Raw genomic sequence first — 142,244 nt, forward strand, 5'->3', positions numbered from 1 at the left:
TGAAAAGTTCAACTAATAATAATAATAATAAAACTATACTTAATTGGATAAACTTTAAAATTCAAAATATAAAACTAAAATATAATAAAAATAAACTCATTCACCCCCTTTTACCTTTTTTATCATAAGTGGAAAATAATTTGAATGCCTAAATTTCACCCTCTAGCTTAATTTTAAACATCTCTTTCAACCTTTGATATGTATGTTAATATTGAAGGGATAATGTTGTGGATTATATAGTTGTTTAATACATGATTTTTTCTTCTTCTTAAATTTAGATTTATTGGATGATAGATTTTTATTTTGAATTTTATTGATTAGTATTTTATATAATAAATAAATATATTTATATTTGATTTTTACTCAATATCATTCATTTAATAAGTTAAAAAAATTAAAATATGCATATATTAATTTAAAAAAAATCGATAAATTTAAAACGGTACGCCGAAACAAATCAATACCAATACATATCAATTCCAGTAAAAAAAATGGCGTGCACATCGATGCAATACTAACTAGCCTCTAGATATAGGAGAGCTAATTTCCAATCTAAAAATCAGTCCTTCATTAAAGACATCCATTTCAATTGGGAAGCTCTAAAAATGGCCCAAAGGTAGCAACTGCACAAACTTCTCAAACTCGGTCTTATTGTCGATGTTTTTTAAATAGGATCAGTGATCAAATCAGTCAGGTCATCAATTTGCCAATCTAACCGGTTTCAACTAGTTTGATTAAAAATTAATAAAAATAAATAAATAATATTAGTTCACCCGATTTATACTAATTCTTGAGTCAATTAATTCAAAATCCCTCTTTAAATAAATACTCCTAATCTAATCTAATCCAAATAACATTGTTGACCACCGAAAGAAAAAACATTTTAATGTGCAGGCATATAAAATAAACATCTAAATTGGCTTAAATTATTTATTCACAAATAAAAAATAAATTTGTATAAAATACTAGACTCCTATTTTAAGTTACATTAAATTTAAATATTTGTATATTTTAATATTAGCTATAGTTTAAGATAATGTATGATTTTATGTATCAATGATTAAACATAAAATAAATAAAAAGTAGTACAAATTTAAACTTAAAACTAAAAGGATGGAAAATTTTTTTTTTTAAAAAATAACACCCATCAAAAAAATAAAAAGTTCGATTCCCTTTTCTTCAAAAAGTCATATGAATAAATAAAAATTATCAATTGAAGTTAGTTTATTACTCACTAATATATTAAAACATGTCAAATAAATAATACTCCTATCAAATATAGCACTAAAGTTTTATTTAGATTTATAATTAACTCAATTTGGATAAAATAAAAACAACGGTTACAATAAAATTAATTATAATAGTGCCTAGAGGAATATGTTTAATAACAAACAATTGAAAAAAAAAACTCACTTATAATTAGAGGTTGATTCATCAATATTTATTATCATTTCATTATGGTTAATGAAAATTATCAAAATCATTAAAAATTAAATAATAATATACAGAACATTAAATTTACTCTACTAAATAATTATAATGTTTTTTTTTGAAGGAGAGCTAACTTTCATTAATGAAATGGAGAAAAACTTAGGAAAACCAAACTAGATTCAATAACCCTTCACTAAGCCATAAATACGGTATTTTAGAATTCTCGCGAAGTCAAATATTTGCTGGCGGAGTTACTCATCTGGGATTCCCTCGTAGTGAAATATCCCACTCCATCTTCATCTCTTTCTTCTCTAGGATGATTCAATTAGGACAGAAACTTTACCCACGGTCGAGCCTACCACGTATGTAGCAGAACAAAGTAAATTGCTTATATTGGTATTGCGCATAGACTGATTTGTGCAAACAACACAATCTTTTTCCTTCTCCTCAATGGAGCGCGAATGTCTACTCAAACCCGGACATAAACAAAATTACGAACACCACTTGAAATTGACTTTGCATTATAATCAACAGTTTTTTCAATGAAGTTCTCAAACTGTTTTTGTGCGTATTATCTGAAATCATATCATGTGACAAATCATAAATTTAAATATAAAAAATATGTGAAGTATAGAGAAATCTAAAATCTCTTCATTTTGTCAACTATAAAAAATCAATAAATTATTATTAAAAGTTCAAAGAGCTTCATTAATAACCCTATCCAAATCCACCTCATACTAGAATAGAAAGGGATACTGCTTCTCCCCAAATCAATAATAAACACCCTCGCAAGATGCCACAAATTAGTCATGTTTGTCGTAAAAAAGCAACCCGCCAAACAAAGACTTGTCAGTATCCTTTATCGGATTCCTGAGATACAAGGCTTAAGATATTGAATGTCTTAAGTTCAAGTTTCATTATGTCCATTTATGTAAGTGAGGATTCTCAATTTATTTATCATAATAATTGATTCTCATCGTAATTATATGAATATATTAATTGGATTTATAATCAAACTTATCAAATTAAATGAATACTTTGATTTTTAAATAAATCTAAATAAAATATCAAAGCAAATTAAACTATTTATAATTATTTTGTGTTTTTACTCAACCATTACACAATTAAGCAAATGAAGTAAATACTTCAAATCCGTCACTTTCGATCCTAAAACGTTTGATATGATATAGTTATTTTCCTGAGAATTTAAGATTTTATTCAATACCTTTCAACATATATAAAATATTATAAGATAACTTTCTTGGCAATCACATTCAAGTGAATCACATTTCAAAGAATTACATTCCATTAAAATTATAACATGAGAAAGCACCAAATGCTACCTAATTGTCTAGTTTAATCAATTACGAACATTTTTCATCAATATCTAAAGATTTGAAGGACCTGTCTGAAAGAAGAACAATAAAGGCAGGCCCTTATAAAATTAATAAACTATTAGGGTCTTTGAAAGAGCAATTATACCTAATGAAGTATTTATCGGCATAAAAACAAAATCCTTATGTTCTCCATTGATCTCGTTAAGAAAAAGGGTTGAACTAATCTTTCTTCACTCTGTTCTCAAGACTTTGAAAGATCAGTTCTTGAATCAATTCTTATGGTAATCCTCTCTTTTTTATTTATTTATGAATTTTCTAAGTTTTTTAAAGGTTTTTGAGCGGAACTAGACTGTCATCTATGCTTTGAATAAGATCAACCCATTTACTTCTTTCTCTCTAATTTTGTGTTATTCTGGCTTTGATCTTGATTAAGAATTCAAGTTTAAATATCACCCTGTTTTTTAATTAATTTGAACTTCTCTTTGCAAAGGGTACCCACACTGAGTTATCGCTCTTTACATCGCATCTCTTAGTTTCATTGTTAATGGAGGATTTCAAAAGCATAAAGTAATCGTTAAAATAGATGGCGAAGTATTTGAAAGAAAAGGAAAAATTGCTACTGGGCTTAATCTTATTATGCTGTTTTTTTATGCCTAGGTAATTACTCTTTTCTTCTTTATGGAGTAATATATACGAACTCCTGATTATTCAATAAGATCCTTGTTGATTTGCAGAAAGAAGAGTTCAAATCTGCTGTTTGGGGGTTTGAGTATGGAAATGTGCTTTTGTTATCTGTTGAAACTGCACGGTGTAATACATAATTCGTGTAATTGATGTGGTGAATACCCCTCATGTTGTATACATTGCTCTCTAGCTGAACTCCGATTTTGTCTTGGTAGTTGGTATCCATGATTCTGTTTGTATTTAGAATCTAGCTTGGTTCATGTTGCTTATCATTTTATTGATTTGTGGATATTTGATGTACTTTTGTTACAGATGGATGGAGTTTCTCTTAATACCGATCCGGTTGTTGATGATGATGCTGATGCTGATGAATTTGAGATTGAAGGAGACTGTGGAATGGCCGAATGTATTAGTCAAAGTGGTGTAATTCAAGGAGAGAATCCGCTGCCTCCTGTTGTCGGAATGGAATTTGATTCGTACGAGGATGTATATTACTTTTACAATTGTTATGCCAAGGAACAAGGATTTGGTGTTAGAGTAAGCAATACGTGGTACCGGAAGACCAAAGAAAGATACAGAGGCAAAATAAGCTGCAGTAGTGCAGGATTCAAGAAGAAGAGTGAAGCAAACCGGCCCAGACCCGAAACGAGAACCGGATGCCCTGCGATGATAAAATTCAGGTTGATGGAAAACAAACGGTGGAGAATCATAGAAGTTGAGCTCGACCATAACCATTTGATCAGCCCCGTAAGTGGAAAAATCTACAAGTCTCATAAGCAATTAGGTATTGGAACCAAAAGAGCACTGCAGTTGGACAGCGCAGAAGAAGTTCAAAAAGTTAGACTTTTTCGAACAATGGTTATTGATGTTGAAGGAAATGGAAGTGTGGAAGTCAGTAGTGGAGAATTCCGGAGTAGTCATAACCAAACCAGTCAATTAAGGCTTAAAGATGGAGACGCACAAGCTATTCATAATTATTTTAGCCACTTGCAATTGATTGATCCAAATTTCTTTTATGTGGTGGATCTCAACGAGAAAGGATGTTTGAGGAACTTATTCTGGAGCAATACAAGGTCAAGAGTTGCTTATGGTTACTTTGGTGATGTAGTTGCGGTTGACACTACATGCTTAACAGACAAATATCAAGTTCCACTGGTTTCATTTATTGGAGTGAATCATCACGGACAATCTGTGTTGCTGGGTTGTGGTTTACTTGCTGGTGATACTATCGAAGCATGTACATGGTTGTTTAGGGCGTGGCTTACATGCATGTTAGGGCGCCCTCCACAGGTCATCATCACTGATCAATGCAGAACCCTGCAAGCCGCTGTCACTGATGTTTTTCCAAGGGCTTTTCATTGTCTGTGTTTGCCACGTATAATGCAAAAGGTTCCGGAGAAACTTGGTGGACTGTATGAATATGAATCAATTAGAATGGCATTAAATAATGCAGTTTATTACTCTCTAAGGCCTGAGGAGTTCGAAGCAACTTGGGAAGATATGATCCACCATTACGGACTCAGGAATCACGTTTGGCATTTTTCGATGGCTATCTCAATAAACATACTTCTTTGAAGGAATTTTTAGACAAGTATGATCAAGCTCTACAGGCAAATCATCAGGTTGAAGTTTTGGCAGATATGGAATCAAGAAATTCAGGTTTTATGCTACAATCAAGATGTTACTTCGAGTTGCAGCTTGCAAAACTGTACACGAACAATATCTTAAGGAAGTTTGAAAGAGAGGTGGAGGGAATGTACTCATGCTTTTGCACGAGAAAAATAAATGGCGAGGGAGAAGTAATTACATACATGGTGAGGGAACAAATCGAAGTAGATGGAAACAGAAGGGAGAGTAGGGATTTCGAGGTTTTGTACAACGCAACCGAAATGGAGGTGCTTTGTGTTTGTGGTTTGTTTAATTTCAAAGGATATTTGTGTCGGCATGCGCTTAGGGTTCTTCACCAAAATGGCATTGAGGAGATCCCGCATCAGTACGTTGTATCACGATGGAGAAAAGATATAAAGCGGAGTTATGTTCTGAATCATAGCAATGGTGGTATTGATATTAATAACCCAGTTCATAGGTATGATCATCTGTACAAATGCATTATGCAGGTGGTTGAGGAAGCCCGGAAATCGGAAGTTCGTTACAAAGATACAGTTCAAGCATTAGACCAGATATTGAGGAAGCTTAATCTTGTGGAGGGTCGTTTATAAATATTTTTGAGACCCTAGATCTTAGAAGTTGCGTGTTAGAGTGCTTTATGTAATTGCCACCTGTTTTTTATTTAAAAAAATTAATGGTGAAAATGAGCTTTTCATTTAACATGTGAGCTCTCATAAGTGTAAGTTGTCAATACTCCCCAAAGAAATGGAAAACTAGGAGGAGATTGAATGTTCTAACAATCCAGTTGAAGCTCAGAAGCGCTTTGTCTCGTCAGAAAATCGGACAGCTGAGATGGACCCTTCCATCACGATTAGCGCAACCGTCATCACAGCTTCTATGACTGCACCAGCCGGGAATCGAACCCGGGTCTGTACCGTGGCAGGGTACTATTCTACCACTAGACCACTGGTGCTTGACGTTTGCATATGATACATTTATTTTTAGTTTCCATTCGCTAATTTTTTTAATTTTTAATTAAGCATTTGATTAAATTGTCTTGGCCATAGAACTTCCAATCTCATACTAAAACAAAATACTTAAATTGTTTTTTTCCACTGCTAATCTCGTTTTTTCACTAATAAATTGTTTGATTATATTAACATTTACCCAGGATCTTTGCAACCAAGTCAAATTCATTACTTGGGTACATGATATAGACCTAGCTTTCCCCACTTCAAAACTCATTTTAGTTTTGAATCCACCATTTCATTTATCTAAATATATACAAAAATAGAGGAGGGGAAAGTTAACCAAAATGCATTAGCCTGCACATGCTTTCAGTCTTCACCAGGTTGTCCAGCCGTGGCGGCCGAATGAATTTTATAAGTAGGCTATCTGATTGAGTGTAAAATTAGTCGTCCCCACCTCCAAACATCCCCATCATGTCTTTGGCTGGACCCATTTGCTTCATCAAGTTCTGCAAGCCTCCCATTCCCCTGATCTTGGGAGGGAGGGCCTTGCTCCTGTGCTCAGCATCCTTGTTGCACGACAAGGAACTCAATTTTCCTCTTAGGAATTTCAAGCCCCTTCATCTTGCTCCATAGCTTGGCTAGCCACTTGTTCTCCCATCTCCATTACCTCTTGAATACGACCACATCCCCATGCTATCTGCATCATCCTTGACACATTGATGAGCTTTGGATTTGAACTATCCAACTCTGCGGCATGTTAAACAATCAATGCCATAGGAAAAAGTAGTGATCCTTTTAAAATAACATTCCTCAAGAATTGAATAAAGCAGGAATGTAATTGCCTTCACTAGTCATCGAGTCCATCATGGTTATGTAGTGCTTGATCTTCACCTGGCTTTCTTTTTTCTTACCTTTTGGCATTAATCTAGCACTAAATCCTGGAAGCATTGAGAAAACCTGCCGAAAAGCAACCAAATTAAATTACCATCCAAGCCCTTAAACTATGAGCCCTGATGTAAATATACTTAAAAGAAACTAGTGACCAAGCAAGTCAATGTAAATGCAGAAAGAATTTAAACCTATTTTTTGAGGGAGACATGTCACCTTCAGCTTATTGGAATGTACAAGTGCATCCTGATCAAATACAAGGCAGCAATGTGTGCTGATCTTGCATCCAAGCTTAGTCATCAATTATTAGACAAGCTTCTTATCATAATACCAAAGTACTGATAATTCTATTTCTCTTGCAAATAATGTTTATAGTTTAAACTAAGATGTCATCTATGGAGCAATAAGCCTGTTATCAAACTTGTCAGAAAATTTAATATCATTTACCAAGTTCTTTGAGTAACATACTTCAGAGAAATTAATAGCTAGCACTATATAAGCTTTTTTTATCAATGTTTCTCCTAAAGTTTAAGGGGGTATAAACCAACCAAAATTGAACATTACATCATCAGCTTTCAAATAAATGAACGTGCCATAAGTTGCACGCAATATGGCAAAATCAGTACAAGGCACAACCATTAAAACAAAAGACTTTCAACTTTACTCGAAGGAAAATGCAGCAGAAACCGACAAAGGTTCTAAGAAAGCAGTGAACATTAACCTGCCCAATTCGACCCATTTTTAGTATGGTCTAAAGTTGCTCATACATAAACCTTAAGGTAAAGTTCTGAAAGCTTATGGAGAAACTCAGGCTGTTGATCCATAGGAACAACTTCATGAATTTTGTCCACGAATCCAGACAAATCACGCATGCCTATTCAGAAAGATAAGCAATAAGATGAAGTTTCCCACAATCACGATCTTGTAAATCACAATTCAGTGGTCAGAAGGATACACAAGGAAAAGAAGAAATACACCCAAATGACGGCTCACAAAAAAGCATGATTTCCTATTTGAAGCCGAACAACCTCTTGGATGATTTTGTGCTTGCTATGACCGGCAGCTAGGTCATTGAGATAGATGAACTTCTTCATATTAATTTGCATATCACGAACGAGCTTGAATTGAATGTTGGATTGAAGAAGTGCTCTCTACTTTTCAATATTTGAGTATACAATTATAGATGGACCATAAGGAACCGTACATATTGACTAATAAAAACATTGCATGTTTTGTAAATAAATTAGACCACACTTTAGAGCTTATTGTATGTCTTATGCTTTATACATATATATGGATGTACCATAAGGAACCATACATTGACTAATAAAAACATTGCATGTTTTGTAGATAAACTAAACCACACTTTGGAGTTTATTATATGTCGTATGCTTTATACGTGCATATAGATACAGAAAAACTCACACATACATACTGCAGTTTACTTCACTCAAGCTAGTGCTTTTTCTGTAACTCGCACCAGAGGCAATATAAGGATTCTAGCACCTCGAGTGCGTTGCACCCCTGACAACACAGGTTGCAGGCATAGTGCATTAACCTTTCCATGAACCCAGTTTATTCTAGATTCCAGAACTTCTTATATAGATGCTAGAATCCTTGGTTGAAAGCGATTGGATTATAACTCGACTGTTGAAATATGTCATGAGTCTCCTAGATTCAGCAATGTCTCTTTTCACCTCAGTCCCCATATCCAAGCTCTTGAACATGTGGTATATATCCACATGATCTACATAGTTTAGTCAATCCCCTCAAGGCTCCATATATTTCCTTTGTTTCAGGGTGCCTCTCATCTAAGGAATAAAACTCAACTACACAGTCATTAACCTCAATTGAGCTACATCCAGGTACTTTTTTATAACCAGTGTCTCGCATTGCAACTTTTAATCTTGCCACGTCTTTCCACCTACCAAGATCCCCGTATATGTTTGCAAGTGTGACAAAATTAGCAGGATTTTTTGGCTCAAGTTTATCAAGTTGTTCAAGAGCTAATTCAGCAACTTCAACATTTCTGTAAACACGAGATGCTCCAAGTAAGGCAGCCCAAATAACAGCATCAGCTTCCATAGGCATCTTCTTCACAAAATCCAGAGCCTGTAATAAAAGGCCAGTTCGGGCTAGAAGGTCAACCATACAACCATATTGCTCAATTTGAGGTTCAATTGAGTAATCCTCTACCATAGACTGGAAATATGAAAGGCCATCTTCAACTAAACCCATATGCGTACATGCACACAGAACACCTATGAAGGTAATTCCATCTGGAATGACTCCACTATTCTTCATTTGACAAAAGAGATCTAAAGCATCAGCTCCACGCCCATGCATTGCTAAGCCCCCAATTATTGTGTTCCAACTTATCAAATCCTTCTTGCTCATGCTTTTGAACACATCAACCGCATCCTTTATCATCCCACATTTTGCATACAAATCAATTAACGCATTCCCAACATAAACATTTCCTTTATATCCATTGTTCTCTGCATAAACATGAACCCACTTACCCAAATCCAAAGCTCCTAATCTAGCACATGCAGTTAACACAGTTACAAGTGTAACATCATTAGGAAGAACATTACCATCAATTAGCATCATCTTGAAAGCATCCAAAACCTCCAAGAAAAACCCATACCTTGCATACCCTCCTATCAATCCATTCCACGAGAAAGCATTCTTCTCAGGAATCTCTTCAAACAACCTCTCACAAGCCTCAACATCCCCATTAATTGCATAGCCCTGCAAAATTGTATTCCACGACATTACATCCTTTTTAGGCATCTGATCAAAAAGCTTCCTTGCTTCCACCATATCCCCCACCCCAATATAACCCGAAACCATAGTATTCCACAACACAATATCACGCTGCGGCGCCAAATCAAAAAGACACCTTGCCTTAACTAAATCATGACAAAAGATAAACCCATTAATCATTGAAGTCCAAGCAACAATATTCCTGTCAACCATTTCATTAAATACTGTATAAGCTGCTCCTATCAGTCTACAACCTGAATACATCTCCATTAACGAAGTTTCCACGAAAGGGTTTCCTTTAAAACCACTCTTTATCACAATACAGTGCACCTCCGCGCCTTCTCTTAAAGCATTACACTTCAAACAAGATTTAAGAACAATAGGAAAAGTATAGCAATTGTGTGCAGAAAAATACATGTTTTTCATTTGACTAAACGAGAGTATAACTTTCTTGTAAAACCCATTTTCTGCATACCCTTTAATCATTGAATTCCATAGAGCTGTGTTTGGGTCAGGATTTCTATCAAACAATTTCTGTGCAATGCCCATTTGCTTCAGTTGCACACATGCCGTCGTAAATCTTGGAGTAATGTGTTGGTTTTGGTCAAAGCCACGAGTGAATATTTGCGTTTGGATTTGAAGGAGATGTTTTAAGCTCTTACATGATTGTATGAGAGAAATAAACGTCTCTTCAAGAATCCAATGAGGAGGCTCTTGGGCAATTTTAGCCATTATGAAAGAAAGGTGTGGCTAATTTCAGCAGATTAAGGAGATGAAGGCGAGCAGCGCCGGAGCTTCTAGGAGACAGAAGCCGATGGCATCGACGGGATATCCTCCAAGAACGATCTCCTGTTCCCACACACTGCCGCACACTCCCTCTCTCTCTCATTTAGGTGGAAAACTTTGGGTTTGGAAGTGACTATACTGTTTGGTTGTGGATTCTTTTTCAAAGGATTTGCCTTTGAGCTTAGGGTTTTCTGATTTCTGGGATCTTTTTCCATCTTATATAGCTACAGTTATGTTCTTTGTTATTTTATTCTTTTATTATGATTATTGAAAAATGGGAGCCGGCGGCTGCTTGGGAGGATTATGGAACTGCGGGTGTGGTGCGGGTCAAATCTTCTAGGACGAACATATATTATCAATGACTCTCATTTAGTGATGGTGACACTAATGAAATTATTCATAGCCGAATTCAAGGAAAGAAAAAAAATGAGAGTACCGCAAAATTTGAATTCCTTAATTCCCGGATAGGGGACGTGAATGTGGCAGTACAGTTGGCATTATTGCATTTTATTGATTTGATTTACTGATTAATTATTTGCATTTCATGTTTATCTATGAAAATAATTTTTAACAATAAAACTTGATAAAAATTTTAACAAAAATATTAATTTACATTTTAATTTAACGCATGAAAATTAATTTATTTGTTTTTTAAGTAGGGGACAAAAATGATTGTCAGAAAAAATTATTTTATGGATCTTTTCTTACACATTATTTATGGTCCCGTCCAATTAAAAAAAATAAATAATTTTTTTTCACATCATATGTACATTTGGACTAAACTTCCAAATTAAAGACGATGTATCTTCTTTTAATTGGTCGGGACTAAGAATGATGTGGTAGAAAGGATCTATAAAATAATTTCTCGACTGTAAGGCTGATTATATGGTATTTTTTAGCAGGCTTAAAGGTTTAAAAACCTCTCAAACTTAAAAAAAAACAATTAAACCCTTATTTTTTTGCACGTAATTAAACTTTCAAAATGGATGAAAAAGACTTTCTAACTTAAAAAAATAATAAAATTAAGTCATGTTTTTTTTTTGCACTCAATTGAGTACTTGAACTCCCAAAATGCATTAAAAAGGCCCTCGAAGTTTTTAAAAAAAGCAATTAAGCCCCTTTTTTTTTTTGCACTCTATTGCCAAAATGTATCAAAAAGACCCTTTAACCATTAATTTTAATAGTTGATCGTTAAAGTTAATTGTCCCTAATTTTTTTAATTAAAGTCAACACATGTCACACACACAGCGTGACATGTGGTAAAAAATTATAAAAAAAATTATTAAATTTTAATAATAAATTAATATTTTAAAAAAATATAAAAATAGTAAAAAATATAAAAATAAAAAAAATATTGTAAATTTTTATAAAAATCATATAAAAATTATAAAATGTATCAAAAGGCCCTTTAACCATTTACTTTAACCATTGATCGTTAAAATTAACAACCCTCAATTTTTTTTCAGTTAAAGCCATAATGCGTTGCAACACAGCATAATATGTGGTGAAAACTGATAAAAAAATAAAAAATTATAAAAAAATTATCGTACCAAAAGACACATTTTATAAGTTTTATAATTTTATTACGACTTTATAAAATTTTATAATTTTTCTCTGCATTTCTATATATTTTCTAATTTAAAATTTATTTATTAAAATGGATAACTTTTATTGTTTTTTACTTTTTATCATTTTTTGCCACATGTCATGCCATGGTTGAGACACGTAGTGATTTTAACTTAAAAAAATTAAAGATTGTTAACTTTAACGGTCAACCGTTAAAGTTAACGGTTAAAGAATTCGTTAACTTTAACGGTCAAAGCCGTTAAAGTTAACGATCAAAGAAATTTTTTTATACATTTTGACAATTTAGTGCAAAAAAAGGGCATTAATTGTTTTTTTTTTAGTTTAAGGGTATTTTTAATACATTTTGACAGTTCAAGTACTTAAGTAAGTGAGGAAAAAAGTAAGAGTTTAATTGCTTTGTTGAAAAAGTTTGAGAGTCTTCTTTATATATTTTAAAAGTTCAAATACTCAACAGGATAAAAAAAATGTAATAATTTTTTTAAAAAAATTTTGAGTATTTTTTACACTTTTAAACCTTTTTTAAGTATAAGTTATTTATGGCATTTTTACGATGGGAGTGCCATGGGTTGATTAATTGCCGGGCTTATTTGTGAGGGAATCCACGCATTGGAGATGTCAGCCTCTTAGACCCAAACGTTGAAAATTATTTGGGCTCTCAAAGAAAATTATTTGGACCCAAACTTTGAACAATGGTGATCGATTCTTCTGGTTTGCACTTCAGAAAAATGTTCTTGTATTGTTTGAAAAAAGAATTTGAAGGAAGGAATGCTTCTAATTTGGGTTTTAGCTAATCTAAGTATTTGGAAAATATATTCTCGAGCATTGCTTTGAATACTAGTGATAGAAGGGACAATGATGAGCTGAATTAGAGAGCCACCGCTAGTAATCAGGTATCTTAATAACTTTGATCATATGATTGCGAGCTGATAATTATTTCTAATAAGCATGTATTGCGAGCTGATAATTAATCAGCCCATTGTTTAGCTAGTTTACTTTGTTAGATGTAAATAATGTGTCTACTGGAGAAGGCAGTGAGTTGGGATGAGGTGGTTTTTTCCCGCGCAATCTCGACTATATTTTAGTATAATTTTATTTCAATTTAACTTGAAATTAAATATCAATTTATCTACTTTAAACTTGTTTAAAAAAAAATCAAAACTATACTGCCATTTTTATTTTATTTACTTTATCTAAATATAATATTATTTATTATTTATTATTTTAATGATACTATTAATTACTTTGTAAGTACAATTATGCTAGAGAAAATATTGATATAAATTTTAGTATTATATATTTTAAATTAATATTATATTAAAAGGTATTTTGGTAATTATTGAGTATAAAATAATCATAGGAGTTTAATTGATTTCTTTTAAAAAAATTGTTGACTTTTTTAGTATACTTTATTGGATAGATATTACACCCTAAATCTATTTACAAATTTTCCTTTTATTAAAATGTAAAACATTTGAGTTTACTTTAAAAACTATAATTTTTATTAAACTCTTAAAAGTCTATTATCTATAATAATATTTAATATTATAAATAACCATTCACTTTTAATTTTAATATTATAAATTTAAAATTGTTTAATTTCCACCGTTATTATTAAAAAAAACTAAAAAGGCATGGGCTCAAGTACACATATACACATTTTTTTTTAATTTAAGAGTGAAAAGAAATTATGGTAAAAGTACGCGAAATAAGTGTAGTTTAAAGAGAACTAATGCAACACATTTACTAATTTAAAATTTCCTTCTATTTATATAATTGAAAAAAAAAACAATACGAAGCACAAAAGTGTTAATAGAAAATATTTATGATAAGATTGAATAAACAACGAACCAGGAATAAATAATAGATAAAACTACACGAAAGTAAAAGTAAAAGATCCTCAAAAGAAGTACAGATGAACATCTTTCATGGCAAAGAGGATTACAAATTACAACCAAAGGTTAACCCCGCCCCAAAAAAAACACTAATCACTTTTTGAAGTGGGATTGAGTGGGGAACTAAAGCTTGCTCCCAGAATCAGATCGTCGTGTCTGCATGTTTCAACTCCATTAACTGCAAAACGCAAATATATATATTGATGAGCTCTCACTAGGGAGAGACACACTCCGTACATCATTCTAAAACCACAACATATGATCAGTTATGAATTGAGTGTTGGATACGAGTATAAAATTATACATATATCCGATTATGAGACAGTTTAAATTGAAGTAAAAAAGTTAAAGAGCAACATTTCCGGGTCCCCCACTTTCAGTGAACATCCATCTACATCCCGAACTAGAAACATCTCGTTGAGACATTTTAACAAACGAATCAAGTCTTTTTAAGTGAAAAGAAACCAACAAAGTGTGACAGAATGGTACCTAAGAAAAGCCATAAGCATACGAGTGTTTGACATAGACAAAGGAAAAAAAAAAGCATGGTCAAGTTGCTTGGGCTTGCTAGGAGTTGACTTCATGATGAGACAGTAATATCTTGAGAATGTACAATGCATTATTTCTTGTAGAAAAGACAGTAAAGCATTAATATATAAAAGCTCAATTATTGGGATTGTGAATAAATCATTCAAACAATGTTTATGCACCCGAGTCTCGAATACGAATATAGTTAATTTTTTTAAAATTTTATTACGTGATGAACTCAAACTAGTGGAACTTATTGCAGGTGTACAATTAACTTGATACCAGAAGGTGCAGAACAATTAATCTGCTGCCGTGGCTCCACAAGTATATACAATGGCTTTCCATTTAGTCCATGTTGTCCCTGCAAAACATACACATACTAAGTTTTAAGTTTTAACCAACATATCTGAATGTATATCGAACACGTGCTGTATATGAGTAGTTTAGGAAGAATGAAGAGTTCAGGCATCATGTGACAGGTATCATATACATTACCTTAACCTCACGCAGGCCAACAACGCATGCACATTCAACCACATGAGCGCCGGCTCGTTCTAGTAAAACATCAGTCAGAAAGCAGAAATTTCAGCCATGGAAGTTTCAAGTATAGATGGTATGGATGAACTACAGATATTACCTAGTAGGCGTATTGCAGCAGAAAGGGTACCCCCTGTAGCCACTAAATCATCGATAACTAAGGCACGTTCCCCAGGTTGAACAGCTCCGACGTGCATCTCTAAACAATCCTTGCCGTATTCAAGTACGTATGATTCGGAGATCACCTCTCCTAGTGTCAAATATTTTTAGAAGAGCTTAAATTGATTGGTATTTACTCGGTTAACAATCTATGGCTTGGCTGACAATATGGGATGACATTCTTTAATCAAATGGTTACATAGTGCCATTGCACCCATTGACTATAGACAAGAATTGCAGTTTGGAAATTTATGCAGGCATTACTTATGTTTCTAAGACCAAATTTACTAAGCATTTCCCATTTCCCATTTCCCCTTGCCAAGGTTTTATAGTTCTCTTTAGTAATTTTAGAATCTCAAGATGTTTTCCATCCCATGCACATGTCGAAAATGCATCAAACAAGAATATCAAACAAAATTATTTCAAGAAAATTGAAAAATTGGATCAACATAACTATTCGCTCTTTTCTACAGGACAAGCATATCGTTATTCTCTTTCATTTCATCCAAAAATCAAAGCTTCTCAATTTGAAGTCAAAATCCAAAGAACTAGTAATCAATCAAAGTGAAAAACTAGAAACCATATTCATTGCTAGTGTGTATATATTAGGATTTATATTAATGAATTAACAGTGTATAGAAACTGTTGATGACATATCTTATAAAATTTTAAAAAATAAACTTCATTTTACATAATGTATTATTTGATTTACTGATAGTATAAAAAATAAAGCACCATCGGTACATCGGGGCAATAGTCCTGTACCTGGCAACTTTCTAGGTTTACGTAACGGAACAAACTTGGCACCAATAGCCAGTGCAATTGAGGGGCCAAACATAAATCCTCTTGCTTCAACACCTACAAAGTCAATTCACCATGTGAACAAAGTTAATTATAAGCAATCATAGTACTACCTTCAATACTTTGTATACTTCAACATCTTATAATATATTTTTAGATGAAAAAAGAAAAAGTTGAGTATTTTCGCGTTAGACATGTTAAAACAAATTTGACATTCAACCAAGTCTAGTTGTAAACCAGAATTTACCATGGCTACCATGACATAAGCATACACAGATTTCAGTCATAGGATTTGGATGAAACCACATTAGTCACACAATTCTAATATAAAAAATAATAATTATAAACCAAGAAAAAAAAAACAATAAGATTTCAGGATAAGGAAATCAACCCTACCCACTTATATATACTATTAAATTAAATAGGAAAAGTAAAGGAAAAAAATGTCATAATAATAACCTATTCAAAACTAACAGTGCATTTCAACTTTTGCATGATAATAATGAATAAAAAAGAACCCAACTTGACTTAAAATTTTCTCTGCAATTAATCTACCCCTATGAAGAGAGAAGACAAAAAGCACTCAAATTTATACTATATATAAACAAAGAAAAAAGAAATTCTCTGCAATTAATCTACCCCTATGAAGAGAGAAGACAAAAAGCACTCAAATTTATACTATATATAAACAAAGAAAAAAGAAAGTCTGTCTGCATAATTAAGAAAATAATTAAAATATGGAATAAAATAGTTAATATATAGAAAATTAATAGGAATGTAAGAATGTTCCAAAATTTTACATACTATAAATTATGCATGACACAAAATCACTGATAGATCTCATGAGAAGGGAAATTTAAAAACAAACGAAGAGAGAGAGAGAGGATACCAGCAACAACAGATATACCCATATCTCTGTAACGATCAACAAAGATGTCGACAGTATCTTTGAAAGCCGTGTGATCAAGTAACAGTGTTGTTATGTCTTGGAACATAATTCCTGAACATAAAATATATAACCAAGAAAAAGTACAACATTTTACTACCCCCAAAAAAACACCAGCTTTACAAAATTTTTGCTTAAAAAAACCAATTGATTGAAAAAGCTGAGGAAGAGAAAAAAACAACAACCTGGTTTTGGGAAGTGAGGCACAACTCTAATGGCTTCAGAAATGGCCTTCAACCTTGGGTCACCTTGTAAACCATTCTGATCTCCTGCAAACATGTTTTTGTTCCTGTAATAAAAGCTTGCTTTTACTGTGTTAAATGGGCTAATTACTTTGAGAAAAAAAAAAAAAACCAGTGTTGTTGTTGACTTCTGCTGGGCTTAAAACTTAAAAGAAAGCAAAAGAGAAAAATAGAAAGAAAAGGGTAAATAATAATGCGTATATCTTTGTTGGCAAAAGCACCACTGAAGAAGATCCAACTGCTCAGTGCTCATTATTTATAGCCTCCTTTTTTCCAATTTTTTTTACTTTTTTTTTTCATTTTCTTTTTAGAGGATAGTGCTGCTGTCACTCTCAAAATTGTTATATTTCCAGTCCGTTTGATTGTGAAATATTTGTTGCTTTATATTTAATATTTTAAAAAAAAATAGCATTTTTTAAGATGCAAAATAACAATATGATTTCACTTCAATTTGATGGATTTGAGTTTGGTTAACTTCATTATCATAAAGAGATCATTTAACCCTTCATATTAGACTTGACTATATTTGCTGTTACTATTTATCGAATTTTTAAAAACAAAACAATTTTATATTTCTCTATTTTAGTGTTGTAGATTCATATCGTTATAAATTATAATTAAATTTAAAATGTTATATATTTATGTATTTGTATATTCATATTATTGTTTTTGTCATGTTTACGTATAATATTATTTTACGTTGTATTTAAGGTTTTTTTTATATATGTTTTCATATTATATTTAAAATTATCAAATCTTTTTCTATCGTAATACATAGGCAAAATAGTAGGTGTTGAATTTTATATAAGATGGATGAGTAAAATTAAAATAAATATACTTAGATTATATATAACAAATACATTGCGTGAAGTAAAAGGGCTGGTTAGATAAATTAATGGGAATGCAAAATAATTATTAAAAAAGGCGAAAATAAAATCCAATCAAGCTACATATATTCGTTAATTCATGAGGACAACCAACCATGTTTTTAGTCCTTTCAAAGAAAATAAAAAATCAAATTTCTCATATAATGATGACAACTAGGACGAGCATTCCATCATTTATCGATTGGTTTAATCATGAAAAATCTGATTTTGATCTTTTTTCTTTTTCAAATCCTATCTTAATAATTCATATTATAACCGAAATGACTTAATTCAATATTTTTATTTGATTTTTTAAAATTAAGTTTTTAACAATGATTTTCAACCATTTTCACCAAACAAACTTAGCATTTAATCATCCAAATTAAATTAATATTTTTTTCTTAATTTTCAGCAATATATTGCAAAACCAATACTTATTAAAATAATAAAATTCGGAATCAACAAGTCACTTGTGGTTATTTACCACTAAAATAATAAAATTAAGCATAAAAGTATTATTAATTATTGGATTTTTTAGCAATATTTTTATTTGTTTATATTTGTGAACTTCGATTTTAATCAATCCATAAAAACTCAAGTTTCCCCTTTAATTTATTTATTTATGTATTATTAGAATAGAAATAAATGTAATTGTATTAAACTAAAAATAAATTAAACTGCTCTGAATAAGATTAATTAGTATATTGCTCTAGATAAAAGAATTGAACCGATTAAATTATAAATTGTTCTGAATCGATTGGATCGTGATAAAAACCATTAAATTAACAATTAAATTGATTAAATCAAATTTTTAAAAATTTCAATATTTTCTTTAATTAAAATAAATTGATGATCTAATTAAAAATAAATTATGTTAACAATTTAATCACAAATCCAATTCCAAAAACTATACTTCAATAGATAAATAGGGATACAAAATAATCTAACACCGAAGACGATGAGAACAACACAACATATAATAATACCTTAAAATTTTAAACATTTTTTTGTTGTAGGAGGTCCCGCAATAAATAGCTAAATTTGATGAGGTGGTATTAGAGATTTATTCATTACTGGGGTCCCTTTTAAATTGAACAGTATAGATCCAATTAAGGCAATTCGACCGTTGAATTGATATTTTGAAACCATGGTTCCATTATTATAAATAAATGCACTAAAACTACTACTCTTAAATTGAATGGTACATATAAATGACCAAAAAAATTAAATCGAACGGTACATATAAAGACTAAAGTAATAAAAATATTATTCATTAGTCGATAACAAGTCTTATTTTTTAAAAGCTATAGTTCAAGAATAATTAGATGTAACAACGATTATTAACTTTTAAAAATAATAATATTATTACATATTTAAATTAGTCTAAATTCATTATAAATGGTTTTTAATTAATTTTTTATTTGGTTTTTTTTTTTATTTTTTTCAATTTTATAACATTGGTTGGATCATCCTTATCGATTTAATAGATTTTTTTACTGAATTAAATCGATTTACAAATTTTTTTTATCATCAATTTATTTATGAAATTTGGGTGGATGAGAAAATTGTTAAATATTAAGAAAAATCTAATTGAAAGTTATTTTATTTATGTTTCAACTCTATTGGGAATTTTTTTAAATTGTTATAAGTATAGTTTTTTTCAAATAGAATTTTTGACTTATAAATAATAAATTAATCTAATCAATTTTATTTTATTGAATATTTTATGCTGTCTCTCTCTATTTTTTTTAATGTTTTATAATGGATTTTCTCACATCTATAGAAGTGTAAATAATTGAAGTCGAAGTCGGTTTAATATTATCTCTTAGGTGTGAGATGATCTAATGCTATTATGCATTCTCTTACAAATTTCTAAAAAAATTAGCCCCTAGATTTACACATGTAATCATTCTTCAATTAAATTTTAATTTAATTATAAAATTATAAAAATTATAAAATATATATACAAATTATAATATTTGAATATAAGACATCGTGATTTTTAATGTTTTAAAAATATTATTTCTGCTAAAGTTTAATTTAATTTTTATATTATTTTTTTATAATTTTTTCATTCTTATCGTGAATGTACTATTTATGAGTAATAATAATCAACTTTGAAAATATATAGTTTTCACATTATTTCTTTCACAAATTGGAAAAAAAAAAGTCAATTGCAAGAAAAATAGGGTAAACTACATCGTTAGTCACTAAATAATGGGTAGGCTTTCGTTTTGGTACTTAACTAAAAAAATTTATAATTTGTTCACTAAATTATTTAAAAATTTAATTTAAGTTGCTGAACTGATAAAATAAATGCCATATGGCTTTCTCTGTTCGCATTGCTTGCACTAATGAAAATCTCTCTTTCTTTCTTTTTTTTACATTTTTATTTCATGAAGCAATTTTAGACCTCACGAATTTGCGAACCAAAATTTAAATAGTTTTTTTTTTATCTTCAATACTAACTATCAGATCGGTTTGGATCTAATATATATTATTCTACTCATTAATGGATACTGATCCATTGTACCGATCGTCGAATCGTTTCTTGAAACTTGCTGACGAAACTTTAAAAAAAATTTAATAGCCCAATAATTTAAATAAAAATTTCTAAATAATTTAGTGACTTAAATAAAAACTTTTAAATAATTTAATGATCAAATTATAACTTTTTAAATTAAGTGATCAAAATGAAAACTTATCCATAATTTAGTAACTAGTATAAAGATTACTCTAAAAAATATTTTGATGCAACTCTTTTTCATTTTTCTCAAGATCTCCCCAATGACAAATCAACACAATCGCAGGCTTGATTATGATTTTTTGGGGGTTGGGATATCCAATTTTTCCTTTTACAAAAATTTGATTATTTCATCTTTCAATAATGTTTTTTTATTTTTCTAATATAAAGTCTATAAAATGAGAAAAATGGTAGCCATGAAGTTTCATTTTTACATATTTTCATAAGTGATTCTATAATATCATGTAAAGGATAAAACGATCAAAAGGCTTTTCATTTTCATTGGTAATAGCCTAAATTGCTTTTTAAATAATAAAATGGATAAATTTAAAAATGATTTTAAATTATAAGCAAATGAGGTATTGATAATGTTGGTAAAAGTTAAAGTTTTATGTTTTTAAGTACTCAAGTCCTATCACAAATAAGTGTCACGTATAAGTCTCTAATTAATTCCATCATATGTGAACTTCAATTCAATGAGTCTATTTTAATTTGTATTGTTCAAATTTTTAATTCGTTGTGCTTTGTATCATTGTATTTTGTATTAATTTGTTTCTAATTTCCGAAATGTTTAGACATGTTTTTGTGATTAAATTATGAAAAAAATATTGATAGCAATATGCCCTAAAAGATGTGGATATATGGATTGATACACCAAGTGGAGCACTTATAAATAATACACAGAAAGAATAAAAACATGAATACAAGAAATAATTAATGTTATTCAAACTTAACCTAAATTTGTAGGGTTTTGCCTAAAAAGAAATTGCATCATATCATATAATTACAATAGAAAATTTAAGCTCAACTCTCACACGTGTTAGGAATTCTATCGTAAGTATGTGCGTGTGAAAATCATATATTTAGGGTTTAGATGCGTGTTTAAAAATAACATATAATAAATAACATTATTAAGATATACTAATGATGAAGGTAGTAAACTAAACTATACATATTAAAATAAAAAATATAAAAATATATTAAAAGTAAAATTTGATTAAATGGTAATTTAAAATTTTATTACTCTAATCGGCATGAATTCAAATTCTATGATAGGTGTATTTTTATTGATTTTTATTAAAATAAAAAAGATTAAAGTACTTTCAAATAATATAATTTATTTTAATTATAAAAAAATATTTTTATAATTTTTCTAACCGAATTGAGACCCGTTTGAGAGATGATACTAACTTAATAAAAAACTTAAATAATAATATAGATGTTGCAACTTGTATCACCTAATAATCTCTTTCTCTATTGTATCACTTAATGAACTAAAAAAAACATTAACCCTTTCCTACTAAAAAGTACAAAAGTAATCACTAAAAAATATAAAATAAAGCATATAAAAAAATTCCCTTAAAAATAAACTAACTTGTGCACACACTTAAGCTTTCTATGGAAAGCCATAGCAAGTATCACAATCTTTATCATCCAAGTGGGATCATTTTCACATAGCAAGTGACATACTTACACTATATGCAGTATAGTCGGCTTAAAAGTCGTGGCATGAAATACGTCAACATCAATTTTCATATAATATGATGCACCTTAGCTTGTGCACTAACATACTATATTTATATTAGTAAACTATACATATATCAGCACTTTTTTTTTTCTGCAAAGAGGAGGACATGATATCTTAAAAAGCCGAATAATTGGGAAGATGGGGAGGGACACATAAACTAACAAGAGCACTGTTCATGTGCACGCGTGTGTACTGTCAACCATGATCATCACCAACGTCATCTGATTTTATTTTGGTTTTCGGTGTGCGCTAGGCCCCCCCCCCCTAAACATCTTAACATCTCTCTACTCCAGGTTTTATCAAAAAAATAAAAAAATCAAAACCATGGAATATATTACATATTATTCCATTATTTATTTTTATTATAAATATATTATTTTTCATCATTTATTAATTTTTATAATAATTTATTTTCGTTGAAAGAGCGAGCGTGAATTAAATATAATTTTAGGAAATAATAATTAAAATTAATTTTTGATGAATCCATTGAAAAATTATATTAATAAGAGGCATTTATTTGGGGTACCTCAATCAGAAAAGGTAAATAAATATAATCAACAACCCATCTTCTAAAGGAGGTTACTTTTTAGATCTAATCTGATCTTTCAAAAGAACTTTTTTTATGGAGGGGGGGAACAATGATTGGATGGAATCTAATAACTCTAATCTTACGCTTACAATTTCAATTGTTATATATAAAAAAAAAAATCATAACTTCGGTAGGATATGAGAGCAATTTGAACAGTAAAAGGTTCCGCTCTTAATTTATTTTTATTTGCTTGTTTTTATTATTATTTAAAAGTTTCAACGACTTAATATCATTTATAAATTAAATTATTTAAGTTTTTCTTATATTTATTATATTTATGTAAAATCTAGAAGTATATATATTATATATAAAATAGGATTTGATTCTAAATCATCCTAATTTTTAATATCTCAGTTTTACATTTTCAACAAAAGTCAAAAATTTTCATACAATTTTTTATAATTTTTTTACATATATATTTTTCTCCTATATTTTGAGTATGTCATAATTTAGTCTTTTTTAATGTTGATAATATTTTTTTGTCATGCCAATAAGTGTTGAGTGCAATAATAAAGCACATTACGCTTTTAGTGAAAAAACTCAAGTTTTAACCTTGAAGTCAACATTTTTAAGAAGGATAACTGTGAACTCAAAAAAAATATTCTCTATAAATTATAAAATAAATATGAAAGACATCTTCATTCTAAAAAACTATGGACTATAAAATAGATATAAAAGATACATTCATTCTGAAGAAAATTGATGAATCATATTATATAAATGTTGACATGTTTTTGTATTTATATAATTTTTTATTTATTTTCATTTGAATTATTTTTTATATGATTTTATTCTATGTATTTTCTATCGAAAAAGGTATATGTATTTAATATTATCATCGTATTGTCATTTATTTTGTAAGTAGTATTCGAATATTCTTTTATTCAAAAGAACAAAAAAAAAAGATTCGAGTTGTAATTTTGTATTCATTGATATGTTCTTCCATTAAATATTCATTGTTATGTAGAATTATAATAATTTGGTTAATTTACTTTTATATGTTGAAAAATAGATCCGGTATTAGATTCAATCTATTATTTCTATTTTTTTTATTTTGGTTTTACTTGTAATACGAGTTTCAAGGTCTAATTTTAGATCTATGGATGTGATGGACTTACACTTCCTCAAGGCTCAACAACTAGGTCAAAGATCAAAAGTCAGTATACGACGACAAATCTTTTTGAGGAAATGAGGAATGATACATGCACGGAATGGGTGAAATGTATTAAAGTAAATTCAACTAAGCTGTCAATTTTTAAACTGAAAAGATTAGTCAACTTGTGACAAATTTTTGAATGGGATCCAGGCATTTCTGAATTAAGGTGTTTTATAGTATTCGAAAATCTATCTCTTAGCTTCGAAACGCACTTTGAATCAATAGATTTCGAGTTTAAATAAATTGTGCTCGGGTTTTAGGATTAATTTTTATTATATATGAGTCAAATATTGTATTTATCGGTTTTTTTTATTCCGGATTTTTTTATAACTATTAAGTATTTTAAATTATTTAAGAATTTTATGTCAAAAAAATATTTTAATTTAAAACTACTTCTTACTTAGATTAATTAGAATTTTAGTATATTTAAGAGTTTTATTTAGATTTATTTAACAACTATAATTTCTAATATTTTAATCATTTCATTTGAAGTTTTAAATCTTTTAAAGTGCTGATATATTTTTCATTAACAATTGAAAAAACTTCCATCATGTCATATATATAGATACATCTAAATGATATTCCACATAAACTACAACATAAAGATTAAGGGCCAAAACAGAATTATTTCAAAAGGCTATGAACTCTAACAAAACTATTCAAAAGTTTGAGACTATATATATAAAGAAAGTACGAATGTAGTTTACCCAAAATTCCTTTAAAAGAAAAGAAAAAAACCCAAAAATAGATAGAATAAAAAAGTTGTATTAGTTGAAATGTCAATGCTTTTATAAATTTGTCCGAAAGATTTATAGAAGAGACTTTGTTCATAGTTTTTGGTCGGGTGCATGCGGTTGGTAAGAATGTAATAATCACCAAATGATTCATTAATTCGTCTTACAAATATATAAATAGGTTGGTGTTGGAAAAAACTATTTTCACAGCAAATGTGGTATTTTTTTAGATAAATATTGTTGTCAAGTCATAGTATTTAAAAGTAGGACATTTTGTTTCTCCACTGATTTCAATTCAATGTTATAGAGAGCATGAAGTTAATTTTGATTCAATTGATATTTTAAACCCTAGTTTAATTAAAATAATATATATATGCAATCACCCTAAGTGACACTCAATAAATTCAAAGTTTATGCCTGGTTTTTCAACCTTAAAAACAATTCTTTTGGCAGATATTCTTTTAAGACAAAAATAAAAGGTGAAATGGGGGGGACAAATGTTGATAAAATTAACAGTGTCTTTCACGACATCCTCATGCAAATTTGATGTTGTTGAATATAATTAAAGTTACAATTGGAGACTGTGTTCACAAGACAAAATAGGGGAGAGCGACACCAAATCTAAGCAGTACAGCACTGGGTAGATCTTGTTTACATTACATGCAATGCAATATTTGCTTGCATGTTGCAATACAAACCAAAACTGTTCCTGGATTCTCATACTTTTTTATCAAACGATTCCATTATTGGGATGTTCGGGTCGGCTGGTACATTTATTCAAACCACTTACAGTGGTGAGGACGGTACCATACCATTTTACAAAACAAAACAAAAAAAATTGCATTACTTATGATGTTTTAAATATACGAAAAAATTTCTTAAAAAAGTAAATATGCTTATATGTATATATATTCATATCTGATATTTATCTTAAACTGAAAGATATAAAAAAAAAATTGAAGAGATTTAAAGGGGAGAGGATCTCTCTAGTTTGGTTGTTATAGATGCTGTTCTTTTGTGTTAAAGTTGAAATAGAAGAGCATATATCAGTGTTGTTTTGTTTATCTTTTCCTGCTTAATTTTTGCTCTAAAATTTTACCAAATAAAATAAAGAAAAAAAGTCACTAATTTTCTTGCCTCAGCTCTGTTTGCTAAAATGAAATAGGATGCATGTACTGAGAATATTAATAAATTTTTATTATCTTATGTTTTATATAGTGATTTAAAATGAAGAAGTAATGGAGTGGGTGGGGCTGTTAATAGATGGGCAGAGTACAGCATGATTTAGTTCATCATCCCACTTTCAGTAACTTCATATCCACCAAATCAACATGTGGTTTATATTGCCTCTTGTTAAAGAGGAGAGCACTTTTGTATGTTCCCTGCTTAAATGATTGGTTATTTCATATTCAACTGTAATGTATTCATTCAACGAGTTATTATTGATTTAATATTAATATAATTTTCAATTTGTTTAAATATGCGTTGGACGTAAATATTTTAAGAAAAAATAGAAACATGGAGAGAAATACATATTACATTAGTATTTTCTTTTTTTACTTGGTGGATCTTAATCCATCATAATTATGTCCCCTGAAATGTTAAAAAGAGTGTTGAAATAAAAGATTGTTTGCTTTACAAAAAACCTTTCTTTTTTTCATATATGTAGATGCTTTTCCAGAAGCAAAGGGATGGAAATCATGGTGTATCTTTAAGATTTTCTTTAGGACTTTTCTTGTGATTTTATGACTGGGACTCCTTTGGTTAACAAGATCTTTGATTTGTGATGTTTCACATTGATAAAAATAAAAGGGAGGGGCGGATTTCAATGTTTAAAAAGGTCAAAAGTTGAGGGATGCAATGTGTTTGGCCCATGATTTAACCTTACATTACTTGACTGCTGATTCTCACACCACCTTATTAACACGGTTCATAAAGGAACACGTTGACTTTACAGTTACTTTTCTCATTTCCATTTACAAGTCGGCTTGCTTTCATGGCTGCTTCTTTGTTTGATTTGATTCCTTACCATTCCGAACTTTTTTTTTTTAACTTTTTTTTTCTTTTCATCCTCATTGATGATTGATTAGGATAGCATTAGTTATATCCTCAATTACTTCAAAATTTCAATGCTGATGGATTAATACAGACTTCTAACTTGGTTTTACCTCAGATATATTGCTTAAAATCTTAAAACCCTTTCTGAAACTTGTTAGCAATACATCCCAACACTTTCCGCAGGTAAGAAATATGTAATTCCAACTCCAATGTGTTGAATGTAAGTGCGACTCTGACATAAACATATTTAAATTTATAGTTTTTTCAAGAATTTTGAACCATATGTATACACCATATCTGAATACATGCTGGACATAAATACTTGAAGCAAAATGAATATTTGCTTTAATATAATCTTTTTTTCAAGTGCGTGGGAAACACAAAAACAGTTTTATATGGTCTGATCACTAATTCCTGAATCCGAGGACAAATTCAACTTCTTATTCAGCCAAAGTTTTACATGCATTAAAGTTGTCGTGGAATTCCTTGGCAACTTTTCATATCTCCTACCATCTTGCTGAACTCCTCCCACAAACCGATCCTGTCTTCTGAGTGGATCATTGGCTGCTTTGAAGTTTCAACTACATCCCAAGACTCGATAGGCAGACCAGCCGGTTCGTTGATATCATCTATAATTCTTTCTCCACTACTATCTTGTTCTAACAACTGGCACAAATTGTCCCATAAACCCATTCTGTCTTCTAAGGGGATCTTTGGCTGATTTGAAGTCTCAACTACATCCTGAGACCTGACAGACTGAGTAACAGGTCCCTTTCGCAACGCTTGCTGCTCTTCGAACTCACAGAGGGCATATTGAATTCCTTGGCCATGTTCCAAACTATCACTAGTCTTTGATAAATTGTCCCATGAACTGGTTCTGTGTTCTAAGGGGATCTTTGGTTGATTTGAAGTCTCAACTACATCTTGAAACCTGGCAGACTGAGTAACAGACCCCTTTTGCAACCCTTGCAGCTCTTCAAACTCGCTGAGGGCATATTGAATTCCTTGGCCATATTCTGAGCTATCACTAGTCTTTAATAAATGACTGATTCTGTCATCTATGAGGATCTTTGGCTGCTTTGATGTCTCGGCTACATCATGAGATTTAACAGACACGGTGACCGGTCCTTTCCGCAACCTCTTTTCCTCAGCAAACTGGTGGATAGCATCTTGAATTCCTGAGAAGGCCACCAGGAATTCTGCTGCTTCAGTTTGGTTCAATAACTTCTTGACCACCAGCTCTAATGCCTTGAACCTGTTGTACAAGTTTCCAAATAGCAGTCAATTATACATAATTTCTGAAACTATTTGAAAAAACCTTGTAGTTATTTCTCTATAATGGTATATTTAACTATTAAAATAAAAAAATTATGTGGTGTGGTGGATAGGTTAGATCTTTTATATTTGTAATTAAGTATGAAGGAATGAACCTGAGCTTTTGAGCCTTGGTGATGACCCGAACAATCTTCAGGAACTCGGATTGAATACCACGGGAGGCAGAACCCCCTGATTTGCTGCTGTTCACTGGAGCAAAGGGAAGGTAGAGAACACATGTAGCTTGAATCTCTGCCATTTCCTCATCTATTACTGCCTCCTCAATACGCAGCTCGTGGATAAACTGAGATATGGCTGGCTGCATAGCACTAGCAGTTGAGTCTGATATGAAAGACAAAGGAGCCAGGCCATGCAAGAGTTCCAGAATAGCAGAAGGTCTCCAGTCACCAAGCCAGGAAAGTGAGGCCAACTCTTGTGGAGCTGCCCATTGCGGCCTAAGGAGTTTTGACACATCCTCCAGATGACTTGGGACCATAGCCTGGTTGTAATGTGCATGGAACCTGTTCAACTGTTCCTCAATCAGTGCCTCGAGTTCCCTTCGTGCTTTGAGCTGTTTCTCTATCTTGGCTGCTCTGGTCTTCTGCTCTTGCCTCCAAAGACCATGCTTTTCCCTGTGGAGCCCTTCATGGAATAACCATTTCACTGTGAGAGCTTTTGCATACAAAGTGTATCAAAAAGCTTTAAAATGCATTGCCCTAACCCATTCCATGTAAAGCACGTTGCCTATTTTACTTGCTATAGCTTTGTAGCTTACTAATGATAACCTGGAACGTCATGATTTCTGAACCTGGCTTTTCTTCTCTTCTGGGGTGTAAGGAGTTCATGCTGCTCATTGCTACAATCTACCAAATAGCAAAATAAAGAATGCATCAATGAAAACAACAATTTGGCCTTTCGCGTCAGAAATAATATGGTATATTGAAATCAGAGTCTAACAAGTAATATCAACATAAGCCATCCTGGTTTTCTACAAGACGGACAACCTTCATTATGGTCCAAGGAAATCTGAGGCTGATAGGTTGCTAAGTCCCCAAACGCCAAGATAAGATATGCCATACCCCGTAGGGACGTGCATTCGAGATTAGCACTGTAAAGCAGCCACCAAGGCGACTTACCGGCCATGGAGGTGAACGGACTTAGTATTGAACTAAGCTAATCCTTGGTTACTTGACATAAAAGTTATATTTTCTTAGTATTTAGGAACAAACAAACAAACAGAAATTGAGAAAATTCATCCTCATTTACCTCTCTGATTTGCTTCACGCTTGACAATGTTCATGCACTGGAATTTATCAATTATCTCATCAATCACTCTTCCAGATTCTTTTTTCTTGTGTTTCTTTCCTATTTCCTTTTGCTCTTCCTCATCATTCTCTTCACAGGATCTCCTGGGAAAAAAGGAAAAGAACAACAACCAACTTTCCTTTTGGATATCTTGAATTTGGATGTTAAAATGACAAGAGAAAATGTTGGTAGACGCCACCCAAAATAGTTGTATTTAACACTTTGCTTCTTTTCCAAACTAATTAACCCATGTTCAATGCATCAAACATATTTCTATCAAGAAACAACATACTAAAACCATAAGGATTTAACAGAACAGATTCAACGGTTCATTTCATTTCCATTTTTTCTTTTTTTCTCTTTTTTTTGACAATAAAACAAGAGATTTCTTTCATATTGATTTTCCTTCCAAGTGAAGAACAGAAAAATAAACTTTTGGGTTCTATTTCAACTTCTTGAGAGAGGGGCTTGGTTGATTTATTACCTCCCGAGCTTTGCATGGGCGAATGGGATATACAGTTAAAAGAAACGAGACAAAGAAGAATAATGTTAAACGTAAAAAGAAGCTTACAGCAGAGCTTTAAACACTGTTCCCTGCATTTCCTCCTCCTCTCTTTACGGTTTCTTCAATGGTGAACGAACGCAAAACTGAAAAATCCTTGAAAGAAGAAGAAGTAAACTTTTTTTTATCAGTTTTGTTGTTAGATATTTGGTCCAAGGAAGACTAGAAGTAGGCTTTATCGATTCAATCTGAGAAATCAAGCAATTTAATTATTAGTAGATTAGTAGAATATGTATAAAAAAAGAATTAATAGAATAACTTAATGTTGTTTAAATAGTTATATAAATCAGGCAATTTCTGAATATTTATATGAAATAACATTTGAAGTTTTTGTAAAAATGAAACGTATGATTTCAATAATAATATATGAAATGTGTATATTATTAAAATAAAAATTTTATATTAAATTATTTATTATTGTGTTATCATCAATCTTGAGTCGATGTCGTGTTAATTTGTGACATCAACTCAATTAAATACATTATTAATATATATACATGACTGATGGAAGTAATAAAGTGTGCATACTAAAACTAAAATGTATAACATATCAAAATAAAACTTTAGTTGAGTGATAAATTAAAGATTTTACTAATACAAATGGCATGGATTTAAATTTCACTATATGAATATATTTTTATTGGTTTTTTAAGTAAAAAGATTAAAAGAACTTTGTTGTAATATCTTAATTAAAAAATGATATTCTCGTAACTTCCTAATCAAATTGGTGAGTTTGTTGATGGTGACATTAATTTAGTCAAATGTTTTATTAATAGTATAGACTTAATTAGGAGTTTTATTAATAGTACAGATATATCATTTATGGAGGTAATAAAATGTGCATAATAAAATTAAAATGTATAAGCATATTAAAATAAGGTTTTAGTTTATTGGTAAATTAAAGGTTTTACTAATGAAATTAATATAGGTTCAAATTCAATTATATGCATATTTTTATTGGTTTTTTTAAGTGAAGAGACTAAAATACCGTCAAATAATATTACTTATTTTAATTATAAAAGGATATTCTCGTAACTTTCTATTCAAGTTAGTGACCCGATTGAAGGTAACACTAATTCAATCAAATGTTCTATTAATAATATAGATGTTAGGTTAGGTGCTCTTTGTTTTTTTTTTAAGTTTCTGTATTTAATATTTATTTTTAGAGATCAGGAATATAGATTTGACGACATTAAATATGTTTTTTTGTTTAATTTAAAGATTAAAAAGAGATTAAAATTAGACATTATATAAAAAATTTTATTTTAACACACCCTATCTAAAATTTGAAGAGTGGATTTAATCTTTAATACAAATTAAAAAATCTAGACATAAAAATTTATAACCAAATTATTTTCCTTGTTTAATATCAGAAGATGTGTGTTGGCCAAAATAAAAGAATTTTAAAAACATATATAATTTGACTTTATTGTAGAATGAAGAAATTGAATATTCAAGTATCGCAATTCCAAATAGTAAAAACTCCGACTTTGATATTAAAGATTCAAAATCTCCACCTTAACAAGCTTCCTTCACTTAATTGTAAGAAGGTGTTGGCTCTTGAACTTCCTTCACTTCAAGTTTTGCATTTCAAGCTTTACAATTTATGCATTACATGTTATAGGAATTCTCAGAAAACTGCATACCTTGCCCATTTCTTCTTCTTTAATTGTAAAACCTATTTGAATCAGTTCTTAATCATTGATCCATGAAAAATGATTTTGACTAACAAGTTCAACTGCGAGCCCAGCAATGAAAAAGCACACACACACACGAGAGATTGGCATCGGAAATTGGCTGCCCATATCATGGTATGCAAACAATTACATTTAAACTAGTACTGGTAAGTGAGCAATTGACTCTACACTAAAATCCAAGTTCACTGATATTGAACACCAACAAACAATATTTCAGACCAATGGCACAATGCAGTGCAAAAGCCTTTGCTTTTTTGTTTTTACGAGTGGTGGATGATCAGAGGCTCCTCAAAGGTGCAGATTGAACCTCGAAGAATGGTTCCGGCCTTCCAACCTCCTTCGAGAAGCACTCTGCGATCTGGTGTGCGAGAGCCATCGTCTCAAGAAGTGAGCAAACTTGAACTCCGGCAGGGACATTGCATGCTCTTCATCGTGGTAATAATCTTGATCTTCATCCTCCTCTTTATGATGGTTCACAGGATTCTCTTGTCTCTCTTGATTGTGACTCGATCTTGGTGAAAAGCTAAACGCAGAGCAATTGGTTTTTACTTGTTAGTAAGCACCACCATGAAACGTTTGATTAAATGAACATGGGTCACCCCAAGTATAAATTGCATTGCTCATTACTATTGAGGATTAAAGGATAGAGAAAAGTTCATTAGATTGCGTACCATTTGCAGGGAACACCGTGATGTTTTACACGTCTTTTTATTGGTGATTGGTTCATCGACATGTGCCTGATAAATTCAAGCTGTTTGCACCGGATTACCAACATCAGGTAGTAAAAAAGAAATTGAGGGAAAGATAGAAAACAAACAAACTACGTATTACGGTCTGATGAAGTCAAAATCAAATTCAATGAACAAAAAATGTAAGGGCTTATAGACAAGAAAAAGATTTTTGAAAGGAAAAGAAATTTAAATAAAACGAGAGAGAGAGAGAGAGAGAAGAAAAATAGTAAAATTTTCATGTTAATGCATGAAAATAAAATGGCAACGAAAGAAAAAAAAAGGAGAAAGATAAATGCCCATATCTAGAAGATTATTCATGCATATTTTTTAAAATTTTACATTAATTTATAAAAATATAATGGTAAAATAATATAATTCAAAAGTTTCACAAAAACTATCAAGTACGGAAAACAAAACCTGATCACCATCTTTGATCCCAAAATTTTTAATGCAAGCCTTGTTGTTAACCAGCTTCTGACCTTCATAAGCCAAGCAAAACTGCCCCCAAACATGTGCCCTAGTTTGATCCCAAAATTATATTAAATAAAATCAAAAGCATAGCAATCAATCATAATGTAAAAGTCCATCAACCGGTTTAAACAAGTAAATACCATGAAATACAGCCTTGAGTTTCCCCTGCCATTTCTGTAAAAAGCTCCTCTATTGCTACCTTCAGCTCTGCAACTGTAGCATTCCTTCCTATGTTAACATCTGCATAATCGAAAAAACTCTTTCAAGAATAATAAACAAGAGAACTGTAATTATCAATTTCAGATATTTTTTTATTTTTCTTGAACTAATCCTAATCTAGTGATTCTTTTGGTTCGTTAAAACTTAAATTCAGTAAATCAATTCTCCAAAAAAATTTATATATTATTTTACAACGAGATTATAGAACAAAATCACAGGATTGATTAATCCTTTTTACTTTAAAAATAGAGAGAAGTTGTATTTTCTTTCGGTTTTAAGATGCAAAAGGCTAGAAAGAAATTTCACCAACAAAAGGGATTCATTATATCTTTTCATCTCACCTCAACTTTTCTTTTTCACTTTTGTTTCAGCAATTAAGAAAATTATAACAATTGCTAATAAAAACAAAAAGCAAAAGCACCACAAAAAGAGAGAACCGCTGGAGTTTTACCAAAAAGAGAACCGTCGAGCTTTAGAACAGAGAGGTTGAGAAGATGCTGATCAGGAAGCTTCCTATACAACAACTGCCGTTCAACGAGAGCATCGTCCTCGTCGTCGCCACCACCGCTTCTGACTCTGTTAAATTTGAGCGAACCTAAACGCCCCCTCTCCCGCAAATTCAAAACCCGTAAGTTATAGCTACGAGTACTGATAGCATTCTCCTCATAGATTTCCATACGTAATCCAGCTCTGGAGTTTTACCCTTAGGATTTTCTCTTCTTTATTCTTAATTTTCTTTTTATATGAACCTCGACGAGCGATGCAGAAGTGAGAAAGAAGCGGAAGCAGAAGCGGAGAGTTCGTTTCTGGTATATATTTTTGGTTCGCTGCAAATTCGTTTTTTGAGAATTGACCGTTAAACGGGATGTTTTTATTTTGTTTTATTTGTAAATTTGGAATTTTCACTCAACTCTCTGGTTGGGAGCCTGACGTTTACTCGCGCTTCTACAAGTGTTTGCATTATATTTACTGTAGCTAAGATGAGCGCGTGTTCAACAAATTTGAGTTTGAAGTACAATACACCTACTCTTCGGTTATTGATTTTACCGAAAAATAAATTTTGAGTAGGATAAAATAATACGATCTACTTTATAGTATAATTTTGAAATTGATTTAACAAGTAAAAAAAAAACGTTTGTTTTTAGATTTTAACATTTTTTAAATGCTTTATTATTTTTAAATTATCTTCCGAATTCTTTTTTCAAGAATTCATGTTTTTAGGTGTAAAATTTAGTATAAATTTCTAACTACAGGAGAAGACTATTTAGAAGCCTAACTCTAAACCTCAACACTCATATAGATATCGAGTTTTGTTTTAACATTTTATTATCAAGGTGTTTTTTGAATAAAAAAACCTCTAAGAGCTTGAGGAAAAATGTTGAAAGTTTTTGGGTTATTTATAGATGAAAATACTGACATAAAAACGTAAAATGCTATGTAAAATTGTTTAAAATGTTCAAAAATCATCTATAAAAAAATAGAGGAAAGGTGAATATTTGATTTCCCTCCAAATAAAATATTTCGTATTTTGATTTTAGTATTTAAGTTTTTTATCATTTTGTGAGTTTTATCTATATTTATATTTTATCATCTTAATTTTGGTAGTAATTATTTGATTATATTGTTCATATTGTTATATTATTGAATTTGTCATTTAAAATTTTTTACTATTCCAAAGATTTATCACATTTACATTTTACTGAATTTTTCATTTTAAATATTTTTATTATTTAAGAGATCTATCACAATTATAAATAAAAATATTAATTTTACTAAAAACACATTATTTATTAAATTTTGAAAATAAAGAAGAAAAATCACGTGCAATATTCGTGACATGTGAACTAGTAACATATAAAGAAAGAGTTTGGAAAAATTTTTTAATCGATTAATGTATCTTTTACTGTTCATATTATTATATTATTTAACTAGTTTCTTATATAGTGGTGTATGGGTTTGGTTATACGTATTAATTAAAATATATTAAATTTATTTTTATGATTAATATTATAAACAAATTTAATTCATTTGATAAAAATATTGTCTTAAATTATTATTATACAATTTCCTAAATTAAACATGGATGAAAGTGTGTTTATGAATTCTATTAAATTTTTATTTATGAAACCTATTTATACTAAATGTTTAAAAAAAAAATTAAAACTCAAACCTTTAAATATTAATATAAATTTCATGAATTACAAATAGAATAAAATTATTTGAATATTCTAAATATATTACTGGCATAAATGTAAATATAAAATCCATGAAATCGATAATAAATCACAATTACAATAATAATAATAAAATCCATGAATCATATTAGAATACAAAATTCATTTTGCATAAATTATAATAAAATTAATTTTTATTTATTAGTTAAAATATATTTTTATATAAAAAACAAATTGCGAAATAAATTCAAAAATTAAAAATTAATCTCAAAATTTTACCGTATTTAACACAATTATACACAATTAATAAAGTTATCTGCATTAAAAAAAAACGTAGAATATATATTTTTATTCCTTTTAATTTTATACAATAACCATGTATGCATGTTCATATTAGTACTTAAAAATTTTAAAATATTTTTAATTCTAATCACATAAAATTTCAAAAAATTTGTGCGCATAGATTAATTGTTTGCATTTATAAAAATATGTTATACTTATTTGTTAAGTTTTTTAATTTTAAATTTAAAACTATAATAGTGTAAAAAATTCATTAAAAATCACGTAAAAGTTAAAAGATTTTTAATTTATTAACAATATCTTAAGCTTTTAAATATGTTTTTAACTATTAAGTATATTTTAACACTATTTTTATTTTAAATTATTATTTAAAGAATTTTAATTAACTACTTTTATTTTATTTTATTTTTAATATTTATAATATTTGAAGTTACATTTTTTAAGAAGTTAAATATTTTTTTAATAAACGTGGGTTTGATGTTATACAAAATATTTTTGGGTTTCATAGTCCAATTTTTAAATAAATAAAAAAATATAAATATTTAACTTTAACTTAAAAATATAATTTTTAAAATTTAAATTTAAAATTTAAAATATTACACTTAACTATCAAATTTATCTTTAAAAATAATAAAAATTTAAATATAAGAACACAAATATAGAACTTATGTATCTTATTATATTATATATACTAGTTTTTTACCAGTGTGATATACAATTTTGATTGTATGATTAAATTATATTAAACTTATTATATAATTGTTTATAAATTTTATAATCAATATAAATGAATAACTTTAATTTGTTTTCTAATTCTTTTTATAGATTTTATAGCTCAATATGTTATTTTACAAATACAATATATTAAATTATCCTATATAATTACATAAGCTGAATATATATTAAAAATGCTTAAAATAATATGGTATAAACTTATAAATCAAAATTTGTAAGAAATAATAAGTAACAATAGAAATAATTGACAACATTATACTTCTAATGGAAGAACTCAGGTTCAAACTTTGGAGATGACATTATTGAGAGGGACAACTGTGAATCTCAAATATTGACCGTAAAACGGACATGAAATATACAAAAAATAAAAGAATCTATTGAATGTTTTATGATTTGTAAAATTTAACGTTTCAAATCTCAAACATGGACAGTAAAATAGACATAAAACATACCAAAAATAAAATAAACAATTGAATGTTTTATGATTTGTAAAATTTAACGTTTCAATTCAATCTATGAAATGTTTAATCCATTCTACATGTCTGCTCGTGAAATTTTTAACTAATAATAATTACTTGTTTTCAAAATATAAAAAGGGAATATTAAAAAAATCAAATAATTCCAAAGCATTTTAGAAATGAAGGGATTGTTATTTCCTTTTTAATTTCAATCTAGCTTTTTTCAATAAAATTTTAAAAAAATTGGAATTTTTAATTTGAGGTCATTGCATTATCTGATTTTTTTTTTGACAAATTAACATTGTTAATTAGAAGTACCACATTGATAAATGATGTAAAAACACATGTACTAAAATATATTTTTTCAAAGTTCATAAAAATACATTGATAAATGAAATAAAGATTTGATAAAGTTTGTCTATAAAATATGACGTTATCTCATTAGATAATGAAATAAATTACTTAAAATAATTTAAATGATCGGTAAATTACTTTAAATGCATGATTTCTTAATAAATATATAGGGATTTTACATTCATTTTAGATTATCTGATAAATGTTAATAAAACTAAATGCATTTAATATGAAAATGATTGCATTAAACAATATAAAATTTATGTACAAAGTATAATATGATTTAAAAATTATTTACTGTGTCATACAATATTATCAAATATTTTTTATATAATTTATCTACCTAAAAAAATTATAATATTAATATTTTTTATAATATTTATAAATAATATTTCAAAAATAAACTTAAAAAGTAAGCCGGAGAACATTGTAGAAAAAAATAAATACACATTACATGCTTTTACTTACGCTCCAATCTTTAGAAGCAGATAAATTCTATTATAAATTATTTTTTCTTTCAACTTTTCAAATTTACTTAAAATCAATCATCATTTTTGTTGAGATAATTTCATTTCTCTTTAATTGTGTATGATAATAAGTTCATAGTTTATTGGCGTGTGAGGTATTGAATCTGTACTTATAATGAAACTTCAATTCATCTCCTCCATCATTGGCAACATGTTATTAGGGGAATATTTTTTCAAATGTTTAAATTTGCAATAAACATGGTCATAATTTGCAATAATTGACTAAAACTTCAAAAAGTGTCAATGTGCAAATAAAGCTTGCATAATGATCATAAATTATTTCTCTTATATTGAAGAAAATCTGTCGAATCTAGCAATAATCTCCTCTTTCTATTTTAATTCCTAAATCCTCTAGCCTTGTTTAACATTTAAAACCTATAGCAAGTTTTTCTTTTTTCCGTCAATGAAAGCTATAAGGTAAAAAGTGATAGTCTCTAAACAAGAATTATTATTGCCATATTTATAGAGTTATTCACAAGTAATTAACATTTAAAGATAATTATACTTTAAATTTTAAATTATAATTTTAATAGGTTGTGATTATTAAAAAAATTTATTAATATTAAAATAGTTTTATCTAAAAAATAAATTATAATTTTAATAGATTTGTGATTATTAAAAATAACATATATTAATGTTAAAATAGTTTTATCTAAAAAAAATGTAAAGGAGATAATTTTATATGTAAAATAAATTATTTAATTTATAATTTTATTTAATTAGATATCTAACTAAATTAAAAAAAACTTAAATAATAAATACTTAAGTTAAGAACCATAAATATTTAAGATAAAATATTTACTTTATTAAGTTTTTATCTAATTAAATATTTAAATTTTTTGTTTAATTATTATTGTATACAAAGTTATAGTTTAAATAATATTATCGCATGTATAAATAATATTATTCATTTTTTAAAATTATGTAATAATTTTTGTAACTTATTGTTTTACAAATTTAATAAATTTAGTTATATTTTAATATGGTAGTAAATATTTTTTAATGGTTTTTTACATTTTATATTTTTTAAATTTTAGATAAATTTATATTGAAATTTATTGTGTGCATAAATTATTTAAATTTTATAAATGAGTTACAACTTATTAGATTCAAAATTTTAAGACTATTTTGTAATAAATTTTATTAAGAAATGGTAATAAATTTTAAAATTAATCACCAAAAAATTGATTTTAAAGCTATTTTGTAATAAATTTTATTTATATTATTTAAAAAAAATGTTGTTTTTATGTAAATTAAATGTAGAAAATTGAGAGGGTGCCACTTCAAATATAAGGTACATACCTTGTTATATATTATATATATATGATATGATATGGCATGATTTGTCATTAAAATTTTTTTTATTATTTAAAACATTTATCGCATTTATAAATGAGAATTTTAATTTTACTAAAATATTTGATTAAATGAATTTAATTAAATAATATAAATAAAATTTATTATATGAATTATTATAATCATTAAATTATTTTATATATTAACTATTATGTTTCACTTAACAAAAGAAATAAAAGAAATTTTAAATAAATTATTATTATTATTATTTTATAATGTGTCAACATGAGATTGTCAAATGTCACTATACTATTAGTTCTCAATACCAAGTTAGAGTATTTTAATAGAGTTAGTCAGATACTTATAAATGTATAAAGTTGACTTACAGTTTTTAAATTTAAGTGTCAATTAAATCAAATAAAAAAATTTAAATATTAAGTAAGTACAAATTACCAAGTTTAGATACTTCATATATTTTAAACTTATTAATAAATAAAAATAGTGAGATTTCTTAATTAAATAAATAAATTCAAATTAGATTATCATAATTTCACAATCTGAGTGAAAATAAAATTGTAATATATTGGAATAAAAATTAAATATTGTGTTGGATGAAATAGTAAAATAAAAAAAATATTATAGTTTATTCGGTTTAGAGTTCAAATCTTGTTTCATTTTTATCAATTTATTAAAAGTATTTAGTAAAGTTGAGAGTCGATTATAAGTCACAACTCAATTTATAGATTTAAGAGCCTAAAGCCTAAGAGATCGGGCCTTTTAAAGGCACAAGTCAACTAATCATGTTACCTTGAAAAGGGCTTTTAGCCCAATAAAATAAGAGCCTAATTGGCCCACATCGAAGTTTTTAGTCGGTTTCCCATATAGAGGGCCATAGTGGCTCACAATCCATCACGTGCCTCACTGTCACCGCCACTTGTTTTAACACTAAAATTATAAAAGCCGAACGATCCCTCCATTTTTGCTCCAAAAAATTTCACTCTCTTTGCAGAGGGAGGAGGAAAAGTAAGATAAACCCAAACGCCAGCCCTCCAAAACCCTAATTTCAAAATCATTTTCATCGAACGAAGTTCGAAATCCTCTTCGGTTTATTCTTTCAAGCTTGCATTTGGGTCGTTAGAGTATATATTGATCGGCCAAAGTTGTCATGTGGAACAACAATAATAACAACGCTCAGATAGCGCCGCCGGGGACCGGGGGATTCACCATCCCACCGCCTCCAGCTGCCCAGCCTTCGTAAACAGTTCTAGCTCCGCATATGACTCCGCAGGAAGCAGAGGCGAAGCTGGAGGAGAAGGCTCGGAAATGGATGCAGCTTAACTCTAAACGGTATGGGGATAAGAGGAAATTTGGTTTTGTCGAGACGCAGAAGGAGGATATGCCTCCTGAGCACGTCAGGAAGATTATCAGGTAATATATATTGTTACATGGTTTTAAAGATAGTTTAGTGAGATTTGATCTATCATGTTTTGTTCATTTTCCTCATCATTATTGTTTTTTTAAGATATTAAAGATTGTTAACACTAGGTCTTACCGATTTCGAGAATTGCTAAACTGGTTAGGTCGGTCATGGGATCTTGTAAAGTTAGTTATTAGTTCTCTCATTGATCATTTTTTTGTTATATATTTTAATATTTAGAGTATTCTGCAGGATTATCTATGTATTTATGTTCTAAGTTAGAAATTTTCACTTAAGTGCTTTTATTTTTGCAATTTTTGTACGCGAGAAATTTGCATGGAAATAAATTGCAAAATATAGAGACATTTTATCTAGGATTTTTTTTCTTGATTTTGAATAATTTTACCCTTACTAGTATGACCTGTAACCGTATTTACATAATTCTTTTTTAACTTTGTTGAAGGCATGCTACTCTTGGTTGCGTTTCCAAAATACATAGAGTCCTTTTCTATGATTACTTTGTAGTTCGATGTTTTGATAGTATACACTTCATTGGCAAGATATTCATGGTTAGTTTTGTTTTATTTCTGATAGAGACCATGGGGACATGTCCTCAAAAAAATATTGCCATGATAAGCGTGTGTATCTTGGAGCCCTTAAATTCATTCCTCATGCAGTTTACAAGCTCCTTGAGAATATGCCAATGCCTTGGGAACAGGTTCGAGATGTGAAGGTTTTGTACCATATAACAGGAGCAATAACGTTTGTGAATGAAATACCGTGGGTTGTTGAACCAATCTATTTAGCACAGGTATGCTCATTACCTTCTCCTCTTACAACAATTCGACGCCAAATTAAGTTCTATCTGAGTTGAATTATTCTTGGAAGTAGCTACCTTTGTTGTTATTGATCGACTTATCTTTTATTTCGACAGTGGGGTACAATGTGGATCATGATACGAAGGGAGAAAAGAGATCGTCGTCATTTCAAGAGAATGCGGTTTCCACCATTTGATGATGAGGAGCCTCCATTAGACTATGCTGATAATCTGTTAGATGTTGATCCTCTAGAGCCGATTCAGTTAGAGCTGGATGAAGAAGAAGATTCTGCTGTATACGCTTGGTTTTATGACCATAAGCCTCTTGTAAAAACAAAGCTTATCAATGGTCCGAGTTACAGGAAATGGCATCTTTCTCTTCCAATTATGGCCACTTTGCACCGGCTTGCTGGACAACTTCTTTCTGATTTGATTGACCGTAATTATTTTTACTTGTTTGACATGGAGTCATTCTTCACAGCTAAAGCATTAAACATGTGCATACCTGGTAAGTTTCCTGCCATCTATACTAAACTTCTTTTTCCCATGTCCATGAATGATCTGAAATTTGCAAAGTTTGGCTGTTGGGGTGTGGAGACACACAGTTGATTGTGATTCAGTTATTATATATTTAGTGATTGAAGTAGTTTTCTAGAACCTTTCACTTGTATGCTGCTTGCATTTACTAGTACTATAATATGTATTGACATCTCTAATTTCAGTCTCCTTTTTTCTTTGTTTTTTAAATGGGTGGAAAAATACTGGAATGGAAATTTGTTGCGATGATGGCATGCCATTGCTTCCGTTATGCCTGGTTGTAGGTCTGGAATCAGATTTCTTTGATTTTGATAAGTTTATGGTGTTGAGTTGGTTTCTTTTGCTATTTTTTCTTTATGCTGCTTGAACGCTTTCTCATCCAGCTGTGCATATTTTCAGGTGGTCCTAAGTTTGAACCATTATATCGTGATATGGAGAAAGGGGATGAGGACTGGAATGAATTTAATGACATAAACAAACTCATTATCCGGTCACCTCTTAGGACAGAGTATCGAATTGCTTTCCCTCATCTTTATAACAATAGGCCCAGGAAAGTAAAGCTTTGTGTGTATCATACTCCCATGGTCATGTACATTAAAACAGAAGACCCTGATTTACCGGCATTCTATTATGATCCTTTGATACACCCCATAACTACCACAAACAAGGAGCGACGAGAAAATAAAATTTATGATGACGAGGACGAAGATGATTTTGTCTTGCCTGAAGGGGTGGAACCTTTGCTGAGTGACACACAGCTTTACACTGATACTACTGCTGCTGGGATTTCTCTTTTATTTGCTCCACGCCCTTTTAATATGAGATCTGGTCGGATGCGACGTGCTGAAGATATACCACTTGTGTCAGACTGGTACAAGGAGCACTGTCCTCCATCTTATCCTGTTAAAGTGCGAGTAAGCTATCAGAAACTGTTGAAATGCTTCGTGCTGAATGAGCTGCATCACAGACCACCAAAGGCTCAGAAGAAGAAGCACTTGTTTCGGTCTCTCCAGGCGACCAAGTTTTTTCAAACGACAGAGCTTGATTGGGTTGAAGCAGGTCTACAAGTTTGCAAGCAAGGGTACAACATGCTGAACCTTTTGATACATAGGAAAAATTTGAACTACCTTCACCTGGATTACAACTTCAACTTGAAACCTGTGAAGACTCTCACCACAAAAGAGCGCAAGAAGTCACGATTTGGCAATGCTTTTCATCTTTGTCGGGAGATTCTGCGTTTAACAAAGCTTGTAGTTGATGCCAATGTTCAGTTTCGACTTGGAAATGTTGATGCCTTCCAATTGGCAGATGGTCTGCAGTATACTTTTTCCCATGTTGGTCAGTTGACTGGGATGTACCGTTACAAGTACCGGCTCATGAGACAGATTAGGATGTGCAAAGACTTGAAACACTTAATTTATTATCGCTTCAACACTGGGCCAGTGGGGAAAGGACCTGGATGTGGATTTTGGGCACCAATGTGGAGGGTATGGCTCTTTTTCCTTCGTGGAATTGTGCCTCTTCTAGAAAGGTGGTTAGGAAATCTGCTTGCACGTCAATTTGAAGGTCGACATTCAAAGGGAGTGGCTAAGACTGTTACCAAGCAACGTGTTGAGAGCCACTTTGATCTGGAACTTCGAGCTGCTGTCATGCATGATGTTCTTGATGCCATGCCAGGTTACTATCAACTGTCATTAGTTGCTACCTTTCGCGATCTTCCTTTTTTCCCTGTTGGCAATTCCTTCTAACAGTATGTTTATAATTAAATTGCAGAGGGCATTAAACAAAATAAAGCTAGAACAATATTGCAGCATCTCAGCGAGGCATGGCGCTGTTGGAAGGCAAACATTCCGTGGAAGGTAAAACCTTTTTTTGAATGACTTGCTTGCTACTTTTGTCACCTGTGCTAGTTGTCTCACTGATTCACACTTTAGGTTCCGGGTTTGCCAGTTCCCATTGAGAATATGATCCTCAGATATGTCAATCTAAAGCTGACTGGTGGACAAATGTTGCGCATTACAATCGTGAGCGTATCAGAAGAGGTGCAACTGTTGATAAAACCGTTTGTAGGAAAAACTTAGGCAGATTGACACGCCTCTGGCTAAAAGCTGAGCAGGAACGACAGCACAATTATTTGAAAGATGGGCCATATGTCACTCCAGAAGAAGCCGTTGCCATTTATACCACAACTGTGCATTGGTTGGAATCAAGAAAATTTTCACCCATTTCATTTCCCCCTTTGTCTTACAAGCATGATACAAAGCTACTCATCCTTGCACTGGAAAGGTTGAAGGAATCTTACAGTGTAGCTGTGAGGTTAAACCAACTCCAAAGAGAAGAACTGGGGTTAATTGAACAGGCTTATGATAATCCTCATGAGGCCCTATCAAGGATCAAGCGGCATCTCCTTACGCAACGTGCCTTCAAAGAAGTAAGTTGGTGGCCCAGTATGACTTTTATTTTGCTTTTGAACTTCTTTGTATTCTATATATGGTTTCGAACTTAAAAATGGTCTGTTCTTTGCAGGTTGGGATAGAGTTCATGGATTTGTACAGCTATTTGATTCCAGTGTATGAAATTGAGCCCCTTGAGAAGATTACTGATGCTTACATTGACCAATACCTATGGTATGAGGGAGACAAGCGCCACCTATTTCCTAATTGGATTAAGCCTGCAGATTCTGAGCCACCCCCGCTTTTGGTTTACAAATGGTGTCAAGGTATAAACAATTTGCAAGGAATATGGGACACAAGTGAGGGGCAGTGTGTGGTGATGCTTCAGACAAAATTTGAGAAGTTCTTTGAGAAAATTGATTTGACTATGTTAAACAGGTTGGTTCAGTGTAAATATTTTGATCATCTCATCATTGGCCTTGTTGGAATTTGTTGGCCTTGTTGGAATTTATAAATAATATTTCTTTATATTTTGCAGGCTTTTGCGTTTGGTTCTTGATCACAACATTGCAGATTATGTAACTGCAAAGAATAATGTGGTGTTGTCTTACAAAGATATGAGTCACACGAATTCATATGGTCTTATACGTGGTCTTCAGTTTGCTTCTTTTGTTGTCCAGTATTATGGACTTGTTCTGGATCTCTTGCTTCTTGGATTGACTCTTGCTAGTGAGATTGCCGGTCCACCCCAGATGCGAAATGATTTCATCACATACTGGGACACAAAAGTTGAAACCAGGCATCCAATTCGTCTGTACTCTAGGTATATTGATAGGGTGCACATATTATTCAGATTCACACATGACGAGGCACGAGACCTAATCCAGCGTTATCTTACTGAGCATCCTGATCCGAACAATGAAAACATGGTTGGATATAACAACAAGAAATGCTGGCCAAGAGATGCAAGAATGAGGCTTATGAAACATGATGGTTTGTGGAATCTTAAATGATTTGAATTTTTTTGGACAAAACTGCTTTGGAGATTCAGTCTCTAGTTTTCTTTCTTTCTTTGCAGTTAATCTTGGGAGAAGTGTCTTCTGGGACATGAAGAATCGTCTACCTAGAAGCATCACAACGTTGGAATGGGAGAACAGCTTTGTTTCTGTCTATAGCAAGGATAATCCCAACCTGCTTTTTAGCATGTTTGTTTCTCATATTACCTCTTTATTTAATGTTTTTGTTATATGTATGCAGCATTTAGTGCTTGAATTAATTTTCGTGGTTGGCCAAAGGTTTTGCTTTTGGTTTCTTCTAATGAAAATGTTGAAAATTCCATTGTATTTTACCTCAGAGATGTATTAACTTGACAGCTATGCCAAACCATTATTACAAGGAATTCATGATATGTGCATTGATTATCTGGAGCTATAACGCTAGATGTTATAAGTCTACCGGTTTACTAGTTTTGTGCATTGACATAAAGTGATGCTCTGTGCTTGGTGTCTTGCCCATGTGGCAGAATGTGTTCTGTTAAATTTCATTACGAGATTACATTTGACTTTGTTGTATAGGTAAAATAGCTTTGTCCAACGAACTTTTTTTGATAGTTTTTAAGGTTTCCTGGTTAGTGGTATTGTTTCTTTCCTGCTATGTACTTGAAGAAACTGTTTGACTGATGCAGTATCTTTATATCTGATGTCTAGGTGTGGTTTTGAAGTTCGAATACTTCCTAAAATAAGAATGACCCAAGAAGCATTTAGCAATACAAGAGATGGGGTTTGGAATTTGCAGAATGAACAAACAAAAGAGCGAACTGCAGTTGCTTTCTTACGGGTTGATGATGAGCACATGAAGGTCTTTGAGAATCGTGTCAGGCAGATTCTCATGTCTTCTGGGTCAACAACATTTACAAAGATAGTCAATAAATGGAATACTGCTTTAATAGGTATTTCATGTCGCCTATTATATTGGTCTTGTGAATTTTGTTTGATCTTTTGTTTTGTTGAATTTATTGGGTCTTCTCCCTCTTAATTTTTTTTCTTTGTTGATCAGGTCTTATGACTTACTTCCGTGAAGCAACCGTACATACGCAAGAGCTTCTAGATCTGCTAGTTAAATGTGAAAATAAAATTCAAACTCGTATCAAGATTGGATTGAATTCAAAAATGCCTAGTCGGTATGGTTTTTCTAGCTGATCTCCGTATTCTTTATGCCTCTCTTCCTTTTGGTGATAATAAGTTATTAAAACACTACCATGCTTTCAGGTTCCCCCCTGTCATTTTTTACACTCCTAAAGAAATTGGAGGACTTGGCATGTTATCAATGGGACACATATTGATTCCACAGAGTGACCTTCGATACAGTCAACAGACTGATGTTGGTGTGACTCACTTTAGGAGTGGAATGAGCCATGAAGAGGACCAGCTGATCCCTAATCTTTACCGGTACATACAGGTAAAGTCGATTGCACTTTCTAACATGTTTTTCTGTTTCTACTTTCTATATTGCTTTATTGTTTGATAATTTTCTGACTTTAACAGCCATGGGAGAGTGAGTTCATAGACTCACAGCGTGTTTGGGCCGAGTATGCTCTGAAGAGACAGGAAGCTCAAGCACAAAATAGGCGCCTAACTCTTGAGGATTTGGAAGTGAGTTTTGTTTTCTATTGTCGAGTGATTGCGATTGTTGTTTTCTGATTCCATTTTTCTTTGGCAGTTTCCTCTCGTTATATCCTTTCGTATGATTGTTATTCTAACCATTTAGCATTCTGTACATTTTTTGCATTATATGATTTATCTGTCACATGAAAGTTGTGTTCTGATGATATTGTCCCTGATTTATTAACAGGATTCGTGGGATAGGGGAATACCACGTATAAATACTTTGTTTCAGAAGGATAGGCACACATTAGCATATGACAAAGGATGGCGAGTACGCACAGACTTCAAGCAGTACCAGGTGTTGAAGCAGAATCCATTCTGGTGGACCCACCAAAGGCATGATGGCAAATTGTGGAACTTGAACAACTATCGAACTGATGTCATCCAAGCTCTGGGAGGTGTTGAGGGCATTCTAGAGCATACCTTGTTTAAAGGAACATAGTAAGTACTTGCTTGGTTTTAGTTTAGGTATAAATTTCATAGATAAATTGACCAATTACTATACTTATTAATGATTTGTATGGTCATATCTTATTTTATGTTCTTCTATTCCTTATATTACAGCTTCCCTACCTGGGAGGGTCTTTTTTGGGAAAAGGCTTCTGGATTCGAGGAGTCAATGAAGTATAAGAAGCTTACTAATGCTCAGAGATCTGGTCTTAACCAGATTCCTAACCGTAGAATTACTCTCTGGTGGTCACCTACAATCAATCGGGCTAATGTTTACGTCGGTTTTCAAGTGCAACTAGATCTCACTGGAATATTCATGCATGGGAAGATCCCAACCTTGAAAATATCGTTGATTCAGATCTTCCGTGCCCATTTGTGGCAAAAATTCATGAGAGTGTAGTTATGGATCTTTGCCAAGTGCTAGATCAGGAATTGGACGCTTTGGAAATTGAAACTGTTCAGAAGGAGACAATTCATCCAAGGAAGAGTTATAAGATGAACAGCTCTTGCGCAGATATTCTTCTCTTTGCAGCTCATAGATGGCCTATGTCAAAGCCTAGTCTTGTGGCAGAGTCCAAGGACATGTTTGATCAAAAAGCAAGCAATAAATATTGGATAGATGTACAACTTCGGTGGGGAGATTATGATTCGCATGATATTGAGCGTTACACTCGAGCCAAATTTATGGATTATACAACAGACAACATGTCTATTTATCCATCTCCTACTGGTAAATTTTCACCTACTTGTTCCTGTTTTTCCTTCTCTCCTGTATGCCCTTTGTTTTCTTTTGGTCAAAGATCTGATCATCTATTGTCTTTATGTAGGGGTGATGATTGGACTTGATCTGGCTTACAACTTGCATTCTGCGTTCGGTAACTGGTTCCCTGGATCAAAGCCACTGCTTGCTCAGGCAATGAATAAGATCATGAAGGTAACATGGTTTGCTGTTATATAACATCGGTGGACAGAAAATATAATAATCTATAATTCAGATTTTTGAAGCTACGTTTGTTTTTAAATGATAATATATGTATGGGCATCAAGGGTTGATCTAAATTTTTCTTTCTATTTATACAGTCAAATCCGGCTTTATATGTCCTAAGGGAGCGGATAAGAAAAGGTTTGCAGTTGTATTCTTCTGAGCCTACTGAGCCATATCTTTCATCCCAAAATTATGGGGAGATCTTCAGCAACCAGATTATCTGGTTTGTTGACGACACCAATGTTTATCGTGTGACAATCCATAAGACATTTGAAGGGAATCTCACAACAAAGCCCATTAATGGTGCCATCTTCATATTTAATCCCAGGACTGGACAGTTGTTCCTAAAGGTTTCTTTCCTCATATAGCATTTCTTTTCTAAGCTAGTTTGTCTATTGTGAAGATCTCAACTCGATCACTTTCGCTTCTTGCAGGTCATTCACACAAGCGTGTGGGCAGGTCAAAAGCGTCTTGGTCAGCTTGCTAAGTGGAAAACTGCTGAAGAAGTTGCTGCTCTTGTGCGGTCTCTGCCTGTTGAAGAACAACCAAAGCAGATCATTGTTACTCGGAAGGGAATGCTTGATCCTTTGGAGGTTCACTTACTGGATTTCCCTAACATAGTTATCAAGGGAAGTGAGCTGCAACTACCATTCCAAGCTTGCTTGAAAATAGAAAAATTTGGTGATCTGATTCTTAAGGCTACGGAACCACAAATGGTTTTGTTTAACATCTATGATGACTGGTTGAAGAGTATCTCATCATACACTGCATTCTCCCGACTTATTCTGATCCTTCGTGCACTTCATGTGAACAATGAGAAGGCTAAGATGTTACTGAAACCTGACAAGACAATTGTTACTGAGCCACACCATATCTGGCCTTCTCTAACTGATGATCAGTGGATGAAGGTAGGCGTTATTGTTACTCATAGTGCATTCACCAATTAGTTTTAGAAGCATGCATCCTTCTTTGCAAGTACATTAAAGTGGAATTTCGTGGCACAGGTTGAAGTTGCTTTAAGAGATCTCATACTCTCTGACTATGCCAAAAAGAACAATGTGAACACGTCAGCCCTAACACAGTCCGAGATTCGTGACATTATTCTCGGAGCTGAGATTACTCCACCCTCTCAACAGAGGCAACAAATAGCAGAGATTGAGAAACAGGTTAAGCTCTTTCTGGTTTTTTTCCCCTCATTACTATTTATTTATGATTGCTTGCTAATTTAACTTGGCTTTATGTTTGCTGAACTTCTATTTTATCTAAATTTATCAACTTATACTTTCAGGCTAAGGAAGCAAGTCAGCTGACAGCTGTGACAACTAGGACTACGAATGTGCATGGTGATGAGCTCATTGTCACGACCACAAGTCCTTACGAGCAAGCAGCATTTGGGTCCAAGACTGACTGGCGTGTTAGAGCAATATCAGCTACTAATCTTTATCTCCGTGTCAATCATATATATGTGAACTCAGAAGACATAAAGGTACATAACTGACTATTTGAGATCTAATCATTTATCTAGTTGCTTATGCTGATCTTTATTAAAATCAATGATGCAGGAAACGGGGTACACTTACATCATGCCAAAGAACATTTTAAAGAAGTTCATCTGCATAGCAGATTTGCGGACTCAAATTGCTGGGTACTTGTATGGAATAAGCCCTCCTGATAATCCTCAGGTTAAGGAAATTCGCTGTATTGCAATGCCACCACAGTGGGGTACTCATCAGCAAGTTCATCTTCCATCAGCTCTTCCTGAACATGATTTCTTGAATGATCTGGAGCCTTTGGGATGGTTGCACACACAACCAAATGAGCTTCCCCAATTATCACCACAGGTATTTTTAGAGTTTGCTTCTTGAAGTACAATTTTAGTGAAATATTTCAATGTTGTAGTTTTATCCATGACTGATCTAATATTATAAACTAATTGCTGTCTATTATCATGCAATTCTGATCACAGGATGTCACATCCCATGCTCGGATTTTGGAGAACAACAAACAGTGGGATGGAGAGAAGTGCATTATCTTGACTTGCAGTTTCACTCCAGGTTCTTGCTCATTAACAGCGTACAAGCTTACACCTAGTGGATATGAGTGGGGACGGATAAACAAAGATACAGGAAGCAATCCTCATGGCTACCTTCCAACTCATTACGAGAAGGTGCAGATGCTCTTAAGTGATAGGTTCCTTGGGTTTTATATGGTAAGAGAATATTTTCATTGATTTGTGTTCTTTGAATTTCCTATCCATTAAAATTCAATCAAATGTATATAATATTGGATGGGGTGTTGCGGGACTGACTCTTTACTTATGTTGTACTTATAGATCCCTGACAATGGTCCATGGAATTACAATTTCATGGGAGTGAAGCATACAGTTAGCATGAAATATGGGGTGAAGCTAGGGACACCTAGAGAATACTACAACGAGGACCACAGGCCGACTCATTTCCTTGAGTTCAGCAACTTGGAGGAAGGTGAGACTGCAGAAGGAGATCGGGAGGATACATTCACCTAAGTCTGGGTTCATGTCAACCTTGTTCGTTGTTGTTTCTGTAGCTTACGCCTGTGTAACACTTTGCGCCCGAAATATTGGTAGAGGCCTGACCTTTTTGTTTGAGTAGTTGCATGTACTTTTTATACCATTTGTAACAATGCTGGGAGTTGTAAATATACGAGCAAAACCCTTCTGATTTTGCCCTCAAATATTCTTTTGATATTTAACTTATTTTGGTGTTCATAAAGAAAGGGATTAAGAGTTTGCATTTTTGACTTATTAATCGTCAATTGAGATACGTATAGATTTAAATGTTACCATGTTTTCAGCCCAATATAACTCTAGCCTTTTTGCTTTGCCCAGGTGTTAGTTTTTAAGTTTGAATCCCCTATCTTTGATCATTTGGAATCATTTTTCAGAGGTGGATATAAAAAGGCATTGCCATTGCCATCGGCATAGAGATTGATTTTCACATCTCATATCACAAGCAGCAGATAGTGCCAGATATCTGAAACCAGAGATGATGTAGAACGCCCACTATAAAACCAAATGACTAAAGTAAAACAAGAATTCAAGAAACATTACGTTGACCCCCAGACATATATCATAGCACTCCTGAAACATGGTTCCATGTTACAACGTGGTGTTGCCGGCATCGGTAACCACTGCCACCTCTTACGAGAAGATAAATAAGCAAAGGAAAACAATAATATATATATGCATATCAAATATACAAATTTTGACATCTAATACTTAAATTCGTCCTTGGAATTAGCCATCTTAAGGACTTCCGTGCTCAGTCTCCTTCACCGGATTAGGAATCCTTCTCTTCCTTAATTGTGTCTGAGCTCTCCTCGGAAGCTAATATCTCATCATTACAAACAGCAGACTGCGGGTTCTTGAACAGATCACTATTTTCTAGTTCACTTAATTTCTCTTTGGACTCTCCTTTGAGCAGCTTGACAACTTCAAGGATGGTAGGTCTTTTCTCGGGCTGAGCGTCAGCACATACAAGTGCGACCAGAACAACCCTTTTCAGCTCTTCTTCCACATACTTCCCATTTAGCCTTGGATCCGCCAATTCACTGAACTTCCCCTCAGAAGCTAGAGGTAGAGCCCATTCTGCAATGGGGCGTTTCACCGTTGGACTCAGTTTCTCAAGGGGTTTCTTGCCACTGGCAAGCTCTAGCAGAAGAATGCCAAAACTGTACACATCACAACTCTCCGAAGCTTTTCCTAGCATAGCATACTCAGGGGCAAGGTAGCCAAGGGTACCCTTAACTCGAGTAGTCACATGTGTTGCACCATCAGGGATAAATTTTGCAAACCCAAAATCAGCAACCTGAGGCTGGAAATCTGAATCTAGCAACACATTACTAGCTTTGATGTCTCTGTGAATTATGTGTGGGGTTGAATGATGGTGAAGGTAACTGAAGGAATCAAGCGAAAGAGTTGGGGTTGACATTTTTTTTAGAATAAGTTATAGAATAGAAAAGAAAATTGGGTTCAACACTTACGCAATTCCTTCAGCAGAGCCAATTGCGATATTCATCCTTCTACTCCAATCAAGATGGCATTCTGATGAATGATGCCCGTGAAGATGTGAAAGCAAACTTAGGTTGGGCATGTAGTCGTATACAATCAGACGTTCTTGCCCTTCAGCACAGTATCCTCGTAAACTCAGTAGATTCTTGTGTCTAACTCTTGCCAATATCTCAACCTCAACCGAAAACTGCACTTCTGCTTTATTGCTCCACACCTTCAACCTCTTAACTGCGATCTGCAAGTCTATAACTTTCAAAACAAGAACAAGGTTGAAAGAAAAACAAAGCAATAGAAAAACATCAAGAAGGTTCATTTTGGTTGCAACAGAAATAATCATGGAATTCCAAAAGCATTATTCAAATGGAAACTATTGATGGTACTAATGTGGTGTTTAGAGAAAGAGAGGTGCTATTTTGAATATCACCAAAGTCCTAAAATTACACAGTAAGTACTAATGGTGACCCTTCAACAATTGATGAAACTACAATTTTTATTTGCCATAAAACTTCCCTAGCAATTAGCGAAATCGGAATTGGCTGGGTCCAGAGAGAAGATGGTACAGCCTCAAAGTTGGCTATCAACTTTCCATGGGAAGAAGAACAAGAATCTAATGAAGTCCGATCCTAGTCGGTCCAAAAACAGTCATTATAGTCTATATTAGTCAGGCTTCGACACTGGTATATGTGTGACTGGGTATATTCAATTTTATCCCAGGATTCTATGTATTGGAAGAGTCCTTGGAGGATCATTCCCATGTTCTGGTATGTGTTTCCCAATCTTTATGATCTATTAATACGGTTAATTTTCTCAGTTTTTCCATTGCACCTATTATGAGTGAATGCCAAGCGATGTTGATTCACATCATTTCGATTTGGGATTTGTTACAACTTTATCATGTTAGCCCTTTAACCTATCGCTGAACAGTTTTAGGTCGAAAGTTTTAACACTTCTGACCTTACTACTGATTCCATTATAAGAAACTTCTGCATCATTACTTCAACAGAGTAGCACCTTTTCTACCTTGTTACATGAGATTCATATAGATATGAACCATGAAAATAACAGAAGCCAGTCCAGGAATATACTTGCAAAGTAGAACAATTTTCACAAATAGTAAACTGGATTCAAACTATAGTAAGATGCATGCTAGAACATTCAATATTACTGAAGTTTTTGTCGGATCAACAACCGAAAAGTGAGCCGCAGATGGATATAACTATGTATTAACCGAGAAATCTTTCAAAGCTTAGAAGTTAGGAAACATAGGACGCCACAAAATAGCAATTTTCACTTGGTTAAAAGAACAAACACCCCCCCCCCAAAAAAAAAAAAAAAGTTAAATGATTCATACCTGTGATCCATCCCATAGCTGACCCCAATATACACTGCCAAATCCCCCTTCTCCAAGCTTGTTGTCATAATTAAAATTATTGGTAGCTGAATGTAATTCTTTCAATGAAAATATCCTCCATGTCGGCTGCTGCTTTCCCTTCTCTTTCCTATTGTATCATACAATGTTAAGACATTAAAATCCAATCACAAAAACACGAAACAACTTAAGCGCATTAAAAGAAGACTCAATTTGACAGCCAAAAGAGCCTTTGCGTCTAAGATGGAAATCAGCATATCCTTGTGAATTGGATTCCAGAGTGCGAAATTTCAAGCTTAAATGAAAGTCAACTGGCTATATCAAGCTCGATTAAGTATTTCCTTTTTCAACGGTTCCAAAAGGAAACAAAGTTCAAATCTTGAGATGATAGTAGATGAAAATGAAAAAGATAAAATTTAATCAACACCCAGATGATAGTTTCAAAAACTAAATAAAACCATTACCATTCCTCAAATCAAAACTAAAATTCAATAAAGAAAACGCTGCGAAACTTTCCAAAAGGAGTTTTGTAAAACAAAGAAAAGCAGTATTAACAATTATAACTTACCGATCAACGCCTTTCGCACAACAAATCATAGAGCAGAACGCCATCTCAAAACCAAACTAAAAATACCACACTGTCTTCCTTTTTTTTTTTTGCCTTCTGTCTCAAAGGAAACCACTTCCCTGCAGTTTCAAAGACCTTTTTTTTTATTATAAAATTTGTATTTATACTTTGTACTTTAATTGCTCAACTTCATTTTCTAAGCAGCAGATTCATATGGGATGCCAAAGGTAAAGCTATTGGGCAGTAAATTGTTCCAAAAAAACTTACTTTCTCTCTGGGTTTTTCTTTAATTGTTAGTATCTATTTTTTGGGAAGAAATGGAGAAAAGGAAGAGTATATGGCAAGGTTTGCTGGAGTTAGCTGTTCTTTTTTTCTTTCTTTTGTTTACTTTATGCTGTTGGTTGCTTGCTGATTTGGCTGCTTTCTCATTGAATTTAGCTGTTTTCAATTCAAAAATTGCACCCACGTCCACATCCCCCCACCCATGGTTCAATTTTATTAAACAATTTTTTTTCATTTTTACAGTTCTTTTCATAATCTTTTAACAGTTTATGCAAAAAATGAACCCAAAAAACAGTTTATGTAATGGAATGGACCCCTCTGCCTCCCTCCTTCTATAGTCTATATCACTCTCTCTATTTTATCGAAAATGGCCGCTTTCATTTTCATTTAGATTATTGGATTGAAGTTGAATAAAGTAATACGGTTATATGATAAATTATATTTAACGGGATATAAGCAGCACTCATTCATGGTGATGATGCACCAAAATTTGATATTATTAAAGCCTTTTTCTGCTAAACGAACCTTCAAAATTTGACCTGATATTGGTATAAAGTTTGTGAGGTCCAAGGAAAAGCAAATACCAATATTGTAGTACTAAATTAACACTATGCATAAAATAAAAACGATTAATGGTGGAACACCAGAAGATTGAAGTCTTTTTATTATATTATTTATTATTCACATTTAGATGAGGATGGCCTGAGATTTAACTCAACTGATTTTATTCTATGAAGCTACACTTTTGTTTATTTATAGGTGTGAAGCTTTGGAATTTGAACTAAAGATATACTCCTCCTGAATTACAGGCTAATCTGCTTTATTTGGTAGGCCTACCAATGATTGATACAAGAAATTAAAATAGCTTTATCAGCTCTACAAGACAAAGGCTGAATTTTGTCAGGGGAATAATAATAAAATGATATAAATCAGTTAAAAATACGCAAACCAATGAAGTTATCAGCTTGCATTTCAACATTAATTACCTTTTATTTCCGGATAGGATTGAAGTCAAGTTTTTGTAATCTGTATAGCACGGAAATTATTATAAGAATTTAGAAAATAAAATAGAGAGATGTGAAGGTGGTGTGTGATCTTTAAATAATATTTAATTTAGAATGAAGATAAAAAGGTAAATCTAAATTTAAATTGTTAAAAAAATTTCGTTGCAAGTAGATTAATCTTTTGAACTTAAAAATTAATAATTTTAATGAATTTAAGTAAATAAATTTTATCCTATCTGTACACATACAACATAATTTAGATACCGGTTATATACTGTGTATTTATTGTGTGCTAGTATTATCATTAAATGTTGATATTATATGTTACCTAAGTTTTGCTCGTAAATTAAAATATTTGGTCCAGCCAGCTTTGAAGCCAAAAAGTGTCTTAAATTTGTTAGCTGATGCAATTAACAAGAAATTAACACTTTACCTTAAGCATAGAGTTTGAATAATACAAAATAATGACAGGTGGCAGTTCATACTTGCTGGACTTGAATGCAAATAAAAGTGCGACAATCAAATGGATGGCCTTGGAGATGCTGGAGTGCCCCCACAAAACTTACTTCTTTATGGATTCCTATTCTATTAAACTTTTAACATCTTTTTATCTTGGCAATCTGGAGCTAATTATTTACGGTTGTTGAGATTTATATGTCTTCTAACATTATGACTACGTTGTTGGAGAATAAGTTTAAGGAGTTGCAAATTTTGATATCCAAACCATGAAAGGCTCTGTCTTTGACTTGTTAAGAAGGCTCTGAAATATGAGAATTGGGGGGGGGTAGTTTTTTGCTTTAATCAAACATCAATTGATTCATTTATGAGATAAATTAAGATGTACAAAACTGTAATTTACAAGCCTTTTATTTATTTATTTATTTCCCTTGTAAAGACAGCAAAATGAACAAAAATAGTGATGCCAACTGAGATAACCTAACAGAAACTGAAGTCTTACGAACTGCCCCAGCTGATACATTTATTGTTGTTGTCATATCCCCATCTGTGTTGTTGGACAAATGCTGCACTGTCCTTGCTGAACCGGGTTTATGTGCATCACATAAACCGATGCCCCTATCAAAGGCATCTTCAAACCCGTTATTTGCATTATAACATAGTCCTGAATTGTTGTTAAGCCTAAGCTTGCGCCCCATCTTCCACACCATTTCTCTTCCAAACGGAATCGGGCCGGTTAAGTGATTATCATTCAGCCTTAGTTCACTAACATTCTTCAAGTCCCTGAAGTTGCTTGGAATTGACCCATTGAAGTGATTTCCGTCAAGATAAGCCACCCGAAGGCTGTTCAACCGGCCTAATGACTCGGGGATCGGTCCATGCAAGTTCATGTTCGATAAAACTAGGATCATTAAATCCTTCATTCCATCAAAGCAATCACTAGGAATGGCAGTTGATCCCATTTGATTGCCTTTGAGGATCAAAGCTTGTAGGGAAGTTAAGCTACTGAGTGATGTTGGAAATGGGCCGGACAAGCGATTATAACTCACATCCATTAGGATGAGCTCTTTCAGCCCACTAAAAGAATCGGGTATGGAACCGGTCAAACGATTGTGACTAAAATCGATTTTAACTAAAGACTGGCATGACCCAAGGGTAAATGGGATTGAACCCATTAAAAGATTTTGGCTCATATCCAAAACATTCAAAACCGGGAAGCTAAAAGCAGGAATTGAACCGTTTAATTTGTTCCCACTCAAATCTAACGACCTTAGGCCAGTGATCAGGCCTAATGAAACAGGGACCGAACCGTTAAGGTTGTTCTTGTGAAGATCAAGAACCCTTAAACGAGTAAGATTTCCCAGTTCAGCAGGAATGGAACCAATATGCCCATTTTCCCTAAGGACCAAAGTCTGCAAAGTAGAACCCAACTGACCCAAAAACTTTGGGATTGGCTGAGGATTACAAGTGAAACAACGGTAAAAAAAGAGTGTCCTAAGATGAGGAAGCTTGGTAATGGACTCTGAAAGATAAGACTTTGTCTGATCACAGGTAGGGAAAGCAGTGTCATCGGACAATGCCCCGAAAGACAAGGAAACAATGTGGTAAACGTTATCTTTGTCCGGCATGCACTCGATGCCGTGCCACCGCCCACGGCAAACGTCGGGGATATCCGTGGCCCAATCATTCCCCGTGGCTCGCATTATATCGTAAACCGCATCTTGCTCTTGAGGGTTGGTCCGAGCCCCATTTTTGTTAATCGAAAACCCGGTTTGAGGACCGTCGATGAGAGTAGAGGGGACGCCGGAATCCGTCATGATGACTGTAAAAGGCCTAGAGAGTTGGAAAAAAGCACAAAAGATGACGAGGAAAAGAGTGAAATTTGCAGCCATTTTTGGGAAAGAGTGAGTGAAAAATGGTGGAGTTAAAGTTGATTTGATATAAGGATCGAGGGAAAGCAGCAGGGGGAGTAAATGAGAGGGGTCGGGTTCTTGAACGAAGGAAAGCTAATTATGCGCTCACGGGAAATGAAGGGGTTGAAATAAATTTTCATGTCGTAGTATTTTTTTTTTTTTTGCGCATTAATGTTTTTCACGAGAATTTCGCCCTTCCCATTCGAGATTGAGAACGTCAAGTTACGTCATGTGGGGTCCATTACGAAGGTTAAAACGACGGCGTAGAGCCTTAAATTAGGGTTTCAACTATGAAACGAACCCTTGTGCAACTTATTTTCCACTTGCCCCCCTCATGAACGCGCAGCTCAACCTCAATTCTGAAGGCTGGGGAGTGATATTGCCCTAGATTTCGACATCTGAGTTCAGAATTGCGCCGCTGTGGCTCTTTAAGAGGTGCCTTGTGGATTACTTGGTTGGGATTCTTAAAGGTACCAAATATTTGCAGAATTTCTACAGCAAAATTATATGATCATGCATCCGTAGGATTAGGTTAAAAGCTATTGTGATTTTATTCATATACATGTTGCTGAATTTTGAATCACGGACTTAATTAGATGAAGATGCTCATGGCCAGCATTCGATCGTGTTGTTGTATGAGCTAAAAACAATTGGATTTATTTATTTTATTTTGAATTGGAATATAATTTTAATTATTGAACTAGCTGTTTAGTTGATCAGAAGTCTAATTGAACAATAAAGTACCTTGGTATCTTTCTCGAGTCAATCTCAGCCCGAAAATGAAACTTGATTGAGCTCAAGCTCTTCAAGCTTAAAGTTTGGAGTTGAGCCTCGAGCTTGATATCCTTTGCTTGGTTGGGAAGCCCCTAAACCTAGCAAGAGCACTAGGTTTTCTTATCTTTCATCCAAGTGTCTCTAATTTGCTTTGGTCTATATTTGAGGTCAACCGAAAGGTCTACATGCTGATCCCTCTGTAATTCTCAATGATCATTTGCAGTGAAAACCCACTTTCTTCCGAGAAAAATAAGTGTAATCAGATGGATGAAGAAAAAGGAGAAAGAGTATCAGGACCAATGTTCAAAGACATAAGGCGTTATTTCTGTGATCATTGTGGAATTTGCAGATCTAAGAAGTCTCTCATCACCACCCACATCCTAACCCACCACCCGGTACCTGCTTTGATTCTGCATGGTTTATTCAATTTTTCTAATGACATAGGCCAATGGATTCTTCTTACTTTTCTTTAAACGGGTTTATGCTAAACATTCTTTTCAACTTTGGTCTGGTTCAGGAGAAAATAGACAATGGAGGAAAGGAAGAAGAGGAAGTTTCCATGTCGAATGAATGCCAAGAATGTGGTGCTACTTTCAGGAAGCCTGCTCATTTGAAGCAACACTTGCAAAGCCACTCTCTCGAGGTACCTTTCTTTTACAAGTATTTAGTTCCATTTGTATTCAAGGTTTTTAATAATGTTTAATAAGCTAATTGATCAAACCTCTCTGCCTTTCTTAGTTATATATATCTATATGTACATAATAGTTTTTAAATATTTAACAGTTATAGTTGACAAAAGCCATAGTGTAGAGCATGATTTTGGTTTTTGTTAATTGTGTTTATGATAAATATATATCAGTTTTCATGAAGCAAATGTTAGATAACCCAAAAGAAGTCCCTAAGGCAACAATCAAAGGAAGCTGCGCTTGCAGACAATCTGTCATTCCCCTTAACAACACCTATTGTTTTGTCTTGTACTTTAGTACGGCTTATGATTTATGTCTAGTTTGTTTTTCTTCAGAAGTACATGTATATTAAGGATCAATACTTTTGCAGGAATCGTTTCTTTTTATGAAAATACCAATGGATGTTATTGTGTGAAGCATTGGATCCCACAAAGAGAACTCCAAAATGCGAGAGGCTGCCTTGTTTGACTTGAATGAATCAGTATCAGGTTGGGAGACCTCCTGAGAAGCTTCATCAAGTGAGCCTCGGTCACGCTGTGTGGTACTTGAAGGTTTGAAGAGTTGTTCATATGCATGTATGGTTCATTTTGGTTGCTACTTATACAAGTAGGTTCTAATACTTATTTTTCTGTTTTTTCAGAGGCCATTTGTTTGTTTAGTTGATGATTGCCATGCTAGCTATAGGAGAAAAGACCATTTGAATCGTCACCTTCTTCAGCACCAAGGAAAACTTTTCAGTTGTCCAATTGAGAACTGCAATAGCAAATTTGCGTTTCAAGGCAACATGAAAAGGCACGTGAAAGAATTTCATGATGAAGGTTCATCTTCCTCTGATGCTGCAAGCCAGAAGCAATATGTCTGCCAGGAAGTAGGATGTGGAAAAGTGTTCAAGTTTGCATCAAAGCTGAGAAAGCATGAAGATTCTCATGGTAAGTTGCTTTCCTTCTTCATTTCTCAAAATTAAAGCATGTGATTTGGTGATGACGAAGAGAAGTAAGCTGATTGGGAGGTGATGTTTACATGCCTAATGAGTGCTGTTAAAATTATTACAGTTAAGCTGGATTCAGTTGAAGCCTTCTGTTCTGAACCAAGTTGCATGAAATATTTTACTAATGAGCAATGCCTTAAGGCTCATGTGCAATCATGCCACCAATATATTAATTGTCAAATATGTGGGGCAAAGCAGCTGAAGAAGAACATCAAGCGGCACCTTCGATCACATGAATCAGGAGTTGCATCAGAAAGAATTAAGTGTGATTTTGGGGGTTGTCTCCATACATTTTCAACTGTAAGATACTTGTGAACCTTAAATATGCAATTTATTTACAGTTAATCATAAGAAGTTGAATGTGGTTGTTTTGGTCTGAAGTGTGGAATACTGAAATTCTTTTCTGATTATGAACCTTTTTTTTTTTCCTTTTTTATCACCAAAATACTGAAAGTATTCTATTACAGAAATCAAATCTGCGTCAGCATGTCAAGGCTGTGCATGAAGAACTCAAGCCTTTTGCATGTAGCTTCTCTGGTTGTGGAATGAGATTTTCATACAAGCATGTCAGAGATAACCATGAGAAATTAGCACTCCACGTTTATGTTCCAGTAAGTTATTTAGTTGTCAATGATTAAATGCTATTATAAGCTTGTTTATTTCGTCATAGGTATTTTTCGTGATAGACAAAGAGTAATGATTGTAACGACTGTTTCCTATTCAGGGGGACTTCATAGAGTCGGATGAGCAGTTTCGGTCAAGGCCAAGGGGTGGGCGGAAAAGAACATGTCCCACTGTGGAAATGCTTATTCGAAAAAGAGTTGCTCCACCACAAATGGATACGATGATGGATCCAGGGCCTATTCAGGGTTGCTCTTAACAGATGAGGGCCAATACTGATACTAAATGGGTAAATACAGTTCAGTTAACTCGTATTTTTTAGGTTAATATAATGTATAGCATAAAATATCATAGGTTCTACTTCTCTTTTCTTCTGTAATAAACTAAAGTTAGTAATGGATGGGCAGATCTATATTATTATATATGTATTGTTGCCATTTGTGGCTATTTCATCCATAAAATTAATAGTTCTAATACAATAAGCTTAGTTAATTGTAAAACGTCATCTTCACCCACAAAAGAGCCTTTGGCCCTACTGTGATCGGTCTCAAATGCCATTATTATTTTGTAAAATGAACGCTTTTAAAAATTCTGTAAATATATAGCACTTTAAACACAACTATGATAAAAAGAAATAACACAACACGAGTAAATGATTCAATACTTACTGATGTTGTTACTATTTATAATTATAGTGAACAAAAGGACTGAGATTGGCATCAAAATGCAAATCGTTTAAAAGGTATTCGTACAAGAAGGCATCAGTTAGGTCGGATGCCAAAATCCAAAATGGCATGGGTCAAATTAATCATGAAAGTCTATGCATGATTATCATACACTTCAATCAGTGAGTTCGAGCAGCAAGCATAAAATAATTTACCATCATTTTCGTTAATAAAACGGAGTTAGGGTTACTCTTCGGCAGATGTCTTACTCCTTTTACGAGTTGCTATCTTCTTATGCTTCATATTGCTAGCAGTTATAAGTTTATAATCAGAGACAGGCAGTTCACTTAATTTTCCAAACCTTTGCCCATAAAAGTGCCACATCTCTGCCCTGATCCCATGTTGTCAAATGAGGAAATAAAACATCAGTAGAGATTTACCGAAAGTATGCCAGAGCGATGTTGTTAGATGACTTACCAATACGCCAAGAACTGAAATGGTGCATATTTTGCATAGATAAGCTCAACATCCCTTCCAACAGTCTGTACAGTACAACTTTTTGAATGAGCCTGCACGTGCTCGGACTCTAGGTCAGTGTCGAATATGAATGCGTCTCATATGAGTATACTCAATTTATTTTATATGTTTTTCCTTATTGGGAAGATCATACTTTCGTGCCTATAGTCGAACATATGTTATATATGGTTCTTGGACATGGATACTTTAAAAGAAAAGATAAAAAGTTCAGGTAACATAAGATTAAACCGCTATAGAAAGCCGAAAAAGAAAATTCTTCAACAAGGTTCATTGGCTAGGGGAATGAATGGCTGATTTACCTGCTTTAAATGCCTGATAGTTTCAGAATCAGCTGGAATCACATGGTAAAATCCCATACACATGAGCACATTGGCACATGTGAAAGGACCGAATCCATCAATTTGACGCAGCCGCTGAGATAGCTTATCATAACTGGATAAGCTTGTTTCCTTGCAATCTTCTTCCAATTGCGTTAGTTGAATATTGCCTTGGACAACCCCTTGCGCAAGTTTCAATATTCGACTTGCTCGGTAGCCAAGATTGCAGCGTTTTGCAAGAAAACTTTCATCAAGCTTTGCTAGTTCTTCGGGACTGGGGAAGCTTCCCATGCCTACAAAGTCATGGGGTTCTTGGGAAAGCTGAAGATCTGACACTGAATTATCTACTTTGGACTCTGTGAGTTTGCTTTCTAAACGGATGGAAACTTTAGACACCCTCAACTTTCTCTTTGACTCCTTCCCTGCCGGCGTTTTAGGAATGAAATCATCTTCAGCAGCCTTTGAACTAGAAATTTGGTGTTGAATTTCAAACTGAAGCTCACAAAGTGCCTTAGCCATGCTCAAAGTTCTTGAAAACCTATAGAATGTAGGAGGTGCTCTTATTTAAATTTGGCCCCAGGTGTATATAGCGGCATTATATCAAATAGGTTAAGGACAGTGCAAAAAATTCAATGGTGATAAAGGGATAATATATGAAAGTACATACTGGCAGTTACAGAGAAGAATGCACTTGACCATGTCTTCAAATAGAGTAGGGGATCTGAAGACTCTCCCACTGAAACTCCTCAAACACTCAGTTGCTTCTTCTTCTCCATGTAATGCTTCCACAATGCTACGAAACTCTCTCACCTTGTTCTCCTCGGACTCCGACAACCGCAGCATTCTAGACACCTGGTTTAAAAGAGAGTGGCGGTGCAGTGGAGAGAGGGAGGATGCACCGTAAACGCGCAGGTAGAGAGTGGAAGAAGAAGAAGTGGGCGGCTGAGAGATGCCGACGGTGACTGTAAGAGGAGGAGAAGTGAGACGAAAAGGGCGAGAGAAGGAGCGGGAGATTGGATCCCAGTGGTTAGGGGCCAACATGAATAACCCATGGCTGCATATTGCCTTCTCTAGCTCGAATCCTTCCGCTGCTTCGCCTAGTGGCAGCTCAATCAACAATTTGCTACTGCCATTGCCATTCTCCTCCTGCTCCTTCGCCATTTCTTTTTCTGTATTTCGACTTTTCACGGACTACTTTGCTTCTATTTTTCTTTTACCCCTTAAAAAAAAAGAGAAATATATATAGAGAGAGAGAGAGAGAATAAATATATGGTAGTACTTTTATATTCCACTTAAATAAATTATAATTTTTTTTAAATTAATAAATTATATATGAAATTTTCAACAAATAAAAAAATTTACAACAGTTCATCCTTCTATTTTATATTTTACTTAGTTATTTCTTCGATTTAATAGGTAAAAGCATTGCATTTTGATATCTTTAATGAAAAATGAGTTAGAAAAAGGGAAATAGTTGTTCTATTAAAATTATATAACTTATTTTAATGATAATAATAATAATAATAAATTTAACTTTCGATTTTTATTCATTTAATCAGTTACTCTAATTTTATCTTTGACTTCTCTCACTTAACATGATATTATTTTAATTCTTTATGTTAATAATTTAAAAATTAGAGAGAGAAAAACAACACATTTTTTTATAAAACTTTTAGAAAATCAACACCTTTTTTATAATTAAAAAAAACGTAAGACATTGCAATCAAACTTGCGTTTTTCACTATTGTTGGTATAAAATTATAAAAAAAAAATTATCTTTCATTACAATAGTATCACTAAACTAGTAAATATATTTATTTTCACCTTTAAAATTATCATTTAACTAAGTCTTGACTTAAATAAAATGATAATTAAAATTTTTTATTAAATACCAATTTATTGAATCGTATTATGATATTGTATAAAAAAGTGGGAATTTTAAAAATTGAATCTTTATAGCTTAAAACAGAATAGCTAAACGACTATTCTAACCCCTTCAGCTTAATTAATTTGTTGGGAGCAAAAAGTCAATAAGAAATATCTCAGTCAGAATGTCATCACTCAAAAGTATCTTGGTTGCATGTTCCTAGTGGTCATGTGCCAAGCCCTCTTGGACTGACCGGAGTTCAGTTTCACAAAGACAAGACCGGACACATGTACTTGCTGCCGCCCATGGTCATTTATTAAGCAGCTACAGACATTGTGCTCTAATGGTTTAGGCTTAGATATTTCCTTCACTGGCATTTCAAGTTCCATCACATATTTACAGGAGCTTATAAAAGTCATGTTTCAACCAAATCCCTATCATCATTGGATAAGATATTTTGTTTTAATCCTGAGGAATCTCATGACAAGTCACATCAAATTTAACCTAACAAGAGAGCATATGAATAAATTATATCAACAAAGTAAAGTCACATGAATCTAGGAACTTCAGATTACATTCTCAAACAGGTTCCAAACGCAACAATTGCATGTATGTATAGCATGTGATGGCATTAAAGTAGTTGGCTTTGACTTTTTTAAAATGAAAACTTATTATATATTTGTTCGTATTTTGATTCTGGGTGATGAAGTTTGGTCAATCATAAATGTTGTCTGCTGGCAATCTATACAAAGCTTGAAAGATGGAAGTGTGTATTACCCCCAATTTTGTTTTAGGGGAGGAGCACTGGGTTACAGGCAGCTTTTAGGATACACACGTATTGATATTGCTTTCAATAATTTAATCAGGAGGGAGGGAATTAATCATTAATTAGCACGGAACTTGAAGTTTGCCTCTCTAATATTATCTTAAAAAAAGCAAGTATCTATAATTTCTGGGTTTCATTGATCTGTTTCATTGCTGAAGATGGATTAATAACTAAGCTTGGTAGGTAGGCTCGTTCTCAAACTGGGCCTGGGTTCCACCACGTGTATCAATAGTCCATCTGTCACTCATCTTCTGCAAAGTGAATAATTTGGACCCAAGAAATGCCAAATGGCCACATAATCTGAATGGGCTTGCCACGTGTTACTTAAGGCCTTTGCATCTTCTAGCACATCCCACGTGGCTTCTCAAGCTTTAGCCATGCAAAACTTACTTTGACACGTGTATGTAATTATGGCTGCAACGAGTATCACGTAAAATGATTTTCTACGGACGGATAACCTTTCCTTCTGTTATAAGTGGCGTAGTTTAGGAATCGGAATTAGCAAAACAGTTATACAAAGTACAAACCAAAAATGCAGCAACGAAAGGACGAGCAAGAAGCCACTGCCGCTAAAACTACTCTGCGGTTACTGGAGAAGAAGGTAAAAGATATGCTGGTGGACCAGGGGAGACTAGTGGAAGTACCTTACACGGCCACGCTAGGTGACACCATGAACGCATTGGTGGCCAACAAGGTGGTGGCGCTACCGGTTGCTGCGCCTCCAGGTCAATGGATAGGGGCTGGTGGCTCAATGATTTTGGAGTCTGATAAACAGACGGGGGCTGTGCGGAAGCACTACATAGGGATGGTTACCATGCTTGATATTGTGGCATATATTGCTGATGACGATGGTAGTAATGATCAGATGACAGACGTTGCTAATCTTGAGAAGAAGATGATGGTGCCGGTATCGTCGATTATAGGGCGCAGTTTTGAGGGACTTAGCTTATGGACTCTAAACCCAAACACAAAGTACGTATCTCTTTTATAACTTAAGAAACTAGAGGAAACTTTTTCCATACATTTCATGGCCAGTGAAGTACTTATGGTAGTTTGTTGACCCGATTGGTGCAGCATTTTGGACTGTATGGAATTGTTTAGCAAGGGAATCCACAGGGCCTTGGTCCCAGTGGACAGTCAAATGGAGAACATTCAAGGAGTTGAACTTGTGGAGTCTGCATCCAGCTATAAGATGCTTACACAAATGGACTTGCTGAAATTCCTCAAGGACCATGCCTCTGAATTGGGGGAGATATTATCAAGCAGCATAAAGGAAATAGGTTGCTTAAACCAGAATGTTTACGCCATAACCGATCGTACCAAAGTGATAGATGCCATCAAATGCTTGAGGACTGCTTTGCTCAATGCTGTCCCTATAGTTGAGTCCTCTAATGATTTTGAAGAAGATCACCGACAGCTGGTAGATGTAAGTCTCTCTCTTCTCAAGGAGTTTATTTAAATCATTTGATTAGGTCAATCCCATTTTCGTGATTCGTGTTAAATACCAGGGCGAAGGAAGGAAGCCAATTGGAACATTTTCAGCAACAGATTTGAGGGGTTGCCATCTTTCGGCACTGCAGACATGGTTGCCTCTAAGGGCACTGGAATTCACCGAGCTAGTCTCAAGGAGCCCTTTATTTGCATCCAAGGAGGGGGTGTCGGCGCCAAAGGAAATGGTGAGTTGCCAGCCGCAGGCGGCCCTCGCAGAAGTAATTGAGAAGATCGTATCGAAGCACGTGCACCGAGTGTGGGTGGTTGATGAACAAGGATTACTTGCGGGGCTTGTTTCTCTCACCGATATAGTTGGAGCCCTCAGGGTTTCGTTGTTGTCAAAGATTGACGTCATGTGAACTTCCTTGTCTTGTTGAGAGACGTAACATCTTAGAATCTTTGTTGTCTGCCTGTGCTTTCTGTATATTATAAATACTTCCTACAAACCTAATCTTATCTGTTTCTAGTGTTGGTTAGCTTTTTCCTGTCATGTATATTATTTTACTTACCTCACCAAAATATTCATGTTTTTTCAGATTTTTTTAATCTGACTGAGCAATTAAATAATATTTTAAATCTTAAATTACGGTTTATTCAAAATAATTATTCAATTTAACATATTCAAATTAATAATAACAATTAACATATACGAATCGAATTAGACTCATGAATAAACTCTCATTAGCCTCAAATCCTCCTCCTACTACTATTACTATTATTATTATATTTAAATATGAATAAACTCTCATTAGCCTCAAATTCTATTATTATATTTAAATTTATATTTTAAACTCCGACCCAAATAAATTAAAGGGCAGATTTTTTTGTTTAATGAATTATTCCCAAATAAAAATGTAAAGACATAGATCCCAATTCCATTATTCTTTTTGCAATTGCTCCTAGTGTAAGGAGACTTGCAACCATGACGGACTTGTGCGACTTATCGCTTTTGAAGGAGGTCATTCGGTCCAATCAGACTGGTCCAGTGCTTGGAGAGATTGAAAGCCCATCTCCGGAGCTTGGCAAATATGAAAAGTAATCTTCAAAGATATGCTTGGCAAATATGGAAGGAGATCTTCAAAGATATGCAATCTTAGACTTTAATGTAATCTTTAAAAGATACGATCCTGTAATTTTAGAGATTTGATATCTTGATAGCTTTAGATCTTAGCCATTGATGTATTTCGATCTGTACCGTTAGATGTTGGGAAGGCTCAACTATAAATAGAGGCCTCCCCCCTCATTGTATTCATTGAGTGATTAATAGAATTTTGAGAGTATTCACTCAAACTTTTCTCTCAAGTGTTCTTATTTTTTTGTGGCTTTTGTTCATTTTTTGAAATCGTTCTTACTTCGTTCTTCTGCTGTTCTTTAGGCGTTTTTGAGCGAAGGATCCTTAATTGTCGCGAGATAGGCTGACTTAGGCGTTTTTGAGCGAAAGAACGCTTGAGGCCGCACGGATTGCTTGGGAAAACTCTAAGTCCGTGACAGTTGGTATCCGAGCTAGCGTTCGAAGACACTGTTGAACGATGTCGAAAGAAGCTGCTGAGAATGTTGATGGAATGGAGACTCGTGGGAGGGCTAGGAAGGCTAGCCGTTCGAGGGACATACTGTCGGCTTTGGAAGATCGAGTTGTCACTCTTGAAGAATCCGTGGGGGTTGATGATATCGATGATAAAGTCAATGATGGGTTGCAATCTATGCAAGAGCAACTCAAAGAGTATGTGTTGGATAACATTGAGAAGATGACGAGTAGGGATGATGCCATCGAGACTATGATGGTTAGTAAGACTGATGCCATGGAGGCTATGTTGACGGCCTTGAAAGAGGAGATTGCAGAGCTCAAGGGTGAACTCACAATCTACAAGGCTGCTTTGGGCAATGGAGGGTTGGCTGCTGTCACACCCAAGCCCAGCGTGGATGTTCCCAAGCCAAAGGAGTTTAAGGGAACAAGGTCTGCAAGAGAAGTGGACAATTTCTTGTGGGGAGTCGAGCAATACTTTCGTGCCAAGGGCATTGCCGATGATGCCACTAAGGTAATTACTGCTGCTATGTATCTTACTGACATTGCCTTATTGTGGTGGCGTCGTAGGTCCACCGATGTGAGACGTGGTGGGATAGAAATTAGAACTTGGAAGGAGTTTCAATACGAGTTCAAAGCGCAGTTTTACCCTGAGTATGCCGAGGATGAAGCTCGAGCAAAGTTGCGTCGGCTTTCGCAACAAGGCACTGTGAGGGAGTATGTGCAGGAGTTTAGCGAACTCATGCTTCAAATTTCTAATATGGGTGAGAAAGAGGCATTCTTTTCCTTCATGGATGGGTTGAAACCATGGGCGAAGCAAGAGTTGCAACGCCGAGGAGTCCAAGAACTTACCAAGGCCATGTCTGTAGCAGAATCGTTGGCGGAATTTGGTGGGAAGAAAGACAGGCCTGAGTCTTTCAAGCCCAAGTCCCAACCAAAGGGAAATAGTGGAGGAGACAAAGAAAGGCTCCCTAGAAATGACAACGGTAAAAAGCCATGGGACAAAAGGAAGAGTGGGCCTATAAGGTGCTTTCATTGTGATGGACCACACATGATTAAGGATTGTCCAAAGAAGGCGGCGCTCTCCGCTGTGGAAGCGAAAGCAGAGTCAGATGTGGAGGATAACAATCTTGGTTCAATACTAGGGGGTGTTGAAGACAAGAGGAGTCATGGGTTGATGTTTGCGGACATCATGGTAGCTGGCAAAAAGTTGAATGCACTTGTCGACACAGGTGCGTCTGATTTATTTATGTCCGAAGGGGCTGCGCATAAACTTGGTCTCAAGATTAAAAATGATCCGGGTCGAATTAAGACGGTGAATTCGAAAAGTGTTCCAATTAAGGGGGTCGCAAAGGGAGTAAAACTCTAATTTGGCGATTGGATCGGTACGGCATCCATCAAGGTAATACCACTTGATGATTATGATTTTGTAGTTGGATTGAGCTTTCTTGATCAGGTTAATGCGACGATTTGTCCGTCCGGTAATTTCATGATGATTTCGGATTCGAACCATCAATGTATGGTGAGATTGACAAGAAAGGGGAGCCTCGAAGGGAAAACATTGTCCGCAATCCAATTTGCTAAGGGAGTACGTAGAGATGAAGTCTCCTACTTAGCCACTTTGAAGATTGAGGAAACTGGTAAGACCGTGGGTGAGATCCCTAAAGAAGTGGGCCAAGTATTACAATCCTTTCGAGATGTGATGCCTACAAAGTTGCCAAAGAATTTGCCACCTAAGAGGGAGGTGGATCATAGGATCGAATTGGTGTCTAACATGGTGCCGCCAGCTAGGGCGCCATATCGTATGTCCCCACCGGAATTGGAGGAATTACGGAAACAGTTAAAGGAGCTTTTAGATGCGGGATTCATTAGGCCATCTAAATCTCCATATGGTGCACCAGTGCTATTTCAAAAGAAACATGATGGGTCATTACGGATGTGTATTGATTATCGAGCCCTAAACAAGATCACCGTGAGGAATAGGTACCCTATTCCCCTCATTGCAGACTTGTTTGATCAGCTTGGTAGTGCGAGATGGTTTACCAAGTTGGACTTGAGATCGGGGTACCATCAAGTTCGGATAGCCGAAGGAGATGAGCCTAAGACAGCTTGTGTGACGCGGTATGGCTCGTATGAGTTTTTAGTGATGCCATTCGGACTCACGAATGCCCCAGCTACATTCTGCACCTTGATGAATAAGGTACTTCAACCTTTCCTTGATTGTTTCGTGGTTGTTTACCTTGATGATATTGTGGTGTACAGTAAAACACTCAATGAACATGTGGAACATTTGAGGGAGGTGTTCCAAACTTTGAAGGAAAATGAGTTGTTCGTCAAAGAGGAGAAATGCACCTTTGCTCAACGAGAGGTGCCATTTCTAGGCCACATTGTGGGAGGTGGCAAGATCCGGATGGATGAAAGCAAGGTTCAGGCCATTGTCGAATGGGAGGCTCCAACCAAGGTGACAGAGTTGAGATCTTTCCTTGGGTTGGCAAACTACTATAGACGTTTTATCGAAGGCTATTCTAGAATTACCGCACCCTTGACGGACATGTTAAAAAAGGGTAAGGTATGGGATTGGAACCCACAGTGTGAGAGGGCCTTCAATCAATTGAAGCAAGTAATGACAAGTGAGCCTGTACTTGCATTACCGGATTACTCGAAGCCTTGTGAAGTACGCACAGATGCGTCAGATTATGCCATTGGGGGAGTACTGATGCAAGAGGGTCATCCTAGTGCTTTCGAAAGTCGAAAGCTTAATGAGACAGAGCGGAGATATACGGTCCAAGAGAAAAAAATGACCGCTGTGGTGCATTGCTTGCGCACATGGAGGCATTACTTACTGGGTTTTAGGTTCGTGGTCCTTACTGATAATGTTGCCAACAGTTATTTTTTAACCCAGAAAAAGTTGTCTCCCAAACAGGCTCGTTGGCAGGTTTTTCTAGCGGAGTTTGATTTCACAATAGAATACAAGCCAGGAAGTGCCAACATGGTGGCTGATGCACTTAGCCGAAAGATGGAATTCGCGGCCATCAGTCAACCTGACGGGTCCCTATTGGAACGCATTCGAGAAGGGTTGTCCCATGACCCCACAGCCAAAAGCTTGGTTGAGCTGGCCAATGAGGGGAAAACGAGGAGATTTTGGCTTGATGGGGAATTACTATACACCCATGGGCATCGCCTCTATATGCCTCATTATGGGAAATTGCGCAAGGAAGTAATGAAAGAATGCCATGATTCACGATGGGCGGGCCATCCGGGAATGCACCGTACCTTGGCCCTTTTGGAGGATCGATACTATTGGCCTCACATGGGTGAAGATGTGGAGACCTATGTGAAGACTTGTCTAGTATGCCAACAAGACAAGGTTGAGTTAAAGAGTCTCGCCGGCTTGCTACAACCCTTGCCCATTCCGGAAAGGCCATGGAAGAGTGTATCCATGGACTTTATTGTGGGTTTGCCTAAGTCTGATGGATTTGCAAGTATTCTTGTTGTGGTGGACAGGTTTTCAAAGTATGCGACGTTTATTCCTGCTACCAAGGAGTGCTATGCTGAGGAGGCAGCTCGCTTATTTCTTAGACACGTGGTAAAATATTGGGGAGTGCCATTGTCTATTATCAGTGATCGAGATGGGAGATTTACGGGCCGGTTCTGGACAGAGATGTTCAAGTCAATGGGCTCAGAATTGAACTTCTCCACAAGCATGTATCCACAAACTGATGGGCAAACTGAACGAGTGAATGCATTGTTGGAGACTTATCTCCGACACTATGTGAGTGCCACGCAAAGGGATTGGCCCAAGTTGTTGGATGTTGCCCAATTTTCATACAACTTGCAGCGAAGTGGGGCAACTAACCAAAGTCCGTTCGAGATAGTGACGGGCCAGCAGCCACTCACACCCAACGCTGTTGCGACCCGTTATACCAGCCCAAATCCTGCTGCGTATCGATTTACGAAGGATTGGCAAGAAAAGAATGACTTGGCTAGGCCTTGTTTACACAAAGCAAGTAAGCGCAACAAGAAGGGGGCTGATTAGAATCGAAGGGATTTGCAGTTTCAGGTGGGGGACTCAGTCCTTGCCAAACTACACTTGATGTTGCGATATACGGGTTTGCACAAGGGGCTTGTGCGAAGGTATGAGGGGCCGTTTAAAGTCTTGAAGAGGGTAGGCAAGGTGGCCTACAAACTTGAGTTGCCAGCAAAGCTCAAGCTCCATCCAGTATTCCATGTAAGCATGCTCAAACCATACCATGGGGATCAAGAGGATCCAAATCGAGGCAAGTCGGAACGAGCACCAATGGGGGTAAAAGTCTCTTATGATAGAGAAGTTGAAAACATTGAGGCAGATCGTGTGGTGAGACAAAGGTATCATCAGCCACGACACGAATACTTGGTACGATGGAAAGGACTACCTGACAGCGAAGCAAGTTGGGAACCTGCCGAGGCATTGTGGCAATTCCAAGAGGAGATAACCCAGTTCCATGAGGGGGACGCGACGAGGGCGTCGCTAGAACAAGTGGGGGAGAATGTCATGGGTTGCGAAAGGAGACTTGCAACCATGAAGGACTTGTGCGACTTATCGCTTTTGAAGGAGGTCATTCGGCCCAATCAGACTGGTCCAGTGCTTGGAGAGATTGAAAGCCCATCTCTGGAGCTTGGCAAATATGGAAAGTAATCTTCAAAGATATGCTTGGCAAATATGGGAGGAGATCTTCAAAGATATGCAATCTTAGACTTTAATGTAATCTTTAAAAGATACGATCCTATAATCTTAGAGATTTGATATCTTGATAGCTTTAGATCTTAGCCATTGATGTATTTCGATCTGTATCGTTGATGTTGGAAGGCTCAACTATAAATAGAGGCCTCCCCCCTCATTGTATTCATTGAGTGATTAATAGAATTTTGAGAGTATTCACTCAAACTTTTCTCTCAAGTGTTCTTATTTTTCTGTGGCTTTTGTTCATCTTTTGAGATCGTTCTTACTTCGTTCTTCTGCTGTTCTTCGTGCGTTCTTGAGAGGAGTTTCATTGAATCCTCATTGTTGCGAGACAGGCTGACTTAAGCATTTTTGAGCGAAGGATCCTTAATTGTCGCGAGATAGGCTGACTTAGGCGTTTTTGAGCGAAAGAAAGCTTGAAGCCGCACGGATTGCTTGGGAAAACTCTAAGTCCGTGACACTAGTTCAAAAGATGGTCTATTTCTTCGTATAAAAGAAAGGCTGAGTTTAAATAGAAGTATATAAACTAAACTCCGAGAGAAAATAATATTTAAAACAGAAGTTTTCGACTTTCCAGCATTTGAATCGCGCTGGCGTTTTGAAAGATCCGTATAAAAGGTTTTTTGGCCAGGAAAAATCAAACCCACGATAAAAACCAATGAAATGAAACTTTTCTAAATTTTAACAAAAACGTTAAAAAAAAATTTTCTCCCTTTTCTGGGATAATTTTCTCACCTACATTTCTTTGGAAACTTCGCCGTTGCATTTTTTTCTTCCATTTCCTTTTTATTTATTCATCCAGCAGTATCTTCTTATCATGTTTCGTTCTATTAACACTGTTAACAACCATGAAACGGGTATCTTCCGCTAATGTTTTCAGTACCACCGCCACAACGACCCTTCTTACCTCTCCTTATAGACCTCCCGATAAGGGTAACTGCAGAAGCAACAACGTTAAAGTTATGGGTGTTAACATTAATGGGAGACAACATTAATGGCAAACAATACAAAGTGGTGCAAGTTTAGCACCCTAAAGTTGACTTTGAAAAAGTGGCATGGGATAATTTTTTTTGGTCCTTGAGATAATGGGCTATTTATTGTTTGGTCCTTAAACCTCAACTATAAATAGGCCTTCTCATTTCTCATTTCAATTCATCCCAACCAATCTTTCTCTCTTAGTTTTCTCTCTTCTCCCATTTGAGAATTCTTAAGGAATTCTATTTGTTTGTAATACTTTGGAGATAGTAAAGTTATCATCTGGTGTTAGTGCCCGAGGACGTAGGTATAATTTACCGAACCTCGTTAAATCTCTTGTGTTCTTTCTTGTCCTATTTTTCTTTCAATATTTGAGGGTATAATAGTAGTATTTAATTGTGCTATTAAATTACTATAGAAGGGATATTCTGTCTAAGGAAAGACTTGGTATTTAAGAGATCCATGTGATCCACCTCTCTTCCCTGGGAATTGAACTTTGTGTGATTTTTTAGTACAATAATTTACATGCTTCCGACCCTATTGGAACAACAAGTGGTATCAAGAGCCGAAGGTTAATCGTAGTATGCTCTGTGGTTGTAGTTTGAACTGATCTTCCACATCAGAAAAGATTTCCTTAGGTATATTGAAAGATTATGGAGAAAACGATCGGTGTAGGAGCTTCAACATCGTCCATGTGGACAAGACCGACAATTGCAAATGCAAGATTGGCCGTGGAGATCTTTGATGGCACGGGTCATTTTGGTATGTGGCAAAGTGAGGTTCTAGATGCCCTTTTTCAGCAGGGTCTAGACATTGCCATTGATGAAGAGAAACCAGATGATGTACAGGAGAAAGATTGGAAGGCGATCAATCGGTTGGCATGTGGCACAATTCGATCATGCCTTTCTCGAGAGCAGAGGTATGCTTTTTCAAAGGAGACTTCTGCAAATAAGTTGTGGGTGGCACTTGAAGAAAAATTTTTGAAGAAAAACAGTCAAAATAAGCTCCACTTGAAGAAAAGACTGTTTCGCTTCACATACGTCCCAAGTACCACAATGAATGATCACATCACCAAATTTAATCAGTTAGTCACTGATTTGCTGAATATGGATGAGACATTCAAAGATGAAGATTTGGCTTTGATGCTGTTGGGGTCACTTCCTGAGGAGTTTGAGTTCCTAGAAACTACTCTACTTCATGGCAGGAGTGATATATCTCTGAGCGAAGTCTGTGCAGCCTTATACAGTTATGAGCAGAGAAAGAATGACAAACAGAAAAACTCAATCAGAGATACAGAAGCTTTAGTAGTCCGAGGTCGTTCATACACTCGGAAGAAAACTCAAAAGGGGAGATCAAAGTCAAAGTCCAGACTCGGGAAAGATGAGTGTGCCTTTTGTCATGAGAAAGGCCACTGGAAGAAAAATTGTCCAAAGCTGAAGAATAAGGGAAAAGCTGCTGTAGATGCTTGTGTTGCAAAGCATGATACTAGTGACTTTGAACTATCACTGGTTGCATCATCATCGTCGTTCCATTCAGATGAGTGGATATTGGATTCGGGTTGTACCTTTCATATGTCCCCTAACCGGGAGTGGTTCTCTGATTTAGTAGAACTAAATGGAGGAGTTGTTTATATGGGCAATGACAATGCCTGTAAAACTGTTGGGATAGGTTCAATCCAATTAAAGAATCAAGATGGATCAACCAGAGTTCTGACTGATGTTCGGTACGTGCCCAGTTTGAAGAAAAATCTCATCTCATTGGGAGCCTTGGAATCCAATGGTTCAGTTGTTACTATGAGAGATGGGATTTTGAAAGTGACATCTGGCGCACTTGTGATATTGAAGGGCATCAGAAAAAATAACTTGTATTACTACCAAGGTAGTACAGTTATTGGAGCAGTCGCTGCAGCTTCCGGTAACAAAGACTTGGACTCAATGCAGTTGTGGCATATGAAGTTGGGACATGCCAGCGAAAAATCCTTGCAAATTCTGGCAAAGCAAGGATTGTTGAAAGGTGCAAAGGCTTGCAAATTAAAATTTTGTGAGCACTGTGTTCTGGGAAAGCAAAAGAGAGTGAAATTTGGCACTGCTATCCATAATACAAAAGGTATTTTGGAATATATTCACTCAGATGTGTGGGGGCCTTCCAAAACACCTTCGTTGGGAGGAAAACACTACTTTGTTACTTTTGTTGATGACTTTTCCAGAAGAGTTTGGGTGTATACCATGAAAACTAAAGATGAAGTGCTTGGAGTTTTTCTTAAATGGAAAACTATGATCGAAAACCAGACTGGCAAGAAAATCAAGCGGCTTAGGACGGACAATGGAGGGGAATATAAAAGTGATCGTTCTTCGATGTGTGCCAAGAGTATGGTATTGTTCGACACTTCACAGTTAGGGATACACCACAACAGAATGGAGTGGCAGAGCGTATGAATCGAACATTGCTGGAGAAAGTTCGATGTATGTTGTCCAATGCTGGGTTGGGCAAGCAATTTTGGGCTGAGGCTGTGACATACGCTGGCCATCTTGTTAATCATTTGCCATCATCTGCATTAGAAAGAAAAACTCCTATGGAGGTATGGTCTGGAAAACCGGCTACAGATTATGATTCCTTACATGTGTTTGGAACCACTGCATATTACCATGTGAAGGAGTCAAAGTTAGATCCGAGGGCAAAGAAAGCTCTCTTTATGGGAATCACTTCTGGAGTGAAGGGATTTCGTCTTTGGTGCTTAAGCACAAAGAAAATGATCTGTAGCAGAGATGTTACCTTTGATGAATCTGCCACATTGAAAAATGTAACATATAAAGATATTCAGACGAGCAATACTCCACAGCAGGTGGAGTGTACTCCAAAACAGGTGGAGTTTGAGCAGATGGGGATTTGCCCAGTTAATAAGTCTAATTCTCCAGCCACAATGGAGGAATTAGAGGTTGAAGAGGTTCTGACCCAAGAACCACTAAGTACACCAGAACCAGTTGCAGTTGCAAGGCCACGGAGAGAAATTCGTAAACTTGCTCGATTTACTGATATGGTGGCCTACGCCCTTCCCGTTGTTGATGATATTCCTATCACTTATCAAGAAGCAATGCAAAGCTTAGAAAGTGATAAATGGAAAAGCGCCATGGATGAAGAAATGCAGTCTCTCCGGAAGAACAATGCTTGGGAGTTGGCGCAATTACCGAAAGGTAAAAGGGCAATCGGATGCAAGTGGGTATTCGCAAAGAAAGATGGATCTCCTAGCAAGAAGGATATTCGCTACAAGGCAAGATTGGTAGCTAAAGGCTACGCTCAGAAGGAGGGAATTGACTACAATGATGTATTTTCCCCTGTTGTGAAGCATTCCTCCATTAGAATTTTGTTGGCCTTGGTAGCACAGTTGAATTTGGAGCTAGCTCAACTTGATGTTAAGACGGCTTTCTTGCATGGTGAGTTAGAAGAGGAGATCTATATGACTCAGCCAGAAGGATACACAGATGCTGGTGGTAGAAATTGGGTTTGTAAGCTTAACAAATCGCTATATGGATTGAAGCAATCCCCGAGGCAGTGGTACAAGCGATTTGATAGCTTTATGAGAAGGCAGAAGTACACAAGAAGCAAATATGACAATTGTGTATATTTGCAGAAGCTGCATGACGGATCTTTCATTTATCTACTCTTGTATGTTGATGATATGTTGATCGCTTCGAAGAGCCAAAATGAGATAGATAAGCTGAAGGCTCAGTTGAATCAAGAGTTCGAGATGAAAGATCTAGGTGAGGCCAAGAAGATTCTCGGCATGGAGATAAGTAGAGATAGACCGAGAGGCAAGCTCTGTTTAAATCAGAAGCAATATCTGAAAAAGGTATTACAATGTTTTGGTGTAAATGAAAACACAAAACATGTAAGTACCCCACTTGCTTCTCATTTGAAACTTAGTGCTTAATTATCTCCGAAGACTGAAGATGAAAGAGAATATATGGCGAAAGTCCCATATGCCAATGCAGTTGGGAGTTTGATGTATGCGATGGTGTGTACGAGGCCTGACATTTCACAAGCTGTTGGAGTTGTGAGCAGGTATATGCATGATCCTGGAAAAGGACATTGGCAAGTTGTGAAATGGATTCTACGGTATCTTCGAAAAACCGTAGATGTTGGTTTAATTTTTGCACAGGATGAAGCACTTGGTCAGTTTGTAGTTGGATATGTTGATTCCGACTTTGCTGGTAATTTAGATAAACGTCGTTCAACTACGGGGTATTTGTTTACTCTTGCGAAAGCCCCAGTGAGTTGGAAGTCTACCTTACAGTCTACAGTAGCTGTGTCTACTACAGAGGCAGAATATATGGCAGTTACAGAAGCTGTTAAGGAGGCTATTTGGCTTAATGGATTGTTGAAAGACTTAGGAGTTGTTCAAAGTCACATAAGTTTATATTGTGACAGTCAGAGCGCTATTCATTTAGCGAAAAATCAAGTCTATCATTCAAGAACCAAGCATATCGACGTAAGATATCACTTTGTGCGGGAAGTCTTTGAAAAAGAAAAAATTCTACTTCAGAAGATTCCGACAGCAGATAATCCCGCAGATATGATGACCAAGGTGGTAACAACAATCAAGTTTAATCATTGTTTGAACTTGATTAACATCCTGAGAATTTGAGCACCTTCAGGTGTATGGCGCTCGAGAGTGCATTTGTAGGCACTACAAAAGATAACTTTATCGAATTTGGGGAGTTGAAGGAAGTGTGTGAAGATTTGATTATCCTAATCAAATCTTCAAGGTGGAGATTGTTAACATTAATGGGAGACAACATTAATGGCAAACAATACAAAGTGGTGCAAGTTTAGCACCCTAAAGTTGACTTTGAAAAAGTGGCATGGGATAATTTTTTTGGTCCTTGAGATAATGGGCTATTTATTGTTTGGTCCTTAAACCTCAACTATAAATAGGCCTTCTCATTTCTCATTTCAATTCATCCCAACCAATCTTTCTCTCTTAGTTTTCTCTCTTCTCCCATTTGAGAATTCTTAAGGAATTCTATTTGTTTGTAATACTTTGGAGATAGTAAAGTTATCATCTGGTGTTAGTGCCCGAGGATGTAGGTATAATTTACCGAACCTCGTTAAATCTCTTGTGTTCTTTCTTGTCCTATTTTTCTTTCAATATTTGAGGGTATAATAGTAGTATTTAATTGTGCTATTAAATTACTATAGAAGGGATATTCTGTCTAAGGAAAGACTTGGTATTTAAGAGATCCATGTGATCCACCTCTCTTCCCTGGGAATTAAACTTTGTGTGATTTTTTAGTACAATAATTTACACGCTTCCGACCCTATTGGAACAACAATGGGTAATAAGAAAGCAGGCGCTCATGGCAATGTTGCATATTATCACGTTTTTAATGGCGGTGTTTGTGATAGCCCAAAGTTGACCCTAGTCGGGAAGTAGTTTCGGGACCGCTAAACCGAGTCACCGAAATGTTTGAATGTGATACTTATTGTCTAGAATATGTAATTATGAATGTGTGAAAATTTCAAGCTTCAATTTGGTTGATTTCATGTGAATTTAGTCAATAGGACTTATGTGAGAAAATTCTAAAATGTGATAGGTCAATGTGTGAGGACCTATTAGTGCATGTGGACAAAAGGGGGGACTTGCATGTCAAATTCCCCCCTACTAGTAGTGGCCGGCCATGACAAGCATGGTAGACCAAGTTTGATGGCCAAGACATGTCATAGACATGTTTTGTTGGTGCATCATGGGTGGAAAAAAATAAAATAATAGGCATGGAAATTAAATAATAAAAAGGAGTTTGATGAATACACAAAAAAAAAGTGTGTAGTTGATTCTTTTCCCCCCATTGCCGTGAGCTAAAGAAAAGAGAGGAGAAGATCTTTGTTCATCCTTTTCTCACCTTCATTTAGCCTAAATTAGAAAGAAAAACAAAGAAAAAATTTTCTCATCCTTTGGTTCATCCTTGGCCAAAAATTTTAAGGAGGAAAGAAGAAGAAAGGTGAAGAGATTCGGCCATGCATGTAGCTAGGCTAAGGTATGTTTGATGATGTTCCATGAGATGCATGCATGTTTTAGTTGTTAGCTTGAGTTCTACCTAGCCCATGGTCTAAATCTTGCTATGTGATAGAAATGGCACTTGACCATGGATGCATCATTCTTGGTTGATGTTTGATGTTGTGGTGATGAGGCATGAGGATGAGTTAAGATTCGGCCTAGGTGGAGGTCGTGTTAATGCCATTGCATGCAAAATATGAAGCTTGTTAATGATGCATGTGATGATGGCTTGATGATTCTTGAACCTCCTTTTTAGCATTTTTGTGTGAGCACATATGTGCATTGGTTGCTAAATGGAGAAGAATCGGCTAGCAAGATGTGTGCTAAGGCCGAATGTAACTTTGCATGTTAATGAGCAATGCATGTGTTAAATTGATGAAAAGGGGAGGATGCTTTACTAGTGTGTATATGTGTGTATTAAGTGTTGAAATCGACCCCAAAAATAGACATGCATATTCGGCCAAGGGGAAAGAAATTAGCTAATATGTTGTGTTGGTGCATGGTTTTTGCATGTATGAGACTTTAATGTCTAATGTATAAATATGGGCTAAGTGCCTTGTGTTCATCTTTTTGATGCCTAAATGATGAAATCAATTTATTTGTTTAATTAAGCTCAAGAGCAAAGGGGAAATAAATCCGATAAAGGGAAGGAAAAAGTGGTCGAATAGTTAGCGGAATCGTTCGACAACACCCGAGGTAAGTTCTTGAGTAAGAGAGCTTAAATTACGATGTGATTAAATCATGCTCTATGTGAGGCTATTGAGCCGAATGTGCAAGGACGATATGTGCCTTGTGTTTGAGTTTCGCAAATGAAAATGAAATATGAATGTGCCATGAATTATTGTTAGATGTGCATGATTAATTGAATGCTGTCCGGGCTAAGTCCCGAAGGCTTTGTGCTAAGTGAATATATCCGGACTAAGATTCGAAGGCATTTGTGCGAGATACAAATTCCGGGTTAAGCCCCGAAGGCCTTTGTGCGAGATACTAAATCCGGGTTAAGTCCCGAAGGCATTCGTGCGAGTTATTAAATCCGGGTTAGCATTGTGTGAGTTACTAAAACCGGGCTATGTCCCGAAGGCATTTGAACGAGGAGCTATATCCGGTTAAATCCCGAAGGTACGTGATTTGGTAATGAATGAGCTTGCTGTAAAATTCCAGCGAATACTCGAAAAACATCCCAATATGGGGATATGTTACGTATGTGTTGAATTTAATCGAGCCCTTACAAATAAATGTTCGCTCAGTTGATAAACGAGCTACCGGCCTTCGGCTAAGTTAGTCTATTGTGTATGTACATAAGGGTTGTTAATGTTGTGAAGCAAGTTTGATATCGGTAAATTGCGTATTGTGAAATATTCCGTTTAGCTAAATGTGTGTTATTCTTTGTTTATGCTGGAATTCCTTGCTCAAAACCTTACTAAGCATAAATTGCTTACTCATTACACTGCTCCTCTGTTTTATAGATTTTTTGGTTCTCCAGCTATCGGACTCGGGATCTTGAAGTCGAAGTCGCCCACACTATCAAAGGCTCTTATGGGTACTATTTTGGTTGAATTTTGATATGGCATGTATAGGACTACCCATTGTTGTTTTTCGAGTACTTTATGAAATGTATAAGTGTACAGCCATGCGAAAATGGCTTGTAGAAGTGGAGTATGGCATTAGACCATTCGTGTTTATGAATGTATAGATGGTTTCATGACGTAACTATAGTTGGAATGGAAGTGTTGAGCAAATGATCAGCCATTGGAATGGCTAAGTATGATCATATGTGGGCATATGTATGACAAGGCCCTAGTTGGTCCATGAAACCCCGAAAATAGGTAAGGTTTACTTTGAAAACAGAGGCTGACAGCAGCAGTGGTGTGGATTGGAAAAATCACAAGAATTCGTAGGAGTGGAATTAAATAGTGAATAAATTATGTAATCGAACCTTGATGAATCTACTTTCATATGAAAGTAACGAAACAATCATATGAACAGTACAGTAAGAGATATCCGGGTTCTTGTGGAACAGGGCCAGAACAGTTTCTGGATTCCCTGTTCCGACTTTGGAAATTCACTATAAATTGACCAGAGATAATTAGGGGTCATACCATATATGTATGGATTCCTCTCTGAGTCTAGTTTCCAAAGAAACAAACGGCATCAGTATTGAAGCTCTGTGCAGAGAGATATCCAAGTCGTAATGGAAAAAGGTCAGTGTAGTCGACCCCTGTAACATGGGAGACTTTGACTAATAAACTGTACTAATTGGCCCGACCAAAAATTCTAGAAAAAAATACATAGGTGGGGACATGAGCCTAGTTTCAGGGAAAAATCACAAAACTGATTTTCGAGTTGTGAAACTCAAGATATGATTTTTGAAGCGACTAGTACTCAGACTGGGCAGTGTCTGGAAAAATTTTTCAAAGTTTGTTAACATCTCGTGTCCGACTCCGGTGTCGGTCTCGGGTTCGGGGTGTTACAGTGTTCATTCTGGGAAACCCTCTTTCATGAAGTGGACACTCAATGACGTTGTTAACGTGGTGAGATCTTATCGCATACCCTGTGTTTTCGCGGTGGGGCTAGTGTTTTTCATGTACGTGGAGTACACGATCCCGATGGTGCCCCATTCCTCGCCGCCCTTAGACTGGGGGTTCCTCCTCACCCGCTCTTTCCATCGCGCGTTGGCTTCGCGGCCTCTACTTAACACGGTTTTAGCAGCTCTTAATACGGTAGTTTAAAGCTTTTAATTTTTCTTTAAAGATCCTTTTTCTTTTTTCACCTTTTCTTGAATTTAATCGCTTGATGTACTTTGAATTTGTTTGCAATATTAAGCCAAAAAAAATGGTTTGAACCCAATCCAACTTTGGTTCCATTTATGTTGTGTTTAGGTGTTCGTTCTGGTGCAGACAGTTTATATAGTATGGGCATGGCTAATCGAGGGTCGGCCAAGGGCTACAATCTCTGCTTTGTTCATGTTTACATGTCGTGGGATTCTTGGTTGCTCAACGCAGCTCCTATTACCTCAGGTTAATACTCCATTTTTATGTTTTTCCATTTTCCATTTTTTGTTTTATCTTTTTTTCGGCTAAGATAGCACTGTCTTTTTTCTTTTCTTTTGTGTGTGTGTGTCTATTCTTTTTCACATGAAATCGAGACTTTATTTTATAGATATTAATTTGATTGTAAATTGGTTGATGAATGGCAGGAATTTTTAGGGTCAGGGGTAGATTTTCCAGTAGGGAATGTGTCGTTTTTCCTTTTCTTCTCAGGGCACGTAGCCGGAGCAGTGATTGCATCGTTAGACATGAGACGAATGCAGAGACGGGTAATGGCTTGGTTATTTGACATTCTCAATGTGCTTCAATCACTCAGGCTGTCAGCTACCAGGGGTCATTATACTATTGATTTGGCTGTTGGCCTTGGTGCTGGCATTTTATTTGATTTTCTTGCTGGTAAATATGAACATAGCGAACCTCCACTTCCTCTCGTTCCATGAAAGAGATTTGTTAACCCTTCACTCTTTCAATGATTTCCGGATTTAGATGCTAGTCGGCAAGCTTCATATATGTATATATTTTCTATCATACTGTAAACATTATCATCTGGCAGTGGTAAATGGTAAACACAAAACTCTCGCAAATTAAAAATTCCAAAAATTAAATATACTAATACCTAACGTATATCCGTATTTTGGTATTTCGAGTATGGTAACATAATTATTAAAGGGTCCGAAACCGATGGGATTTTGAGTGGTACCTATCATCGACCGTGTGGCCGAAAAGGGTCGAGTTGAGACGGAAAGAATGACCAAGTTGTTGCCATTCCTCGCACGCTTTTGCGGCTGTTTTTAACTTCGCTAGACAAAGAACTCAACTTGGCAAGATAGGATAGGAGGACAACTTTGCTTGGAAAGGGGGAGAGAGGAGACCAACAAAAATATGTGAATCATGGCAACTAGATTAGTTAAAACAAGTAAAGGGCTAAAACAAACAAAACCCGACTACAAAAATATATGGATGTCGTTTCACCACATCTCTTCTCATCTAAACAAGCAACAAAGATCACCTTATCAGCGCATCTCTGTTGTCCTATTCATGTGCCACTTCCTTCTTCTATTATCCACAATTTCTTCCCGCATTTTAGAAGACTATATAATTTGACAATAACCCCAAAATCTTCAAATTTGGCTTTAGCTACAAACCGACCATGGCTTCTATAAAACCCAGTTTTTATTTTGAACCCACTAATGGAGTCGACACCATAATGGCTTTAATCACATCAGCATTGTTAAAGCCCAACTCCTTACCTTTTTCACCTCTTCAAAGAGTAACACCAACAGCCAAAACTAGACGTTTCTCTTGCAAAGTCCTAAACTCTGGCCATCCAGACTCGGAATTAAATCAAATACAGAGAAAGCAGAGTCCTTTGGATTCAAGTTTTGTAACTCAATTACGTAGGAGTTGCAGCAATGGGAAAGTGTCGGCTTTGGCTAATGGGGTGTCAGTTGTAGCAAAAGAACCAGACCATGATTTGAAAACCCAGGGTAGAATTTTGTTCTCTGATGTGGTGGTGCAAAAGAGGAGGGAAGTGTTTTGGAGGGGAAACTGGAACGCTTTGGATATAGCCTCTGCAGGTATTGTCTTGGCCATGCATTTACTCAGCCTTTGCGCACCTTTTTACTTCAATTGGCCTGCTTTTTGGCTTGCTGCTGGACTCTATTTGGTATCTGGACTGGGGATTACATTGTCTTTCCATAGAAATCTTTCTCATAGAAGCTTCAAGCTTCCGAAATGGCTGGAGTACCTGTTTGCTTATTGTGGAGTACAAGCACTTCAGGTCTGTTCTTTTCAATTCCTTGAGAAATACTTCCATGCGAATGGTAATCTCATTTGATTGTTGGTTTGGGGATTTCAGGGGAATCCAATTGATTGGGTTAGCACACACAGGTACCACCACCAATTTTGTGATTCTGAGAGAGACCCCCATAGCCCCATTGAAGGGTTTTGGTTTAGCCACATGAACTGGATCTTCGATACCAGCACTGTAATTGAAAAGGTACGTCTATTTCTCTATCTCTTCCTCAAACATGTAAGGTCTCATATATATATATATTCATTGTTTTGCATCAATGGAACATTTACAGCGTGGAGATTCAACCAATGTTGGGGATTTAGAGAAGCAACCCTTCTACAGGTTCCTTCAAAGCACCTATATCCTTCATCCAATCGCACTTGGAGCTTTGCTATATGCTCTTGGTGGGTTCCCATTCCTAGTCTGGGGAATGGTAAGCATGTTCTTCAATTTCTCTATCATTCTATATTTTGAGGATTGGCCTATTTTGTTTGATTAGTAGGCCTTCCACTTGCCACAGAGCTAGTGGACCTACTTTCACGTGAACAGAACATAGCCCAAAATGACAGAAAGTTGAGAAAGCAAAGCATGCTAAATTCTAGCTTGTGGACTGGATCAGAAGCTGGAAAAGTCTTATCCACTTGATTCTTTAAGCTCTGCCATGCTTATATTGATGCAGTTTCGACAGTTTAACCAAAACATAACAAAAGAATAAATAACAGTACATTTAAGAACGGTACAAAGCTAACACTGTAAGAATCTTGAGGTTGAGGTTGAGGTTGTCATGCCTGTTGTGTTACATTTTGATTAGTAAGAATGAAGATGAAACAAATTTGGGTTGGAGCAGTTAATTTTCCACATGTGAAACGTGCATTAATGAAGAGAAATAAGCTCATCTGCATGCCTTGACATGAAACAATTGGCAGGGTGTGAGGACAATATGGGTATACCACATCACTTGGCTTGTAAATTCAGCTTCCCATGTGTGGGGGAAGCAAGCATGGAATACTGGTGATCTGTCCAAGAACAATTGGTACTATTACTGAATTCCCTCTCTCGCTTATATATATTTATACATATTTATGGTTCTTGTCTGTTGGTATCTTTTTATCAAGGTAGTGGTAAAGAATGTTTTCTTTCAGGTGGGTGGCATTGCTTGCATTCGGAGAAGGTTGGCACAATAATCACCATGCATTTGAATACTCAGCCCGACATGGTCTGGAGTGGTGGCAGCTGGATTTGACATGGTATGTAATCAAGTTTCTTCAAGTTGTTGGAGTAGCAACTGAGGTTAAGCTACCTTCTCAACTTCACAAGCAAAAGATGGCTTTCAACAACTGAGGTGTCTCTATTGGAAACCCTTCTATTCTAATCTTCAGGGCCTCATGCCTTCATTTAAAGGAGCTTGCTTAACAATGATGACCCTTAGCTGTGAACTAGATTTCCTCACTCTTTACCTGAATTCAAATTCCATTATCAACAGCCTACCCCCAAAATTCTTAAGGCTTGAAACTGCAACATTTCCTGTGTATGTTGAGACCTGTTGCAATAAATATAAAGGTTGAGCCATAGTTAATTTATAACTTTGATTCTTTTCATTGTTAATAAGTATTTATTATTTATTATTTATTTTTATAAAGTTTTTATGCCTGCAATTATCATATTAATTCGAGGCGATCGTAAATATTAAAATTATTAAGAGATCAAAAAATCAAAAAACTAATCTGAATTTAACATTAAAATTAGGTATGGATGAATTGTGAATATATATTATCTTAGGAATACAGCCTCGCTATGTATGACTTGTCTTTTCAGTTATATTTATTTAATAATTAAAATTATAAATAAATGTTCAATATATCAAATTTTATTATTTTTAATTTTTAAGATTTTAACTTTTTAATTATATGGTTTTTTTTTATAATTTAGGAATTTAGATTTATGGGTAGAATTTTTATTTTGTTAAACGTAAAATAATGTTTAATAATTTTTTGATAATAAAATTTAATAATTTTTTTTTGAAATTATTTTTTAATTTTATTAAGAAATGAAATATTTAAGTATACAGTTTACCAATATGTTTTTAAGTAAAATTCTTTTCAAAAGTATTCTGAAAATAAAAAGCAAATTACAAAAAAACTCTCACTAAAAGTTTCAACAAATGTAATTTACTAATTAATACTAAAAAGTAAAAATACATTATGAAAAAAAAGTAAATACCAATAATTCAATTTTTTTATAGAAATAATTCAACTTTTAAAATTGATAGATTAATTGGAAAAATAGAGAGATTAAAATGACTAATAACCTTAATTACTCTAAAAGAATTAAAGCAATTCTGAAGAGAAAGACCATTTTAACTCTAAAGACTCCAAAGGGACTAAGGGAGTAAAAATCAAGTTTTGATTTTGAGTGTTATTAATTGGATATATTATTCGTTTTTTTTTGAAGGTTTTATTTTATTTTATTTTGTGAATCAACAAGCTATCTAAATAAAATTAACATAGACGAAAATTTATTATTGGATCAATCTTAAGAATAAGTAATAACTATTTAAGAACGTATTTGAATACCTGCATATATGTACTCCTTTCTGTAGCCATATATTGGCAATTTGATCTGCAATTTGGTTTCTTTACCTTGGAATGTGCTTTATTTTCTATTGTTGTATCGCTTATAAGCTCATATGAATTCTTTGTATCAACGTTGTGGATGAATTTGCTAAGTGTACATCTTGAATAGCTTTGACGACCTTTAAATTATCAATGTGGATCACTTCTTTTTGATGCCCTATTCTTTATATAAGAGTCAATCCATCTAGAATACCTCAGTGTGCAACATAAAAAACTGAACATAATTTCAAATAACGATTGAAACCCGTGGTCCATTCCCCTTCTTGCTTAAACGCCACCCCCTCCACGTGACAACAAATCCTGTATCCATCTTAACGGTCCCATAAGTGAATAGATGAGTCCAATTACCCTTAAATATAATATTCATCAATTAGAATTATTAATTTTCTTTTCGTTCTTGGCTACTTTCAGTTACAATTTTTATTTTGTAACTGACTTTTTAGTTCAACTTTACTGTTTACATTTTTAAACATTAAATGATATTATTATGGTGTAATCAATTTTTAAATTATTAATTAATTTAGATTGAAAACGTGTGAATGAATTAAATTTATTTAATATATACCATATTATATAAATATAGAAAATGTCCAAATTACACTTTTTTTTTCTTTTATAACCTATGCTTTTTGAGCATTAGAACAAAAATCAAAGCAATATTCTCATAATTAATTAAGAAAGTATTAAAATTATTAAATTTAATAAGTTATCCAAATGACCATAAAAAATATGAATGATAAACTTTCATTTTGTAACCTTTATATAGAAAAATAATTAAGTTTTAGGAGATTGAAAGTTGAAATAATACAATAAAATTATGCTTATAATTGGCCAAATACCTTCTTACTTTATAATACATGAATTTTAACTATTTAAAAATACTTTTCAGTTATTAAAAAAAACAATGAGATTTTATGATCAAATTATAACCTCTAAGAAACTAATTAAAAGGCACAATTATGAATAACCTCTAAAGTTCAACAAATAAATTAAATTAATAGTAGTAAAAAAGCTCGTAATTTTAATAATTTTATTTAAAAAACCTTAAATTACCCTACTCACTCTAGATGGAGTTGAAAATAAATATATAAACTTTAAAAATAAAAAATAAATACATAAATGAATTTTAAAATATAACAATAAATTTTAAAAATTATATTTTAACATTAAGTAGCAACAAAATCACAAACAATTTAAATGTAAAAATAAAATTTAGAAATTACAAAAAATTAATTCTTTTCCAAAATACCTAAATTATCTTTATTAAATTATTATACTACCTAAATTACCTCATTTACTTTTAATGGCTGACAAAGGAGCGTTATGTGATGACTATACTATTGCTTTAGATTTAGTCACGTTTAGGGCATTTGAGAGGTCAACGAAACTTTGACATGCAGCCAGAATATTGGGTATATATTTGATGTATTTTTGTATAAAAACATATTCTTGATTCAAAAGATAATCATGGGATGTCATCCCCTCCATATATGTTATGCAATTGTCAAAGATGTCATAATTTGGCTTTTGTTTAACTTAACTAGTTTTTACATTTTTCGACAAGTTTTGATTTTCTTTAAACATAAAATTTGATCGCACAGGTGGGTGATGTATAAAGGCAAAAGAGGAAAAATTCTGGGAATCATAATCTACATTATAGCATCATCAATTTGACTAATATCTTTTAAAGCAAAAGAATACATTCATTTTCTTTTTAAACTTTGTCATTAAGTCCTCTTAGCTTTTCAAGATCTTATGTATTTATTATTTTAAAAATTGTAATTAAAACATAATCTTTTATACGTTTAGAAATATTGAGCAGTAAAACGTTCCATCATACATAGTAACATAGTATCCTAATCAATGAAACGAAAGGGATGAAATCATTTGGTGGAAATTAAGTCCACCCAGCAATGGAGGAGGAGGGCTTTCCAATTACCAAATTCAATTATGACGGAATGGGCGAGCAACAACCCACACCCTCCACTAGTTATATGATTCCATCAAAAGTCTATATCATTCCTCCATCTCATATTCGCATTTTCTTTTCACATTTCTGTTGCATTTACTACAAATTCATTCTTTTCCATCAAAATATTTTACGGTAAACTACATCCGACTATTATTTTTTTTTAATTTGGTTATTCTGTCGTTAAATATCTAATGTTCTGGTAATTATTGATTTAACTATCATTTTTTTTAATTTAGTCATTCAATGAATTGAGATTATTTTTTAAGGTTAATTTTTGTTAAGTGTGGTTAAATATCTCACGTGGTCCTTATCAATTCAATCATAATTTTAAAAAAAATCTGTAAATAATCTAAATTTGATCTTAAATTTAAAAATATATAAATATATATAAATATTTTGAAATATGTATAATAATTTTAAAATATATATAAAAATAAAAATATGCAAAAATATTTTTGTTTTAACAGGGGTAAAATAATAGTTACCAACGCAAAAACACTAAATAGCAAAGAATCAGAAAGAAAAAAAAATATACATAGATATTTTCAGATCTTTTTTGAAAAATCAACTCCAATTTGTGAGGCGCGTTACAGTTCAAACGCTCAACCGGCTTTGGCTTCTTTTTATTTTCTCCCTGTGAAAGAGGTCACTGCTTAAAAAGTTCTAAACTGTGAAAAATGTCGGTTGTCGATTATAATTCTAAAATGGCTCTTTTCCTCTTCTTTTTCAATTATTTGTTTGAATTATAAGAAGATTTGACAGATCGTCCATGAATTTGTCTTTGCTGAAAAATATGGATCCATATGTCTCATGCATAGTGGCACCTTAATGTTCTTTGACAGTTTCACATGAGTTTTGGAAGAGGGGGGGGGTGTCAGGGTTACTGGCTTTGTTGCACATTATTATGAATTATATAAGCTATTTGTTCATTACGTATTATTAATTTTCGAACCATATTATATAAGTAATAAAAAAACACATTTAGCTAAATGGCACATATAGATCCAATAAGTTAAAAGTTGGTGTTAATTACATAAAATGATTTCTATGGTTTTTCCAAATTTTCATCATTCTTTCAACATTTTTATTCTATATGGTATACGGAATTAAATTAGACATAGATTCTCAATTTAATCTTTTTTTTTTTATGAACACTCCAGTTTAAGATAAAATTGATGTTTTAACTGCATGCAATAATAAGCATCAATGTGTTGTTTCATAATAAGTTGCTTTATTTTATATTAATGATCTAAAATAATAGTTAGTGTTGGTAGGTATACACTGATATTTTAAAAAACAAATAAGTAATGACGAGTGAGAGTCTAATTCCTATTAAATACGGTCAAACCTCTTAAAAATGAAAAAAAAATGCATTTAAATTCCTTTTTAATGTATAAAATTTTAAATTAATAATGATAAAATTACATATTAACCCTCTTAATAAAAATTTGATTAATTATTTAAAAATTATAAAAATATAAGTTATTAAAATAATGATATTACATTTTTATTATTATAAAAATATATAATTTAATTCCAACCAACCTAAAAAGAATTTATGACTGGTGATAGCATTCCACCAATCTCTTAACATTCCCGTAAATCTGGAAACAAATTCTATGAGAATGTTGTAATTATTATCTTCAGTCAGTTTGCGAGTTTCTAGCCAATAATGAAATTCTTGAATTCTGTCAGGCCATTTTGCTGGTGGCAAATCATCAAGAGCGAAAGTGATTCTTCCTATGGAAGTTTTTGGTATGTGTCTCTGTGGTGCAGAAGATGATTTTGGCATATCTTGCATTTCATCGTCGCTTGGTTTTTCAACTTTAGTTGTTTGAAATGCTTTCTATAAATCTCCATCTTTTGTTTCTAACTTTATTTTCTACATAACGTATAATATATGTGCACGAGAATGGGAATGGATAAGAAGCAGGAACTGGAGGTGCCATGGCCATGGCCATGGTGCTCTTGTTGATGACATCATCGATTTGCATTATTGAGCTTAAATTATTTTTCTTTCGTTTTCCTTTGGATCTAAAGCATAATGTTGTATAGCTTTTACCCGGCCCTTGTTCTCAGGCTTTTCTTCTTTTCTTGTACTGGGTTGCTGAGGAAAACTAGGAAGACAGTGTCTGTCTATTTTATAATTATAATAATTGTTTTGAAGTTATTAGAATTATACATGTTCAGAGTGGAATCTGATAAAAAAATCGAAGCATTAATAATGATATTATTTTAATTTTGATATATTCTTACCGGAAAACTGCTAAGTACATTGGTAGGCATAAAGAAATCTATGATTCGTAAATGGATAAATTAATTTAATTTGTTTACACAGGTGGAAAGTAAGTTGAGTCACGGCAGGCATATATTTTATGAAATTAAGTGAATATTTGATATGGTGAAAGAAAATAAACATTAAAACTAGATATGGAATCTATTATTTGTTAGGCCTAAATTTGGAAGAGATTTATTCTTTATTATCAAATTATGAGCCATCAATGGTAGAATTAAGCAGATCAAAGGAATTGATCCAATGTGTTTTGACTTTTCATCAATTAGGTATACTTACCCCTGCATGAAAGTAAAAGTTTATAAGTGAATCAAATGAAGACCTCTCGTAATAAAATTGTTAAAAATAAATATAATTTTTTATTATCTTTCCTTAAAATTATAAAAAAATTATAAAATGATAAAATTCGTTTTAGTAAAAACTATAATTTGATATATTTGTAAGCTGATTTTCTTTTCTCTCTTTGAAAACTCTTGTTCCTACCTTCCCCAGGGTTAGGCACCTTTTGTTATGTAAGAGTGAGTAATTCTCGTTTATTACAAATTATAAAATACAAAATATCTCCGACTTATATTTATTGTTAATATTACGGCTTTTATCTTATTTATAAATAAATTTTAATTTTCATTTAAATATAATTATTTTTTTTAAAATTGAATAATAATCTCAACGAATGGAAATTAAAGTCGGTCACAGGTTTTAGAAGGTAATGAATAGCATCAACTTGGAAACTATAAACATCATACTTATCAAGATTAAAAAATTCGAATAATTATAAAATGAACCAAATAGGGTTTATATGGAGTTTGAGTTGGATAAAACTTCAACTTACTTTTGAATTTATTGCTTCAAAAGATTGAGTTAATTAGTATTATACTACCAATTGGTATCAACAGATGTCATGTTAGTGGTATTTGTAAAAGAAAATGAAATAAAGGCAATAAAGGAACAAATATCATTTTCTCTAATTGTTCCTTTCTCATTTGTGAGGTCTTCCCCCACTTTCCATTAAAGCTTGAATAGGACATCATGGTGCAACATTAAAAAGAAATTAATAATAAATAATTTTATATTTTTTTATGCATGCTTCTACTTAAACCTTTTTTCTATCTCACATTTTCATTTTTTTAATATTAAAAAAATCACTTTTATATATTAGAAGTGAAATAAAAAAGTGCCATATGGCCCACTCTTGTAAAATTAATTCTTTTTTTACTTTGGTTAACATGAGTTCAACAGAAAAAACTGTTTTTTTATATATATATATTAGTAAAATTTTGAAGAAATTATTTTTTATGCATCGGATTTCTTTCAAAATATTAATGAATATATGAGATGAATATTTTTTTCAAAGTAAATAGTAAAAAGAACATCTAAAATCATAAATGTATTAATAGGTCGGCTGGGCACATGATAACCAAAGTGTAGGCAGTGCAACCTTTTCTAAGCAATGGATAAGTTATATAGTAATTCAATTTAAGCAGGTGGTGGACATATTCCAATCGTTTTTAAAACATTGTCCGAGTTGTAAGGATAATCAACCGAGTTGCACCATAGATAAAACTGAGTCGTACGTATTCGATTCACTTTTTTCATAGTTTAAGCTCTGACTTGTAATTCGAGATTCATTTTCTCTTGGGGGCCCCCGTGCCTAGATATTTTTAAGGGAAATGGAATAGTGGCTTTAACTTCGATATAATTAGTAATAATTAATGTAATTCACATGTTCGAATTTCAGCATCGACTTCTGATAACCCACTCATCTTCTTCCCAGAAAACACTATAAATCCTCCCTTAAACGCTTTACCTTTCTTCAACGTCTACTTTTTTATATTTTCCATTCCTCACATTTCTCCACAAAAAAAGTCTTCCAATTTTTTTCCCAGTTTCTTCCAATTTTTTTCCCAGTTTTTCTTTGCTGCAATAATCAAAGGCAGTGGGATCTAAAGAATCGAAGGGTTGTTTGTATTTTAGGGAAACGAAATGAAAACAGGTTTGGTGGTGGATGGCGATTATGTATATGAAGAAGAGAAGCATCTAACTGTGCTTAAAACTTCGCTTTTCTTCGCCAACGATGGCTTCACTGCTTACGATTGTAAAGGTCAGTTGGTTTTCCGAGTGGACTCGTACGGTCCTGACGCTCGTGACAAAGCCGAAATTGTTCTTATGGATGCTCATGGAAGATGCCTGCTCACTGTCAGAAAAAAGGTATTTTTTTCCTTTCTTTTCTATTTAAACGATATCTCTGGGTTCTGTTCAGTGAAATGGGAAAATAATTGGATTTGCTTTTATGGGTTCTTTTATGATCTGATCTGGATTAATGGGTATAGATTTGATTTCCAAATGGTTTAAGAAACTTTTGACAACTCGTTCATGGTGGCATTTGAACGATTTGATTCGGTTTGTCTGAATCTGTTTAATGAAATGGGACAATATGATCTGATTTGGATTTGGATAGATGAGTAAATATTTGATTTACATACGTTTTAAGAACTTTGGTAACTCGTTCATGGAAGGTTCTGACTTACGAGTCAACTCGCTTAGATACTTTTTCCCCTTATAATTATTTTTTCCCCTTTTTTGGCAAGTTCAGTTAAAGGGATAGTTTTGGTTTTTATCTCAATTTGATTCCCCATTTACGGAAAGCAATATACAAAATCTAATTTAGATTTTTACTAAATGGGGCATTAATCATAATCTATTTCTGTTTTATTCGCAAAGGAGAAAAAAGTATTTTCAATTTAAGTGAGTTAACTCGTCTTCTCCCTTATTTACCTGAACAGAGGCCGAGTTTGCATCACCGGTGGGAAGGGTTTTTAGGGGAAAGAACAGAGGGTCAGAAACCGATCTTCAGTGTGAAAAGATCATCCATTATCGGACGGTGCGGGATGACAGTGGAAGTGTTCAACAATCCAGGGCTGGAGTACCAGATCGAAGGGAATTTCGGACAACGGAACTGCACGATCTTCAACGCGGCCAAGGAATCAGTGGCTGAGATTAAACGCAAAGTTGATGCATCCACTAACGTGGTGCTTGGTAAAGACGTTTTCTTGCTTTCTTTAAAACCCGGTTTTGATGGGGCCTTTGCTATGGGTTTGGTGCTCGTTCTTGATCAGATTAACGGTGACGATTACGTTGAAAATGATGAGGCCGAGATGATCCCTACCACAGAGGATTAATGTGCTGTGCATTTTATAATTTTCTTAAACGAAGAGATGTGGAAAAAGAAAGCTGCTTGTATATTATTACAAAAGTAATAAGAGTTTCCTTTGAAAGAAGACTAAAATTCGTTTGGTATAGAATAATTAAATGAAAAATTGGAAAACCAGAGCTTAATTTTCATTTATTTATTTTTCATCTCTTTTATAAATATTTAAAACATAAATTATTTGGGTGGACAAATCAAATGTTTTTCCACATTTTACTTTTGTTTTAATAGTTCATAAAGAATATAAAAGTACAAATCCTACTTTTATTTACTACACAAAATTAAAATATAATGTGTTTAAGCTTGATTGGAGCCAACCAAATCACTAATCCAATTGACTTTTACTTGTACATCTTTTAGGGAGTCACAACTCTTTTAATACAAAATTTGGTAAATATTAGATGATTATTGACCAACCAAATCCAAATTTATCAACTTTTGTTAGCTCAAAATTTCTCAACTTGCACATTTTAGGTGGCATTGCTTTTGAGAGCCTATCAAAGTATTTTCTTCCCATCTAATTATCCTTAGAGGATGCCCAGACGCATCAATAGAATGTCACTTATCATATTATTTAAATAAATTCAATAATTCAAAATTAAATTATAATTTTTGCAATTTATTATTTCTAATTTTAATTTATTTTTGGAAAATTTGTAATGTCAAAGTGCTACTAATTCCTTCAAAAATAAAAACAAAAAATTCCTCGAGATTTATAATTAAACTATACCTTCTTATATTTAGACTATTAAAATAAAATTCGATCCCAAACATATAATTCCTCCAAAAGTAATGGAAAAACGTAGAGATGGAAGCTTTTTTTTGTCAAATTAATTGTTTTTGTACTAATTATAGAAGACCAACAAATTCAAGGTCGGCCACAAAAGAATAAGTGGATGTAAAAGTGAGGAGAGAAAGAACATTTCATACATGTGGTGGAGCATTTAAATGCAATTTAGGCAATATTTAATAGATTCCAATAGGTTTCATAGTCACACTCGATTTAATTAATAATTAGCGCTTCTCCATTCACAATAATTTATTTTAAAAAAATTAGTGAACTTTATGATACATTCTGAGGAAACAAAATTAAGTTGTGGATTACTTAGCTAAATAAACTTTAATAGAAAAAGTTAACATGTAAGTATTTGATGTTCCGAATTTATTGCTTTATTGATAGAGACAAGCATATGAGTATTACATTCACTCAATAGCAATTTTTGTAATTTTTTAAAATTTTTTTATATATCACCAAAAAAGAAAATAATAAGCAGCGATTCTCTCTAAATAAACAAAGCAAAGACTCTACACTCTTATTTATAATTTATTAGTTTTCGGTATTATATGCATTTATGCATTTATAATTTTATTTCTTATAATTAAAGATGGATTTCTTTAATATTTATTATGAGTTTGAATAAAAGCAAAACAACAAATCTATTGTGCAGATATTTTAAAAGTTAAATTCCCATAAATAAAAATTAGTTTGAGAATTGATATTAGAGTATGATTTAATTTTCATGTTTAACATAATAATATATAAAATAATTTTGAATTTATATGTATTGAAATTATCAAATTAATTATTAATTTTTAAATTTAATGTTAAAACATAATTTCAATTTTTTTAATTGTAATGTTAAAAACTATTTTTTAACATTTTATATTTTAAATATTTTTCTGTTAAAAATAAAATTATAATGTTATTAATTAAAAAGTAAATTCAAATTGTACCAAATATAATCAAATTGAACATATATTAATAACCATATTCTCATATGTTACCAATTGGATAATATCAGCACAATCACTTTCTAGTTTAACTTTTTGAAAGCCTTTGTTTCTAGTCACATTTGACATTTCTCAAATAACCCATAGTTTCGGATGAAAACAGCGAATAATAATTGGATTCGACTAATCACAGTGCACACCAAGTTCATAGTGCAAAGTATAGAATCAAAACTACAAACAAATGTTGTCATTATAATATTGCATTCATATGGATATAAAAACAGAGTTGAGAAAAAAAAAACATATGATCCATCTTAAAAATGATTTAGATCTTGGCATTAAAATGTTTCATCTTCAACTTTTAAACTTCATCTTATACTTGTGGAGTTGCATAAATAATGCAGATATTTTTTGGATGCAATTATTTGAAAAAGGTTAAATGTTGAATGTTTCTTATAATGGTAAATCTTAATTTTATTTGATATATAACTGTAACATTAACTAAATGATAATTATTTTTTTAAAATTAATTAATTAATTAATTAATTAATATACTCAATCGTGTAGTCCAAATGAAAAAAAACTTTATGATACAAATAAAAAAAATATTATTGATATGATATTATTAAATGTGATTTATAATGGTAAATTTTAATTTTAATTGATATACAATTATAGCACTAATTAAATGATTGTTAATTTAAACAAATAAAAATAAATATATTTTTAATGTCAATTTACTAATATAATGAGCAATAAAATGTATTATTATCGATTCAGAAGTTTTAAAAACTCGTGCTTTTATATATATATATTATTATAGATTATAAATAAAGAATACATTATTAATAAAATAATTATAACTATAATTATTTTTATATGTATTGTATTATATTATTGATTTTATAGATTAAAAAAAATAGAAAATACAAATAATACAAAATAATAATTATTAATTGATCGATTTTTATTATTTTTGTAATTAAAAAAACTTGAACTTTTATTGTTTTAAATTTATCTAATTATATTGAGTGATTTTGTAGATTTATAATTTTATTAATTGATTATATATTAGGTTATTTTTTGAGGAAGAATTTGTAAGAGATGAAATTAATTAATTTCATATTAATATATTACCATGTTAATTAATATTATTTTTATTATTATCACATAATAATATTAATAAATTATTATTTTAATGTTAATTTTTTTTTCAAACTCTTACTTTTATATATGTTAATAGATTATTTTTTTAAATATTTCATAATTTTTGCTTTTGTGGTCAGTAAGTTCATTTTTTGGGATTGGATAAGCTCCATTATGGTAAGAATATACTCATTTGAGTAAAAGGGTAAAAAAGAGAGAGTATAAATCAAGATTGAAATCCATGTCATTAGAAAAAGGGTCGAATATCATATTGAAGAAAAGGGAAGCTTATGAAATGACTTTAATTAATTTATTAATAGAAATTTCAAATATTAATTATTACATATAGAATAAAAATAAGATAAAATAATAATTTAAAATTAAGGTAAAAGATAATGACAAATTTATGTGAATCTTTTCAAATCTTACAATTATATTATTGATAAATTATGCAATTATCATGATTCATTATAAAATTAAAGTAATATTTTTTTAAAAGGTAAATTCATTAATTCATCTAATGAATTAAACTATATAATTCAGAGAAAAAAATAATGTAACCATACAATTCAGAGGAAAAAACTAGTAAACACTCGTTATGATACGTTAATAATTAACATTGTTATGACTCAAGCACGACGTATCTGGAGTGATTGTAAGTATTTAATATGATAAAGACATCAGTCCCGGATGGTCCAAAGAGGCAAGCAAAAATCAACAAAAGAATCAAGCATTCACCAAACTAGAGAAGACGACAACAAAATCATCCTCAAAATCATTGTAAAACTAAGATTACTTACGTAAGCAAGACTAAAAAACGTGCTACAAGAGTAGATAAAAACTTCTAAAATTAAAGACTTATTAAACAATGGAAAAACAAACAAAAAACATATAAAACTTAGACAACACGGGTCCAAATTGACATGTGAAATCATTTATTATTATGAAATACCTTCAAAACGGAAGCAAATTAAGAAGTCGACGAAGAGCTACCCACTTTTCAAGAAAAACTAATGGTGGCCGGTGGTGTTTTAGCAAACGACATGCATTGTCATCTATCTATCACAAACTGTGAAGATAACAAAGATACTCACAAAATAAATCTGCAAACTGAAAAGAGAGAAGACATGTGTAGTGAATGGAAGAAGAAAGAAAGAAATAGTTGATAGGAGAGGAAAAAGACAAATGATAGCCAGCCCGGAGGCTGGCATCGCCGCTAAGCAAAACAAAAGATAAGAAGTTTTTAACATAAATTTAAATAATTTATATTTATTTTTAAGGTTTTTTTTAATTTTTTTAGAATTATTGCTAATAAAAATTAAAAAAAATCAAATTAACATTTTAGCTATAGTATAAGGACTAAATTAGTAATTAACCATTTAAATTAATTTTAACGTCATCATTTAACGTATAAAATTTAAAGAGAGAACTAATTTACAAATTTCGAAATATATAAAAATTAATATACCTATTTTTTTAATAAAGAAGTCAAAACTGTTTAAGTATAACCTACACTTGTAATCAAAGGAGGTTAATTTTATGATTAAAAATGAACCTCCTCATATTTTTATTTATGTTCTTTTTCATATATTTTTTAAATTTTGTTTATCATTTTCATCCACCCACAAGTGGGTGCCTCGTATTTAAGGTTTTTGAGTGTGACTCAAAAAATACGGCCAAAGAGACGTCTCCATTCACACGGCCGACATTTCATTTCAAAACACGTCGCAAACGGCTCGTAGTAGTCGTCGCTGTGCAATCTTCCGACAATAACATCAACAGAGTTGGAATTTAAGACAATTCAAATATCAATTGTCAGGGTCCAGCTTCTCCTTTGAAATGGATTCCTCCACCCTTTATATTTCTGCCGTAATCACCATGGCATCCTTACTTGACCTGTTTATATTGATGGAGTTCTTTTACCATAAAATTGGTTAAACTCTGCAGTTATATTTAGTTTGTGTATGAGATACCACCTCATCACTTTATTGATGAACAAATTTTACAACTTAGAAACCCTTTAAATAATAATATCGAATTTGAAACATAAAAATCAGAACTGTTATTTATTTTTGTCATTTTAGTTTTCTATATTTTGTTTTAATTTACATACATACATTTTTAAACAACTATAATATAAAATTAAAATTAAACCGTGGAAAAAAGGGGACCAAACTTGGATATTTTGGGATCAGCCCCTAGATAAATATCCAATTAATTATTCAGCCCGAAGAATATATATATTCTCTTTCTTTTGCTTTTTTATTCTTACGAGAAATTGCATGGTGTGAAGGCGACGAAGGAAACAGAAAGAGCTCTTCCAACATCAAAAAGAAAAGGAAAAAAGAATATATGCATTATAAAAAGTGGCTATATTGATACCAAATTGGGTTGACCCAATAAGAGAATTAAGAATCAATGTTAGATAGCAGGTATGCTATGTCAAAACACGGACATTTTTTATGGCTATTCAACAGGCGCTGCCTTTTAGTTATAGAATCTTAATTTAAAATATCTTCTTCAATCAAAACAAGCTAATATCTTGAATCTAAATCTAAATTCTGTTGTGCAAAATCCAATAAATGGCGGGCACAAAGCATACTTTCAAGACTTAAAGAATCATTTATGCATTAAATTCATGATTCTTTCTATCATTACTTAAACTCAAAAAAGAAATGAAAGAGTTTAGATTAATAATTTTGATAATTAATTTATATAAACCCTGAAACTTAAACCATTAGATTAATAACTGTGTAATCATAATTTTATAAGAAAAACCTTAAATCCTATAAAAAATTATATGTTAAACTTTTCTATTTATAGTTAAAGTGCTCAGGGTAAAGTGTATGACGAATAAAGCACAATAAAACCTGTAAATTAAAGCACTGTTCATACATGTTAATTTAATATGTATTTAATTTAATATGTATTCATTATGACTAAATAAATTAATTATTTACGAATATACTCATTGATGACATATTTAGAAAAATAAAAGTGCTTTGACCCACAAAGGATAAATTTCCTTTTAGGTCTTCTAGAAATTGTTATATTTTTGAAGTTAATACAATAATAAAATTTCTTATTAAACCCCAAAATATTTATAATTCAACTATGGCCCCTCCAAAAATGGTAAATTTATAGTTTAACTTCCAAAAATTGTAAATTTTAAGTTTATACAATCATAAAATTATTATTTAATCCCTCCAAAAGTTTATACATTTAATTTTAATACTCAATGACTTGTGATACTTTCATCGTATTACATGTACAATCGACAATTTTGATAATTCTTTTACAGTTTTTTAAATAAGTTTCTTTTAATAATTTTATAGTTTATTTTACCTTTTTTTGATAATTTTTATATTTTTTTAGCTTTATAATAAATTTTTTATTTTGAAAATTTAAATATTTTAAAAAAAATTACAGTTATTTAATCCCAATAAAAGATTTATATCCATCACTTGAGAAATATGGTGAACATATGGATTCTTAGCTCCACCCACTGTAAAGCAAACCCAATCCTCTTCTTTCGTTTTCTTTATATTTCAATATCCATATTCGCTCATTCTTTTCCGATTTGATCGTCAAAGTCTCACATCGGAACCTTATTCTGACCTCTTGATGGAGATTTCTAAATCTATTTTAGTACTAAAGCTTGATATTTGTTTTCTAATAAAACTGAATCCTTTTCTCTTTTAAAAAATAGCATCACGCATGAATATTTTAATACTAAAGCTTGATATTAGGGAATGCATGAATATTTCTCTTTAATATTATTTTCAACTTTACCTAAAATCACTTTTAACAAACCTTCCAATATTTAAATACTTTAAATAATGAAACACGAGTAAGGTCAGAAAATTTTTTTGGGAGTTGAAATTAAATTGTATACTTTTACAATAGTAAGAATGTAATTTTATCATGGTCTATATCTTTATAATTTTTAAAGGATTAAATTAAATTTTTATAGGATTAAATTAAATTTTTATAATTTTTGAAGAAACTAAAATATAATTTTACCACTTCTAATTTAAAATTTTATAAACTATAAAAAAACCTTAAAATAAATTTTTTTTCCCATTCCCCGGCCCCTGCAATTTCGACTATCAATTTAATTTGTGAATAAACTACAATTTATCAAGACCACATTTATGTCAACATAAGACTAATATCGTCAATTATTCGATTTAAATAAGGTTGTTTTAGTTTTAAATCTCATTTTTATATATAAACATATGAGAAATTGGTTTAATATTTTAAGTTTGTTCATTTAATTTATTTATTGGTTTCCTACAATAGAATGTGTTATATCTATGCTGGTTGAACATTTCTTTTTTTTTTTAATTTGACTATTGATGGATCATATAATAAAATATAAAAATTCTTTTTTTTTGGGATTACTTCGTCTTACTACATTTAACATTGATCATATCTTCCAATAATAGAATGATTTTGATTTTGATTTTATTATTTTATATTATATGTATTATAAATATAGTGATGCAGTACAAATATTTAAATTTAAATTTTAAAGATGATAATATTAAAAGAAATAAATATAAACTTTAAAATAATTATTTTTCATAAATAATAAACATACATGAAATATTTCGGAGTTGTTAATATAAGTTAAAAGTATCTACCCCTTTATTAATTCCACATGTGAAATCTAACAAAAATCATTCCGATACTCTTTTAGGAAAATGTCAACCAATGACCTGTGATACTACTATACTGGTATGCATATAAAAAAACTGCAATTAATACATATTTTTCTTGAACTTATAAAATAATATAGGATAAATTATATCTACAGTCATTGTAATTTTTTTTAATTTATTCATTTTAATTAAAATAATTTATTTGTTATTAACGGATTGCTGATGTGGCACATAAACTCATTGAATAACCGACACATGAAACATTTTTTTTTAAATTTTGACTAAAGCTTAGGAACGTTTCTTGAATTAGTATATTTTCTCCCAAAAAAAAAGATCTATAAGCTTTAATCAAAAGTAAAAAATAAAATGCCATGCATTAATTATTTAATGGATTAATGTGTCATGTCAACAATCCATTAATAACAAACATAAATTTTAATCATAATAACTAATTTACATAATTATTTTAATTAAAGCGATTAAATTAAGAAAAATAAGATTTAGAATGATTAAAAAGAAGTATTAAACTGACCATGAGTAGAGTTTATCCAATAATATATATTAAATGCAGAGAGAGTAAATAAGCAATATAGTTATAAGTAGAGACTAAGTGAACCCATGTTTCTATATCCTCGTATTTGGTATCGAAATCCTATACAAAAATCATTGGAACCAACTCGTATTAAGCCTTCCCTATCGCCTTTGAAAATTGAATAATTTGATGGATACCGCAAACAAAAAAGCGAAAAGCAATGCCCATCCAACGATCACAGCAGCAACCACGCCCACAAAATCATGCCTGAAACCAAAATATTTCTTCAGAAACTCTTCAGTGGTTTCTCCTGCATCAAGGACATCCTTTACATCACCATACTGTGACACTATGAATCCATACAAAGTCCAAGCCATCGGGCAAATCCAATAGTTCCACCTCCACCATATCGGAATTCTCTGCAAATTTAACCATCGGCAGAGTGAAAAAGCTTGCAAACAACAATAATATGGATTCCCCCCAAGAGCTGAGCTTTAATGGATTACCGTGCGAGGGACTATGAATCCTGTGAAGAGATTCCAAAGCCCATAAAATGCAGTGGAAATGATTGCAGCAACGTGGAAGTTTGGTGTTATAGCCATGGTCATCATGCCAAAGAAGGTGAAGTATAGCAATGTGAAATACATGAAGAATATGTACCATAAGAATTTAGCAGCACTCCATTCGAATGCCATCATTGAATACACAATGATGCCATAAGTCGCTGCTTGCACTAAGATATATGGTAGCTCCACAACAACCTGGGGATAAATAAAATGGTCAAATCACTTAGCGATGCTCAAACGTATACTAAAAGCTACGCGAGTGTCAGGGAATGCATCGGATAATGTCTGACACAGGTATTTCTCACCTGTGCAAAAGCATAGGCCATAGGTGAATACATTCCAGCGGCTTTTTCCCTATAAAAGACTGTTCGCTCGATGTGGACTATTGGTTGTATACTGGCAGCATTTTGGACACCAAGAAAGAGAACAGCGGCATACATAGAACCCATTGAATTAAAGAGGTCTTGATATCTTGTTCTGTGGTTTTCAAATGTAGCAGTTAGATTTTAAGAAGGGAATAAGAAATTTAAGGTCGTAACTTTCAACATCGGTTCGAGTTTAGTTTTCTGTAGTTGTTTACCTTTTGGAGCCAACGTTCCAGAACATTGTTCCAAACATTAAGGCTATGACAGTGGTGAAGAAAAATCTTACGGCAGTGTATGACGTATTTCGCCAGTATGACCATCGTTGTTTCCATAAGCAAACCAAGAACTGCGAGAAGAATGACTGCGAGTACCGACTTGGGAAATGAAGTTGTTTTGAACCAGGAGAAGGCACGTTCAATTGTTCAATAAGTGCTTTATTTCTCCTGTGAAACATATCACATGAAACAGGTTCAGGCTACTGTTTTATGCTGAAATCCTATGGCAATATGTTCAGATGCAAAACTGTCATCTTTTCAATTACTTGTGCAGTTCTGAACTTCCGTATAAATCAGCAAAATCAACCCCCAAAGCCATCTCCTGCTCCGGAGTTGAAACTTCTAACATCCAAGTTGCTGGGTTATAGCCGTCTTTTATTCTGCTGATTCCCTCAATTCCCTTGATGATTGAATAACAAACTTTTTAAGTATATCATCAGCAAGCAACCATGAACAATTGATTTAAAATTTTTTTTTCTGTTGAACATTGAAGTTTACCTCAAAGTACTTTATCATGTCACATGAATTGTGACCCAATGGCCCTACATATATCTCTTGTCCCCCTTGCTTCAATAACAATAGCTGCAATGGATGTAGGTGTTGGAATATTTTCAAATATTTATAGTATCCCAATAACTATAAATGAATGGGTGTAATTAATCAAAAGATAAAACTTTTGGTCATTGGTCAAAAGTTATATCATTTGATTTTTTAAAAAAAAATTATAACTATTCAAAAATATTATTTGAATAGTTACAAAATTAAATGAATAATTATTTTTATTTATTTATTCATAAAGACACCTATTGAAAGATGTCTTTATGAAGAGACATGAAAATTCCTATAAATAGGAATGGGATTTCATTTGGAAATCATATCAACAAATTCTAATATTATTTCTTCTCTTCCTTCATTTTCTAATATTATTAGATTATTCTATAAAGTATTGCTGCAGAAATCCTTTGTAGAAATTGAGTTTTTGTTATACATTACTCAGTGCATAGTGGACTATTCTCGTCAGTGCAAAACGCAAATAGTCATTGGCTTCATTGTATCCTCGAGGTTAATTTGCTTGGAACTCGTTTGCACACTGAAGATAAGTGGGGGCGAATATAACCTTAAAGATAGTGGCTTGATACACGCCTTGGAGCCTGTCCTATTTCTTCTTTTTCTTTTCGAGTTCCGATCGTGTGTTCGAGTTTTTTCCTTACCGGAGTTTTGTACTAACAATTTTAAGGTTATATTTCATGATGACTACCACAACACATGAAAGTGGAACACTAAGGGAGTTGGCTTCCAACTTTGTTAAACTTGATCGTTTTGATGGTGGCAATTTTCGACGATGGCAGAAAAAGATGCACTTTTTGTTATCAACTTTGAAGATTGCTTATGTTTTGGATACTCCAAGACCTGAAGAGAATGAAAATGAATCTATTGCTGCAACCCGAGAAAGACAAAAATGGGACAATGCTGATTACATGTGCATGGGCCACATATTGAATGGTTTATCTGATGGTTTGTTCGACACCTACCAAAACGACGTCACCGCTAAAGAATTATGGGACAAATTGGAGGCAAGATACATGACCGAAGATGTTACAAGTAAGAAATTTCTTGTCAGTCGTTTCAATAATTATCAAATGGTTGATGGTCGTTCTATTATGGAACAATTTCGTGATATTGAAAAGATGCTGAATCAATTTAAGCAATATGATATGAAAATGGATGAAATGATTGTGGTATCCTCTATAATAGACAAACTTCCTCCATCTTGGAAAGACTTTAAAAGAAGTCTAAAACATAAGAAAGAGGAAATATCTCTTGAGGCTTTGGCAAATCATCTTCGTATTGAAGAAGAGTATCGAAAACAAGATCAGGACCTAAATTCTGAAAATGCCAAAGTACATGTTACGGAGGAAGTACAGACTACTAAACCATTCAAAAGAAAGTTCAATCAGGCTGATAGAGCACCTAAGTTCAAAAAGAAACAAAAGGGCTCATGCTATCATTGTGGAAAGCCGGGACATTTCAAGAATGAATGTCGATTTTTAAAGAAGAAATCATCTTCTAAGGCTGATAATAACGAAAAGTTCGTTGCAATGATATCTGAAATTAATATGGCACAAGATGATAATACATGGTGGATTGATACCGGAGCAACCAAACATGTGTGCAAAGACAAAAGCATGTTCACAAAGTTCACACAATGTGAAAATGACAATGTCTTGTACATGGGAAATTCTTCCACCGCAACAATTAAAGGCAAAGGGTCTGTTGAACTACAATTCACTTCTGGAAAGGTTTTAACCTTAAATGATGTATATTATGTACCAGAAGTTAGGAAAAATTTAGTGTCTGGAAGTCTGTTGAATAAGTTTGGTTTCAAACTTGTTTTTGAGGCAGATAAGTTTATTTTGTCTAAGGGAGGAATTTTTGTGGGAAAAGGGTATATGTATGAAAGCATGTTCAAACTTAATATTATTAATAAGAATAAAAATACTATTTCTGCTTATATGGTTGAATCATTTTGTTTATGGCATTATAGATTAGGTCATTTGAATTATAGAAAATTGAATGACATGTATAAATTAGATTTAATTCCTGTTTTTAATAATAATATTGAAAAATGCAATACTTGTATGTTGACTAAAATTACAAGAAATCCTTTCCCTAAGGTTAAAAGGAAAACAAAATTGCTTGATTTGATACATAGTGATTTATGTGACTTGCATAATACTCCTACATTAGGTGGAAAGAAATATTTTGTTACTTTTATTGATAATTGTTCTAGATATTGTTATGTATATTTATTGCATTCAAAAGATGAAGCGCTTGATAAATTTAAAGTTTATAAATCTGAAGTTGAACTTCAGTGTGAATCATTTATCAAGTGCTTAAGATCGGATAGAGGTGGAGAATACTATAATCCAAGTTATTTTGAACTCACTGGAATTGTCCATAAAGTTTCAGCCCCTTACACACCACAACAAAATGGTGTAGCTGAAAGGAAAAATAGAGTCTTGATTGAAATGGTAAATTCAATGTTATCATATTCAGGTCTTGGATAGGGTTTTTGGGGAGAAGCTGTTCTAACAGCTTGTCATATATTGAATAGAGTTCCTAATAAGGGAACTAAAATAACCCCCTATGAACAATGGAAGAAAAGGAAACCAAACCTTAATTATTTAAAGGTTTGGGGTTGTAGAGCTATTGTAAAAGTTCCAACACCTAAACGTAAAAAGTTAGGTGAAAGAGGAATTGAATGCATATTTATAGGTTATGCACATAATAGCAAGGCATATAGGTTCATAGTAATTGAACCAAATGATTCAATTTCAATTAATACGGTTATTGAATCAAGAGATGCTATTTTTGATGAAAATAGATTTAATTCTATATCAAGACAATTACAACCACAACAATTGATTCATTCTTCAAATGAGAATGAGATTCCATTGAAACAAATTGATAATAATGATGAATCTTGTCAAGAATTAAGAAGAAGTAAGAGGATTAAAAAGGTCAAAGATTTTGGACCAGATTTCATTATGTTTCTTGTAGAAGGAAAAGGTGAAAGTATATGCAATAAGATACCTTATTGTTATAATACCGAATCTGATCCTATTACATTTGAAGAAGCAGTGAAATCTCAAGACTCTGCTTTTTGGAAAGAAGCAATAAATGATGAAATGGATTCAATAATGGGAAATCAAACTTGGATCTTAGTTGATCTTCCACCAGGTTCCAAACCAATAGGTTGTAAATGGATCTTCAAAAAGAAAATGAAGGTCGATGGAACCATTGATAAATTTAAAGCAAGGTTGGTAGCAAAAGGTTTTACACAAAGACAAGGTATTGATTACTTTGATACCTATGCTCCAGTAGTAAGAATTGCTACAATTAGACTATTAATATCACTTACCTCTATATATAATTTGGTTGTTCACCAAATGGATGTTAAAACTGCATTTTTAAATGGTGAATTGGAAGAGGAAGTGTACATGGAGCAACCGGAAGGATTTGTTGTTCCAGGACAAGAGCATAAGGTATGTAAGCTTGTTAAATCTTTATATGGGCTTAAACAAGCACCAAAACAATGGCACCAAAAGTTTGACAAGGTTGTTTTAGCTAATGGCTATAAAATAAATGAATCTGATAAGTGCATATATAGTAAATTTAATAATGGAAAGGGTGTTATAATTTGCTTATATGTAGATGACATGCTCATTTTTGGCACGGATTTGGAACAAATAGAAAACACAAAGAAATTCTTGTCAAACAACTTTGCTATGAAGGATATGGGTGTAGCAGATGTTATTCTTGGGATTAAAATAACCCGAGATGAAAGCACTATAGCTTTATCACAATCACATTACATTGAAAATGTGCTTAAAAAGTTTGATCTTTTCAACTGTATACCAGCATCTACACCCATGGATCCTCAATTAAAATTAGTATCTAATGCTGGTAGGAAAATTGATCAATTGAAATATGCAAGTCTAATTGGTTGTCTTATGTACATAATGACTTGTACAAGACTAGATATTGCATATGCTATTGGAAAATTGAGTAGATACACAAGTAATCCAAGTAGTTTGCATTGGCAAGCTTTAAATAGAGTACTTAGGTACTTAAAGAAAACTATTAACTATGGATTGTGTTATAATGGATATCCTCCAGTTTTAGAAGGGTATTCGGATGCTAGTTGGATTACAAGTTTGGAAGATCATGCATCTACTAGTGGGTGGATCTTCATTCTTGGTGGAGGAGTCATTTCTTGGGGTTCCAAGAAACAAACATGTATTACCGATTCCACCATGGCAGCAGAATTAATTGAATTAGCCGCTGCATCTAAAGAAGCAGAATGGTTAAGAAATTTGCTTTATGATGTACCTTTATGGCTTAAGCCAATTTCACCTATTTCTATCCGTTGTGATAGTGAGGCTACTCTAGCAAAGGCATATAGCCAAGTATATAATGGAAAGTCTAGACACATTGGATTAAGACATAGTTATGTCCGACAATTAATCTCTGATGGAGTGATCACTATTAATTATGTGAGGTCAAGTGAAAATTTGGCAGATCCTTTGACAAAAAGTCTTGCTAGAGATGCAGTAAAAAGGACCTCAAAAGGGATGGGACTCAAGCCTATTAATTAGAGTCACCCATGATGGAAACTCGACTCAACTCTTGGTATAACGTCAAGTCTTGAGTTCAATGAGACAAAGTACATCATTAGTATGTGACTGTTAGCATTATAAATAAATACATCCTAAGATTAAAGTGCTAGGTACCCGTAATGATAAGGGAAGGATGAGTAATGTACTCTTAATGGACCCATAACATAAATATGTTAGAGTGTTATAATTACGGGAACACTTTTGATGGGATCTACCTATGTGAGTGGAAGTGTGGCCGCTTCTAGGAGCTTAAGGGCTTGGCTCTGACAGCACTCATGAAAAGAGGACATAGACACATGGCTATAATAGTGTCCCTAGATACTATGCATTGACTGATGTTGAAATCATTGTGTGAGATGTGTTCAGTTAATCAAATGGAATAGTTGGTTCAAAGCTTAGTCTACCATACAATTTCGATTAACTTTAACATGTTTTCACTAAGTGAAGGTTCAATCGTAAGACACCTTTATTTATGCAAATTGATTTCCAAGAATATCAAAATCTAAATATTTTGAAAATGGGGGGAGATTGTTGGAATATTTTCAAATATTTATAGTATCCCAATAACTATAAATGAATGGGTGTAATTAATCAAAAGATAAAACTTTTGGTCATTGGTTAAAAGTTATATCATTTGATTTTTTAAAAAAGAATTATAACTATTCAAAAAATATTATTTGAATAGTTACAAAATTAAATGAATAATTATTATTATTTATTTACTCATAAAGACACCTATTGAAAGATGTCTCTATGAAGAGACATGAAAATTCCTATAAATAGGAATGGAATTTCATTTGGAAATCATATCAACAAATTCTAATATTATTTCTTCTCTTCCTTCATTTTCTAATATTATTAGATTATTCTATAAAGTATTGCTTCAGAAATCCTTTGTAGAAATTGAGTTTTTGTTATACATTACTCAGTGCATAGTGGACTATTCTCGTCAGTGCAAAACGCAAATAGTCATTGGCTTCATTGTATCCTCGAGGTTAATTTGCTTGGAACTCGTTTGTACACTGAAGATAAGTGGGGGCGAATATAACCTTAAAGATAGTGGCTTGATACACGCCTTGGAGCCTGTCCTATTTCTTCTTTTTCTTTTCGAGTTCCGATCGTGTGTTCGAGTTTTTTCCTTACCGGAGTTTTGTACTAACAGTAGGTCACGAATCAAGCTTGGTTATAATTGAACAAGAGCTTACACTTCTTTGAAGCTTTTAACATTTCTTACCTCGTCAAAAGCTTCAAATATATCAATGCCAGGTTGATGGATGGTACATACAACTGTTCTTCCAGTGTCTACTGTGTTCCTAACCGTTCTCATAACAATTGCAGCAGCTCTTGCATCAAGCCCTGAAGTTGGTTCATCCATAAAAATTATTGAAGGGTTGGCAACTAGCTCAACCGCAATAGTTAGCCTCTTGCGCTGCTCGAGTGACAAACCGCTTACACAAGGCAACCCAACTAAAGCTTGCCTCAGGTGGGTCAGTTCAACGAGTTCCATGACTTCCTTAACGAACATCTGCAAACAATTGTAGAATCTCAATTGGTTTAGATCACGAGTAAATGGAACTGCACATATTGACAGCATGCTTTCGGATACTACCTTCCTGGTTTCAGAATTCACTTCAGGATATAACCGGAGCCAAGCCGAGTAAAGCAATGATTCATAGACCGTTAGATGAGGGGAATGGATGTCAGTTTGCTCACAGTAGCCAGATATACGAGCAAATGTTTCTTGCTTTTTCGGGAACCCAGAAATTTTGATGCTTCCCTCAATGTACCCTCCAGTTTTCCTACCAGCCAGTACGTCCATCAAAGTGGTTTTACCAGATCCACTAACACCCATCAGGGCAGTGAGAACACCAGGCCTGAAAGCACCGGTTATCCCCCTCAAAAGCACCAATCTATCTTCAGTCACTCCCTGGGCCTTCATTTCCTGAAATTTCATTTCTAACTGTTATTATTCATAACCATTTTACTTCAGAAATAATCTTCTCTATTCTACAACATATCTGAAGTGCACCTGAGGCATATCTACTGCATAAAGAATCTTCTCAAAGGTAATGCAGTGTTGCAGAAATGGAAGAATCATGCCCTTTTCCCTGTACTGTATTTTATTCGGATCAGCTTCTGTCCTCAACAGGTCTGTAAAATTAATTATTTTGGCATTAGATATTAAAATGTGCCGATTGTAAGCCATTTGCTTCAACATTATAAATACTCAAGTTCAATCCTTGATGTTGATTCTAATCTGAGCAAATATAAACACACTATTATCAATGCCATTATCCATCCAAGTTTGATTACCAGTGTTGCTTCCCTTGTGCTGCAGCTGAGCATCTACTCCATTTCTATCATCATCTTCATTGTTTTGATCTTCTGATTTTACCCTCTGGATTTCATCCAAGGCTGCACCATATTGTCAGCACATCATTATTTGTACATACACATATATCAGTTAAATGACTTGGAGTAGAGAATTAAAGACACTCACGATTGAGATAAGTGAGAGCCAGGGTATTTAAGAAATTTAATACTAATATGAATCCCACCAATGCGCCAACTCCTATCCAATACCAGTAGGCTTCTGAAAAGAACCCGCGAGACTTCAAAACTAAAACTCCTAGCTTTTCGGTTGTAAATGGGAGAACCTATATCAGAAAGTCAGTTAGGAATTAGCTTTACTTGATAACCTGACAAACAGATGATCAAATGGATAGAGTTAAAAGGGTAAGCCAAGTGCAAGGAGGCTTCATTATTGTGGGGTTTGGGCAAGAGTCAAATGTAGACAGCCTTAACCCTGGCATTCCCCCTCAACTGATCCACCAAGGCACACCCTGAAATGCTCACATGACAAAACCAGTTCAAGAAAGTACATGATTCCAGCTCTCTCCAAGGAACTCATTAATTACTATAGCATTCTGGGAGTACATCATAGGTGATATCCAATAAGCCCAGATCCACCATTTCCTAACCTCATCTACAGGGACATACACAGACAAAGTCATCAATATTAATTGTTAAAACTTAACATGTTATCATGTATGTAAAAGTAAAGTTGTTCGCTTCTTATACCTTGAGACAAGACATATCCACAATTTGCAAAAAGAACAAGCAGACAAAATGAAGATAATGTGTTAGTAACAGTCATCTCCCTACCCAATGCTGCAACTAGTCGAAACAGCGCAGAAGACATTTGGTTCGTTAGCACCAGCAAAAGAAACTGCTTCAAAAACCTGCAACACGCTATGTTCTGGTGAATGAAGACATATGAGAAGCAATATGCAAACCTATTATGTCATAAGTATAATTCTTCTCCTTTTGCTTTCAGTTTACCTAAAAATATCAGGATCCAGGCCCATGGCGTAATAGGTGACTACCACCCAGAGGGCAACCTCGATGAATGATACAGGAATGTTCAAGATCCACGTAGGGAGGGCATATACCCAGGCAGGATAGAACAAGTTGTCCCTTTGCTTGAAGAAGACTGGAAGCCTAAGACCAGTCATGGCAAGCTCTGATAATCCACTAAACATGAACATAAATACAGAGAAGAACACAGCACCCATCTGAACTATCCCATCAGTTGGAGTCTTCTTATGCATTTCAGTTCTCAGGAAGACGGTTGATCCTATCACTGCCATCACTACAAGCTACAAGCACAACAAACACAAAACCCCAGTCCTAATCAACTGTGCTAGATTAAGACTAGAAAAAGACACTGCATTGTCGAGTCCTACCTGTATAAGCTTGAAGATGTATATGAAGGAGTTCCTCTTCATCAACGAAAGTTCTTTTGAGAAGCAAGCTTTGAGAAGCTCCATTTTGTTAACACCATAATTCTTGGTCGTCAAAAGAGTAGGATCACTTCGATTCTTATCGAAGGGAGTTGCAAGATCATCCTGCAATCTTTTTCCCACATGGAATGATTGGAATGCCACCGCAAATTCTTCCACCGTGACAAAACTGTAGGCCTTGTCAGTTTGATTCCAATACTGTCTCTGATCTTTCCTCGATGTAACCTGAAAATGAAGCCTAATATTAAATATACGACACTCACAGCTCTATCGGTGGTGCACACCTTAAATACCATAACAAGAACAGTACTATCTGCACAATGGAAGGTATTTGATAAACATTGTAGCTTAATTCTCTGAATTTATGATTGCTGATGATGCATGAAAATTTTGACAGAGAAAAGCAACATGCACTCTTACTTCTTGTAAGAAGTCTGCAACACCCTTTCTTGCTGGACATTTGAAACCCATCGATTCGAAGAACTCAAGCACATTTTCACGGGGACCCTGGTACACAATCTGGCCATCCGACAAGAGAACGATGTCATCAAAGAGTTCGAAAGTCTCTGGTGCTGGCTGTAGGAGAGAAATGAAGGCAGTTCCGTTCAGAAAGTGAACTTTTTGCCTCAGCGATTTGACAATTTGGTATGTGGTTGAACTGTCCAGGCCAGTGGATATCTCATCCATGAGCAGCAATTTTGCTGGTCCAGCCAACATTTCACCTATAAGACAATCCACAGAGAGAGAGTTTGCATTGTACTAAGGCGTTGGAAATTAAAGTGGTGCACATGATAAAATTAGAATCTAGTGGACCAACGCTTTACCGGTTGTTACTCGCTTTCTTTGTCCTCCTGAGATACCCCTAATCATTTCATTCCCCACCAGGGTATCTGCACAATTTTCTAGTCCCAAAATCTGCAAGCATGGAACAAGGTAATTAGGAATGAAGCAAAGGGGTTTCTTTTCTTCACTTCCATTGTCTAGGTTATTGATCTGAATCACAATACCTTAATAATGTAATCTGTGAGTACACTTGTTTCTTGATCCCCGATGGATGCTGCCTGGAACATTAGAATATTGTTGCAACTAATAAAATAGAATATAAGCCACCCTTCAAAGCCTTGATTTCATTCACACAACACTGATGTCAAAACAAGATAATAGTTTCCATAATTTATTTAACCCAAAAATTTCCCATCACTTTTTCTGTTCATATAAATCCCAAATGCTAAGAAACCAAATTTAGGCTACATATGCATTTGGTTCAGTTGTAAAAAGTCAATTTCTTACCTTCATGAAGGCATCAATATCAGGATCAGGTTTAATATTTGCAGCTTTCTCCCTTCTTGCCAATTATGCTAGCATCTCTGCAATCACAAGCATGTTGATTAGTTAAATTTTAAAACAAGAATTGTTTAACTCATGCATGCATATAAGTTGGTCCGGCCTATTGCTCTTTCCTTGTGCCTATTTATGCGTAAAAAAACCAGATTAAAAACTTGATTAAAAAAAAGGAGAAAAAACTTGGGATACTCTTTAACTAACCATAACTGGGCCCAACACCCTGGCATCTAGCAGAGAAGGCTATGGTTTCTCTTACTGTCCATTCTGGGAGATGAAGATCATTTTGACAAATGTATGCAGCAATTCTCTGTGGCACAAAATCTTTCATTTCATGCCCATTGTATGTGACCCTCCCTGAAAACTGTAACAGATGTTTAAGCTTCTTTAGATGTTAATCAAAACTAGTATACTAACACATATAGCTAAAATCTGAGAGAAGAGTTTAGAACTTTCACCTTTAGGTCACGATTAAGCTTTCCTGCCAACGCTAACAAAAGTGTAGTCTTTCCAGAACTTGGAGGACCCAACAGCAATGTCATTCTGCATATAATATATAAACAAATGTATAATGAACTAAAACCCAAAATTTAAAACTAGGTAATGTGAAAAGGGCATAGCTTCTCACCTGCATGGCCTAATGGTTCCACTTACATCCCGAAGAATAGACAACTGTTTCTTTCTACTAGAAAGCAAATGCAGGCAATGCAAAATGCTCTTCAAAACCAAAAGAAGCTAGGTTAAGACTAACAAGAACAAACCCTTTTTCCTGCATATTAAAAGAAAACGATAGAAAAAGAAATCCATAGTAACCTCTAGTGTTGGGTATGGGTCCCACTATGTGGGAAACCCATATTTTCTGCCACAATGTTTTGCCTTCCTTTTCTTTTGGTTTTGTCAAAAGCCAATTTTTTGGCTTATTAACGTGGGAGTGGGCAGAAATTTCTGCAGAGAGCTAAAAAAAAAAATAGAGAGAAAGAGAATAGAAAAATCAGTTTTTTAAGCTTGGTGCAGCAGTGATCAACTCTTCCATCGAAGGTCCATTCGTGGTTCGATTGAGCTGATTTTTGGACAGCAGCTAGGTGATAAGGTGTTCTTGACTTTGTACGGTCGGATTTTTCATCTGAGTCTTGTAGCGTCGGAAATACCCATTTTTCAGCAGCTACGTTTTTGGTGATGTTCTCTCATTTTTCTCTCTTTTGCTAAAGATTACATGTTGTTAGCCTTGTCGAAGTTGAATGCTTGTTGTAGGCTTGATATTGTGATCTTGTAGTCGAACATTTGATGATAGTAGAGCTCTTTATCGGACTCTAAAGTCCCGTGGTTTTTTACCCTTGATTTAAAGGGGTTTTTCACGTAAAAATATCGGTGTCTCTATTTATTTTTGTTGTGGTTGCATTAGTTGATTTGTGGTTGATTAAGGTTGCTAGAGAACATATCTTGTGCTATTGTGCTTGCCATAATTTTTACAGGAGTTATAAGGAGAGAAAGAACACCGGTTGTGCTTTCGCTTTGTTTCGGTTGTTCGGTTTCTTCCCAACAAACTGGTACCAGAGCTTGGTTATTGTGTCAGATAATTATGGAAATTAATACGAGCAAGATGATTATGTTGAATGGCACAAATTATCAACTTTGGCGGAATAAAATGAAGGACTTATTGTTTGTGAAGGCTTTGCATCTTCCGGTCTTTACTACTCAAAAACCCGATTCGAAAAGTGATGAAGAATGGGAATTTGAGCATCAACAAGTGTGTGGCTTTATTCGGCAATTTGTTGAAGAAAATGTTTACAATCACATTGATCAGGAGACACATGCTCGAACATTGTGGGAGAAGCTTGAAAGCTTGTATGCTTCGAGGTCGGGCAATAACAAGTTATTTTTGCTGAAGAAAATGATGGCGCTGAAATATAAAGAAGGAATGTCTATAGCTGACCATGTTAGTGAATTTCAGAGTATGATGAATCAGTTGCTTGGTATGGGTGTCAAATTTGATGACGAGATTTTAGGACTTTGGTTGCTTGCTACTCTACCAGACTCTTGGGAGACCTTTCGAGTCTCACTCATTAATTCTGCCCCACAGGGTATTATTACTTTGGATTTGGCTAAGAGTGGTGTGTTGAATGAAGAGGTTAGAAGAAGATCTCAGGGTTCTACATCACAGTCCGAGGTGTTGGTTATCGAGAACAGGGGGAGAAACAGAGACAAAGATGGAAAGGGTAGAGATAAAAGCCGAAGCAAGTCAAGATCGAGATACAAGAATCTTGAGTGTCATCATTGTGGTAAGAAAGGTCATATCAAGAAATATTGCTTCAAGTGGAAGAAAGAGAACAAAGGTGGTCGTGATAAACACGACCGGAATGACGATGAAAAATCCGAGCGTGTTGCTACTGTTACTCGTGAAGATTTGTTAGTTATTTGTGATCAGAATTTGGTCAACCTAGCATGCGACGAGACTAGTTGGGTGATTGATACTGGTGCATCACTTCATGTCACGTCGAGGAAGGAATTCTTCACATCTTATACTCCTGGTGATTTTGGGGTATTGAAGATGGGTAATGATGGTTTGGTTTCGGTTATTGGTATGGGAGATGTTAGCTTGGTAAGTAACAATGGAACAAAGTTAACTCTCAAGGATGTCAGACATGCACCGGATGTCCGTTTGAATTTGATTTCTGCAGGAAAGCTTGATGATGAGGGATTCTGTAACACCTTCAGTGAAGGGCAGTGGAAGCTGACTAAAGGCTCCTTGGTTGTGGCTCGAGGAAAGAAGAGCTCAAATTTGTACTTGATGCAAGCTTTGACTTCTCGAGAGACGGTGAATGTGACACTGAATGACAACTCAACTGAGTTGTGGCATAAACGACTCAGTCACATGAGTGAGAAGGGGCTTAGCTGTTTAGCGAAGAAGAATCAACTTTCGGGTTTAAAGAATGCTACACTGAAGAATTGTGCTCATTGTCTAGCAGGAAAGCAGAAAAGAGTTTCATTTAGAAGCCATCCTCCTCATAGGAAATCAGAGTTGCTAGAGTTGGTCCATTCAGATGTTTGTGGTCTGATAAAAGTAAGATCACATGGTGGTGCACTTTACTTTGTGACTTTCATTGATGATTGTTCAAGAAAGCTATGGGTTTACACTTTAAAGTCTAAAAATCAAGTCTTTGAGGTGTTTAAACAGTTTCAAGCATCAGTTGAAAGGGAAACTGGGAAGAAGTTGAAGTGCATTCGTACTGATAATGGTGGCGAGTACACAGGGTCGTTTCATGAGTATTGTCTGCGACAGGGAATCAGACATCAGAGAACACCACCAAAGACTCCACAGTTAAATGGGTTAGCTGAAAGAATGAACCGAACATTGATTGAGAGAGTCAGATGTTTGTTGTCAGATGCAAAGTTACCAAGATCGTTTTGGGCTGAAGCTTTGAATACAGTGACACATGTGATAAATTTGTCTCCTAGTGTTCCTTTGAAAGGTGATGTGCCAGATAGAGTTTGGTTTGGTAAAGACGTGTCATATGATCACCTACGTGTGTTCGGTTGTAAAGCATTTGTTCATGTTCCAAAGGATGAAAGATCCAAGTTGGATGCCAAGGCTCGATAATGCATTTTTATTGGTTATGGTCTAGATGGTGAGTTTGGTTATAGACTCTATGATCCAGTTCAGAAGAAACTCGTGAGAAGCAGAGATGTTGTCTTCATTGAGGATCAGACCATTGATGACATTGATAAGACGGAGAAAGTGGATTCACAAGGTAGTGGTGACTTGATCGATGTGAATCCGGTTCCCCTAGACTCTTCACCAGATCTTATCCAGGATGATGTGCATGGTGATGTTAGTGGTGACCATCAGACTATAGGTGACTTTGATACTCCCATGGATGATGTTGTGAATGATCAACAACAAGCACCTATAGCTCCACCAGCAGTTCCACTTCGAAGGTCTTCTAGAGATCGACGATCTTCTGTCAGGTATTCTCCTGATGAATATGTTCTTTTGACTGACGGGGGAGAACCTGAATGTTATGAAGAGGCTATGGAGAGTGAATACAAAGATCAGTGGGTTGAAGCGATGAAAGGCGAACTTCAATCATTGCATGAGAACCATACTTTTGAATTGGTGAAACTGCCTAAGGGCAAAAGAGCTTTGAAGAATCGGTGGGTTTACAGGTTGAAGCAAGAAGAGAAGTCTTCATCTCCACGATACAAAGCTAGATTGGTCGTCAAGGGTTATACTCAGAAAAAAGGTGTTGATTTTGAAGAAATATTTTCTCCGGTTGTGAAGATGTCCTCTATCAGAACTATACTGAGTTTGGCAGCTTGTTATGACCTAGAGGTTGAACAAATGGATGTGAAAACTGCTTTTCTTCATGGTGACTTGGAAGAAGAGCTTTACATGGAACAGCCAGAGGGTTTTGTTGCACAAGGGAAAGAGGACTATGTGTGCAGATTGAAGAAGAGCTTGTATGGTTTGAAGCAAGCTCCAAGGCAATGGTACAAGAAGTTTGAGTCTGTTATGGGGGAGCAAGGCTACAAGAAGACTACTTCTGATCATTGTGTGTTTGTTAAGAGATTCTCTGGTGATGATTTTATTATTCTTTTGCTCTATGTTGATGATATGCTTATTGTTGGTCAGAATGCTTCTAGAATTGAGAAGTTGAAACAAGAGTTGAGTAAATCCTTTGCAATGAAGGATTTGGAGCCAGCAAAGCAAATTCTTGGCATAAGACTGACACGTGATAGAAAGGCCAAGAAATTATGGTTATCACAAGAGAGGTACATTGAGAAAGTACTTCAAAGGTTTAGTATGGACAAAGCTAAAGCGGTGAATACTCCATTTGCTATGCACTTTAGATTGAGTGTTAAGCATAGTCCTTCCACGGAAAAGGAAAAGGAAGAGATGCAGAAAATTCCTTACTCTTCAGCCGTGGGTAGTTTGATGTACACAATGGTTTGCACGAGACCAGACTTGGCTTATGCCGTTGGTACAGTTAGTCGGTTTCTTTCTAATCCAGGCAGAGAGCATTGGAATGCAGTGAAGTGGATTATGAGATATCTTCGTGGCACTTCCAACATGAAACTTTGTTTCGGCAATGAGAAACCTGTTCTTGTTGGGTATACAGATTCAGACATGGCTGGAGACATTGACTCGAGGAGATCTACTTCAGGTTACTTAATCACTTATGCAGGGGGAGCTGTGGCATGGCAATCGAGACTGCAAAAGTGTGTTGCATTGTCCACCACCGAATCAGAGTTCATTGCAGCAACCGAAGCGTGTAAGGAGATGCTTTGGATGAAGAAGTTTGTGCATGAGCTTGGTTTTACTCAGGAGAAGTATGTCCTGTACTGTGATAGCCAGAGTGCTATTCATCTTGGTAAGAACTCAACTTTTCATGCTAAATCTAAGCATATTGATGTGAGGTACCATTGGATACGAGATGTTCTTGAAGCTAAGCTGTTAGAGCTTGATAAGATACACACTAATGATAATGGTGCTGATATGTTGACGAAGGCCTTACCAAGAGGAAAGTTTAAAGCATGTTGTTTGACCTCCGGCATAGAGGCATTCCCCACATAGTTGGAGGGGGAGATTTGTTGGGTATGGGTCCCACTATGTGGGAAACCCATATTTTCTGCCACAATGTTTTGCCTTCCTTTTCTTTTGGTTTTGTCAAAAGCCAATTTTTTGGCTTATTAACGTGGGAGTGTGCAGAAATTTCTGCAGAGAGCTAAAAAAAAAAATAGAGAGAAAGAGAATAGAAAAATCAGTTTTTTAAGCTTGGTGCAGCAGTGATCAACTCTTCGATCGAAGGTCCATCCGTGGTTCGATTGAGCTGATTTTTGGACAGCAGCTAGGTGATAAGGTGTTCTTGACTTTGTACGGTCGGATTTTTCATCCGAGTCTTGTAGCGTCGGAAATACCCATTTTTCAGCAGCTACGTTTTTTGGTGATGTTCTCTCATTTTTCTCTCTTTTGCTAAAGATTACATGTTGTTAGCCTTGTCGAAGTTGAATGCTTGTTGTAGGCTTGATATTGTGATCTTGTAGTCGAACATTTGATGATAGTAGAGCTCTTTATCGGACTCTAAAGTCCCGTGGTTTTTTACCCTTGATTTAAAGGGGTTTTCCACGTAAAAATATCGGTGTCTCTATTTATTTTTGTTGTGGTTGCATTAGTTGATTTGTGGTTGATTAAGGTTGCTAGAGAACATATCTTGTGCTATTGTGCTTGCCATAATTTTTACAGGAGTTATAAGGAGAGAAAGAACACCGGTTGTGCTTTCGCTTTGTTTCGGTTGTTCGGTTTCTTCCCAACATCTAGTTTATTGATAAAGAAATTGAAAAACGAAGGTAATGCTCTGCTTCCTATATAGGCTTCTGCCTCAACTTTTAAATGTTCATATCTAACTTCAAGCTTCGGAATTTCAATACCAACCCTGTCAGATATCAAGAAACACTGAGAACAACCCAAGAGAGAGAGAAAAAGAAAATTGCTAATGGAACAGCAAAAAGAACAGTTTCTTGCCTGTCAACTCGCTGTCTGATCTTTAACAAGAAACTTTCATTGTCCTTTTCAGTATGTTTAATCAACCTATCCATCAATTTCTTCCTTTCTTCATGCCCAAGTTTAGGCACATCAACTTCGCTTGTCTCACCAGGCGAGGTGGTCAACAGAGCTTTCTTTAGGCGAGCAAATGTTGGAAGTCTTTCAATGGCTGCCCATTTCAATGCTTTTTCGTCATCATCGTCATCTTCTTGTCTGAAAGATCTCGAGAACACATTGTAACCGGTGTCCCTCCATCTGGAAGAACCGTTTGCTCGTAAACTATTACTTGCTTGATAAAGATCATTTCGCTTCATTGCCAATCACCAATACAAATTGTTACTAACGTTAGAAATCACTAAACTAATGTTACGTCTATTATATGTTAATGTTTGCAACTTTGGTACTTGGTTTAGAGTTATTTATTAAAAAGTTTCAAGATCCAACTTCATCGCTAGAACTAGAAATCTAGTACTACTGTTCAGAAATTTCAAACTTAAAACATTCCTTCCAAAATTCTATGTATCTGTCCCTGTTATCATTCGAGCCAACTCAATTATTCATGTGGATGAAAATTGATTATTGATAAAAATAAAAAAAAAGGGTTAAATGAAAATTGATTAAGGAATAATATTAAATTAAAAAAAATATGGAAGAGTAATAACTAAATAATAAATTTATTTAAATATAATTAAACATTAATCGTACTTTCGAATATACGATCTTAAATTTAAAGGTTTAGAGTTTTGAATTTAAAATATGCACAAATAATACATTGAATATTTTCTCATTGATTAATGGTATGGCATAACGCATGTTTATATAATTTTCAATTTTTGTACAACATAGGGACTAGTATTAATAAATTAAAATCAATTAAACTAATGAATTTTATACTATTTTTTTCAATATTAATCAATTACATTTATCAATCTAAGTGGTTAGTTTGGTTGATTTTCCATGGATTATAATTAGAGCCCAACTTATTTCAATTACATTAAAAAAAACATATATAATCAATCGATTAATTATTTGACCTTAATCCAACTTGAAATCAATGTTATAAATTCTAACTTTTCTTTTTTTCTTAATGATAAACCATTAATAATTTACTTTTTTTTCTTTTGTTAGGTAAAATATAGAATTTGTTCATGATAAAATTTCGTGTCATCCTTTGAATATACAGAAGGAATTAATTATATTAACAAATTTTAGATTTATGAGGGTGGGCTGTGGGTTTTTTTTTCCTTTGTCATCCCACATTACGTATAAAAGAGACGAGATTTCATTAATTATATATTAAGTTGTACAATAAATGATACCTATTGCGTAATTTTTGGTAAGAAATAAATAGCATAGAGGTCGGTAATGGCTACCATAGCCTATAAATGCGAAGTAAAAGCTACCGATTGCTCTGGTTGTTAAGAGATTACTTAAAATTACAAGTTTCAACCCTACATTTAAATTTTTTAATTTAGCTTTTTAACGCTATACAAACGAATTGAAAATTTAATAAATATATAAGTAAATATGACATTTGTCATATCCTTAATTCATTTATGGGTTTAAAAAAAATTCTATCACGGACGAAGTCAAAAAAATAAATTTTTGAAGGAGAGTCGAAATTAAATTGTAATTTTTACGATAATAAGAATATAATTTCATTATTTTAATAGGTATATTTATAATTTTTAAAAAATTAAATTAAATTTTTATATTTTTAAGAAAATCAAAATGTAATTTTACCTTTATTTATTTAAAATTTTTAAAATTTCAAAGCAATTAAATGAAAAAAATTTCATGTTAGCGCCATCTCCTAACTACACCCGTGATCCAAAACATTTATTAAGAAAAAACATATTTCAATATCTAGCTGGTGAAGTATTTTTTTTTGTTTTAAATATTGTTACTGGTTTAGCAAAAATAAAGTCTCCTTTATTCAACATTTAATTTCCCCATGAATGGGTAAAAAAAAAAAGATAACAATGTTTTCCTTAAAACTTTGAAATATAAACCATTAAAACGAATGATAAATTTTCGTTAAATTAGAGTTGATCATTGGAGTCTTGAATTATTTTAAGTAATATTCATTAAGAAAGAAGCTAATACTACAGAGAGTAACATCAAAGCATAAAAATTTCAAGGAAGCAGGCTTGAGGGTTTGGGCCAAATCTGCAAACCAAGTTCAAAGTATTTGGGCCGAATAAGTTTCATCTGCACCGGCTAGAGAAGCAATCAGACCATAAACTTTTTACATCTAAAAAAGAAGTGTACATTGGTTCATAGTTACACACAAGAAAAAACCTTTTATTACAATGACAGAATTTGCACCTGGTAGTAAGCATTGATTTTACAAGAATAAAACATGGAGTTTTAAAACTTGTTTCTAAATAATAACCTCTTGATCCAATAGTAAATGTTTCAGGTATAAGAGTTTGGGTTCCATCCCTCCCTCAATTATATTTAAAAAAAAAAAATCTTACCACTACATTTACAAAAAAAACCTATCGTCTCTGGAAATTGAACATCTTTATGGCCACAGCAAAGATTGTTCCAAAGAGAACTGCGAAACTCATAATCACAGCAGCAACTAATCCCAGGTAATCATGCCTGAAACCATAATTATTTCTCAAGTACTGCTTCACCGTCTCATTGTTGCCATCTTCAAGCAGTTCGTTTATATCTCCAAATTGTGAAACAAACAATCCATACAAGGTCCAAGATACTGGACAAATCCAATAGTACCATCTCCACCATACTGGTATACTCTGTAATTGGTGAATGATAGAAAAGAGTGGAAATAAGGTTAGTTTTTGTGTATATATGCTACAATAGACCAGTAACCTAAACCCCAGGTTTAATCTTGTTGGTTTATAAGCTATGGTCTTCTTTATATCGAAAAAAAGAGAGAGATCAAATTATATAAAAGTAGCACTTACAGGTCGTGGGATGATGAAACCCGAGAAGACATTCCATAGTCCATAGAATGCTGAGGATACTATGGCTGCAATGTGGTGGTTTGGTGTGACAGCAACAGCCATCATGCCATAGTAGGTGAAGTAAAGTAAGGTGAAGAGCATGAAGAAGAGATACCAAAAGAACTTAGTAGCGGTCCATTCGAATCCAATCATAGAATACACTATAATGCCATACACAGAAGCTTGAACAAAAATATAAGGTATCTCTACTAAGACCTGCAATGGCAAAATATGGAGTTAATTATAATGCGCATACAACTTTCTTAACAATTTCAACTACTCTTCAAAATGTGAAAATTATTTACCTGTGCAATGGCATATGGCATGGCAGAATACATTCCAGCAGCTCTTTCTCTATAAAAGACTGTTCTTTCGACTGACACAACAGGCTGCACAGATGAAGAGTTCTGGATACCGATGAAAAGAACAGCAGCATACATTGAACCCATTGCATTGGACAGATCTTGTATTTTTTTCCTATAATTTTACAATGCAGAGACAATTAGATAATGAAGCTGACTGATGAAAACCAATATTGAAGCTTGAGCTTTTGTAATTGAATTATTGCTTACGTTTTTGACCCGAGGTCCCAGAACAGCGTCCCAAACATCAATGCTATGACGGTTGTAAAGAGAAATCTTACGGCAGTATACGGTGGGTTGCGCCAATATGACCAGTGTTGCTTCCATAAACAAGCTGTGCACTGCGTCAAGAATGATTGAGAATACTGTGTTGGGAAATAAAGTTCCTTGGCACCGGGAGCAGGTTTGCTTAAATCTTCAATAAGAGCTTTGTTTCTCCTGAACAAATGACATGATGCATCAGTAGCAAATTCAAGGTAGCCAAGTTTAAATAATCCACATATATGTCTTATATATGCTAAACTAAAGTAATTAGTTGAATTTGATTATTTATTTATTTTGGGGCAATGTTGTGCCTAGCTAGCTTGTTACCTGTATAGGTCTGAGTTTTTGTAGATATCAGCAAAATCAACACCTAAAGATAACTCTTGCGCTGATGCGGTAACTTCCAACATCCAAGTTGCGGGATTGTATCCATCTTTGATTTTGCTAACACCTTGAATTCCCTGCAGAAGATGGACATCATAATGTTAGACGCAGTTTTCATGCGAACTGAGAAATGCATTAAGTTGATGAACTTTGAAAATTGTTGTCTTTCATTACTTCTTACCTCAAAGTATCTGATAAGATATTTAGAATGGTGTCCTAGTGGCCCCACATAGATCTCCTGTCCTCCACGTTTCATAAGGAATAGCTACATTGCAGTTTTATATTAGTTAGGCCATACATAAATGAAAAAAGGACAGTATAAAAGATAGATATTATCTATTTTTAATAGTTTTATTATTTTCATTCGCAATTTTAAAATTTCAATTTAGAATTGATTTTTTTAAAATAAAAATGTTGATGTGACATAACACTATTAAAAAATAGATTGAGATGATGTGATATCATTATTTCATATAATCCTTCCAAAAAAAACAACCAACAAAAAATGAAGCCACTCCTTTTGAAATTTAACTTTTTATGTTCTTCACCTCGTCAAACGCTTCAAATATGTCAATACTTGGTTGATGGATGGTACACACAACTGTTCTTCCAGTGTCCACTGTATTCCTAACTGTTCTCATAACAATTGCAGCAGCCCTTGCATCAAGCCCTGAAGTTGGCTCATCCATGAAAATGATAGAAGGGTTTGCCACAAGCTCAACTGCAATCGTAAGCCTCTTTCGCTGCTCTGTTGATAAACCGTTTACACCGGGTAAACCAACTAGGGCATGCCTTAACGAATCCAGTTCCACAAGCTCCATGACTTCTTCTATGAACATCTGAAAAACATATGTTGAGATAAAACCATCAACATAATCCACTAGGAAAATATGTGGTTTTTATTGGACTCTTTTGTTCTGGGTTTCATCCTAGATAAAGTGACTTAAAAACTCTAGCATGTAACAAAGTAAAATAAGAGACTTGAAACAGCTTAGGGTTTCATAAGTCATAACCTTTCTGGTTTCAGCATCAATTTCATTGGATAATCGTAGCCAAGCGGAATAAAGCAAAGATTCATACACGGTGACATGAGGAGAATGAATGTCATTTTGTTCACAGTATCCAGATACTCGAGCAAAAGTTTCTTGCTTCTTGGGGAAACCTGAAACTGTAATGTTCCCCTCGATATAACCACCAGTTTTTCTGCCAGCAAGCACATCCATTAGAGTGGTTTTACCAGCACCACTAACACCCATTAGAGCTGTGAGAACACCAGGTCTGAATGCACCACTAATACCCTTCAATAGCACCAATCTATCATCTTTAGTGATACCTTGTTCTTTCATTTCCTACAAAATTTCAATTCAATCAACGAACTCTCACATATCTGAACAATTGAACGTATGTGGCTTTTGTACATGGAACCTTATGTTACCTGTGGCATATCAACAGAATAGTAAATGTCTTCAAAAGTGAGAGAATGCGGCTCAAATGGAAGAACCATTCCCTTTTTCTTTTTGCCATTGGTCCTAAGAGTTGCGTCAGACAAAGAAAAGGACTTGGATGAGGAGGCGCTTCTTTGAATGTCATCTTGGATCTCTGCATGTCAATTAAATTAATGTTGCACATACAATGGCTTGTACACAAACATACCAATCCAAATATATATGAGCCTTCCGTACCAGATCTATTTACATGACTTGAGCTTTTTTCACGGTCTGTTAACTGAATGCTTCCAACAACACCATTGGCTTGATCATTGCTTTCGGGTTTTTCAGATATTACAGCTCGATTCTTCTCAAAGGCTACATATTTATTTGAAGAAAAAGAATAAAATATTAGCTCTCCCTACCAAAGAGGCATAAATTTTAGTAGGTAAGCTATACTCACGCTTTAGAAAGGTAAGAGCCAGAGTAAAGAAAACGTTGAGCAATACTACAAATATAGCCAACGCCCCTACTCCGAGCCAATACCAATACGATTCATGGAAGAAACTTCTAGACTTTAAAACTTGAAGTCCTATCGATTCGTTTGAGCCCGGAGGAACCTTCAATATGAAAGCAAGCATAAAAACATCAGCATATTTTTAAGAGACAACACAAATTATAGACATTTCAACTTCCAAAAGCATTACTCGACTCCACTGGTGCCCAAGGAACTCATTAACCATCAGCGCATTTTGCCCATACATCAAAGGCGAAATCCAGTAACCCCATATCCACCAACCCCTTATTTTGTCTGCAGCATTGAACATAAAAAGTATTTAAAAACTGTTTAAAGCTTAACTTTCATTAAAAGAATTTTTTTTTTTTGGACACATTATTATACCTCGTGCCAGGACAAAGCCACTTAATGCAAAAAGTACAAGTAGAGCGAATGTCCCAAAAGTGTTGGCTACAATCATGTTTCTAGCGGCTGATGCAATGAACCGAAATAATGAGGAAGCCATCTGGTTAATGAGAACAAGGAGGAGGTACTGTCTAAAGAACCTGTGCCAAAAAAATCACTTCCACGTCAATTTGAATCAGAGCTAATAGGAAGAAACTTTGTATTTTACTATTAAAGTTCATAAGATATTTGTGCTGTCATTTATTTTTTCTACCTTTCAACATTCGGATCATATCCGATAACGTAGTAAGTAATGAATACCCACACAGAAACTTCTATAAATGTCATAGGTATCTTCAGAATCCATGACGGTAAAGCATAGGCCCACGGAGGAAAGAATAGGAGGTCTCTTTGCTTGTAAAAGACAGGGAGCTTAGTAATGGTCATAGAAAGCTCAGGCATTCCATTGAACATGATAAAAATCATACCAAAAAACAAGGCCCCCATATAGATCCTTCCTCCTTGAACTGAATCTCGATCCATCTCAGTCCTCAAAAAGAGTGTCATGGTAATACAGGACACTATTGTGAGCTAGTAGCACAAAGAAAAAATAAATGAAGTAAAAAAGGAGATAATCAATATCCTTAAAGCTCGATAATTTGTAGAACACACTACAGAGTTTAAAAATTTTAGTACGCACTTGTATACACTTGAAGATGTACACAAAAGAGTTTCTCCTCATCAACAGAAATTCCCTTGCAATGCAAGCTTTTAGCAACTCCCACTTCCCAACACCATATTTTTTGGTTGTCAAAGCAGCTGGGTGGCTCTTTTTTTTATCAAATGGAGTTCCAAGTTCCTCCCCAAGTTTCATTCCCACATGGAAAGTTTGGAATGCCTCAGCAAATTCATTAGCCGTGATAAACCTGTAAGGTTGATCTTTACGTGCCCAATACTGCATTTGATCTTTCCTTGATGTAACCTACAATTAACAATGTTAAATGTGACAGAAGAGCAACTTTCTCTGTCTGAACAGGGGACTAAAACTTTTCAAGACTTACCTCTTGCAAGAAATCAGCCACACCTTTTCTCTCAGGGCACTTAAAGCCCATAGATTCGAAAAAGCTCACCACGTGTTCACGAGGACCCTGATATACTATCACGCTATCAGAAAGGAGAATAATGTCATCAAAAAGATCGTAAGTCTCTGGAGCTGGCTGTAGAAGGGAGATGAGTGCAGTTCCATTAAGAATATGAACAGTTTGCCTAAGGGAGTTCACAATTTGGAATGTTGTAGAGCTGTCCAGACCAGTAGATATCTCATCCATAAACAGTGCTCTGGCTGGTCCTACCAGCATTTCACCTAATTGCATTGACAATGACATAATTAGATTTTGATGATAAGAAAATATCTACTCTGATAATGGAATAAATGGTGTAATTGACTTCGTGAACGACCTGTTGTGACACGCTTCCTTTGTCCTCCAGATATGCCCCTCAACATTTCATTTCCTACCAAAGTGTCTGCACATATATCCAGGCCTAAAATCTGCCAAATTTATTTCAAAGATTTTCAATAAGTGAAGAACTTATTTGTTAGTGCTTCTTGAATAGCTTTCAGTATAATTCAGTTTCTGTAACATTACCTTCATAATATAATCAGTGATTACATTTGCTTCCTGCCCTTCTGTTGCTATTGCCTGAAATGTTAAAGATGACAAAAGTAAATCATGATGAATACAGGATTCTTTATAATAAAGATTCCTGTCAGATAAATTTAATCTTTCCAATTATATTATATTTTTGGTTTTCAATCAATTATATTTGGGAGAATATTATCTTTGAACATAAGCAACTAATAATTTTGCAGGACACCTTTCAATATGTAAACAAGATAGTCTGTTTGGGAGAAAGGTATATAAGATGTTCATGTTAAGCATTACAATGGCCTCATGGTTCTTACCTTCATGAAGACATCAATATCAGGATCAGGTTTAATGTTTGCTTGTTTCTCTCTTCTTGACAACTCTGACAACATATCTGTAAATAAATAAATAAATAAATTATTTGAAGATTTACATAATAATAAATAATAAAACAAGTGATAACATTTCCATCAAAATGTCGAAAGAGAAACTCAGAAGGGGTAGAAACCAATCAAACTAACCATATCGGGTTCCAACCCCTTGGCATCTTGCAGAAAAGGCCAAAGTTTCTCTCACGGTCATTTCTCCTAGGTGAAGATCGAATTGACTGATATAGGCAGCAGTTCTCTGAGGCACGAACTCCTTCATTGTATGCCCATTGTATGTCACAGACCCCGAAAACTGCAACAGAATTTTCACTTTCAAATTAGACACTAAAGCAAAGGCAGAAGACAATGCAAAAACAAGAAGCATAGAAAGGAAGATGTGAATTTTGTAGAGTACTTGGAGAGCAGGATCAAGCTTCCCGGCCAGAGCCAACAAGAGAGTGGTTTTTCCGGAACTTGGAGGACCCAAAAGCAATGTCATCCTACAATATGTACATGAAAAGATTAATCGTTGATTAATTCCAGGATGGCCCAACTTTTTATTTTAGAAGAAAAAATTCATGTGTTTGATGAGAAAAAAGATGACCAAGTTTACCTGCCAGGTTTAATCATACCACTGACATCTTTGAGGATGGTCAGCTTTTTCATTCTACTAGAAAGAATACCCATATTTATCAACAAGCCCTTTAATCACAAAACAAAGTAAAAGGTTAATAAGAATCCTAAACAAAAAGGTGTAAAATGATGAATTAGTTATGATTCTCCAGGTTGGTACCTCAAATATGCTAGTAATGAAATTAAGGAATGAAGGCAAAGCATTGGTTCCTACAAAAGCTTCAGCTTCAATATTTATATTTTCAAATCTGACTTCGATTGTGGGAAGCTCGATGCCAACCCTGAAAATTAGAAGAAAAAGAAATCGAATGTAAATGATTACGGATGCGCGAGAACAGGATCTCATTTAGACAAACTCTGTCTTCATTTGTGTCATTCAAGTCTTTCCCTCGAATCGTTAAAAAAAACAAAACCTTCTTTCCATTTTTTTTTCTAGTAAAAAGAAAATAACAGAAAAACTTCATACCTATCTATACGGTTCTTGAACTTCCACAAGAACCTTTCATTATCTTCGTCAGCAACTTTAACCAACCTCTCTAGTATAGTCCTCCTTTCTTGCCATCCAAGGTTAACAATATCAATTTCATTGGCACCACCTTGAGAGCTAGTCAATATACCTTTCCTGAGACGAGCAACAGTTGGTAGTCTCTCAATAGCAGCCCACTTCAAAGCTTCTTCATCATCCTCTTCTCGAGAAGACCTTGAAAACACGTCCACCGCACTGTTTCTCCATACGGAAGAGCTTCCTGATCTCAAACTTCCTGCTCGTAAACTTCCCCGTAAACTGTTACTCGCTTTAAGAATATCTCCGGTCTCCATTACCACCAAATCCTAACTCCGACCAATACGATTTCCAAACTTTCACGTTCCCCCCAGCCCAAGTCAATGATTCAAAACAAAATAATAATAAAAAATGGAGTATTAGAAGTTCGGTATCCTTTTGTTATCAAACTCTTTGTCTTTGAACATTGACAAGAAAATGTGAGGAGTTTTGAAACTAAAATAACAAAAACCATCAAACCAGTATGAGGGTTGAGGAATAAGCTGATCCTGTAGCAAGAAAACTGGAGGTTTGTGATATTTATAAGGTTATATTATTAGTTAGAACTTAGAAATCTTACGGCGGGTTTTTTTTTTTAATTATTTTTGTTCTTTGTAAATATATTTCAAGGTTCAGAATTTTCAAGGTGGTTTCGTAGGGATTATTATTATTTTGTCAAAATTCAAAATTCAAACTTCATCTCATCTGTTTTCATTTTTAAAGGCTCACGTTTGATTTTAATAATCTTTTTCTCTTGATTTGGTTTATGAATGAAAACACTTTGAATAGAAATAAAAATAAAAATAAAACTAAGAGGAAGATAATAAGAAATAATAATATTATTATAATGTTTAGATGACATACTTGCTGAGCTAGCATCAAAGGAATGAAAATCCGCTGCCCATTATTTTGCCTCTTTTTGTGCCACCTATAATAATTAAAGAAATATGTCATCATAATCACAAAGTTAGGTTTAATGATAAAAGGTTTTTTTTTCTTTTTTTTTCATGTTAATGAGTAGTTGGGGTTTTATCTTCATCTTAAGTATATAGTAATTTTAAAATTTGTGGTCATCGTCTATTCTAAATAAATCTATAAAATGATGATGATTAGTTATTAAGTGTATGTTTTAATCACATCTTCTTTATATTGCGGGTAAACTACACTTAGGGTTACTAAATTATTAATAAGTATACATTTTAGTCATTTAACTTCAAAAAGTTACAACTTTGTTACTGAACTATTTGAAAATTTTTATTTATTTTACTAATTGTTAAAATCGTTATTGTATGACCATCTCTGTTTATACCACCTGTATCAACCTTAAGTTTTCCTTCCATTTCTCTACTCCAAGCTCATTCTAATGGGTACCTTGAGAAATGATTAAAAAAAACATATCTTCTTTATATTTGGGATAAACTACACCTAATGTCACTAAACTATTAATAAGTTTATGTTTTAGTCACTCAACTTCAAAAAGTTACAAAACAATCATTGAATTTTTAGAAAGTTTTTATTTAAGTCATTAGGTTGTTAAAATAACGGATGCATGGTCTTCTCTATTTGTACCACCTGCATCAATTAAAAGTATTTTTTCCCTCTTCTCTTTTGTAGTTCAATTTTTTTATAGAACAACTTTTAATGTCATGAATTTATGAATTATCAAAATTCAAACAACTTTTTTGTTCGATCTCCAACGTTAACCGTCAAATCAACTTGAAACTAAAATATGCTCTTCTACTTGTCGATAGATGCTGGTCCACTACATTGATCTTCAAATCATCACTTAGAGTTTACTAGTGAGACTTTTTTTAAAAAATAATTTAACAATTCAATGACTTAAATAAAAATTTTCAAATAATTTAGTGACTTAAATAAAAATTTTGAAATAATTGAATGATAATTTCATAACTTTTTGAAATTGAATTGCTGAAATATAAACTTAAAAATAAATTAAAGCATGAGGCTTAGTTTATATTTATGTTTTTATTAACGATTTATTTTAACGGCATACCACAGCTACGTACCTTTAAAAAAATTTACCGTCGAAGCAAAAATTACGCTTTCCTCTTTTCAGCACCTTCTACAACCAAAACTTTTTTTTGACAAAGTTGGATGGGCATGCCTTCACCGTGATGATGTGGCCAAGAAAATCGTTTGAGCCGCTAGACTCTTGGCTTTTTCCAAGTTGTTAATACCTCTTCAATTTCAAACAAAATTCTTTTCTCTAACACTGAAAAGATAATTTATTTTCAAGTTTTACTAATTTGATTGATTGCTTATCTCCTAGGCTATTGATTTTTTTTTATCACAAGAACCCTTTGGTATCTCTCTTTTTATTTAGTTTATTTATTTATAAAATTAAAATTAATTTACCACCATAATTCAAGAGCAACTCAAATCCTTTGGTATTTTTTATTGCTTTTATTTTTCTGTAATATTGGTATACACCATAGTGGTGGATTACAAAGAAAAAGAAGCATTTACGAGGAAAAAGATGAATACTGAAATTTTTTTAAGAAAGAGAATATGCTTTTAAAATTTTAAGTTCAAAAAACATCACTTAACTAATAATGTATTTTTTTACTCCCAAATTTTCAATTTTCAATTTTAATTTCTAATGTTATTGATATTTCCATTAAATCATTAATAGCGGTTTTTTTATTGACATAATAATAAATTTAGTTTTTTTTTATGTTTATAAATTTTATCAGTTTAATTATAATTCTAAAAAATTTAACAATTTTGTCATCAACCTTACACCTTCTATTAATTTAGTTTTAATTTTTTAAAATTAAAATAAAAAATAAAATATTTAAAAGTTTATTATTTTATAAAAATATAATCAACCCTCCTTATAATAACCTCATTTGTTTACTCAAAATTTGCCTATTATAGAGAGGTGACTATTATCCTTAAACCCTAACACCTATAACAACATTTTGTTATAGAGAGATAATCGTTCTAAGCTTATCATAGAATTCATATCATGAATTTTCATCAAATAGAAAAAATGAAAATTATGTTCCAAAAAAAAAGTTGAAATGTAACCAACAAAATTAAAAGAAGTATAACATGTGCATGTATTACTATTTTTATGCATATTTTATTTACAATTTTTCACATGATTAATTATAAAGTTGATAAATTTAACAAGTTCAATTAATCAACATAAGTTATCAAATTAAATTAATTAATTTATCATGAATTGTTAAATTCAAGTATTCAATTTATAAGTTTATGATGTTCTAAATTCATGGTTTTAGGGTTTTAGGGTTTTAATGTTTTAAGGCATGTGATTTAAGGTTTAAGGTATAGGATTTTAGGGTTTATGATATAGGGCTTGTGGTTTTAGGGTTAAGGTAAAATATTTCAAGGTTTAGGGTTTAAGGTTTTATGATCTAAAGGTTTAGTGTTTAGGGTTTTAGTATTTTAGAGTTTAGGTTTTAGAGTTGTTTAGGATTTAGGGTCTATTAATTCATATCGTGAATTTTTATCAAATAGAAAAAATGAAAATTATGTTCCAAAATTATAAGGTTGATAAATCTAACAAGTTCAATTAATCAACAAATGTTATCAAATTAAATTAATTAATTTATCATGAATTGCTAAATTCAAGTATTCAATTTAGAAGTTTATGATGTTCTAAATTAATGGTAGAGAACATAATAGTTTCTTAAATTGATATCTTTAATTCTACTAATTGAGGATTATTTCTATTTAATAAAATATGATTAATAGATTTCTCACATGAAATTTAATCATTTTATTAAAATAATATTTTAATTAAGATCATTTTCATTTGATAAATGATAATTAATAGACGTGCTTATAAGAAATAACTATATTTTTACACAAAAATTTAAACCATATGTTGTTATACAGAACTAATTTAATAAAGAATGTACTTCATAACTATAGATATTGTTGTTATAAGTGAAAAGCAGTTATAGAGGGTTATTAAAACAATACTTTTGTATATATTTTTAAAAACCCACAAATAAGACTTAAACTAAATTTTAAAAAATTATTTTTTTGTTAGTTTTATAAATAAATAAAAAGATAAATTTATTATATGTTTAGCCTTACTCCTTAATCCTCGTCAAATTTAAGCATCGTTTTCATCGACAAACACTAATACCAATAACCCTTAATCTGAACTCCTTAATTTTCACATCCTCCATTATCGCTCTATCAAACAAAGGCTCCTTTTGGATATCATTTCCCCCATGGTGAGATGGAATTAATAGAATATATGCCTTTTAAATGGTGAAGCAACTTCCTTTTCGCACCTACGGTGAAGTGCGGTGAGGCAATTGAATTGCACCACAACCCTCAATTTTGGCTGATGCTTTATGCTTCAATGGGAGTAAATCTACAGATGTGGAGAATTGTTTTACAAAAGCAATATTCTTTGAGTTATTTTTTAATTAGAATAAATATATAATAAAATTTTATTATTGTCCTTAATAGTTATTTCTATTCTCACCTCACCGCTACAGTTACATTTGAATCCAAACACACACACCATTACTGTTTCTAATCTCACTACTACAGTATTCAATCACATCACTACAATAACTAATCTCACCGCCACAACTATTTTTAACCTTATCGAAGGTAAACACACTGCCTATCCAAACTACGTCTAAAATTGATTGTGGAGGAGTTGGTGTAACAGCCCCTTTTTCAGTGGTGTCGGAAACTGTAACACCCCTTACCCGAGACCGTTGCCGGATTTGAGCACAAGGCACTACTAAACTTATTTGAGCACTTAACCAAATTTAGATAATTTATATCATACTTTTCAGACAAGCTGTCCAACTGCATCATAGTTGCTAAATAATTCATATCTCGAGTTATAAAACTCGAAAACCAAATCCGTAAATTTTCCCCGAATTTATACTCATATATCTACTTACCAATTTTTTTTATAATTTTTGGTTGGTCCAATTAGTACAGTTTATTAGTTAAATCCTCCCCTATTTCAGGGTTTGGCTACTTTGACCCCTGTGCACTACGAACCAAATTTCTCTCTGTAAAAAATTCAAATAACCATTCCGTTTGTTTCTCTTAAAAATAGACCCAATGAGGAATCCATACATATACAGTATGACTCATAATTATTTTTGTGCAATTTTTAATGATTTTCTAAAATCAGAACAGGGGAACTCGAAGTCATTCAGACTCTGTCTCACCACAATTTAAATATCTCATAACATAAAATCCAATTGCATGCACCGTTTCCTCTATATGAAACTAGACTCATTAGGCTTTAATCTCATTTTTTTTCCAGCCCTTAACTCAATTTCCACAATTTATGGTGAATTTTCAAAGTCAAACTACTGCTACTTACCAAAAACTGTTTTAGTACAAATATTGTTAACTAGTTCATAACATCTTTACTTCAATTCATTCAAACTCTATACATGCCATATAAATCTTTAAACATAAAACAAAAACTACCAGAATTGATCTGAATAGTGTGCCCTGTTGTGTTGATCCGATCTACCCACTTCACTTCAAGTCAATCTACATAAAAATATTAAACACACACAAGTAAGCTTATTGAAGCTTAGTAAGCTCATAGGCATATAAACACAAATCATATCAAATATCGTACACAATCTTATATCTATTAGTTTAACTATTTCATCCTCCAAATCACAATTTCATTAATAACTCATTGGAATAATTTCCATATGGCTACTCACAATTTAACTCCCTTAGGCCCATTTCTCATTTACTTCATTGTCAATTTAAGGAACAATAAGGGAATTGAGTGCTTCATTATCACATTGCCATAGTAAACTATGGACTTTCACATTGTTACGCATCACACACCGAAGCCATAGCCTTGCCATGGTCTTACACGGTTCACATATCATACCGAAGCCATATCCCAGACATGGTCTTATACGGAATCACATTATCACATTATACCGATGCCATAGCCCAGCTATGGTCTTATACGGAGTCACATTATCACATTGCACCGATGCCATAGCCCAGCTATGGTCTTAAACGGGCACACTTATCACATATTTTTCGTCAATTCATCAGGGTCACAGAATAGAAGCACTCAAATCCATTGTTCCTACTAATTTGTACTTTTAGTTACACATTATTCATTAGTTAATGCAAATTGATAGTATTCATCAACAATAAAATACTTTAACAATCATAAGATTTTCATATCAAAACATTGAACTTTGCCATATGAACTTACCTGGACTAATTTGCAAAAGTTGTAGAAATTCAGGGACTATTCTTGAATTTTCTCCTTTCCACGATTCAGTTTTTTTTCTTGATCTATAATTATAAAATCATTCCTTCATTAGCATCCATTTCAATTCTATTTCACTTCACAATTTATGCTGTTCAAATTTCGAAATTGCACTTTTACCCCAAAATTTATAGTTTTCACAATTTAGTCCCTGCTCAATTCACCCATCAATTGAACTAATTTTTCTCAATTAACACTTTATTTTATCATTATAAACTATTTAAAAACCTTTTATATTCTTAATTTCAACAGAAACCTTCAATTCACAACTTTTTCACAATTAGGTCCTAAATATCATTTCCTATCAAAATCACTTAATAAAACCACCTTAATATGAAATTAGAACTTAAATTTCATAATAATTCATCATAAAATTCCCTTATCCATCCAGGGTAACTTCCAATTTCACCCATAAAATCAAAAACTAATGAATTCTACAAGTGGACCTAATTGTAAAAGTCATAAAAACATAAAAATTATCAAGAAAAGTAAGAATTAAACTCACATGATGTAAAAATATGAAAAACCAGCTTTCTCCAGACCTTATATGGCGTTTTGGCTGAGAAAATATGAAGAAATGTCTAGATTTTTCAATTACATCATTATTTAACTATTAACTTTTATGCTATTTCCAATTTTGCCCCTTGCTCACATTGTTTTCTTGCTTATTTCATACCCAAACCGTCCAGTCATTAACCTTTGGGTCTAATTGCTCTTTAAATCCATCTTTTTAAATACTTAAGCTATTTACTCACAATTTAACAAATTTTGCGCTATTTTCAATTTAGTCCTTTTTAATTAATTAGCCATCCAAACGTTAAAATTTTCTAACGAAACTTTAATACTAACTCAATGACACTCCATAAATATTTATAAAAATATTTATAGCTCAATTTTCAACTTTTAGGTCTCGATACCTCATTTTTGACCCGTTTGACCTAATAAATTCTTTTAATTCACTAATTTCACCATTTCACAAATTCTTCTAAATTCTTACTTGACTCATAAATATTAAATTACTATCTTGTTCAATCTTATTTGTCGAATTTAGTGATCTCAAATCACCATTTCCGACACCACTGAAAATTAGGCCGTTACAACTCTCCAATGGTTTCGGGGCCATTAAATCCGTTGAGTAAATTTGTAAATATTATTTTTTAATATTTACGAGTCAAATGTGATTTTTTAAAAAAGTTTTTGATTTGATAATTTATGTTATATAAGTAATTTATTAAGTTCAAGTAGTTTTAGAAGATGAGGTATCGAGACCTTATTTTTATAAATCGAGCCGTAAATATTTTTATAAATATTTACGGAGTGTCTTTAAGGTGGTATTAAAGCTTCGTTAAGAAATTTTAACGTTTCGATGGTTAATTAATAAAAAAAGTGCATTCCTGGAACTCCGTTCACGTAAACCGGACTAGTAAATATTTTTAATTAGGTTTCAATTAAGTGAATTTGCTTGAATTAAAAGTAATTAGGTATAAAGACTAAATTGCAGTGAAAGTTGAATTATAGATGAAAGAAAATTTTAAAGGACTAAATAAGCAATTATACCATTGGTATTAAATGACGCGGCACAACGATGAAGATATTTATAAAATTTAAAGTTATATTATATTTTATTATATTATATTATATTATAATGATAAAATAAAGAATAAATAAAAAGAAAGAAAGATAGAAACGAAACGAAACAGAAAGAAAAAGAAAGAAAGAAAGAAAAGAAAAATGAAAGAAAGGAAGGAGAAAGCCACAACCTTAGGGGCTTCAAAAGTTTTAAGTTCAACCGGTTTGTCAATTTAGTCTATTTTTCTTGTAATTTTTATGTTTTTGCAATCCCAGTGTTAAATACTAATCCGACCCATGTCAAAATTTTAGAAATTATTGAGTTTTTAAGTGTTGTTAATGTTGAATAATTTTAGTATTAGGGACTAAATTGATAGATTTTCAAGTTAGAAATGAAAAAGGATTGAATTGTAGAATAAATTGTAAATTTTGAGTAATAGGGATTAAATTATGAAAATTTTGAAATTTAGGGATTTAAATGAAATTAGAGAGTTAAATCTAGTTTAAAGTGGAGATTGAATAAAAATATAGAATTGATTGTGAAGAAATAAAATTAGTCTCGGTTTAGGGACTAAATTGGAATTTACACAAATGTTGAGTAAAAAGTTGAAATATTCAATATGAAATTTAAATTGTATTGTATTTATAAATTTTAATTGTTTTAATTCCGTAGCTAACGTCGTACCGGAACCCTCGACTAAAAAGGGGAAAGATAAAGTCGATGAGGAATAACTCGAAATTTCTGGTTTGTATTTCTATAATCCGAACTTAGTTATTAATTGTTGTATTTTGATTTAATGTTAATGATAAGTGTTGAGGTGAGTAATTGATGTTTTGATAATTGATTGAATGATTTGAATTGGTAGATAAATATATGTATTGAATGGATTGAGTTTTCAATTTGACATGATTGTATTAGTAATTATGTGATTATATGAAAAGCTGACATTGGATATTGATTGTTATTGAATTGTGAAATTTAAACCCTATTAATTGTATCGGGCTGAATCGGATATAGATGGCATGCCATAGGATTGGAAGAGTTCAGGGATTTCTTTGACTTCGAGTCGATAAGACACTGGGTGTCAATTTACTACTTCGGATTAATTCGATGAGGCATTGGGTGCCAATTTACTTCAGTTTAGCTGATGAGACACTGGGTATCCGTTCGAGTCCGAGTCGTGTTAATAGGGGTAATTAAGTGAAATGACACTATGATCGATGTTGGATGATATTATATGTGAAATGAAAATGAGACTGTGAATTGAAATATGGATTGAGACACATGAATTGTGTATTCATGAATTGGACATGGTACGAACATTATTGTTGTTTAAGTGAAATGTGTATTATATTGTGAGAAGCTATTTTATAGCAAATAATAAGAATTGAGTATGGTATAAAATGATGTATTTATGATTTGAGTATTGAATGGTTAATGTTATTGTATAAATAAATGTGAATTTTAAATATTCAATTGTGCCTATTATATTATTTTGTCTTTGAATATTCGGATTATAGAAATACCACTAAGTTTTACTCAGCATACGGTTTTGTTTCCCGTGCTCAGGTTAGGTACTTAATTTTGATCACCGATTCAGCATCCAACAACGATCCCGAACTCAAATGTGGTGATGTTTATCCTTTGTGTCGGCATGTACCTAAGGTGTCTAAATAATAGTTATTTTGTGGATTGATTGTAAATGAGATTATAAGTTTAATTTTCGTTGGTTTTATACATATAAATATGTGTTTGATTGTTGAGGTTATATTATGGCATGGTAAATTGAACGAAATCTAGATAGGTGCATGTGAATTTAATTCTATGTTTAAGTGCTCATGAACTAGGCAAATTGATTTTGATTTGGTATGTTTATAATTTGGATTAAAATGATACTTTGATGATTTGTTTTGATGATATGAAATGTTTGAAATTTTTGTCTGTTTGATCTGTAAAATCCGATAATGCTCCGTAACCCGGTTCCGGCGAGGGATACAAATTGAGGGGTGTTACAGTTGGCATGACTTTCCACCTATCGAGTCTCCAAAACCTCATCATTGCCTATATATCCTCAATCAAATGGGCCTTCAAACACAATAAACTTGTTTAGGGTAACAACCTAAAAACATCAATTTTCACTCTTTTCAACCTCAAGTTATAGTTTTTTACTCAACATGAACATAGTAATTGTTAATGTTTAAAAAAGAAAAAAGTTATTTACATAAGTTTTTTCATAGTTTTTCCCTTTAAATTATTTTATTTATAAGGTTGTTGTTTTATTTATAGAATTATTATTTTAATAAATAAACTTCATGTTAGAAAGTGAGAAAGATAGATATTCATTTGTTTATGAATATTTTTATAATTATATATGTATTTTTGTAAAATCTTATATATTTTTATTGAAAAATGAAATTTTATTTTTTAAAATAAATTTTAATTTTTAAGAATCAAGACTAATTTGACGGAATGTGTAAAGTTGAAGGCTAAATTTGTTATTTTTTTTAAATTTAGGATTAAATTGATAAAATTTATAAATTTTAGAGGATTAAATTTGTTATTATACTAATAAAAAAACGACTGTTAATGACTTAGTGAAGGAGTGATCAGAATATCAAATTTTGAGAATTTTAATTTGACTTGAATGTGAATTAATTATTGTATAAAGAAAAAGAAAAGAGAAGAAACGTGTCAAAAATATTCTAGGTGGAGTGGGGCACAAAAAGGAGTACAATAATGGGTAGAAGATTTTTGTTCATCAAGAGGTTGCAATTTGAAGGTAAATTTGAACTCGTAAAGGAGCTGGACTTACACTATGGATGAAAATACAGGCATGGCATGGCAGATGGGAGCAACTGAGCAAGGACAATCGTTCTTGAATTGGATAGCAATCCAATTGTTGCAGGGTAGGTAAGTTGAGTAATGCAGTTGCTTGTGATGTTAGAAGAACGATGAATCTGCCATGGGAAGTCAAACTAAAGCATATCTATAGGGAGGGCAACAAAATAGCAGATGCTTTGGCTAATTATGCGTTCACATGGCCACTGGGTTTTTATTGTTTTTTACAACCACCAGATGAGATTTTACGTTGTGCAGGACGGCATGTTTAGTGTTGGTCAACCAAGATTAGCGACGATGCTCTTTTTCTACCGATATATATAGTAGAAAAAGTCCAACACAAAAATGGGTGGAATCTAAGTTGCGGCAGCAATTGAGAACGCTAAAACTTAAAAAATACATTTTTCATAATATTTTTTTATCACACTTTTCAAAAATACTCTCTTAATGAGGGGATCAAGGCCAAACTGTAGGGTTTATAGAAAATTTAAATTTCTGTAACTCAATTGACCTATTGATGAGCCTTTTTAATCCACTAATTATAGTACTTATCCAAATATATAATCATGTGTGATTACAAATAATTAAATCTAATTTAGTTATAAAGTGATTTTTCAAGTGCACCCTAACTAGAATATCCTTTCAAAAAATTTAAATTAACAATATGAAATCCAAAGTAAAAATAGAAGATATGAATCCTTGCCATGTAATTTTTAATAAAGAATATTTCTAAAGTTGGAATCCGAATCTCTATATAGAGGTGTACTAATATCCTTAGATATGAAAGGTTATAAATCTAATTTCTTATTTATTACAAAACTCATGTGTTTGACTGAACCAATTTCATATTATATACAAAGCCTCTCCAATTGGTTTATAAATTCATTTTATTTGGCCCATCGTAGATTTCATAAACTAGTTTTTTTTTATTTTATTTTTAGGTTATAATTAATTAATTATTTTAAATAATCTGATTAAAATCAATCATTACAAGCATTAAATTGAATAATTAAGCTTAACTCAAACTAACT

General features: G+C 33.3%; 14 protein-coding genes, 2 non-coding genes and 2 pseudogenes across 24 annotated transcripts; 7 read left to right on the forward strand and 11 right to left on the reverse strand.

Moving 5' to 3' along the window:
- The first annotated feature begins 2,897 nt into the window (after positions 1–2,897).
- Positions 2,898–5,853, forward strand: LOC107906450 (protein FAR1-RELATED SEQUENCE 6). Of its 7 annotated transcripts, none has more exons than XM_041113407.1 (4): positions 2,898–3,049; positions 3,259–3,425; positions 3,503–3,670; positions 3,765–5,853. In XM_041113407.1, the coding sequence occupies exon 4, from the start codon at positions 3,765–3,767 to the stop codon at positions 5,025–5,027; it is 1,263 nt and encodes a 420-aa protein (XP_040969341.1). In that variant the 5' UTR covers positions 2,898–3,049; positions 3,259–3,425; positions 3,503–3,670; the 3' UTR covers positions 5,028–5,853. The 7 variants fall into 7 exon arrangements, with proteins under 7 accessions (XP_040969341.1, XP_040969337.1, XP_040969340.1 ...); XM_041113403.1 differs by having other exon boundaries at positions 3,503–3,663; XM_041113406.1 differs by having other exon boundaries at positions 3,503–3,606.
- A 15-nt stretch (positions 5,854–5,868) lies between these two features.
- LOC121230199 (small nucleolar RNA snoR114) lies at positions 5,869–5,955 on the reverse strand. Its single transcript, XR_005928146.1, has one exon. It is a non-coding gene; the product is annotated as a small nucleolar RNA snoR114 (small nucleolar RNA).
- A 7-nt stretch (positions 5,956–5,962) lies between these two features.
- Positions 5,963–6,033, reverse strand: TRNAG-GCC (transfer RNA glycine (anticodon GCC)). The gene has a single exon. It is a non-coding gene; the product is annotated as a tRNA-Gly (tRNA).
- A 2,098-nt stretch (positions 6,034–8,131) lies between these two features.
- On the reverse strand, positions 8,132–10,880 carry LOC121229338 (pentatricopeptide repeat-containing protein At3g29230). The gene has a single exon (XM_041113402.1). The coding sequence runs from the start codon at positions 10,418–10,420 to the stop codon at positions 8,618–8,620; it is 1,803 nt and encodes a 600-aa protein (XP_040969336.1). The 5' UTR covers positions 10,421–10,880; the 3' UTR covers positions 8,132–8,617.
- A 3,088-nt stretch (positions 10,881–13,968) lies between these two features.
- On the reverse strand, positions 13,969–17,433 carry LOC121229339 (adenine phosphoribosyltransferase 5). Of its 2 annotated transcripts, XM_041113410.1 has the most exons (8): positions 17,279–17,389; positions 17,110–17,193; positions 16,868–16,978; positions 15,943–16,035; positions 15,119–15,268; positions 14,977–15,035; positions 14,764–14,842; positions 13,969–14,131 (listed from the first exon to the last, which is right to left on the reverse strand). In XM_041113410.1, the coding sequence occupies exons 3-8, from the start codon at positions 16,971–16,973 to the stop codon at positions 14,043–14,045; spliced, it is 576 nt and encodes a 191-aa protein (XP_040969344.1). In that variant the 5' UTR covers positions 16,974–16,978; positions 17,110–17,193; positions 17,279–17,389; the 3' UTR covers positions 13,969–14,042. The 2 variants fall into 2 exon arrangements, with proteins under 2 accessions (XP_040969344.1, XP_040969343.1); XM_041113409.1 differs by having other exon boundaries at positions 17,110–17,433.
- Positions 17,434–27,215: 9,782 nt separating this feature from the next.
- On the reverse strand, positions 27,216–30,208 carry LOC121229340 (uncharacterized). Its single transcript, XM_041113411.1, has 5 exons — positions 30,031–30,208; positions 29,421–29,563; positions 28,940–29,017; positions 28,271–28,796; positions 27,216–28,095 (listed from the first exon to the last, which is right to left on the reverse strand). Exons 1-5 carry the CDS (start codon positions 30,057–30,059, stop codon positions 27,306–27,308), a joined length of 1,566 nt encoding a protein of 521 aa, XP_040969345.1. The 5' UTR covers positions 30,060–30,208; the 3' UTR covers positions 27,216–27,305.
- A 1,593-nt stretch (positions 30,209–31,801) lies between these two features.
- On the reverse strand, positions 31,802–33,989 carry LOC107906454 (uncharacterized). Its single transcript, XM_016833444.2, has 5 exons — positions 33,591–33,989; positions 33,061–33,160; positions 32,867–32,966; positions 32,390–32,469; positions 31,802–32,241 (listed from the first exon to the last, which is right to left on the reverse strand). Exons 1-5 carry the CDS (start codon positions 33,814–33,816, stop codon positions 32,007–32,009), a joined length of 741 nt encoding a protein of 246 aa, XP_016688933.2. The 5' UTR covers positions 33,817–33,989; the 3' UTR covers positions 31,802–32,006.
- A 5,980-nt stretch (positions 33,990–39,969) lies between these two features.
- Positions 39,970–51,025, forward strand: LOC107943960 (pre-mRNA-processing-splicing factor 8A-like; annotated as a pseudogene).
- Positions 51,026–51,318: 293 nt separating this feature from the next.
- LOC107943958 (PTI1-like tyrosine-protein kinase At3g15890) lies at positions 51,319–54,753 on the reverse strand. The gene is made up of 4 exons (XM_016877776.2): positions 54,231–54,753; positions 53,645–53,792; positions 52,266–52,528; positions 51,319–52,178 (listed from the first exon to the last, which is right to left on the reverse strand). Exons 1-4 carry the CDS (start codon positions 54,272–54,274, stop codon positions 51,563–51,565), a joined length of 1,071 nt encoding a protein of 356 aa, XP_016733265.1. The 5' UTR covers positions 54,275–54,753; the 3' UTR covers positions 51,319–51,562.
- Positions 54,754–56,370: 1,617 nt separating this feature from the next.
- Positions 56,371–57,864, reverse strand: LOC107943961 (protein TOO MANY MOUTHS). The gene has a single exon (XM_016877778.2). The coding sequence runs from the start codon at positions 57,862–57,864 to the stop codon at positions 56,395–56,397; it is 1,470 nt and encodes a 489-aa protein (XP_016733267.2). The 3' UTR covers positions 56,371–56,394.
- A 220-nt stretch (positions 57,865–58,084) lies between these two features.
- Positions 58,085–61,376, forward strand: LOC107943963 (transcription factor IIIA). Of its 2 annotated transcripts, XM_016877781.2 has the most exons (7): positions 58,085–58,355; positions 58,883–59,054; positions 59,177–59,302; positions 59,986–60,274; positions 60,398–60,633; positions 60,801–60,944; positions 61,058–61,376. In XM_016877781.2, the coding sequence occupies exons 2-7, from the start codon at positions 58,923–58,925 to the stop codon at positions 61,211–61,213; spliced, it is 1,083 nt and encodes a 360-aa protein (XP_016733270.1). In that variant the 5' UTR covers positions 58,085–58,355; positions 58,883–58,922; the 3' UTR covers positions 61,214–61,376. The 2 variants fall into 2 exon arrangements, with proteins under 2 accessions (XP_016733270.1, XP_016733271.1); XM_016877782.2 differs by lacking the exons at positions 58,085–58,355; positions 58,883–59,054 and adding an exon at positions 59,716–59,896 and having other exon boundaries at positions 59,175–59,302.
- Positions 61,377–61,607: 231 nt separating this feature from the next.
- On the reverse strand, positions 61,608–63,712 carry LOC107943962 (uncharacterized). The gene is made up of 4 exons (XM_016877779.2): positions 63,141–63,712; positions 62,456–63,011; positions 62,097–62,188; positions 61,608–62,010 (listed from the first exon to the last, which is right to left on the reverse strand). The coding sequence occupies exons 1-4, from the start codon at positions 63,632–63,634 to the stop codon at positions 61,866–61,868; spliced, it is 1,287 nt and encodes a 428-aa protein (XP_016733268.1). The 5' UTR covers positions 63,635–63,712; the 3' UTR covers positions 61,608–61,865.
- Positions 63,713–65,660: 1,948 nt separating this feature from the next.
- LOC107943957 (SNF1-related protein kinase regulatory subunit gamma-like PV42a) lies at positions 65,661–67,133 on the forward strand. Its single transcript, XM_016877775.2, has 3 exons — positions 65,661–66,138; positions 66,241–66,592; positions 66,675–67,133. Exons 1-3 carry the CDS (start codon positions 65,699–65,701, stop codon positions 67,014–67,016), a joined length of 1,134 nt encoding a protein of 377 aa, XP_016733264.1. The 5' UTR covers positions 65,661–65,698; the 3' UTR covers positions 67,017–67,133.
- Positions 67,134–72,272: 5,139 nt separating this feature from the next.
- Positions 72,273–83,434, forward strand: LOC107906463 (phosphatidylcholine:diacylglycerol cholinephosphotransferase 1). The gene is made up of 5 exons (XM_041111861.1): positions 72,273–72,695; positions 72,771–72,850; positions 82,400–82,646; positions 82,806–82,943; positions 83,123–83,434. The coding sequence occupies exons 1-5, from the start codon at positions 72,273–72,275 to the stop codon at positions 83,411–83,413; spliced, it is 1,179 nt and encodes a 392-aa protein (XP_040967795.1). The 3' UTR covers positions 83,414–83,434.
- A 429-nt stretch (positions 83,435–83,863) lies between these two features.
- Positions 83,864–86,348, forward strand: LOC107959660 (palmitoyl-monogalactosyldiacylglycerol delta-7 desaturase, chloroplastic). Its single transcript, XM_016895760.2, has 5 exons — positions 83,864–84,753; positions 84,832–84,972; positions 85,061–85,201; positions 85,695–85,801; positions 85,911–86,348. The coding sequence occupies exons 1-5, from the start codon at positions 84,124–84,126 to the stop codon at positions 86,107–86,109; spliced, it is 1,218 nt and encodes a 405-aa protein (XP_016751249.1). The 5' UTR covers positions 83,864–84,123; the 3' UTR covers positions 86,110–86,348.
- A 6,808-nt stretch (positions 86,349–93,156) lies between these two features.
- On the forward strand, positions 93,157–94,944 carry LOC107959659 (protein LURP-one-related 12). The gene is made up of 2 exons (XM_016895759.2): positions 93,157–93,874; positions 94,450–94,944. Exons 1-2 carry the CDS (start codon positions 93,650–93,652, stop codon positions 94,843–94,845), a joined length of 621 nt encoding a protein of 206 aa, XP_016751248.1. The 5' UTR covers positions 93,157–93,649; the 3' UTR covers positions 94,846–94,944.
- Positions 94,945–103,004: 8,060 nt separating this feature from the next.
- Positions 103,005–121,332, reverse strand: LOC107959658 (pleiotropic drug resistance protein 1-like; annotated as a pseudogene).
- Positions 121,333–123,243: 1,911 nt separating this feature from the next.
- LOC107959657 (pleiotropic drug resistance protein 1) lies at positions 123,244–131,044 on the reverse strand. The gene is made up of 24 exons (XM_016895758.2): positions 130,445–131,044; positions 130,139–130,259; positions 129,959–130,047; positions 129,761–129,845; positions 129,499–129,658; positions 129,295–129,371; positions 128,978–129,031; positions 128,790–128,880; positions 128,393–128,694; positions 128,032–128,313; positions 127,606–127,922; positions 127,332–127,492; positions 127,138–127,241; positions 126,894–127,050; positions 126,686–126,808; positions 126,439–126,602; positions 126,017–126,352; positions 125,552–125,842; positions 125,185–125,268; positions 124,947–125,080; positions 124,566–124,793; positions 124,299–124,470; positions 123,955–124,209; positions 123,244–123,783 (listed from the first exon to the last, which is right to left on the reverse strand). Exons 1-24 carry the CDS (start codon positions 130,795–130,797, stop codon positions 123,520–123,522), a joined length of 4,404 nt encoding a protein of 1,467 aa, XP_016751247.2. The 5' UTR covers positions 130,798–131,044; the 3' UTR covers positions 123,244–123,519.
- Between the last annotated feature and the right edge of the window lie 11,200 nt (positions 131,045–142,244).

Source organism: Gossypium hirsutum, chromosome A05, assembly GCF_007990345.1.
Source record: "Gossypium hirsutum isolate 1008001.06 chromosome A05, Gossypium_hirsutum_v2.1, whole genome shotgun sequence".
Lineage (NCBI taxonomy): Eukaryota > Viridiplantae > Streptophyta > Magnoliopsida > Malvales > Malvaceae > Gossypium > Gossypium hirsutum.

Excerpts from the sequence above, each read along its gene's own strand:
- LOC121229338 (XM_041113402.1), bottom strand. The coding sequence starts at position 10,420 with ATGGCTAAAATTGCCCAAGAGCCTCCTCATTGGATTCTTGAAGAGACG.
- LOC121229339 (XM_041113409.1), bottom strand. The coding sequence starts at position 17,203 with ATGTTTGCAGGAGATCAGAATGGTTTACAAGGTGACCCAAGGTTGAAG. Across the intron at positions 14,843-14,976 it reads TTGGCCTGCGTGAGGTTAAG|GGACAACATGGACTAAATGG; the intron begins GTAATGTATATG and ends TATGTTTTGCAG. Across the intron at positions 14,132-14,763 it reads TAATTGTTCTGCACCTTCTG|TTAATGGAGTTGAAACATGC; the intron begins GTATCAAGTTAA and ends TGCGTTTTGCAG.
- LOC121229340 (XM_041113411.1), bottom strand. The coding sequence starts at position 30,059 with ATGCAGGGAACAGTGTTTAAAGCTCTGCT. Across the intron at positions 29,564-30,030 it reads ACAGTGTTTAAAGCTCTGCT|GAGATCCTGTGAAGAGAATG; the intron begins GTAAGCTTCTTT and ends CTTTTTTCCCAG. Across the intron at positions 29,018-29,420 it reads GCGTGAAGCAAATCAGAGAG|ATTGTAGCAATGAGCAGCAT; the intron begins GTAAATGAGGAT and ends GCTATTTGGTAG.
- LOC107906454 (XM_016833444.2), bottom strand. The coding sequence starts at position 33,816 with ATGGAAATCTATGAGGAGAATGCTATCAGTACTCGTAGCTATAACTTA. Across the intron at positions 33,161-33,590 it reads GCTCGACGGTTCTCTTTTTG|ATGTTAACATAGGAAGGAAT; the intron begins GTAAAACTCCAG and ends TCGATTATGCAG. Across the intron at positions 32,470-32,866 it reads GGATCAAAGATGGTGATCAG|CTTGAATTTATCAGGCACAT; the intron begins GTTTTGTTTTCC and ends CGGTGCAAACAG.
- LOC107943958 (XM_016877776.2), bottom strand. The coding sequence starts at position 54,274 with ATGGCGTTCTGCTCTATGATTTGTTGTGCGAAAGGCGTTGATCG. Across the intron at positions 52,529-53,644 it reads AGCTATGGGATGGATCACAG|ATCGCAGTTAAGAGGTTGAA; the intron begins GTATGAATCATT and ends ATAGACTTGCAG. Across the intron at positions 52,179-52,265 it reads GGCTCTGCTGAAGGAATTGC|TTACCTTCACCATCATTCAA; the intron begins GTAAGTGTTGAA and ends TGATTCCTTCAG.
- LOC107943961 (XM_016877778.2), bottom strand. The coding sequence starts at position 57,864 with ATGGCTGCAAATTTCACTCTTTTCCTCGTCATCTTTTGTGCTTTTTTC.
- LOC107943963 (XM_016877781.2), top strand. The coding sequence starts at position 58,923 with ATGGATGAAGAAAAAGGAGAAAGAGTATCAGGACCAATGTTCAAAGAC. Across the intron at positions 60,275-60,397 it reads AAAGCATGAAGATTCTCATG|TTAAGCTGGATTCAGTTGAA; the intron begins GTAAGTTGCTTT and ends AAATTATTACAG. Across the intron at positions 60,945-61,057 it reads CACTCCACGTTTATGTTCCA|GGGGACTTCATAGAGTCGGA; the intron begins GTAAGTTATTTA and ends TTTCCTATTCAG.
- LOC107943962 (XM_016877779.2), bottom strand. The coding sequence starts at position 63,634 with ATGGCGAAGGAGCAGGAGGAGAATGGCAATGGCAGTAGCAAATTGTTG. Across the intron at positions 63,012-63,140 it reads ATTCTTCTCTGTAACTGCCA|GTTTTCAAGAACTTTGAGCA; the intron begins GTATGTACTTTC and ends TACATTCTATAG. Across the intron at positions 62,011-62,096 it reads TTTCAGTTCTTGGCGTATTG|GGCAGAGATGTGGCACTTTT; the intron begins GTAAGTCATCTA and ends ACATGGGATCAG.
- LOC107943957 (XM_016877775.2), top strand. The coding sequence starts at position 65,699 with ATGCAGCAACGAAAGGACGAGCAAGAAGCCACTGCCGCTAAAACTACT. Across the intron at positions 66,139-66,240 it reads ACTCTAAACCCAAACACAAA|CATTTTGGACTGTATGGAAT; the intron begins GTACGTATCTCT and ends CGATTGGTGCAG. Across the intron at positions 66,593-66,674 it reads ATCACCGACAGCTGGTAGAT|GGCGAAGGAAGGAAGCCAAT; the intron begins GTAAGTCTCTCT and ends GTTAAATACCAG.
- LOC107906463 (XM_041111861.1), top strand. The coding sequence starts at position 72,273 with ATGTTGCGATATACGGGTTTGCACAAGGGGCTTGTGCGAAGGTATGAG. Across the intron at positions 72,696-72,770 it reads CGAGGGCGTCGCTAGAACAA|GAGGTCATTCGGCCCAATCA; the intron begins GTGGGGGAGAAT and ends TCGCTTTTGAAG. Across the intron at positions 82,944-83,122 it reads CGCAGCTCCTATTACCTCAG|GAATTTTTAGGGTCAGGGGT; the intron begins GTTAATACTCCA and ends GATGAATGGCAG.
- LOC107959660 (XM_016895760.2), top strand. The coding sequence starts at position 84,124 with ATGGCTTCTATAAAACCCAGTTTTTATTTTGAACCCACTAATGGAGTC. Across the intron at positions 85,202-85,694 it reads CATTCCTAGTCTGGGGAATG|GGTGTGAGGACAATATGGGT; the intron begins GTAAGCATGTTC and ends AACAATTGGCAG. Across the intron at positions 85,802-85,910 it reads GATCTGTCCAAGAACAATTG|GTGGGTGGCATTGCTTGCAT; the intron begins GTACTATTACTG and ends GTTTTCTTTCAG.
- LOC107959659 (XM_016895759.2), top strand. The coding sequence starts at position 93,650 with ATGAAAACAGGTTTGGTGGTGGATGGCGATTATGTATATGAAGAAGAG. Across the intron at positions 93,875-94,449 it reads TGCTCACTGTCAGAAAAAAG|AGGCCGAGTTTGCATCACCG; the intron begins GTATTTTTTTCC and ends TTACCTGAACAG.
- LOC107959657 (XM_016895758.2), bottom strand. The coding sequence starts at position 130,797 with ATGGAGACCGGAGATATTCTTAAAGCGAGTAACAGTTTACGGGGAAGT. Across the intron at positions 129,032-129,294 it reads ATATTGATGTCTTCATGAAG|GCAATAGCAACAGAAGGGCA; the intron begins GTAAGAACCATG and ends TTAACATTTCAG. Across the intron at positions 128,314-128,392 it reads TGGCTGATTTCTTGCAAGAG|GTTACATCAAGGAAAGATCA; the intron begins GTAAGTCTTGAA and ends TGTTAATTGTAG.